Raw genomic sequence first — 144,179 nt, 5'->3', positions numbered from 1 at the left:
GTTGCTCAGACACACAGAAGTGTGTCTGATTACAAAACTGCTTACAATGTTAACGATAAAAACCCTTCCTGTTTGTCACAGCCACAAAACCACCCTGTTTTTGGAAAGGATAAGGTCCCTTATGATGTTGATAAAGCACTCCTCTTGGAGAAACATAGGGTACCATCAATCAACAGCAGTTGTCTTTGGCTTCTTTTGTTGACATCCCAATATTACAACAGCAAATCATAATCCCAGCAAAGTAAATAGGCTCTGGGGAGAAGCAGCTATAAATTGGGCCTGCCTGGATCAAATGAACTCTATCATGAAGGTCCGTTAAGCTGAGTGCTGTACTTTCTAGCAGAACATTCAAATTGAAAGGACATAGGTGAATTGAAAGGAAGAAGCAGAGTTAGGAACCAGGGAGCCAAAGTAATTTGGTTCTTCAGTTAATTAGTAGCAGATCACCCTGATAATCACTGTTGTGCCTTGTTTTTCTTTAGCAGTTATTGATTTCAGTTTACCTCAATATTTTTACATTTTTTCCTCTGTAATTTGGAAGATTTCCTTAAGTGCAAAATTCAGGCTTGATCTAAGCAGACATCACTCCGTTGTTTTAATGAGCACTAAGGGCCTGCCTACATGAGAAGCCTGTTATGTAAAATGATTGAACTACATCACTGAAAGTTGCAATACTTTTATTATGGTTTGAAGTGGGTTCATTCTGGTTTAACTCATTCATTTAGATGCATCAGTCTAAATGAAGCCAAAAGTTTCCCTGGCACTGGAAAAGGCAGGCAAATAGAATCTTCACCAAAATATGCAAGTTTAATGGGTGCAACTTAGTCATGCAGTTAAAATCAAGGTCTTTCACTGACCCTTCAGTGTATAACTACTAACCTACTTTTTTTCTTTTTGCTTAATAGTAAGCAAAACAACTCTAATTTCCATAAACAGATTAAATGGTGTTTTGTTATCATAAGAAATTATCATTACAATTATTCTCTTTCAGTCCCCCAAAGCATGCTGTGTTGTTCAGCGTCAAGGTTCAGTTTTGATCTGAGTTATACTAGTATCAGGCCACCAGAAGGAACAAGCTTGGGCACATTAATATTGAGCTGCTACTTCCCCTCCACCTAGGACAAGCGCACAAGAAATCTGTCAATACACGTAGGGCAGCAAGGCCTCCATCCAGGGAGGGAGCTCATCTCTGAGAAGGTTTTACTGAGGCTCACTGATGCCAAGGCTACCTAAGAGGTCCAGCTGAACCCCAGGACACAATCTGGACCTTGATTTTAGCTAAAATGCAGTGATAAAAAGGGGGCAACATAATTTAAAAAAAAAAAAAAGGAGCTAATGCTGCCACACTGACATGCTGCATAGATAATTTGATGGTGATGTGACATCTCTCTACAGTTCTGTACACAGTACAAAGTTCTGCTACGTGCACACTCCCACAGGTGCTTTTGTTTGACTTTCATATGCATTTCAGTATACACAGGCAGTGTGTTCAAAATCCAAGCTTCAAATACATTTTTATTATTATTAGTTATCGATTCCAAATGAAGTAAAAAATACTGCCGTGGACTGCCGAGATGTATTTTTGATACGGGGAATAGGATCTAAAGGCAGATAGCTTACTTTCTGACTCAAGTTTTCACACTATTTACAATAGCTTTCCCAACTGCACAGGTGTCAAAAATAAAGCAAACTGTATTGTGCAGAAAAAGTAACTTTGACAGGTCTAATTTACTGAGACTGATTCATGTGACAGCATAAACAAATCATTCTTGTCAAAGTCTGTATTGAAAATGGAGTAAATTGATCGTGGAGTCAAGTGCACCAGTAATTTCAGGGAGTATTGTGATTTCATTTGTAAAACTATTGCAAAGAGGGGAAAAACCTGTCTTTCAGAGCTGGCTTCAATTTTTGCACTAGTCAGAGTAGTAGAAGAATATGCTGTTCAAGCGCGTACTGTTACTACCAGCTCTTTTCCTGTGCAATCCTGTTACTGTGTATTCAGGGAAGTAACATGAGAAATCCCCTGGGATCTTTTGTACAAATATACAGTGGAGATCAACAAGAAATCCTCTGAGTGAACAAAACATTCTGTATGTGTTTTCTTACTGCTTCTGTGGGAGCAGAATGTTGTGACTGATTAAAACACCAGCATAACATTCAGTTTCTTACTGGAATTGGTTTTTGTGCTTAGGAGAAATTAGAGAAACAACATCGTGAGAATGGGGTATTTAGAGGTAGGTTCAAATGATATAATCTCTGAAGTTATTGTTTTCTTCCTCTGCGGGGGAGAGGGCGAGTTCCTGGGAGCATACTTTAAGTGACAGTGCCCGAGTTTCTTATCTAGGAATAAAAAACGGGGAGATGTAAACTTTGCGAAGATAAGCAATAGCAAAACTCATGTGTAATGTATCCAGTGAAGCTAATGATCCTCAGAGCAGAGAAAGTGAAGCCAATAAGTTATGCTAGACAGGCACTTACAGAGGTCTTCTGGGGTCATGTTTACTAATCTCTCTCTCGCTCTCTGTCAGAGTGTTATGAAGGAGCACAAAGCATGCAAACTACAAGGTAGATGAACAGTGAATTATTCAAAACAATACCTTCATACCTTCACACTTTATATAAAAATAACGAACGTTCACTCAAGAGTGTGTTTAACCAAAGGGTGAATTTTAATAACCCAAATCCTCAGTATGCCAGGACAACAACTGGGACGTGTCTTGCAAGAATGGTTTTGTCCATTTCACAACAAACAGATTTAATAACGTGCCACTCTTTTCTCCAATCCCTTGACTTGGTACAGCCCTTTGGCTTAAATTCCAGATGACACCCACCCCCCACCCCACCCCCCCTGAAGGTACAAAATCTTTTGTTCATGTTTCCAGGGGAAAACCAATCCTGTCTCAAGAATATTCACCTTTTGTGTTCATCTTTAAGCTTCATAAGGTCAACATAAAATAGGGAAACAGAGCATTAAATTTCTAAAAATCAATAGCATGTACATAAATTGACATTCATTACTTTACAGCAATTTCCAGTTTCTCCTTGATTGATTAAAGCTAAGGGTTGAAAATAAGTGCTTTTCCCCTGCCTGGAGAAATTCCCAATTGTCCATGCTGTGAACCTTCCATTATGAGACATGAGACAGCGGTAGCAGTACATGGTTCATTTCACACCGCCACAAAATAGACTTGTCATTCCACAATCGAAAGTAAGGAACCTGATGGAAGAGCAATGTGTCAAAAACTTGTCAAAAGAGGCCTGCGCTTAATGACAACCGAGAACAAGGAAACCAGATCTTGAGGTTTACACTGGCTAGCTTTCACATGCAGAGAGTAGAACATTAAAATTATCCTGTTAATTTGTTATATGTTTAAATGTGATATTGAATGGCAATTCATATTTTTCAACCTAATTAATTTTGATTCCACAATAATTTATGGAAGATAAATATTTCAATACAATTAAATTAGTTAATTTATAAAAGCAGAGGAGCAAAAACATTTGAATAAGAGCTGCCTAAATTAATGCTGAGAAAAAAAAGTATTTTCTCTGCACTAAAAATGCGGGAAAGCTAATGCCGCATAAAATGTCCTGTTATTAAGGGTGCTCTATACTAACATGATAAGTATAACAAATTGGTCTTTTGTATGAATTATGTTAGACCCTGAGAAATGATAATGTCAAATTCTGCGGCACAGTGGAGCTGAACCAATTAGATGAGTAGATAATTTGGCCCTTCACACTAGTAACACATCGTTAGTAGGAATATCTTCAAAGAAAAACATGTATTTGGGGAATACTTTGCAACTAGGTGATGCTTTTAAAATGTTTATACAATGGAGTTGGGGACCTAATTTCTTAAACCTCAAACACTAGGAAGGCAATTCCATAAGGTGTGGATTATAATTATATTGAGATGACAATATTGCTGCTTTTATTAATAGTTACAGAAGCACATGCACGTACATATGGTGCGTATGTCTGGAATATTTTTTCATGGATGGGCTGATTAATGATGGGCAAAGCCTCAAAGATTCACAAGCATTCATTAGGATTCATGAGGATTCATTAGGATTCAAAAGTTTAGCTGCTTATATCTGAAGCTCTTCAGCTAAAAAGTCAGGCTAGAAATACCACTAAAAAGGACTTAATGTTAGATTTACAGTACATCTTGGTCTAGCATAGACTGAAAGTTGTGGAAAGGCTTTCTTCTCTCACAGTGCATTTTTGCATTTATTCTGCTGTCTGAGCACGTGGAAAACTTTTCAAAAGTTTATCTTAGTCCCTCAGAAAGGCTTCAGTTCACTTCCTCAAAGCAATTTTAGACCAACCCGTACACATACCAAACCACTTGACCCCGTAGGAACCTGCACAGATAGCAAGCCAGGCTGCCTTGAGAGGTCACCAGTTTCACAATCGACAGAGCGGTTTCGTTTAGCTGTGACCCAGGGAGGTTCCTGCCTGTCTCCTATTTGGTCACAAACTTCTGAGTGTTCACAACTTTCCCTGAATTTGGCATGCTAGAAGAGCTGTAATACCTCCTAAGAGCAAACTCTTCTTGGTAACTCACATGCAATTTGTACAATTCCATTTTAATTTCTTGACCAACAAAGACTCAAAGGAAGACATTCACTGTGCCATATGACATTACACACAGTTCTAGAGCAGCCCACATCAGACACACAGAAGAAACCCACAGGGACAGGGGAGATCTCTCAGTACCATGAGGTTTATTTTGCCCATGTACTCCATTGCCAGAACACACTGTCCATCCTCATTTGGCTCCCACAGAGCACAAGTCATGGAGTCAGGTTTCCACTAGCCATTTGTGACCTGTGGACTTTGTGACACTTTTCTGGAGCTCAGAAAGTGAAGGGCAGAAATGAGTTTTATTCTTCGTGACCCAGTTTCTGGGGGGTGGGGGGGCAGTGTTCATGGAAACCTTCAGGAGAGTTTCCTGCATTCATGGGCAAGCAGAAAGTTCGTGTGGAAGGAACAGCTTGGGCAGGAAAGGGAGTACATCACCAATTCTGAAACTGGCCAGCTCTAAACTGTTCAAAAGTGGAAGGATGAATAAGGTTAGTATGTATACAACTGTTAGTTCACAACAGTACCTGAGAATAAATAAATAAGTAAATAAAATCAATGTTAAGGTAGCAAGTAACCTGAAATTGTTGTCTTAAATTAGTCTCTAAAGAATAATTATAATTTCAGGGTGACATGAATCCAAAACCGAAGGCCAAAAGAGGTCTCAGACTAAAAGAAGTAAGCACACCCTGCTTTCCTCCACTCTCTCCTACCTGTCTTTCTGGGAGAGATTTTACCACCTCCCATCCTTGTTAAGTTAGTATCAGCATTTAACATGCAGATCCACTGCAAATACACCATGAGATGGTTCCTGTTACTGAGCATCATGGGATTTGATAGGAAAACCCAAGCACACTGTTTAGCAAAGAAAAAAATAATTGGAAAACGTAGTATGGGGGAAATTAGGAAAGCAGCTGTTTAATTCTGGCACTTTTCTGCAAACAAATATTCACAGAAATAACAAGACTTAAAAGAAAACTTGAACTTGGAGGCAAGATTGTAATTTAATTTCAATAATACTAGCAAATACCTTGACTCAAAGGTGGAAGGCCATTCCATCCCCTATTCAATACTGAAGAAACTGCAGCTGCAGGGTGTTAAGCAAGCGTGCATGTGTGTGCGTGGCAGAGGGGGAGGCAGCAGTAATGCCCTCTCTCAGTCTCACCCTCCCCAGAGCCTTTACTCTGTCCCTGTTCTGAGAGCCATGTCTTTCTTTTTCCCTCCTCCTACAGAGACTAAACAGCATATTTGGCAAAAAAAAACCCAACCTTCCATATTTAAAGGAGAGTTTGCTAACTGAATAAACTGATTATTTTAAGGGCATTTACAAATCCATTCAAAAACCATTCACCCTATCATGAAAAAAAATTCCTATTGGTGTCGGGAGTTGTCCTTAGGGATATACCACTATAAGCCTCTCAGCACTGCGCTGCCAATGTCTTTGTTCTTGACCTGACCTAAAAAAGCGCTCTCTTTATGAGTCACAGAGGATTTATTTTCTGCCTTAGCTTAGCCCCAGCTTCTTTTAGGCAGAAAATGACAGTTTTGCTCAGTTGTGGCAAATGACCTGCACTTTTTATGATGTGGGTGATTGTCCACCAGGATCTATGCTGAAGCCACCAGCGTAATTGAATTTAGGAGCACAACTGCCTGGAAATATTTGCCACACACTGCGTGGGTGGCAGCAGGTTTTGGAGTTCCCTCCTAATTTCCTACAGATATTTAAGCCTAAAAATGCAATTTATCAGAATATTTTACAAGATACTCCTTTATTGTGCAATGAAGTATTTAAATTGTGAATCAGACCCCTAGCTTGCATAAGTCACAGAAGTTCCTAGGAAATGTACAGGTTTGTTAATTTACACCAACTGAGGGTTTGGTTGTTTGAAAATTCTCTCCTCTCCCCAGTTTTACATGTTAATTTGTCCCTTGAGTCAGCTCAGAACAAAACCTTACAGTCTATATACTTAGTTTTGTAACTTGGAAGAGATTTTTGTACATCTGCAGGGAAACATTTTATGATATGGTCACTAAAGCTTATCGCTATGTGCTTTATGGCTTATGGAAAACTGTGAAAATATGTTTCAGGTTAGTGTTTATTTGTATTTAAAAAAGCTTGTCCAGAGAGGAGGCATAAACACTATCTACTCTTACAAATCCAAATAAGTTACTTAAGAATTACCTCTCCTAGACCACCTAAGGGGACTTTTTCCTTAAAATGATTCCTCTTTGCAGCCTGAGTCCAGGTAATAGTCCTGTTTTAAGACATGGGACCTTGATCAGAGACAACTCTCAAAAGCTTTCAGCAGAACAGGGTATGTGTGATGCTGGAAGTCCACATCCATAGAGGGACTGAGCACATCAGCTGCAATGAGACCAGCATCACTTCATGTTTAATAGTTATTCTAGGTGTGTGCAGTGTGCTCAGGACATCCAAAATCTTTATGATGGTCCCCATAAGATACTATAATTTTCCTAGGACTCCTTCTGCAAAAGAGAAATACAGTTCAAATCTTTCAGTGGATTCAGGTTGGCTAATGAAAGCTTTGCTGGTCTATGGCAGTTTACATTAGCTGAGGAACTGGACCCATGTTTTTCAAGCTTTTTGAAGGTTGCATGTGGCCTTCCTTTGATTTACTCAGTACTTTGTTTCTAACGTCACTTCATTCTTGCCCTGAAAATTTTAATTTCCAGCTTTTTGTAATAAAACCAAAACTGCTTTATCTAAGTAGTATTGGTAACTCTCAAAAAATGTAATCCTAATCTCACGGTGTTATAGTAAATTATTTTAATCTTTTTTCCTCTAATAATCTGATCAGATTCAAGAGCTTCTAGTGACAAAGAAAAGTCTGAAAATGAGACAAAAACATCTTAATCAAAAGCTAGAAGAATAGAAAAATTTTAGATTTTAAATCCTCATGATTTTTAAGCCAACTTTCCATTTGAGGAGGCTGAACAACTGATTTTGTGGATATGGTTAATTATTTACCTTTTTTTCCATAACTAGCAGAGATTAGACTCCTACCAAGGTTTTACAGGGCTGTGTTCTGTACACTAAGAGAAAAACACAGTACCAACCTTTCTTCCCCCCCTTTCAACCTTCCCATTAGTTTTACATCCTGACATTTTAAAAAATGTAAATGTTAAATGTTACCTATTTATATACAGAGGCTATTTACTCTACCATTTTGGGTAAAAGCACACCATTACCATCCAAAATATTAAATTACTTTCCAATTCATACCACGTGGGAGTTAAGTTTTGTACATCAAATGGATTTGTTGCTGATTGCCAATGTTACTTTAAAAAAAAACTAAGTGTAATAAGTGAAGGACCAGACTCTGGAATCTGCAGTGTAGCGAGAGGCTTGGAGCTTCAGTCTTGCAGATGCACAGAGGCGTCATCTGCTGTATCTCCACTAAAAGGTGAAAAGACAGAGTTTCACATGATGGGACTTGTGGTGCGCACATTTTCCACCCACGTTGCTGGCTAATAGCTCAATTGTAGCCCATCTTCCGTCCTTTAGAATACGACAGCAGGAAGCACGCTGCTGGACAGGGCCGTAGGTAGCACACGTAGCCTCCGCTGTGTCCGGTCCATCCTGCCAGCACTAACGAGCCCTGTGCCCTGCTAGGGAGCTGAGCACGGTTGGGCTGTTGCCCTTGGGTGTGCTCTGGACCTTTGCCTAAATCCACACTTCAGCAGAGGCTTGTGCATAAACAACACTGGTGATGAACAAGCTGGGACTTGAGAATAGGCTCAGATCTACATTTAAGCAGTGCTGTAGGCTCCTGAATACTCAGCTCGAGAATTCAATTTAATCTTGTCTGGTAGCAAGGGCTGTGCACAGATGCACAAGGGACCTACTGGCTCAAGAGATACCGGAACCCATAGCCTCACTGAAGTCAACAGAAGCTTTGGATTTGAAGTTTTTTCTATTCTGTGACTACAGGAGGGTTTTTTCACATATGCAAAGCAGAGAAGCCCACAAACTTTCCATAAACAGGTATGAGAAAGTTATACTACTACTCTAACCATACCTTCTTAATTCTGTGTAGTCAGTATTACTGTGTCTGTAGGAGCAGGGAGTCCCGCTGGATGTTATTTATTTCTAAGGGTAGCTCCATAGGCTTCTCTGACTTAAGAGGCCTGTATGCCGAGGTGCAAAAGCAAACATTGCTCTTTGTGAGTAGCATTTGCTGAACTGGGCTCTAACGGCTGTCTGCCTCCATTTTTTGTTCTCATACACCCCTTACAAGTGCATGCAGTGTCAGACATCAACTATTCTTTGTACATTTTCACAGAAGCCACATAAAATCTTATTGTTTGTTCGATACCCGTACTTAATATGTCATATACCAAAGGCCTACAAATTCAGCTGTTTGATAGATTCATAGTCCCTTCAAAAAAAGTTCATGAATAGCATGAGATATTACCTTCTTGTGGATTTTTGCATTAGGAAACTAATGTCTGATAACTTAAGTGTAAAGTAAATCTTCCTTGATTAACAACATCAGAAACAATTTCCAACAAGAGCTTCTAGAAAATACCCAATTCACTGTGCAAGGATTCATTTTTATCTCTATATTATACCACTGACATGCCAAACAGGAGCAGAATTTTTTGCCTTGAACATGCTCTACCCTTCTCATGCTAGCCATTTGCTTTATTTTTCTTTCATGCTCCCTGGGCAGATAAAGGGCATGATATTAAACTATTCTGCCATCTTGTCATACTCTGTTGGTTACTATTTAAAATATAGCAGATGTAGTTTCAAAGTGATATGAGAATGCGGTCTAGTAACTAAGCACAATACACATACCTTACTGAAGGCTATTTATTTCAGAGAAAACATTTCACACATTTGTGTGTTATACAGAGGGTGCTTTAATTAGGTTATTGTATTTGCCTGTCATATGGCACTAGCTTTGTACTGGAAGTAGTCTTATTAAAGAGAAAGACTGTCTTTTCTATGACCAAAGTTTGTGATATTTAAAGAAAGATAAAACAAAAAGAACAAACTGCCTGAGCATTTCTTTGACATTCTGACACACTATTTCCTAAGCTGATGCTCTCGAGGTGAAAGCTAGAAAAAGCAGAGAATGAAATGCTTTGCCTTTTCTACTCCCTAGCCAGTAATAAGCCCTTTCATAATCAGTGATAGTCAAAGATATTCCACTCCATCAAAACCAAACACAAGTCATCCCCTGCGGAGCCAACAAGAATTTTCAATTTCCACCCTTTTAGTACAGGTGCTTTTTAAAAGTGACTTAGAAGACGACTACTCAGTGCTCAGCCATCTGGTCATACCCAACCCCCCAGATGCTCTGCCTCAAAGGCTATAAAATGAAGAGTTTTGAGGCAAATGAAAAAAAAATATGTTAGGTGCAGCATTCTTTATTGTGAACTGTACTGTGACATGCTGCTCTCTCACTAATTCAGGGACATCCCCTCCTGAATTCTAAAGTGAGTTTCATCCAAGTCCTTCATTTTCCAGGACGGTGGCCACTAAGGGATTGAAGCAGAAAAAACATGAAGATCTTCAAGGCACCATTAGCGGCTCCATTTTCTGTTCACACACATGCACATACCACCACAGGAAGAGACATTTTGACTAAGACAGACATTCTTCCTCATACACAAAATTAAGCTTCTTGCAAAAAGTGGTTGTAGTTGTTCCACCTTGGATTAATGTTCCATTTCCTCTGACATTTCTCTGCATTCACTGTTCTTATTTGTCCCCAGTTAATTCTATTTTCACAGTTTTCTCCTCATTTTCTCCTTTAGCATCTTTCTCATTTTTATATCTTTTACTATTGATTTTCAACCCTAATTACAACCACAACTGTGCATTTTATTTTCTCACACAGCAGGTGAAATTTCATCGCTGACTACAATGATCCTACGCTGATGACAAACACAATGGACTACAACTGACAGCAGATCATTTATCAGCTTCTACAATCAAACCATTTGAAATAAATATAAATGCATGAGAGTGAAACAAGCAAAAACTGCATATAACAGGTTGACAATAACTTCCACTCTGACTTTCACCAATCTTTCTGGTTTTTATTTTCTATTAGCCGAGAGAAAACACTACGGTATCTCTAACGCTTCTGACCAGTCATTCAGGATTTGAAAGCAGGCACCTGATGGCACCTGTCTCATGCTTATCCCTTTGCCATCTTTCAGTTCTGGAGTTGGGCTAACTTGTGCTTTGAGTTGACCTTTTTAATGAACTTTTCTTCCAAATTCTTAGTTTTATTTTTATAGTTTGTTTTGGGGTGGGTTTTTTTTTGGTTGTTTTTTTTTTTTTTTTTTTAAGTACAGGAAAGCTAGCAAGAATGGCAACAATGCTGCTTCAAGGTATAGAATAACCTTACATAGAGATAATCAGAATTTTTCAGGCTGTAAAAGTGATAACAATGAGTGGATAAGCTGGAGGACTATAAACCAGATAAACTGCCTATGCATAGTTTTTTGCCTCACTTTGCAATAATTTGATAGTGTACCCATTATGTAGGTAGGAAGCTTAAAACAAGAAACAGAGAAGTACTTTTTCACCCAGTACAAAATTAAATTGTGAAGATTCACTGTAATAGACTGTTGTAGAGGTAATGTGTAAATAAGGCCAAAGACAAAGCCACAGAGTAACTCCACTGGTTGCTCTGACCACGATGCTTCAAGTACTACCTCTACTCAAGAAAACTCCACACTAGTGTTTCCAGGACTGCCTCTGTCCTCATTCTCACCCTCTTTCCCTAAGTATCAGATACTAACTGCTATTGTAGGAAGAATATAAGATTAAATGGACCTTTAGTTTGACCCAGGTCTTTTCTTGTGTTAACAATAAAATTGCAATGTAAACCTTTTGATTTGACGTTGTTTACTGGGGAGCGGGGGGAGGATGTTTTCCCACATTCTCTATACATTCTGCACTGGCCTTACATGATCCACCCCCACTGCTGTACCTAGAGTCACTTGCACATGAATCTGCCTTGTGAATCATGCCTAAAAAGCATACACTATTTGTTATGCAGTGAAGCGTACAGACAGAGAGAAAATGTGTTTTGGGGTTGGGTTTTTTTGTCTTTTCTTTTTTCCTCTTTTCTCAAGTTTATGAGTGGATGCCTCAGTGGTTTGCAGAGATCAGGGCCATAGCAAAAGTGTTTTCTCTCTTAATGGTTTGATATCTCTACAATATAACTAAGTTTCTTTTTTTTTTTTTCTTACCCACTTAAATCTCAGCCATACTGCAGACATAGCAATGAAAATAAAGGACTTATTAAAAAGATTTTTTAAATTTAAAACCAACAGAAGTGTCATACAAATGTCTGATCCCAAAGTCAATAGCACAGACCCATTTGCCTTGGCTGGTGAAACCAAACTTCAGATAAGAAAAAAGCATTAATTCCCTTTCTTGAAAACATTTACAATGAGATCTCACATACACGGTGGTAATAAATCTAAGGTAATGACAAATTACACTAATGGCCACGTTACGCTAACCTACATATTGCACTGAATGTCTCTGCCAGGTACAGAGATATACCCGTTCTTGCCAGGACCATTCAGATTTTTCAAATTGTGACCAAGATCAGCTTCATCCCAGCAGCTTTTTCTAGAGAGGCCAGTGTATGAGCAAATTAAGTTTAATCATGCTTAAGATACAACACTTACTCTTTGAGATGTCTTGTTCTCATACAGAAGCAGCTTTAAGTCTGATATTGTTACTCTGGACTCACAATTTAAAAAGCACCAAAAAGTATGTGCTATCTTTCACCAACACAAGGGACATCCAGGAAAGGTTATGAAAAGCTGTAAAAGACTATGTGTTGTCTCAGACTGGCTTAGCAGAAATAAATCCTATTAGCTTAATATGTATACACGTATGCACAGAAAAGAGCAGCTTTTCTTCACAAAACATACCTACGTTTTCAGCTGCTGTGCAAGTGACTGCCTGTCTAATAACAAGATAGGTTATGCAGTACCCTTATTTTATGATCTCCATTTAACCTATGTTTTGCACTGCACACTTGTAGACACATGCTTCAATTAGTGTGAAACAAATGGCATAATTCCAGGTCCATTAAACCTCGGAGACCTATATTGTCATGCATACGCAAGATGCATTTACTACTACGTAGGAAGCTGTATCTCTTCACCTCATCCTCTTTTTTAAAAGAAGGCACTTCTGAATAAATGGGATAAATAACCCCCAGGCAGTGTTAGCACAGATACTTAGAAACCACAGCTAAAATAGACCCTCATTTATTTGTGGGCTATCTTAATGAGGCGAGCAGTTGTAAGTGCAGACAAAACTTGGTCTTACAAGCTGTGACCCAGCTGAACAGCGTGCAAAGCTGCCCACTGCTAGTGTTTGTTAGAAAGAGCTTCCCTCTTCCCACAGGTTTATGTGGCAAGGGAAAGACAGATTTTCCAGACTGATCAATACCAAGCAACACCTAAACCAATCACACACCACAGAAATGCTCTGAAGTTCCTCGGGAAGCTCTTCAGCAGCAGCAGCATAACCTGCACAGCCTCGTCCTGCCAGCCTTCACTCCAGCCTGGCTTTTTGTTGTTGTTTTTGTGTGGGTGGGTTCTTTTTTTTTTAAAAAAATATGCTTATTCCACTTCTAATCAGGACTGCAAAATCTCCCCAGAGTACAGTAGTCCTCTGCAGCACCCGAGTGCCTACAAACATGCTCATAATACATATAACACAGACCTCCACAGCAGGACACAGCCTCTTCTGTGCCTGGAAGGAGGCCAACTACCACGTCCTCATCAGGGCTGGGGGGGCAGTTCTGTACCATGCTCTGCTCTAAAAGAGTAATGAATCCACTTTACTAGTTAAAGGCATGCTAGAGACTTCCCCATACAAGCAGCAGCCCCATATGGTAACTATGCCCACAGAGCATTCTGTTCACTTTGTCCCAGAAAGAGAATAAAGACAGAGAGAAAATTTTCTCCAGTCATGGTGAAATCGCTTCTAGGCTGCAGTACATTTGAGAAGAGCAGTTGCAAGGAGCTTAATGGTTGATATTTCGGAGCTGTATCACCCTAACTGCAAGGAGCAAATGTGAGGTCCTCAGGAGCCTCAAGCCACACAAGACTGTACAGCAGAATCCATCTTTGTCCTACAGCTGGGGTCGGCTGGAGAACTCTGTCCTGAGGGAAGAGCTGGCTGCTGTCTGTGTTAGGGCTACTTTGCCTAAGCTGATCAGAGAATCCAGCCCTGTATAAAAGAAATGCTGAAGAAGTGTAAAGTTTTCAAACAACTTATTTAAAGTGCACTATGATGCTGACACTTGCCTCCTTAACAAAGTGGCATGTGTTTTAATATTAAAATTTGCTTGGTAAGATGGAGTAAGGAAAAAAAAAACCCAGGAATGCGAAATAAAGTGATATCTATGAGCTGAGCACTGAATTAACCCTGTCTGTTTTCAGTTAAGTGGTAGTTTTACAATTAAAGCCTTTGATTTTCATAAAGCTGTTGCAGCATTTCAGAAGAGCAGAGGAAGAAAAGGTCTGGGGGTGGAAAGTCACAGAAGGAAGCACGATACTTCCCCTTGCAGAAGTCTAACATTCATTTTAGAATTGATTCATTGAACAGAAGCATCTTGCCACAGCAGCCACCCACTTAATGATGACAAAGCATGGACACCTCAGTCATTATGGCACAGTACAGTCAGGCATGACATCTCAGATTAGGTATGGGTGGCTAACGTTACTACCCTGACACCTACACTCAGAGCTTTGCCCACCCTGTTACCATATGAAAACAAGTCACTCCAAACCTCAAGGCAAAGAGTATAATAAACTCGTATGTATTCAAACAGGAGATTTATGTTCCCTTATGGATTGTTAGGAAAATGCTTCCTGACACACTGTGAAGTGGCTTATGCAAAAAAAAAAAATAAATTGAAATTTCATATCAGATAAGTAAATCAGGACTTTATCATAAATATATAATTTCATTCTTTAAAAACATCCTAAAATTCAATACAATGACTAACATAATTCCAAGGAATTCAAGTAATCTTAAGGAAATTGTTCAGCTTTCCTGTCGCTTTTGAAGGATGCAAGAGGTTAGGTTTATTTAGGACAGAGATGGATGTGTTAAATCATGGCACAGGGTAATCTTAAGGGAGACATTAATGCATTAACTCTAACATGTTTTTATATTACTAAATCTCTCTCCCAAGCCCCCTCCCCCAAGTATGTAAATTGGCAGTAAATGACTGGCATTCACAAATGTGCCTCCAAGCAGGTTAGGGATAATTAGTAAAGCATGTAGACACCCTGTCCTAAGAGCCAATTCTGACAAACCCACAAAATAATGAATCTCTATTAATAGTTAATGACGTATGTCAAGAAGAGCCCAGTCTTTGGTCTCTTCCCCTTTAAGAGTACGTGTTACCCTCTTGTGTTTCAGCTGGTCAAGCTGAATGCCTTCCTCCCCTCGTGCTGGCCTGCTTTGAATCTCAGCCAAGATGAAGTAATTGAAAACTACCAGCCGGAATACTTCAGAAGTCTATCACGGAACAAGATTCAACAAGCCTCCTCTCAGTTTGTAAATATGCTGGAATACAAGTAGTAAAAAGGTTCCAATGTCAAACAAGTTTAAGCATTAGCCATGTTGTTTTACGAGTGCTACAGTGGTGCTTCATATTTTATATATTAAGCTCTATTAACACTGTAAAGTTACTTCATCTCTGTGTTCCTTGCACTGGTTTGCTCATAGATTTTTAAAGAACAAATTATATATATATTTTTTTTAACCATTCAAAGCATTCAGCTTCTGCAGTGGTGTGTAGATATATAGTGATAATTTTAAAGTCATATTTAGAGGTCTAGATTCACAAAACACTGTATTTCTAAAACCTACCTTCCTATTCTACACTACAAGTTGACCAAAAAAAAAAAAAAATCAAAGTAGCTTCAGAAAGAACTTGTGTTTCGTATATTTTGTTTCTAACACAGTAAATTACCTGTGTTTGGTATGTACATATTTATTAAGGATGACCCACTTTAGAGTTGTTGGAACATATCAAAATACCAAAGTAAAATGTAAACAAAACACCAACCTTCGCCATGTGGAGAGCGACCACGAGTAACAGTGAGAATTCAGATGACATTACATTTTAATGATGAATGTTCTTAAGTCCTCCTGGTTGTTTGCAACATACTGCCTTTTGATGTCCAAACGTTACTGACAGGCCATGTGCTGTTAATTTGACTGAAAAAATTAACCTGCTCCAAAATTCATCACTGTTAATAGCTTAGCCTCTTTATTGTCTACACAATTAATCTTCTTACTAGCAGAAAAGTTGAAACAGTTAACTCTACATACAGTGGGGTGCAATCAGTGGCGTCACCAACTTGAACCAAAACATCTTAACCCAAACTTCTGCGAGGTATTGATCCAGCTCAAAGAGCAGCAGCTTATGTCCCTCCCTAATTTTTTTGAAGCCCAGCCGGCAGAGGATTTGTAATACTTGATTCCTTGTAGCTTACACGGGAATCATGTTTTTTAATTTGATCTCATTGAAAAGGCATAGTTTTAAAAGAGAATTCGGATGATTTACTGTGGAAAAGCAGTGCAGGGGATGGTGATAAGGAAGAACTTTTAGATTTTAACATGACAGGGTCCCCCTTAGAAGCTTTCACACCCTCTGTTTAAAAAGAATAAGAAGCCTATAAAACCTAAGCAAACGTTTCTGAGTATGGCCCCTACCTTTGTCAGACAAGGTTAGTGAATCCCCATCCTTTATTTGCCTTTCTTTGTTGTCTCTTCAGAGACACATCACTGCAAGTCATCGAACCCTATGGAACCATCAGAGGTAAAGAGCAGCTGAGGGTTTGAAAAGTGCCAGAGCATTAATTAGCTCAGAATTCCTGAATCTCCAATGATCTAATGAAAGTTACTCAATCACAGGATGATGTGAAAAGCCTAATAGTGGCTTTATAGTTAAAGCACAGAAGTGGGAGGCAAGAAGTGCAGGTTCTATTCTTATTGTCAGCACCTGTGTGCAACCTTGAACAAACGATCAGTTTTCATTGCTCATTTTCTCTGTATGTAAAATGGAAATAATTGTGCTCATAGGACTATTCTTAAGCTAACTTCACCACCATCTGAGAAGCACTTTGGGATCTTCAGGTTAGAGAAACCACTGAACTGTAAAATATCATTTAAAATATGTATTTTACTGGATGTGCTTAAAATAAGTATTCCCTGTACCAGTGTAAAGTAGAATTTTGAGTGTGGGATACCAAGAGATAATTTCACCATTACCTTGAAATGTAAAAATATTGTTTGTAAATGATTTTTCAATTCAGCAGATGACTGTAAAGCAGCACTTCAAACAGCTTTGCCTAGAATATCTATTATTAGTAAACAACTACGCTTTACAGGATTATTTTGCAACATTTTGCATTAGGTATACTTGAAGTAGGCTTCTGAAAATAGAGCTTCGAACATGTTAAAAGATAGTGTGTGTGTGCATGTATATATATTTACATTTCATACAAACTTGCATTTCTGTTTTAACAGAAAAGTAATTTCAGCAATGACATTCAACATCTGACTCACTTTTATCCTCAGTAAAGGTGACACACTGCAGAAGAACAAAGCACGGAGACGGTCTGGCTTTGGCTATTTCCTGTTTAGGCAGAAAGAGCTGCTGGAGCTGTGTTTATCCCTAGCATCGCTTCAGCAAACATCAATCCTCTCTAAAGACATCTGTCCAGTTGGTTCTGGGTGTAAACTCTGAAAAGTTTTTGTTTCTGTGACTCCTATCAGTTTTAGAAAGCTTTATGTAAGAAAGAGTAGGTGAATATTTCTTGTATTAGGACTGTTAATACGACTGGGCGGCCGTCTTAAGATTTTTCCTTTCAACAGATGCACAGATTTGTCTACTAAAATCACTTTGCTTAGTCTTCATTCAGTATTGTGCACTACAACTTTTGTGCTCACCACAGTGGTTTTTTCTAGGGCCTTTCTTGCCCACACAAATGGCAAACATTTTGTAAATATTTGTTGAAGGCTTCAAATATAATCTACTTCTCATTACATTATAAAACTGAAATGCAGACTGTTAGCTAGAATAAAAAGGTGTAGTCTGTATGCAGTCATCCGTTCGACTCTGAGCAAACTGGGGCTGAAAGCAGGTCAAAGTCATAAATAAATTCATAGCCTCGGCCTAAGACCAAGCCCCAGTCATTAGCAAGAGCAGAATAACACTTTCTTTCAAACTTGAAAAAACAGAATTATTTGAGTTTAAATTGCTAAAATGAAAGTGTTGCCACAGGAACTCATCTGCACCAATGGGGAGAAAAAACCCACAACAATTGTCAACCACAACAGCATCCTCCTAATCTCACAACTTTTAATAGAGAGCTGTCTTGAAGTCTGTCCTCTATTGATCTGGTTTCCCCACTCAAAGGGAGACCGAATCGTGCCACAGAGTATCGCAGAAGATACGGCAGCCCCATCTTAATGAACTAAAAATACCAAAACCACTGCTCAACAGTTTAACTTCACTACTTTTTCAGGAACGTGATTGTCTGTTATTAGTGCTTGGCCGCAAAAGACTCATACTGCTATCAAAAGTGCTAGTAGTAGACAGAGAGCTAAATCAACATAAGCAAAAGTTAAATACAAAAGTAAGTAAAGGTCAATTTACGAAGTTAAAAGACAACATTTTTTTCCTCAGTGAAATCAGAGATATAGACAAGTTACATTTTTTCCAAAACTATGCTTTCCAAGTCCTATTACATGACTCTCACATGCACACTTCCACGCAAAATCAAGGAAGTTCAGTATGCTTTAGGATTTCCCTTGTTTCTTTTCTTTTCAAAGAAAGGGAGAGACAAATCACTGCACAGGGAAGACCTGCAGCACTGCATGCAGGGGCAATAGGTAGCCTATGGTGAACCTTTGTAAGGGTTTTCTCCATTTTTACAGTGGAAAAGCTCCAAAGACATTTCCCATGCCAGCAAAGATTGAAGAAAGCAGGTGAATTTTTGCCTTCGCAGATGAAGAATGACAAAGCTACCCAAAGATGGGGTAACATCAGGTTAGCATCAATAACAAGAATGCCTTTATCTTGCGCATCAGGAGCGGACAGCATCACACATAAGCCTATCATGCTGGGTGACAGCTACCAGCACTCTATTGTAAAAAAAACTCTAGAACAAGCTGTTATTTTCATTCCAAGAATAGGACACAACTGCCAACACCACCTATCTTCTGCAAGTTAGGCAGCAATACTCAGCTCTTTACAGCAACCCAGAAATCCCTGGCCATAGAGCCTTTCCATGCCTTCTCTTCTGCAAAAGCTCCCACTGCACAGTCCACTCACCTTTCTAGGCAGGAATCCTATTTAATCTGCCAGCTGGGACTAAGACCCTAGCTGATTCCCCACACCTGTGCCATTCTACAGCCCTGGCCAGCTGTTCTTCCAGGGCTTTAAAGATCAGAAAACTCTGCTATCCTGCTCATCATATAAAAAGAGGATATGCTTTCATCAAAGGAGAATTACCAGCTTTTGTTGTATTTGGTCAAGCAGTATGCTTAGAGAGTACACAACCTAAACCACTGATACGTCACGTACTTTATACCAAGGCAAGCTGAGAGGAGAGAAATGGAAACTGTCAGAAATTACCTGAATCAGGCATACAGTGTTATCTTTATGCAATGTGACTTTGTCTCAGACTGAAATAGGGCACAACTGAATTTGTAAATAGCCTAGTATTTACCCTTCTGTCCTTGTGTAAATTAAAACATGAACCTTTTGAACGACAATTCTGGTGTCATCTGCAGTCTTTTCTGGAGGCTCCATGTGGAGCCACCTTGGCAGGTGACAGATCTTACCAACTCCCTATTTCAGGTCAGTTTCTATCCTGTTATTTTACATCTTCCCTCCCCCTCTTAATTCCCTAGCAAAATGACACCTGCCTTTGGCCAGGTGGACAATAACAAACTGTCTATCCCAACCCACCAATAATACCATACATACTACACATCAGTTTAGGAATAGCTGAGTTCATCTTTAAAAGCTCGATATCATCATTGATACTAAGACACTACAATAATACAACAGATAAAATCTATAAGGTGAAGGAAAAGTCTAATTAAAAAAAGAATTAGAAGAGGGAATGCTTGGGAAGTATCGAAGTACGACAAGCCCACATGCTCATAAACTCTGCTAATCTGCACGCGTGATGCAAATCCACATGTAAACATGCCTCTACTAACAAGGTGACATTGCTGTTGTAAAAACATTCCATAGTCTGGTATTGGCATTTTTTTACACTTATTTGTTTTCCATGGATACATACCAAAAATATATTTTAAAATTGATGCTTAATTTAAATTGACACTTATTACTGAGGCATTCCAAAGTCAGGCATGGACAGGGCTGCTGAGGAGGAGCAGATAATACTCGATTTAACAGATTTTTGCTATGAAACATGTTGGAGATGAAGTAGCCAGTGATGAGATATGGTGACGTTGAAATAAGGCTGTATCTGCAGAAAAGATTTTCGTAGACACTTATATGAGGTTTCTGCAATACAAGTGAAAGATTTGGTGGTGATTTAAAAATCAAGCTAGATGGCAAATCTTTATATTCTTTGCTACTTTTTAGAAAGCTTTCCTTATAAGTGGAATGCTACATTACTCATTGTGGGTTCAACTGTGACAGAAACTAATCTGGGCATCTGCAGTGTTCACTATTAGCTGCTTTTATGATCTTGTGGATGTTTTTGAGCTGAGCATTAATTACAAAACATCGCAGCATAAATATGTATGTATTTCCTGGAAAACTGTTGCAGTCACGATTACTATTTGTGTTGCTGTCCATGTTCCAGCCATGTTCAAGGTCCCATTTGTACCTGCAGTGGAGAAGGTATGTGTCTCTAGCAGCTTCCCAAAATGTAGTCCAAGCTTCTCTGCTAAACTGTGTTTATTTTATTGTTTTTTGATTTTCCCATGCCACTCATGTCCTTGCTTTGCCACCTGCTGTATCTCATTCAGCATATAATTTATAAAACTCTGGACGAAGGATGAAGACAACCTTCTTGTTACTGTTCTGTACAACACAAAGACAAAGTGACCCTGAGTAGAGGTAGGAACAAAGCCATAGTATGGTATCAATTATTATATTCCTCATCCTAACTTCAAATTAGATCTAGAAAGAAATCTGACTAATTTGGTAACATTGAGATTCCTGGGTATTTTAAAATGTGCCCATTCGTATTTGCAGCGTAAATAGTCACTGCCAAGAACAAATGGTATCTTGTAGTTAGCAAAACAGGGGGGATCAGAAGGCTGCTGCTCCTATTTAAGTCATTTGGAATTTTGCCACTGCTACAACAGGGCTGAGATTTCATGCTGGGCTCTAAATGTGAATGACCCACTCTGTGCCAGAGGGGAAGTCATGCATCCTTTTTTGTCTTGGTGGGCTCAATTGCAAAAATAGGTAAACCCAAGACCATGCTGCAAAAGTCACACTGCCTCAGAGGTAAGATTTCCTGGAAAAAAATGGGTCTGACTCTCCATTTGCTACACAGCCACTTAACAGTGATGTGTTATGACTGATTTTGGTGCAGATGCAAAAGAGGGCAGAGCAATGGATCTAATGCATTTTTCAAAAAAAAAAGGACTTCTAAGCTTCCACCCAGATACTGCGAGATGCCATGTCTCTGCTGACCATGCTAAACAGACACGTTCTGTTTGCATTTGCCTGTGCCAAACCATGAACACTTTAAGCAATTCTAAACTATATCTTGATAGTTATTTTTCTTTTTCTCATTCATACTCTGACTTATGTATAATTTATAATATTTCTACTGGGAAAGCTTCATAGGCAAGTAAGCTTTCCCTTGTGAGGTTTTGTACATTACCATTTGGAGACATCTTTTTACTTTTACTATGGTAATATTTCCTACATCGATTTTCAACTTCATCATTACTGGAAATTGTCTAGGTAATAATTTTAAAGATGTTAAAGAGCTGCTGGTATTTCATGGAAAAGCCTGACAAACATTCCATTAAAAATTGTGCTGGTGATAATTCATCAAAAAGCACAGTTCTCTAATTCCTGTCCTTTATTACAGACTTTGCCACTTGAAGTTATGCACTTAATTTCTAAATATATGATTGGCTCCAGTTCTTCTTGTTTGTATTCTCTCCAGGAGAAGAAACCGAGTTGGACAGAGATAAAGAAAAAGAAACTTCTAACATAACTAGTCATTTATCGTGTTCAACCCAAGATAAAGAGGCCTGAGTTGCAACAATCTTTCAAGCTTTCTTTTTAGCAGGTTCCTGTAAAAAGCTCACATTGAGACTTCCCGCAAATGGAAAAGAAACAGCAGTTTTATTGGTACAAATGCAAGATCATCAGGCCCAGCTCATGTAATGCAATGAGGAAAAATGAGATAGCAAAAATTAGGAGCATAATTTCCACTTCATTGAATAACTTTTTTCAGACATTTTCCACTTGTAGTTACCCTTATTATTTGTTTTCAGTCACCATTCACGTACTAGGTATAAAGTATTCAAGTTTTTATCTCTCTATATTTTTTACCTAGCTATTACGTTCATAGGTACAACAAATTAGCTACACATTCATTCAGTTCTTTTCATTAGCACATGGAGTTTAAACAGAAAGTATTCAGATTACATGGATTAATTAGATGTTTTATTAAAAAAAAGCAGGAAAATGAGTTGCAGAGTATAATATAAAACACAGCAGGCTTTGACTTTCTGCCTGGAAGCTGTTTAAAAAAATAATAATAATTAAGAAGGAAATGAAGAATACACTGTATTCTATGCATAAATCAGAGATATTAAAGGCAAATATTTGCTTTTAGATTATGATGAACTCAGATTTATTAAAAAAAATGGACTTGAGATGTTAATTTAGCTAAATATGAGCTCTAATCAGTCATTCCTCCTGCATCATCTTCCATGGCTATGCATAATAATAGTAGAGGTGTTCATACTGTAACGCAACCTTTCACTGTAAGCTGGAGCCTGAGGATGTTTTCTCCCCTTATCCTTGAATCCCCTTTGCACAGCCCTAAGCCCCATCACACATTTAGAAGGAACAGTTCAAAAACTAGATGGAGTATAATAAATTAATCTGGACTTAGTGGGTGGATAAAAGGTCCAGCAGGGGTTTGTTACAGACCCTGGGGACAAGAAGAGAGAGGAAAATGGAATATTGCACAATGACATTAGTAAGGCAAACAGATAATACTCTGTGCGCACGCCTGTGTGCATGTGTCTGCGTGTGTCTGCAGAGGGGTGGGGGAAGGGTGGCATCAGTATTCTTAGCCTTGAATCATCCTAATGTAATAACGATTGAATACTGCTAGCCTACTTCCAGAGATCCGAGGAAGGAGCGTTTCTACATCTGTCCTAAAATTATCACTCGAAACCAAATCACAGACACAGGAACTCCTACAGCAAAAAGAAAACAGCATTAGCACGTCCCCACTCCGAACACCCTTAGGAATCTGAAAACATCTTTCTCTGACCAGACCACTCAGACAAGGAAGGTGTGCGCTGTCGGGATGAAGTTATGATGATACAACTTTTTAATAGGAAATGCAAGATTGACTTATTGGCCTATTGAAAAGCAGATAAACACGTGTTAAATACCAGAAACCAAGTTTGTTCTTAAATGTACTCTTAAATATACTACTAGTGCCATTTCAACGCTGAGAGCCAAAGTGGCAGCTGCACTCGGTTCAGCCAGTGTTATCTCTTTTCTGAGGCAAGATTAAATGACAGGCAATAAAAACGCTTGTGTCTTGCCCACAAGTGATACGGGTTCTCCCTTTCACACAGGCTTGGCCTTGAGACATGGTATGAACCACCTTCACACAGGACATCGAGGTAAAAGTGTATAATTTTATGAAGGATACATCGCAGAATGCAGAGAAGCATACAGCAAAATGGAGTACAAGGAAAAGAGCGAGAAGGTTTGAATGGATTGAGCATCGCATTGTCGAAGCCTACAGACTGACAGGTTTGGGAAAGTAAATTGTGATGATCCATTTGAAATTTGTACCTAAAATACAGAAGGTATGAATGAAATTTTCCTGTCTTGAATATATGTTCATCAAAACCTGACATGCACTATGCACTTTGAAATTGAAATGAAACAAAACTTTAATGTAACTTTAAATATGCCTAAATACCAGTTGCTCCTCATTCCCTTTTCCACACCTACTGTAAGCAAAAGCTTGCCATAGCTCATGCCGCAGAGTTGGGTCATCACACATTAGATCAAGGAATAGATGTCAGTGCTTCCCATTTTACTTTTTTTCAGCAGGATTCTGGATGACATCTTTAGGTGTACACAAGGAGAGGGAGATGCACATTGGGAGCTTCACCCTCTGCTGCACAGGGGCCTGAGAAAACATAAATTAAAATGCCCTCTGTGACTGCTTGCAATGGGCAGAACCATCCCTCTCTCAGCTCTCCTAGAGCTGTTGAGGAAAATGGGGACTTGAAGGAGAAATCCTGTCAACACAGCTGGAGCTCCTCTTGGACATCACTCATATTTTCCCCATGTCCATTCTCTTCTAGCACAACTCCACAACATAGCAGACTTCTGCTTTTTGAAGAGGAGTTTCCAACTATGAGCCTAGCTGTAGTTTGAAAACATCTTTTTTTACATATTCTCTCAAAAAGTACATCTGCAATGAAATCTTTGGCGTGCAAGAATTATGTGTGGTTACTGGCTTAAATTCTTGCTGGATTCCCAATGGTCTATTTTTATCTCATGATCTCAGAGCAATTTGGGACGTTGCACAACATCTAACAGTTCTGATGCAAAGAAATGGTAGCAATACAGTTTTTCAAGTTAAAAATCTAGATCTGATACTGGACTGGCAACATCTGACTGGCTGAAGATTTGTGAAAGAAACAGCTACAGACCAGTAAGGTATGTTACCCAGGAAGGTAAATTAGCAACAGAACAAAACTAACACTTGGATTTAGAAGAGAGCGCTAAAATTAAGGCCAATGTTATCAAGCCTTTAGCCAATATCCTAGATGTCATCCAAAATTTGAAGATATGTAATTAACTGGACAGTGAAGAACATTTCCAGGCCTTGCAAAGAGAGTTCATTTTGAAGTCATAGCATCTTCCCTCATCTGCTGGGGCTGCATCTGAAAATTGCCAGAATGTACTTGGTTCCGAATATCTCTATTCCTGCATAACTCTTATTCACAACACACAAAAAGAACACAAATACCATTTTCTTTTCATTTGTTTGTAAGTATGTTTTAGATAAAGCTATTCTGATAGGTTAAGACTGTCTGTTCAAATTGCACAAGCTATTCGGTGCCAGAGTTATTTAAATCCTGGGAAGAGGTATTACAATAGATAGAAATGATGTATGAATAGTACATAAATGATGACGATGGAAGGGCTGATTTAATAAATGGAAACTTTAAGCTGAAAGCATGAATGAGAGGGCACTGGAGCTACAGTCCCACTGATGCAGAACATGGGGTCATGAAGAACTGAGGAGAAATGCTGCGTGTTACCCTGCTGGGATTTATCCCTGCGCTCTGAAAACTGGACACACTGTTGGGTAAGCTACTAGAGCTGCCAACTTGCAGATGATACCTAAAGCTGACAAGCTAATCATCTGTGGCATTAAAAATCCTGTGGCACTCTTTGTAACAGACAAGGAATTAGCTACGGTGAACTGCCCTAATTTCAGTCCACATTATTACAATCTGCACACCTATGATTCCTTTCCAGTTTCTTCAGGGAAAAAAGAATGTATTTTCCCCCTGTTGTAAACCTTTTCCCTAGAAAATCTTAGATATAGCTGTAGTCATCTTGTGCTTGAGTCTGATATCAAACTGTTAAATTTGCAATGCACTCATTCATTCTAAAACATAAGATTATTACTGCAGCCATCTCAAAGGACTATATAATCCACCCTATATGTTCCAGTAACTAGGCACAAAAGAGTAAACTGGGAATTTGGTTTCTGATTCCTCCCCCTTCTTTTCCCTGCCCATTTCTATGCTTTTGAAACCAAAGTCGTAATGTTGTCGGAACATTTTTTTAGCGGTTTAACAAACATGACATGCTTGCACTTGTTTTGCATTTTAATAGCAATACAATGGCAATAAGACACCCACAAATACAATGCATGCAATTATATAGGTTTTTAAGTGCTAACTTTTTGTCAGGCATATATATACATATAAAAAAGCCCCTTTTGTTCAAAACCTAAATATTGTCTTTTGTTTTTCCCTCTTCTCCATTCTGGCCGTCTGACTGTTTGCTTTTCAGGTGGAGTTGACAAGCACACACCACTTTTTTGACTGGAGCCGTCAGGAGCTGTATCTCGGTGGCTGTATCACTGTAGCTTACTCCAGTGGAAACTGTTTAATGGCACCTGAGGAGTGCCTATGGAAGCAGTCACGTTGTTGATCTGACAGTTTTTAATTTTCCTTTTACTTTTTTAGAAACCGTTTCAATATGAGGGATCTGATCCCCAATTTGCATATATATACTACTTCAGAGACAGTTCTGCTTGCTGCATTTGTGTTTTTCCCTTTCTACCTTTTCTTAACTATTTCTGTGCTGTTTTACACTCCAGTACACACACAGAAATGTAACTTGACCATGTACAAGGTGTGTGAATCCACTGGAGTATGCTGTCTTTCCGTATGATGTATCTGGTGCTCACGACCAGCAGACGGGCGTGACAGAACACTGCATCACTCAGTAGTGACCGCTGATAGCATCACTTCTAAGAGCAAGACTGGCCAAGTGTTGCTAATGCATGAAGTTTGGTTCAGGATTTTGAAGTCCCAAAGTACTGCAGTGGTCTGTCTAGGGTTTTTGTTTGACCCATTTTAAATACCTTGTGTCTGTTACAGGAGTAGACCTTCATTAACCTGCCCTGAAGTTCTTAAAAATTAAATTAAATCTCACTAGAAAAGATTCAAGTAGTAAAGTGGTAGTTTTAGTTCTAAGGGATATAACTTGTACCATGTTAGTGCTTCTGATTTTGGCCCATCACCCCTCTCTCTCTCGCCAGGCTCAGGGTAATGTTTCATTCTTTTCATTCAGAGGTAAATTGCATGACGGGAACAAAATTAATTCCAGGGTCAGGCTCGAAGTGCATTATAATATACAATAGGGCTCATATTAACTTTAGTAGAGTACCTACAGTGTTTAGTGGAGTACTAAAGTTAATATAAGCCATAATATTCACATATGTTTTAAGGAAAAGCTTTAATATTGCATACCATACTGACAATATTGAAATGTTCTACGTTTATGCTAAATAGCATAACTTCCTTTTATGTTTCAGACGTTAATATTAATAACTTTACATCATAACATTGTATTTGGCTTCTGCATTAGGTTCAGCTCCACAGCTACCCTGACAAACATTATTAAAGATTTTTTAAAGAGACTATAACTGGAAGTTTTCTGCTACATATCTTCACTGGTGTAGGAAGTATAGGCTTGAGCAACTTACCTTGTATAAGAAACTGCCAAATGACATGAGGTAAAAGAGTAACTCCACAGAAGGATCTAATTCAGTGTACTTACTGTGTGCTAGTATTAGTCAGTTATGAGGTTATTAAATCCACTCTAATTATTATCTGAAGCTTTTCATAAACAGCTTTTTACAAAACGGATCTTATCTAAAAATTTAATTTAATGGATGTTTACAGGCTTAAAAAAAGTGATTTTATGATACAAAAGCAGAATCATTTCTTTTTAAAATAAACCCAGTTGGTGCTGTAATTGAGATGAGCATGCTATTTTTTTCACACAATAATCTGATATGGGACTTTCTTTTCTCAAGAGACTTGCTTGATCTGCTCTTTATAGACATTCAGCCTCTGTAAATATGCTTTTGGTTTCTTTATCAGTAATAGTATTAGACCTGAATGCTTTAGTATACAGTATAATGGGATATTAAAGGGCTTTCTGTGTATGTTTTAGACAAGCTAGTCTAATAGAAAGAAATGAACACACATTGAAGGATATTCTTTACAAGTAGACAGTACCATTTATAAGGATTTTCTTCTACCATTTAGTTCTTATATTCTTAGAGAAAATCACATTGTTTTCTTTGCCTTTTTTCCTCTCTGTCATTGTTTGCCTTTTCTTCCTGCTTGTACTTTGCTACCTAACCATCTGACTATCTGTGTTGCCATGGGAAGGACTGTAATGCCATAAATTCAGAGAAGAGAAGTTCCTGTATTCCTTTTTTTTCCATTTTATTCTTACACAATCATTAGCACGGATTAGCTCATTTCATAAGGGTGTGCTGGCAGTAGAGCAGGATTGTAAAATATTCTGTTTTGGAAAAGATACAGCAAAAACACTTTACATGTTCACAGAAAGGCACCAACCTACACAGGCCAAAAGCCGATACTTCCCAACCTGTAGATACCTGACTGTTCGAGAACTGAGCCAAATTATGGGCAGTTATCCATCTAGTCTTACAGTAGCTAATGTGAATTCTGGAAATGCTAAAAAATGGAGGAAAAAACCATGTTAAATCACAAAAAAACCTGCTGGATGCCTTAGGGGATTTGTAATACGATACAGAGATTTTAATTTTTAAACCACTGGTTAAATCCACCACAGGCTAGTAGTGAATGAAATTTGCTACCTTCTAAAATCTGTAAACTGTGGTCTATCTAAAAGGAGCCAGTGGTCTCAGCTCAGTTGCTAGTGCCAGCTCTTTCCGTTAGAAGAAAGAGAGCTTCCTTAATCGGTACTAGCATACAGACACTCGCTTAGTGGAAAGGCAATGGACAAAACAGCTGCCAGGACTACCTCCAAGTGCCACAGTGCAAATAACGGACCCGGGTTTGTTCTCTAGACAACTTTTTAAGCCATCAAATAAATGCCTCTGGAAAATGGCCTCCAAAAGTCCCATCCACCAAAGTAAAAAGGAATGTACCACTTGAGCATGGCAGAGGCAGAATTACACACTGTAATGTGATCAGACTTCCTCAAGAATACCTAGACAAGTGCCTTTACATATCAGAACAGGGTCCCCTACATGCTGTTAACTGCAAGTGCCAGCTGGCATCATCCCTCCATAAGCCCACATTACTGGCATCTACAATTCAGAATCAGGACTGGGGGCTCAGGCTTAGCTCCTCCGGACACAGTTCCAAAGCTCCAACAGAGGCAAAAATCAAGTCCCTAGCTGGTAATTTGCAATGAACATAATCTAGCCCTACTTCTGCAGTTGTATTAATCACCCAGCGTTGACATGGGTAAAAACTTATTTTGACCAGTAAACAACAGAAACGTGATTCAGAAGGTGCGGGGAGCAAAGCTTAGAAAGCCAAGTGTAAAGAGTCCCTGTCCTGACTGCAACCACATGTTAATCTCACATTTGGCTGATGGCTGTGTGCTGAGCTGCTCTGTTCAATATTTTGCATGTTGATTGGCTTGTTATTCACTTCTGCCTCTGTTGGAAGCCAGACTAACCTGTGGGGGAAGTGTTGGAAAACAATTACAGTATATTGAAATGGTCACACAAGTACAGCATACTGCAATACTTTACATAATTTATTAGGTGTTACTACATTCACTGGCACTCACATGACAAAGATTTTAACAAGACTGACAAACAGGACAACATCTGCATTCTTGTAAGAACATTTGAGATGAAATCTTACAATTAAACCAACAGCACACTTACTACAGTGCAAACACTGCAATCAAGTGGTCTGCCTTAACTCGCAATATATTATGTTAGCACAGCATGGTTGCCAGAGTAAAACAGAAATGTTTCTTACAGCAGCAATGAATTGCTTACTATTTTTGAAAATTAACATTTAATATACTTTTCCAAACTCTGAATTTTCACGCATCATTTCTTTATTTTTGTCACTGTTGTGCACACAAGGTCAATTAACTGGCAAATATAATTATTTCATAAACATAGCAAGCTGCAGCTATTATAAAGAACAACTTATTTGCATATTTCCTTGTTTCTGAAGAGAACAGCAACATCACGGGTCTGAAAAATTTTTGCAACTGTAATACAGTGAGATATTATTTTTAAGTAAATATTCTATTCAAGTATTTTAGTAAATATGCTATTTCTTAGATTAAAATCAGTAAGTAGAGCTGGGCTGCAGATTTCAGAACTTGCTTCATTTGCATCTTGAAAATGGAATGGAACTGAAAGCTTTCAAGCTTTATTGTTCAACTCCGCAATTCTGTTGCTCTTTGTAAATGAAACAGAAAAGAGATGCATGTGAATATATCACACATTGCAGCCTAAATGAGCTTTTCAAATTGTAAATGAATATCATTGTTTGTAGTCACCTTCACAGTATTCCTGAAGTGGAAGCTGTGAGCTGAATTCTGACAGAATTTTGTGTAGGATTTGGGAAAACATGACTCACAAGATTTTAGTACTGGCAGACAAAGACCCCTTTCTGATTCTATTTTTGATTCCCAGGGTCCCTTTAAATAAAGAAGATATTCAAGACTGAGCGACAACAGAGAACAGCTGTAAGGACGATTTCTTTTAAAAGGAGAAATCAAAGGGCAGCACTTCTCATGTGCACTATATATGGCAATCTCTTTGTCTGAATATTGAAGAACTGGTTGGTACTAGCATGCTGTGCTGAAACTGCGTGGCTATAGAGGTTTTCCTAGACATATTTCTTGATGACAACTGCATGCTGTTGGATTTGTTTCAGTGACTGTGAATCTGTGAGCCATGCATATTATGTTCCATTTGCCACTTCACAAGAAAAAATATTTAGTGAGTTTACGGCAAGCAGAACACCTCATTTATGCTGATTGTGGTATATGGGGTGATTTGTAGATTCACGCATGCTGAGCTTCAGGCACGCTGGCTTTCAGGCACTTTGAAAAAACTACACTGGGCGAATTTGAGATTTATCCCCCAGCCCTGGTACAATTCATGCGTTGGGGGGCTCCTACTGAGACCTACCAATGGGAGCTGACAGCTGCATACAGTGCACTGGAAACATTTTAAAGCTGGCTGTAAAGAAAATAGAGCAGTCTACGCCTAGCAGGGAGGAAAATCGATGACTCGGCACTTGGCAGTGGTGACCAGCAGGATGCTTCTCATGAATGCTGAGTCATTGATTTCCCTCCCTGATCAGCAGCAGCTGCTCCATTCACACTGCAGAAAGCCTTCTTGCCACGACCACATGTGTCAGCAGGCTTTACTGTCAGTAAAGCAAGAGGTATTAGCTGACAAGACATCCAATTTATGTATTTTTGGTTTTGATATCTCTACTTACAGTTTCAAAGTTGCTTCTCAGCTAGGGCACCTAAGGGGACATGCATATCAAGGCAGGAGATCCAATAGCACAAGCAGCTTCGCAGGTACCAACAACATTTGCGTGACGGATGGATGAATGTTGCCCAAGTCTTCAGTTTCTTTTCTCACCAGGATGCATATATTTCATGAACTCAGAGCACAGTCAAGCAAAGAGGTTAAGATACCTACTGGGGAGGTAGGCTTCCAGTCACCACAATGCTTATGGCAGGAAAGCTTACATGTTTAAAGTTAGACATATGTGTAAATATTCAGACAAAGTGGGCTCTTCTCATGTGCCATGCCTCAATGTATTTTGTGATGTAATATGGTATGGCTGAAGACCAAAGCATAATTGTAGTTTATCATTTTATGAAAATAAAAAGGCAACAGGTTAAACAGGTGAGACTACACTGAATGACTGCAATAAAAGTACAGTCGGAGCAGGTTATTACAAATCTCAGCATTTGATGAGTATGTATATATTTCTCAACATGTTCTATCATTTGTTACATTGTTTATATTACCATAATTATTATTTAATAAGTTAATATGTTTGTATATCTGTTTGAGCTGTTCTTTGAGGAAGCAGTTCACAGAAGGAGACAAAAGAAGAGAAGGGGCTGTCATGAGATAAAAGCTATTTCCCGGGATTAAAATTGACTGAAATTCACTATTTATAGTCAGGCACTTCACTGCTAGTAGCAGTGCTGAGCTTCTTCGTTTCAGGTTCCATTCATTGCAGAATATGCATGACTGCCTCTAAAACACAGAAAAAGTCATAGGTCAGGCTTCTGTGCTTGAACTGGTATTTCAGCAAAACCTCGCGTGGCCAGCCACAAAAACCATTTTCCCTCAACTCTGCGGGTGCTTGTCCTTCGAAAAAGAGCCTCTTCGCCACAGCAACCGGCCTGGATTCAGAAGAGCCCATAACTGGTGAACTGCATTTTCCTAGTGAATTCAGCTGCAGACTGGAAATTCTTCTTTTATAGTTGGTTCCCCTCTTTCAGCAGGCACAAGTCCACTTCAATTCATTTGCTTTTTTAAGTGACCTCATCTTCTGGCTTCAAGTGAGTCCTTGTTAGAGCTGCATCAAACTCACTGGTTTTGGTTTACATAAATTTGAAAAGTGTACATCAGCTACAGCATCCACTCAGCTTGTAGCATTTGTGAGTTTATGAACTCTGAAATTTAAGATCATTGCCAGCATCTTTCCTTTGCCTTATCTCCCTAAATTTCTAAAAGCCCTCCTCTGTTCTGCTATGACTAGGGGCAGCTGAGTGGGCTCCTCCTCATACTAGCAGTTGCATTAGCACAAAAGCTTTCAAGGATAACTGCTGCTCCTTGGGGAGCCCCAGGAATAGGAGCAGGCAAGAGTGCTCTCGTTCTTTTATTCCTTTGCACATCTGGAGTCTGAAGTATCTTAGGCTGTGCTAAAAATCTGCTAACTTAAGAAACAAGTCTTTGAAATCAGATTGTCAGCTATATTGCAGTTAATGAGCCATGTAACTTCTTAAATCATACACATATCACTTTCTTTAAAATTGTTGACCACGGGGATAAAGAATACAAAACAGAAATAGCAAATGAACTCAAAAGTATAACGTGATCCTGTCTCATGTCTGAGTTTCTTTGGTATGATCCACATGGACAGAAATGAATCTCATACATCAACAGTTGCAACTGGTGCAAGTAGCAGTGTTGAAATTCTCTATTTAATCTGCTGATGATTTTAGTAAAATACTAACTTTGCAAACTGCAGGCCAGATCCTGCTACTGACTGATGGCAAGGTGGCATGTAGTAGAATAGACAGCAAATGAAAAATAAAAGATATGACAGATCCTACATTATTTCATTACTGACTGAAAGCTAAGGAACACTGTACTCAGGATAGAATTCAGAGAGAATAGCATACTTAGTGTGTAAAATATTTTAAACTCCTATAAAATTGATCGGAGGGGGATGTGCTACTCATAAATAACGGATTTTCAATACAAGTAATGTACATTGGGACACACAGTCCAAGTTTTGGGTAACAAGAAGTTTCATTAAAGAGATGTTCCAATGAACAAGATCCTGCTGTGTTTAGATCATATCTACCTAATAAAATTAAAGATTTAGTCATAATTAATATAGATCCAGACATTTACCTAATTAAAATGAACTGGGTAGAAAGAATTGATTATACATTTCCTTATGAATGAAAATAAACATACAAATTAGTGTTCTTCAAAAGATAATGTATAACTCTAATGCTTTGATGATAGAAATCTCACATTATTTTTAATGTAAGATCGCTACTGATTAGAAAAAATGTATATGATTACAATTAGTAAGTCAGATTGTCTAAATCAGCACATGGGGTGATGGAGCTATGACAACTTACAATATCTGAGAATCTGCTCCTTATCTTCAACCAACGAGGAGCACAGAATCAGCATTTGTAAGGAGGAACGCTTCCTTAGAGCCACTATCAAACAAAATCTTTTTCAGATGGAAAATGAAAACAAGTGACAACACTGCAAAGACTGTCACCATAACCGATACTCAGTATATATAAAAGAAGAAAATTTATCTGAAAATAATAAATTTTAAAAAAAAAGCTTTCAATAATGATATGAAATTCTCAGAAGGGGTTTAAAACTTGTGAGCTTTGAAATCAGATAAAATCCTTGAAAACAGGCTTTATTTCAAGACTGTCAATATTTTTTAAGGCATCTTACACTAGGAATGTTACAAAGCTGTCTCTTTCTTGGTGTCCTGTGCGGTGAGGGAAAGCCTGGCTGTGATGTAACTTTTCCAGCACTCCGGCTTTAACAGACAAGATACTGAAGGATGCTGCGTATTTAGCAAAAGGACCTGAAGTATCATGGATATGGCTGTATGGTAAAAAAAGAAACAAAGCAGCAGTTCAGTGTTTTTCAAACCTTACTAAAGGCTTTTTTGAATCTGGGGGAGAAGACTGAGGTACTTCATTCCCAACAGTACGTGTGATAACTTTCCATCTGGCAATGGTCAATTTCCAAATTTAGAAAAGGACAAATTAGTTTACAAAATTTCTGTCCTCCCAATTGATCTGGAATGGCAAACATGAGAAAACTTGATGCACAAGATCTCTGAAAAGTAAATATTATGTTTATTGCTGTACCTTTGCTAAAGTACCTGTTTTGTAAGGAGAAGCAGCAGAACAGAGAATGGTAAAATACATACGTACATAGTGAGCATACCAGGCTGTCCCTAAACGGAATAACATTTAGAGTTGTCGTATTGTATTGTGTGTAACCTTTCTGTTGTACCCCTGAAAATAAAACCAGAGTGTTCAAGAACAGCACCATATAGGCTGCTTTTTGGACACAGAAGACATCCTTAAAATATATTCCACTAGCTCTCAAATGTTCAGAGAAACAGCTGTTCAATTTTATGTCATATCACTACACCATTCTTATTGCAAAAGATAGAGACCTTGCGTAATCAACATATTTTCCTAGCGTGTCCTCCTATTGGTCCCATTCTCACACTGCTAACGTAACTGCTATATTAGCAGCACTTCTGTTTTACCAAATATGCCAAAGATTATTTTCTAGAACAGACTTTCAGTCTTAGCTTTATGAAAACTGCTGGCCAGAGCTGTCAGGCTCCTCTTTACTGAAGACATGATTTTACTTTTAACTAAAGATATCTGGTCAATATTTATTAAAGCTTGTAGATTGGTTTGATGATATGGGGCCAGAAATTTAGCTGATGTAGAACTGCTATGGCTATAACATATTCAGCAGATATAAGCTGGATTAACATCAGTACAAAATCCGTCCCTAAAAACTACAACATAGCAAGACACTAAGTAGGTATGCATCTTTTTAAAACTGATTTGAACCTGAAATCTTCATTTGCCCTAGATGTAACCTGGGAATATTCTGGCCTTTAAGCAAGGGTATTTGAAGCTAATATCCTAGTGATGATAAGAACTGAATCCAGCTCAGTATGCATTCACTGGGTATGTTTCATCCTCTAGAAACACCTCTCCCCATCCAGCAAAACAACTATGTAGGACAGACAGTATTCAGTACTATTTCATTTTCTCTCACTTTTTAAAGCCTTCTTCTCAAGCATTTCTTTTCTCTATATGTATGTGCATGTTTCTACCCCTCCTCTCTCATTTATTTTCTCTGTAGGGCACCGAAAGTGCTTTTCAGGTGGGAGGGCAGCAGTGTAAAATTGACTACCATTCTAGTCAATTTGCTTCAGCAGCCATTCCATGTGTAAAGCACTTTATACAGAAGGAAGCTTTTTAGACCTTAAGACCAAAAAATCTATTCTTTTACAGCCATGAGGTCCCTGTAAAATCAGAGAGGTTTCAAGAACTCATGCGAGGATAGAATTTGGCATGGAACCCACTGAAAAAAAGCCTATTAAGATCTTGCAATCTGTTCCCCTTGTTTTTCTTATTAGCACGAGAGACTCTCTCAGGAGGAAAATAATTTGTTCTAGAGAAGAACACCTTTACCTAAGAACTTCAAAGAGGTTGTACACAGAAGCACTGGAGCACTTTTCACTGCCTCCTACTGTCTGAAACCAAGTTGTAGTGTTATTTTAAAATCAAAGACAGCCTAGGGAAATAAAATTATCTGGCTGCATCCAGCTAATGTGTCTCATGCTTGACAGGCTTGGTATACTGTCCAATAATAAGTAGCATCCCTTTCAGTCTTCCGGAGTTTACTGTTTTTCTCTGACCTTACTTAACTTACGTTTAACCCTTTATTTAACAGGTGCTGTACCTTTAAATCTTTAAGGATGTCTGAGAGCAGGAAGTAATTTTTTACTTAATTTGTTGAAGACTGGTGTTGAGGACAAACATACTCATTCTTGTTGCCGTTAATCTAGAATGAAGGTCATTCTCACTGAAAACATGTGGTTGCTGCTTGCACATGCAGCCAAGACAACATTAAACTGGTCGGATATTCAGTGTGATAAATAAGACTTTTTAAGACACACAATCTCACTGGATAGTTGCTCACAAAGGCTTCAAGGCCATCATTTAAAAGAAAAAAATTCAGGACAATGGAAGACTCAATTAATTTACAATTAATTTCTAATATCGTCAGAGAGGGTACCTGGCTTCCAGTTGCTACCCAAACTACGTTGCCTCCTGTTCATATACCAGTAAGAAATACTTCATAGAACCACAGAACGGCAGGGGCTGGAAGGGAGCTCTGGAGACCATCCTGTCCAACCCCCTGCCTGAGCAGGCACACCCAGAGCAGGGGGCACAGGACCGTGTCCAGGTGGGGTGTGAATGTCTCCAGGGAAGGGACCCCACAGCCTCTCTGGGCAGCCTGTGCCCCTGCTCTGGCACCCGCACAGGGAAGGAGTTTTTCCTTATATTCAGGTGGAACTTCCCGTGTTCCAACTTGTGCCCATTGACCCTTGGCCTGTCATTGGACACCACTGAAGAGCCTGGCCCCATTCCCTTGACACCCACCTTTTAGATATTTATAAGCATTGATAAGAACCCCCTCAGCCTTCTCTTCTCCAGGCTGAACAAACCAGGGTGTCTCAGCCTTTCCTTATAAGGGAGATGCTCCAGTCCCCTGAGCATACTTACAAATTTTCCATGTTGCCTTCAACAGTCCTTTTCATAAATTTGTTAGACTCTCATAACAGGTTTTAGACCTCACAAGCCCCTAGACTTGGAAGAGTTTTTTAGATAAGATTTTTTTTCATTAAGGATAAAAGACCCAACACACATGCTGAATTTGGACACCATAAAACCCACCCACACATACACAATTTTTTGTTTTGTTTTTATTGGAAGGAGGGAACTAAAAAGTCATTTTGGGATTACCCATCTCTTTGACTATGCAGCTTGTTAGGATCCCAGAAAATAGCTGTCTGGGATGCCCAGTGAGGCAACTAGTCAGGAAACCAAAATGCAGCCAATTGCTAAGTCAATCACATAATCACTAAGTAACGCTTAAAGGAGGTGAGCTGTAGAGCTGTGTAGTATGTCATTCAAGTGGGAAGTCACCCTGCGCCTAGATAACCCAGAAAGTCGGCCAAATAAAGAGTAGGCCATCCTACTCAGGAATACGGATCAGGCTTTAGGAGGCTATGAGAGTGTGACTGAAAGCTACCAGCCAGGGCCAGCCCAGGGATGAGAAGAGAAATGAGTGTACTGGAGAGATTCCTAAAGCCTCTAGTAACAGATCAGAAAATATCACAAAACAGGAAGGAAGGAACTTCAAGAAGAAATCTTATGCCTACCCCAAGTTGTTCTGAACTATACCCTTCTCATTCCGGACAGGCCTTTTTTCCAACCTCAGCTGAACAAAAAAAGGTAAAGGTTCTACAGTAATTTGTGTTTAACTATATTGTCATAAAAAGCTTTTGCCTAATGCCTAGACAAACTTTTTGTGTTGCACTTAAATCACTTACTCTCTGTCCTGTCCACAATGTTATTCCCTTTGGCTTTGCATCAGCTTTTTACATATTTGAAGACTGCTATCATGTTTCTTCTCAGTCTTTTTTTTCTCTAGTCTAAACAGCCCCTAACCTTGTAATCTTTTCTCATAGGTTGCTATATTGCCCTGTTCTGGCCCACATGAGACTTAAACCTGAACTTAGCTTAGACCTTTCCATGACTGTAAAAGAGAAGAAATACTTTATGCATTTTTGCAGACTATGCTCCTGTTTGTACAACAAAAAATTACTTTTCCCTGCCTTTTCTTTTACACTAGTATGGCATTGCCCATTCACGTTCAAGCTGCAGTCAGCTACATTTAGCTCCTTTCCTGCAAGACTGTAAATTAGTCAGCTGTTTCTCACATAGTTGATTCTGTAAATGGTTCTTCTAGTCCAAGAACAGAAACTGGACTTGTCTTTAATTGCATCCTGGTTTTTTTCATACCATCTTTCTAATTTGTCAAGATCCCTTGGAATTCTAATTATGTTCTCTTCCATATCTGGAGCCTTCAAAGCTTTGGCATCTGCAAGTTCTTTATCCTATCACTGAAGTCACTAACGAAAATATTTCACACTGTCTGTCTCAGGAGAGATCCCTGTGGAACCACATTTGATATATGCTTCCCTATTTTCAGTAAACCGTTGATAACTATTCTTTGACTTTGGTTTTCCAGCTCATTTTGCTAACATGCCATAGTAGATCTGCTTCTAGATCCTGTTTTTTCCAGCTTGTTTAAGACAATGTTACATGAAACAAGAATGTTTTAAAGCATTTCTAAAGGTAAGATCTATAGCTTCAAGAGATATGGAATAGAAACACTGTTTCTAGACTTCTAGTACCTTCATGCCTTCAAAGAGCATCTTGGGTGTCATCCCTTCACCTGCCCTGACTTTCTCCCAGGGTAAAGAAAGCACATCCAAGGAAAAAACCACTGAGCTGATACTGAAATTCATGGAGTTTGGAGTGGTATGAAGTATGGAGATCAACAAGTTATAGATCTATGCTGTCTCTTGAGTTTATTCCTTCACACCCTGGAAAAAAACTCCCTTTAACTAAAGATTGCTGTTCCCACCTTATAATTGTGGAGGGATTCTGCAAGTATGTGCAACAAGAATTATTACCTCCCAACCAGTTCATCCAATCTAGCCAGTTCCATCAGTTTTAACTCCTTCACCTCCACCAGTGTTTCAGAAAGGGAGTATCCAGACCCATACCTTGTGTACTAGCTTGGCCCAGTCTGGTGATCAAAGGGAGGAATGTTGGCCTGAATTTCCCCAGTTATATGCATTACATTAGGCCCTTATCATTACTTTGATGTCAGTTTTTGTGGTTTAATTATATACTAAGAAGTATTCTTAGGAAAGCCAGGAAGATCTGTCCTTATGACTCAACCATCCACTTTTTGGCCAGCTGACTGTACATTTAATTAACATCCTAGGCATCAGTTCTGCAGTCCTACCCCAGGCAAATCTCCCATCAAAGTGAATGGGAGTTACCATCTGTGCAGGGCTGAACACAGAGTCAATAGTACAGCGCTACAAGTTTGGGCAAACAGTCAATCGTTATGAATTTTTTAGCAATGCTGTTAAAGTGTTCTTAGATTAAAATATTCCTTTTAAAGAGATCAGTTCTCTCCTTAACTACTGTATTTGAGTCATTTGTAAGCAGGCTATTGGTGAAAACATTAAGAGAGGTCATCTTCACTCTACCTTTTAATTTGTATTCCTTCCTCTCTGCGGGGAGATTTGAGCATGCTACAGCAATCTGATAGATGCAGTGTATATGTATCACATCAACTGCACAGACAAGGGGTACTCCTTTGACATAGATAATTGTGCGTTAAAAACTCCAGGTTGAAAGATACATTCTGGTCAATGCCTAGAGGCAGCAAATGTGAGGGTTTTTTTAATGTTTGGCAGCAGGCTAACATGTCACCCATTGAAATCAATGATAAGTCTGCCCGTAATTAAAAAAAAATTAGGCTATTCTCAATACTTTTGAAACACTGTCCTAAAGTTTCAAATTCTGCTACCAGATAACCTTACGCAGAAACAGGTACTATAAAATCAATGTAGTGATGGCTCACAACCATTTGGAACCTTTACAACACTGATTTTAAAAGAAAGTAGAGCAATACCAATAAATCCATGATACTATTAAAGATTCTGAAAAAGCTCAGTGGGATTTAAGGGAGCTGAATCCCACGCTAACCTCTGCCTTTCCTAAGTCAACCTGATTTTGCTGTTACCAAGGATGCAGCTTCCGCAACGGTGCTGGATCCCTTCTTAAATTCTCCTCACCTCAACACAACGTCATCCCACAAAGACTCGTAGCCTTCCCACACCAGCCACAGTCTGCTTCACTTCTGAGTTGTCTTGGAGACAAGGAGGTGCCTCGCTGGCTGAGAGGAACAGAGTAGCAGCATAGCTTGCTTCAAGTACCCAGTCACCCGATGGCTGGAGCAGAAAGGCTGCAACAGCAGGTAGCACTAATGGTACAGGGGAACATAAAGGGTTGAATACCAGAGAACAGGATACAAGACTACTATTGCAGCATCGGGGCAGCACGATAATGCTGTGTATTCAGCATGTCACCCATTACTAATGCATGCGTAGGTATAAGAATTGTTCGATGTGTTTAAGAAGCCAGTGAAATCAGACTGCATACCCTGCCCTACTCAGAAACGTAATTTGGATTGTCAGAATTTGTCATGCTTTGCCTAAGAAGGCAATAGCTTCCTTTAGTCCTGAACCACAGGGGCCACAAGAAGTAGCAGTAAACTGCTTCTCTGATTCAGGAGAGAATAAAAACTACAGAAAAGAAAAGCAGTGATGGACAAAAAAAAAACTTGCACTGGAAACATACAAAATTTGTATCTAGCATGCCTCGCAGAAAAACTGCTCTTAGGCAGAAATAAAAGACACTGGTTTATTTTCTGGAACAACAGACATAACAGATTTTTTCATACTGAAATGATCAAAGAATAAATGCAATTTTTAGTTTAAAGTTTTCTCTGTATTCTGTTTAATTGGGGGGGGAGGTGGGTGGTGGTGGGGGACAACTCAAGAATCTGGTTATCTTTAAAGAAGGTTTTCAACCTAATACTTTCAGCAGTGAACTGTGCTGGGTAGAAATCTATCTTGTACTTGTCACATCTATATTAAATTATCTACTTTTTTCATTTTACAAGGGAAGACGTGAGCAGAACATTACTCAGCTGTCAGGATACAGGACTGTGCTGCTGAGCAGAGTACAAGTGAATATATTCTACAAAGCTGCAGATCTAGCACAAAGGTACCAGAGGAGGGATTTGTGTCACCAGTTTTACCTACTGTGGGTCCTGGAAGGTGGTTTTCAGTAGGCTTTGTTTTGACTGCTTTTTGCTGTGATGACACTTAAACCTGATCAATGGCCCTTTCTTCTGCAAAAATAGCATCTCCTGACTACAACATTACAGATAAGGACTGGAAAAATATTTTTAGCTTTCAACAAATACAAACTGACCCATGCAGGGACACTATGCTGACCTGTGCAGATGGTCCTTACCTTACTACCCAAAGGGTAGTAAAGAACAATCCTTTCAACTCAGTTTTTAGTACATTTTGCAGGTATTCTGGCTGCAAACCTTAACACATAGTAGGTTATAAAAGCATTAAGACACATCCTGAGAACATTATAGATACCATATTCATTCTTCCCTAGACTATAGGTGATAAAACAGAAAGAAGCCCTCAGAATTTCCTGATAGTTCTCCACTTCTATCTTGCAAGCTGACCTGTGAGTCTTAGACCTTCTTGTCATCAATTTTCCCACTTATAGGAGTAAAATGTAAAAGAAAATCTTACATTCCTTGTATGGATAATTTTAAACCTTAGAGTAGTATCAAACTTCCAGGGTTCAAAAAATGCCAGAAAGCTAGGCTTGAGTGACTGATCTGCAACCACAGTGGGTAGGCGGGGAGTATGCTTGGGGATGGCTAAAAGTTGGATTATAGAAAAACAAATGCCAAAAACCAAGATAGTTCCTGTGCCTACCACTTCCTTCCAAAATATTTGCATGTCAGCAGTGCTTCTTACTGCGTTTCCCTGACTGTCAGGGTAGTAACCTGTACCTCTATGTACAACAAGAAGTTGAATGAGGGCTTTTCTACATGAGAAAGTTATTGAACAATAAAAATAGGATGTCATATTACAGTGCATCAGCAACTTTGCAATGTGTGCATATACTCAGTATACTGGGAGATAACCTCCCCTTGTGTCCACTACTCACTGAGAATATCAGAATGGCGTGATAATACTATTCAGCTAGTGCTCTCTACATTTGTAGCCTAATATATCATACAGTTTGTCATACAGAAAAACCCCAGGACACAAACAGAAGAATAAAAGAAGCAAAAAAGTAAATTTATTCCACTAAATAAGCAAGCAATCACACAGGAAAAGTATAAAATATCAACCCTGAGAAAATTTACAGAAAAATACAGGCAACCCAACTCTTAAATATTCCTAACTTCCACCCTGGTGAGTCACTGTGCACAAAGAGCTGGACGTTAGTTGTTTGCCAAGAACATGTTTCATCTAGAATCTGCAGACTCTGTCACCAAAGGTGCAAGAATTGCACACAATGCACTTCCCCAGCTCATTTTCAACAGGGGAAAGCACCAAATCAGACGCCAAAATGAGCGCAATCCAGTGTCATCAGAAAGCACTGAACTTAGACTATGTCATTGTCTGCCTTGTCCGCTCAGTTTCGTTTCCCCTCTCACAGAATCCTTTCAGCAGTTGCACTTCATGTGGCATTCGGTTACATAGAAGCCTGCTCGGCTCTTGTTTGATCTTGTTGGTTTACCTTAGTCATGTTATACTCACTAAATCTATTTTCCAGCTATGGACAAGCGCTTCCATTAGTTTTTCTTTCCAGCACCCTAAGCATCTTACACGCTGGCCACAGAAATGCTGCTATTTTCTACTTTCCATTTTTTCATTTGACAGAAACATATACACAGGTTTATGAGTAATTTGAGTTTTAAAGTTCACCAAGCTTTTGCAATTCCTTACTGATACACTGAATACAGGGGCACATAACATTTTTTGCTTATTTGAATTACTTTTGAGGAGTGAAAAGACAAACTGACAATATGAACACAACTATGCAATTCATCTCTGCTAGAGGTAAGCTGCAGCAAAATACCTTGAGAAGGGAAAAACCTTGAGAAGGCTCTTCTTAGCCAGATGTTCTTGGGAGGAAAAAACAAAGGTTCATCTTAGCATCAAGTTAACTGCCAGTCAGAAGGGTCCATCCTGATACCCACTGCCTTGAGCCTGTTGGTCTGAGGATGCTGCCGAAACCCCCCGTGAATGTGATGACTTCTCCTCGTCTGGAATGACACTAACATTCTGTGAACACGTGCCCCTGGACACCTCCAGCTTTCACCTGTGACAGTGGCATATCTCATGGATGCCTGCCTTGCAACATTTCTCATTTAGCTGTATTCCAAAATGGAAGAGCAGTATTTCCCCTTAAAACAAAGACAGAGTGACTTACAAGAACTTACCAGAAGTCTGTTTGATAAAAAGCACATTCTTTTATACTGCTGAACATCCTGCACTACCAATAAATTCATAATGAGAATAAAAGGTGCTCAGCTCAGAAGAGAAAGGATAGGTCCTAGTACTTCTTATAAATATAGATGCATATTTCACAAAAATCATTTATAAGTTAGACCTAGTATCTCTTTGCACCTTCTGTAGTAGCATACTGGAAACAATGAATAGGATGTAATTGGTCCTTGTGCCATACTAGGGACCTCCATGACGAACAGCTACACTCACTGACTGTGTGACGGCTAAACTTCTAGTAATCAGTACTCCAACGACAGCCTCATCTTTACTTCAGAGTATATTTCCATACACTAGGGTATTTCAAAGTACCTTTGAGAGCCATGTAGCAAGATCTCACTCAGACACTGACTTTGACTTTTGTGGCAGCAGGAGCTGGACTCCAAGGCACTGCACAGCTTGCAGAAGCAGAGCACTTTTTTGACTTTTCTCTGAAACTTATGAATCCAGATCTTTCTAGTCCCTTACGTCACAGCTTGGCAGAGCCACTGGAAAGCAAGAATGCTATGGATCATCTTCATTATTAGCCTTTTGCTCAAGATGGTTTTCTTACTATTTGATTTTTTTTCTTCCCATGTTTTTCTTCAGCTTTAGCAGCTCCGTATCAGCCGCTAGAATATGGACTGCCAGAACCCGCTCCGGCTTCATGAAGCATTTCACTAAAGCTCTGTAGGCTCATGTGACACTAATCCCCCCATGCACATACAGTGCATGTATCTGTCTTGACATCCACCCTAAAATTTCCCAGAGCTTGCCTTCAAGACTTCAAGAGAGATTTCTTTACAGTTCATGTGCCTTTTCGCTATTATTTTCAAACAATGTGATACGTGAAAGAAAACGCCCTGCCCTCAGACAGGCAGAGACAAACAACAAAAAACAGGGCGCCATTTTATGAATTAAGAGAAAAATGGAAAAAAAAAATGGAGATAGCATTGTTAACCAGAGCATTTGACAAAACACAGTAATCTCCCTAGAAAACCCCAGACACTGATTCTTAAAAGTCACCTTTCAGTAAATACAACTCACACATGTAACTATTAAAATTAATAATAAAAATTAGATAACATGATACAGCTGAACTAAAAGTGACATGACTTACTCCTTCTATTCTGTCATACTGACATTTTTTGCTTGTGGTTTTATATCCCAGTGTTATTTTTTTAGGTCACTTAAGTTGTTTTGGAAAAGGACTGTATTTTCACTCATTTAAATGTCATACATGCCTACTTACTTACCCAACATATAATGGGAAGAGTTCTGATAATTCAGAAAATCCAGTAACATACTGTTTATGAACTCTACCTGAAGTTGAGGAGGGACCAAGAAAAACACTGAAAAGGACAAGTGTTGTATGAGAAGAAAAGAATTTTTTAATCTGTAAAACTCCTGACATTGAAAGATGCTGACTGAAAGGTCAGAGAGACATTCCATGTTTGAAGGAGAGGGCCTTAACTAAAGAGGTATTTGAAGAGAAGGAACTCACAAATCCTGGCAGGACACATACCCAGATCCTAAAGAACAACCGTAAGCACTGAGGAGAGGCACAGAAAATGTCAAGGGAGAGCTTACTGTTCTATCTGAATATGTCCATTTTTTGCACTAAAGCAGAGGGTTTGTGCTTAAAACCCCTCTGCAAAATGTGTTGTTTTCATTGTTTATGTTTGTGACTGTACAGCTGAAAGTAGTCCACCAGATGGAAGGTAGGAAAAAGAGATCATTAACCTTATTAAGTGCCCTGGCAGGCTAATACCAGTCCTGCAAATTAAGGGAAGGGGAGCTGAAAGACCCTTCTCTTAAGTAATGGTGTCAGAAAATCTGTGTCTGTCAGAAGTATGCCAAAGATAGCGTCTGCAGCCTGGCCCGTGACTTTGGAGAAGTTCAGAAGCATGCAGTCAGTGTGTCTGTAGATCCAGTTACAACCTAGTAAATGCTGAACTTCAGGAATATTACCAGAGCTGTGAAACAGTCCTCACCAGTAGTGTTGCTTGTGTACTTACACACAAAACTACTGCCTGGGTATGGAACAGCGCTTTGAAACAAGTGCTTGGAGTCTCCAAAAAGACCTGATTAACTTGAGCGGCTCCACTGTCCAGCAATAACAAATCATTCATGAAGTTCAAACCCCACAGAAAAGTATGGATCTGGGTGTTCACAAACACTTTGGATGTCTAGGAAGTTTAAACTGTAATCTAAATTAACTGAGTTCACACCACGAGTCACACAATTATTTCATAATATATAATCATCAGGCATCCATCCCACTTGCTTAACAAAATGGATAAATTTTCTAGTGCAGGAAGAAAACTGAGTAAAAATGTTAATGTTTGGACACTAGTGTAACACCAAGAAGCCATTGCACTTCTCCGTATTACTGCACAGCTCCTCTACCTGGACAGCACTGTTTGTATTTCTCTGGGCCAGCCTCCACATACGGAGCTCTTCGCCAAAAACACGGCTGTTCTGGATGCTCACTGTCATATCCTTCAGCTACAAACTCAGCCAAATTCAGCCCCAAAACTTCATAAACAGAGTTACATTATTAGGTAATGCTTGTGCACAGCACTGCTGGTATCGAGATGTTTGATATTGAAATCTCACATATGCCCTTCATTCTAAAATAATTAGCGATTGTAATTTTGTCCCAGGCTGTGCACTGTCTACTCAGACACCACACAGAACCCATGACTGTGCCATCTGCAAATACATTTGAACAAGGAATTTTTGAGCACCTGCCAGAAAGCTGAATATCAGCAGAAAAATATATTTACTCAAAGAGAATGAAAATTTGCATGGCAGCAAAAATAAACCCAACATCACCATCACCATTACACTAGTGAAGTGGTATTGTAAGTGTGCGTTGATTGTTTGCTAACTCTGACACTAAATAAGAAACCGGCTGCTTGTGTGTGAGCAGGATACAGTCTCCTGTATCTTTTAGAAGAAAAGGATCTTCTAAAATACCAAGTCAAACTGCTAGGAAATGCATCTGTCCATCTTTATTTTTCAGGTGAGAAAGATAAGTGTTTTTGATAATCTAAAACCAATGCCCAAACATTACCAGGCTTTTTCCTGGAAGTTCCTGAGAAAAAGCTATATTCCCCTTTGAGCTTCATTTATCACCATCTGTAATTGTTTCGCAGGTTTTAACCATTCATATGTATCTGCAACAGTACTGACTGGAGACTGTCTCCTATATAGGCTTTATTTATTTTTTCCAGAGGAGGGAGATGGAGGCCTGAAGCCATGATTTTGTCTTCATTCTGTGTGCAACATATCTCAAGGACAGAGCACTGGACTGTAAACAAAAGGGACAGCTGTAAGGTCATGAACATTCCTGGAAGCCTATTATACACAAATACAATGTGGAAAGAATATGGAAATCGGACAGAGCTTTAGCAATATTCATTTTATGCGGAGTTTTACATGTTCCTAAGAACCCAAGCTATTTCAGATTCTATTAGGTCTTTTGTGTTGTATCATTTAATGTATTACAAAGCAGCTTTAGCTAACAGGAAAGGTGGGAGAGAAGTACAAATCTCATGGCACTGCATAATACAACCTTCTTGAGTCAAAACGGTTTTGTCTTTATTAGGACAAAAAAATAACCCTGTATAAAAACAGGAGTTTCAGTGCTAAGTATAAAGCACCACACAGAGACAACCAAGGAGGTATGAATGGGAAAGTGAGAAGAAATGCTACCTATGTGTTTTGTAGGGTATTTTAGTCTACAATCTTCCATTCAGTTTCTAGGCTGATCCTTTTCTGCTCATTCTTTAAATAAAAAAATAAATACATAAATCAGTATGCATAACCCTGAATTAACAAAGTGTCATAACTCCAGGAAAGGACAGAAATCCTTTGCAGTATACTGGCTTTTTTTTTTGTTTTTCCCCACAGGATAATATTTACAAGACATTTTTTTCCCTGCATATTGTGCTTACACAGACTTTTTGGTGCTGCTCCAATAGAAAAATGTCTGCATGTGCAGTTCTAAAAAGCTTTTCAGCGATGTAAATGATTAAAGATGCAGGGACTCAAAACCATATAGATGCAGTGAAAAGCAAAATCCCTGCTGGCCGCTGTACATGACTGGGTTATGCATTGCTTTCTCCTTATCTTCATTAAAGTTTCCACAGGAAAATCATTATCTGTGGTCCCTCTTCTGTATCAAATGCTCAACCATAGCCTATGTCCACACCACTGCCTCCTCATGCAACAGGCTAGTATGGTGACTAACATAAAATTAAATGGATACTTCAAAATTCTTCAGCTTTTGGATTATCACATGTGGGTTTTGGCACTGCAATTGCATGAACAAAATACATAATCCTTACCCATTATTTTACTGGATACTATGTGCCAAGAATGACACAATGTCAAGTAAAAAAAAAAAAAAAAACCTCTCACCTGCTCCTAATAACTCCCCCCTCCCAGCTAATCCTTTTTTGCCTGAGAGAAGGGATAGGCCTCACAGCAAGCTCTGAAGGTCAACAATCTTGAATTCCACTGGAGCAGCAAGGGCAGCAAATTCCACAATTAAGAACTAATAAAGGAATTTCAGAGTCCCAAGTGATTTCAGTGGTTGTGTTGGAGGTTCAACTCAAAGCTGTCAGCCCTGCTCATTAAAAATCAACACCTCAAATTACCCCTACAAACAAACTGGAGACCAATGCTTCTTATAGACAGAGTATAATATCCCTGAAGATTGAGCTAATATTTCTTTGTTGCTGCAGCATCAAGTCTGTATGACAAGCATATGCCAAAGTGCCAAGAACCTCCAAAGAGAGCACCTCTTCTGTTCTGGTTCCTCTACAACTAACAACTGGCATAAGGAATACAATATTGTTTCTGTAAGAGCTGAACAGTGAGAAGTGACCCGAGGTAGCCTTCGACAGACGGAAAATCAAGAGCGGAAAATGCATTTCTCACTGAAGCACACCACTTTTTTCCTTTGATATCATTATAATAAAATCTTTTCTATTCTAAGGAGATCTCCTGAAGGAATCCAGACATCACAGGCAGAGGCTAAGTATTTTATTGCCACTTTCTGCTTTAGCATCTGCTCAATCCAATGAACCTATTCTACTCTACCTGCTCCGCATCATTCCCAATAAAATGCGATCAGTAGGCAAATGGGAGAGCAAAGGGACGAAGTAGTGTAGATGGTCTGAGTGCCAACAGCTATCACCCCTGCCAGGCAGGTTTGCATGCCATTAGGAGAAAGAAATACAAAGTGCTCTATTTATATGCTCTTGTTTGTATTAAAGTAAAAGCTCCAGGGAGTAACTTAAAATCAAAGTCTGACAGGGCACAGTGAATCTGGACAGTTATTAGCAGTTATAAGACTGCTGGGGAAGGAGAGGTGCAGAGCAAAAGGAGGAGAGGAAGGAGTAGAAGACACGGATCCAGAAATAAAGTTGAGCAGTGCAGTTTAAATCTACCTCATCCCTTCAGCTTGTTCCAGCAGATATTGGCAAACAGCTACGAAGAATACAGCTGACTTTGGCACCACCACAGGGGTAGCATTTTAGCCAAGTTTAGTTATTTTAGATTTTTTCTGAACTCTATTGAGATGCAAACATGCTTTAAGTCTGTCAGAGACATGCGGTTTATTTTTCCTTTTTTTTTTTTTTTTAATTGTGCAAACACGCTTAATAAAGCCAAGATAAATAAGCATTCTCCTCCATCCCTTTTGGAAGTCTCTGCTAATATACCAAAGTGCTGAGGCAATCTGAGTGGATCTACTTGCAGAAAGGTTCCTGTTTTATTTGCTGTCCATGTTAAGAGTCCAGTGCCACAGAGGACTTGGCAAGCCTAGAGTGTTCAGTATTTACCATGAGGAATTGGCTTTTTATTCCTTCCCAGGACACAATGTTGATGCAGAGCGTGAGCCCCTCTCCTCTCCGATTCAGTACTAAAACAATGCCTCAGGATGACATTAACAGGCACTGCTGTGGCATATGAGATCTTTCAATATTTATTCTGATCATATTCCTGGCAGTAACAATGTAGTTAATAAATTCACCTGAAGTCTCCACTAGAATTTTTCATTTCCCATTTTAAGCTGTTTCAAAGTGCTCCTGTGCACTTTGTAATAGTTGCTGTCTTTCGTCACAAATGCAATTTCATTTTAACAGTGGAAGAGTCTGGTCCCTGTAGATCCCAGAAATACTGTATGCTACATATTAATCAAAGTCTGAAAATCTACTCAAGATCATAAATGAAAGTAATTTAAAACTTTAAAATATAAATATATGCATATTTGTCTTTAAAAAGAGCTTGAACATGTTGGCAAGCAATTGATCTTAGAATTCACACTGTTTTCTTGTTGGGTCAATAGAAAAGGATTTTCTCTGCTGATATTTGAAACAGACTGCTGCTAAATCCTATGCAAAATCTGGAATGCATTATGCCTACATGTGCTTACATTTTTTTGTAACACAGTGATAGCTAATTACACAACACTGGTTATTTATTTATGACTGCATGACTTTGACGCTCCTGCTGCCTATGAGATTCCAAAATCAAGTTTGTTTTTTCTATACACAGAAGAGATTCAACATGAGCACCTGCTTGTTAATGTAGGCACCTGACAGCAGGGAACTGGACCACCTCAACTCATTTCATATAAGGAATATGGCAGGTCTTACTTCTTGTCATACTCCATGTTATTATAAAAGTTAAAAGCAGAGGCTAAAATCCTCTGGTGTTATAACTGTTGTACATCCACTTGCTTCAGTAGTGCAATGCTCATTTACACCAGCTGAAGAACTGGACACATTTTAAAATTTCTAATGAAAATTTACTTAAGTTTTCAGCATTGGGATCATTGAATGCCTCGTCATTGTGTGGGCTGTATGTGGAACAAAAGGGTTTTCTTTAAAATATGCTGAAAATGGAAACTATCATTAGTGACGATGTTCTGACTGCGAGGCATCTTCCAGTGACAACTTTTACAGAGAGAAGTGAAGAGATCTGGACTAATGTTGAACACAGGGCTTTTTTTAAGCACAGGTGCCATACAGAAATCCAATGACTGTTACTCAATGTTCTACTTGCACCTCAAAGAAACACATATCAAAGACAGATGCTCATCTGATGTTTTCTTATTGCAGTATTTATCCTCAAAAAGTGCTTAGGGACTTAAGCACAGGTATAGGTGGGTATATGTATTTGTATGACATTTACAGATATATGTATCCGGATCACTTCACCCAAGACTAAACTAAAACCATCCCTGAAACTGAACAAAACAAGTTAAACCTTTCAAAGTAAAATTTCACTGAGGTTTTAGTAACTGAGGAATACTACAGCTAATTTAAATTGCAGCTTGGCAAAAGGTAATTATCCTTGAGGAAACACTTCCTCTAAAAGCAGTCGCTTTCTTAAAAATAATTTTGTTCTGTAATATTCTCTAAAATACATGTACCTACAAATATAAAAAAGACTGTTTAGTAAGAACTTCATGTGCTCTGTTCTGATTCTTAATTTATATTGCAAATGGATAAAAGCTCAGAACAAAAATAATGTAAACATGAAAGGGTTACTGTCAATTTAAAGAACAGACTACCAAAAAACTTCTAGCAGTTCTTATTAATCTTATATTTTACCTACTTCTTCCATTTGTTTTATGTCTTTGTGAATTTGAGTACACTCAATATTCCATTTGTACAGGTCTTTCATGTCACCAAGCAAAAGACAAAATGTTATTAAAAATGGATTTAAAACCACAGAAAGATCAGTGGATTTAACAGCAGCTGCAAAACAACTTACTGTTAAACTCTTACTAGACTAAACTTCAAATAACTTAGGCCCCACTTAGGTAAGTGCAGATTTATTGGAAAGGTATGTAATAATGTGAAAATATTCAAAAAACCTATTCCACACACACGTCTCAAAAGAAGTTCTGTGGAAAAGACAACATTTGTCTGTTGTGGCAGTTTTTCTCTCTGTTCCTATTTAGACGTTTCTCACAGAGGTGCAGCAAAATGACACCTAATGAATAAGAATCCACATTATTTCCAGCAGTGCCCATGTGATCAGCCCTCCTATAGCTGAAATGGGGTGGTTTCCCAGCCAGGATTTGACTTTCACATAAAAATATCAACTCAGATATATTCTGGTCACATGCTGATCTGGGCCTGTCTATACCTTCTCTTTGTTAACCAGGTACACAAAGCTACTCTCTAACAAATATGATTTTTAACTACAGGCCATTGTACTGGTTACCTTTGAATCTAAATACAGGTTGCTTCAGCAAATCTTCTATATCTATCAGCAGGAATAAAATGCACGCATGCTTCACATGACTTTCCACTCACTTTCAATTTAATAAAAATAGAATCCCTAAGTGTTTGAATGTACAGTTCCCACTTTGTTTCTAAATTTGGGACATTACTTTAAATTATTGTTGGAAGCATCTCTCGCTAAAGGAGATTAGAAGGAAAAAGGACAATGTCTAACTGTAAAGTCGTGATTGTGGAGGAGTTTTCTTTTACTCGGTGTTCTGCAAAAAGCTGTTTTGTGTCACTGCAGAATGCCATGATTTGTTGCGTGTTACTGCAAGGTGAAAGAAAACCTCATCATCTGATCACCACTGTATCTTTACAAGCCCTGAAGATAAAGTATGGAAAATCTATAACTGCAATGTTATGTCTGTTGCTGCTGCACTCTTTATTAATCAATCAATGCCTCTCAACAAAGCTCTTTCAGCCTCCTCCTATAGCAGTTAGACCTATAATCAGCTCTACAAAAACAGTTCAGAGATGCATCCTTTGTGCTTCTATGGAATTTACATGTACTAAAAAAATCACTCAGCCTGCTATTCATAATGTCACGTAGCAGGGAATACACCGTATCAGTGTGCTATAATCGCAGGCATTATTTAAATAGGCTAAAATGTCTTTTTACATTCTAGAGTAAATTTTACTATTAAGACCAAATGGATTAGATCATTGTTTTCCTATTTGCCTCATAAGTAAAACCCAATTATTAAATAACTGGCTGACCTTCCTGTGCATGTATGGTAGGACGAGTGTTCTGTAACATACATGACTGTTCTAACAATTTGTAAACAGTTGTACCTGGTATACAGACGCCTTCTGGATGATTTTTAATAATGAAAGAGAACTTTCTGTATTTTCTGAAATTGAACAACAGTCATCAGTGGAGCAAAAAGCATTTCCTGCTGCATCAATACAAGCTTCAGCTGCTGCCATTATCATGCCATTTCAGACACTATGCTCTCTCATGACACATATTGATTTACTCGCCTTTCCTTTACCACAGTTCTCAAGGGGACTGTCTCACCTGCATTTAGCCCAGTCATTTTCACCCCCTACTCTTGTAATAAAATATTCAGATTTGGAAGAGTTAGCATTGTAGCTAGCGGCTGCACATAGGATTTTACTTCACTCTTTTGTAGGTGAATAGTCTAGAGGGCAAGGAGCCTTCATTTCACCAGCCTGACCACCTTTTGCATCTAATGCAGCACCTATATAGGAGGGTCAGCAGATCCGCGGTCATCAGAACTCTGGGTCAGCTGCACAAAGGCTCTCAAAGAAAGTCATCTGTTAAGTACTCAAGCGAAGATTTATTTAGAAGGCCTTCCATGGGAGGCCAGTGAGGTGGATACAAAGGATAAGAGCACTGGTGAGGAGGTCAAGTCTCAGGTGCTCTACTTGCTTTCAGGGCAGGAGCAAGGCTTACAGATAGCTGGGCTGCACAGCACTCTAGAAAAGACATAGGTTTCTACCTGGGTTGCAGATAAGTTGATTGACTCTTGCAGAAGTGTGGGGAACTTATGAAGTTTTACTGTTAGTTAATAACATATCTTACACTTTTATAAGCATTTCTGAAGATGTCAGCATGGTAAGAGAGATTATTTCTTTCCCATAAACAACTCAATCAAACTTGTGCCTGCTAGAGAAGATGACAGTACCTCAATTACTAAGAGATGTTAATGCATTACAAGAGATGTGTATTTTACACAAACCAAACTATAATACGGAAGTATGCTAGGGTCACAACATACATTATGATCTCTGCAGACAGCTGTTGGTTAGGCATTTTGATAACAAAAATAACACACAGAACTCGCCTAAACTGTAGATCCCTCTTTGCATAAATATCTGGTTCCCGCCAATTTCTACTTTCAACTCCTTAGAACAAACCTTGATGAAATAAAAAGCAAAAAAGTGATGGTAGTAGAGAGAGTTTTTCCCTCTGTATTTTCGTATCACACCTGTCATGACAGTATCTGAGAACATGAATTTGTCTGGTCAGGGGATGATACTCAGGGATTTACTTTCCCTTTGAGAAATTCATGGTGGAACATACTGTTATCCAGAATATGGATTCTTAGCAACCCTCATTGGCTACAAATGGAATTATACACTTTCATTTTGATTTTTGCATCATGACAGTAATGCCATTAACTAGCTTAGTTCAAATCCATGTATTCTATGAACTGATAGTAAAAGCATGAGTCACAAAGCTAGAATCTATTCCTCTAGACACTTCACTTTCTTGCATCACTTATTAGCAGATACAATGCCAACTAAAAATTTCACCCTCTTAATTCCAGCTTCCAAATGCCATCTATCATCATTTTGATCTTTAGTGATACAGCCTATTTGGAGGCATACCCCACAGGACATTCCACCTAAGGAGAATGGTCAGAAATTCAGAAAGTGGGCAAACAGGGACAACATTCTCTCTAAACCACTGCTGAACTTCCCTTTGTTTCTGTAAGGTCTTAATCTCAGTTCTGATCTGAACAGACCAGAATTTTGTGGAAGTCTGAATCTCTCTATTTCACAGTTCAGGTCCATATTTAGTGATACAAATACAATACCTGAGTTTGGATTCCATTTTATCTATATATCCATGTCATCTTCACAATACATATTGGGCTGTATAAAGGGAAGTGTGGCAACAAGACTCTCCCTGAGGGTGACCTATATTGGATGTAACATGCTCCTTATACTTGCGTTCAGCAGCATGGCATCAAACACACAGCTGTATTAGCAAACCTCATTGGACGAGTCTGGAAACCACAACAGATGCTGGCAATCACAGAGACAGTGTTGAAGTGCAGCCTCACATATTATCCTCACCCTCTGTACTGTTATGTTGAATTCTGATGTGACTGACCTTTAACAAGCTTCTTTGGATAGAAACAGTCAGATCTTTTCTGTTTGTCTGCTATGAAATAGATAGGTCTTGATGCTTGTACAGTATTTTAACAAAGATATCTTTAACTACATTGATCCAATTTTGTTGGGACCTTTGTTAATTTAGAGCTAATAAGTTGGTAGCAGCTTAAACTACTCACTTTTGGAAAAGGTAAGAAACTGTTCAGGTAAATAAAATACATCAATCCATTGAAATATGTCCATGGCCCTTCTGTCTCCTGCCAGGCACAAGCAGAACTTCCTCTGCCTAGGAGAAGGTTCTCAAACACCGGCAAGATCAGTTCTCTATATGTGCAAAACATCTCCCCGCAAAATAAGGTGGCAGAATTAAATGAAGATCAGCTCTCTCGGTAATGTGACTAACAAAACACACACAGCCTTTACTGCAGAAAATAAATAGAATGTGCTGCAGACCTCTGAAGTCTGTGTTGGATATGATCGCTCAGAAGTTAGCCAGGAATTTTAGATGAAAACTTTCTATAATCATCTTCTGCAAAGTAACAGAACATTTTGCACGTCGATACAGCAATCAGGCTGATTTGACAACACATCTGAATATGGCACCAGAAATGCGCCCCTTCACTGCTTTTATTTACTTAGTGATTTGAAACTGAGATACATTTCTGCAGGTATTTATATGACATCTACCGCTGCAGAGAGAGCTGACTGGCTTGTTAGTTTCTACTAACAGTTAACCAAACTGCTTAGCACTTTCTTTTTGACTTGATGTGTTTAAGAATGGCTAACATCCTTCCTTTCTTCTTTTTCCAGCCTCCTCTAACTCCCCATTTCTTCTTCACACCCTCCCCAACCCTCACCTTTTCTTTCTCTCAGGAGCAAACGCTAACAGAATTTATATTCAGCAGCTTGTCACATGACAGACATCTATTTTTCATTTGTCAGACTGGCCAAAATTGAAGTGAAAGTGTATTAGTATGGCAATCAACTAATGCAGATTCTCTGGTTCAGATCTTCATCAAAGATGGGTGCCATAAACATACTTGAAAGTTATTTAATTAGAAATAGCCAGGCTTAGATAACAGGGGACAAAATTTCTGCATGTCTGTTAAGGATATCTTTTAAAAAATTATAACAAGGCACAGGATGGGCACAACTACAAGCACATTGAAAAATCAATAGCCATATAACAATGCATCCCTTTTTGAACAAATCTATCTGTAAAAAGAAAACAGAAAGTGGCTAATCCTTTATCCCCCGATAAATAGCTAAAAATTTACACATGCTGCCAGTTCGAATAGGACCTACCATGTTTAATATATTCTGGGTAATATTTTTTCCTAGATAAATCAATGACAGGCAGCCATTCCCAAGGTGAAAATATACATTAAGAGGGAAATACTCCAGGCCAAACAACCTTTTACTTATTTAAGTAGTAGTAATAGTAGTAGTAGTAGTAGTAGTAGTGGCTTTCCCTTGCTTGCAATGAACGTAGGTGGATTGTATCTCTAATGAAACACCAGTATGCAATGTAATAGTGTTAAAGAAACCAAATTACACTCCTCCCTGTTTGATAACACAATACTTACTTTTCTGTTATTGATTCTTCCACATAAGTGGCTTGTATAGAGCATAACATGCTGTTTAGATTATGTTCCACAATGCTTGAGACAGAGCAAACCCGGTAAGCAGAAGGTTCCCAGCTGCATAAACAATCACACCCTGCTTACTGCCTGATATGATATAAGAATGAAACAGCTGTATTAGCCTTGGCAGAGAATTATTTCAGACACAACTGCACCTGATTTATACAAGGGTATCCGTGAACATAAAGCTAGACATGAATTTCTAGAAGCTGAGATGGTCAGACTCACTTTATCTACTGCTGCTGCTATGTGAAACCAAAGGAACGGATGGTAAACAGCAGCAGCCTGGGACTGGATGAATTTGCCCAGTATCATACAGTACAGGAACTTCATTTAAGAGAAGGTAGCTATTCTTCCCCTTCTACCAAAGTCAAGGAGTGCAGTAAAGCCTCTTCTCAGTGATGAAGAGTTCAGAAGGGATTTTCATATTTTAAGATACACAAAGCACAAACATAATGACTTCAGTTCTAGTTAGACTGAACCAGATTTGGGTGGACAAGTTCTGAGAACCTACAACCCTTTAAGGATCCTGCCCTCTCCATATTCTACTATACCAGTTCCTTGCAACTCCCCTCCAGCCTTTCCGTTTTCTGTCCCCTCAGCTGTACAATCATCTCTAAGTGACACAGCACTCTAATTTCAGAAACGGCCAACAAAACCATGAAGCCAAACTTTCTACCACATCTAGCCATCTCTTCAGATTTTATGAATGCTGGCTTTCAGAGCTGACGGTTCTCTTTGATATTACTAATATCTCCAGAAGCACAGGGAAACAAGTGATTAGATTCAGAAAACTTTCTCTACATAACAAGGCGTTTAAGAACACTCTTCTAAAGAAGACAAGTAGTGGTATTTACTCTTGTAAGACTATATACTAAAGCTCAAATGACATAAAGCAGTTTACAGGTTGTAATTTTTGTGACCTCTGTAAAGGCTGTAAAAGCAACAGAGTTAGGGATCTTTTAAAATTTTAAACAATCTATAAAGAGAAGTGTTTCAAAGCTTGAAGATTCTAGCAACACAAAGGGATTCCAATTCCACTGCATGCTGCCTGCATGCACAAAACATGTTCATATGTCTGAAAATAGAACAGTTAATATTGGAGGGGGGGGAGAGAAGAATTTTAAAAAGGGATTTTAATCCCTGTATTTGGAGGGCTAAGATAAATTTCACAAATGAATTAACATAAAAAATCACCATGGAGTGGGTGAAGCATTTGGAAGTATTAGCTGCTCCCAGAGAGAGTACACCAAACTCAGTGGATCAGTAAACCTGTCCCACAAGGCAACTTCTTTGTTCCCTTACACAAAGCACATTTAAGCGCATTTTTATGCAGGATTCGGTTCTGGTATTTTGAAAGTGGTAAACTGTGTGTAACATCTCAAATGCCATCCTGAGAGCAGGAGTCCTGTTCCCACACTGGGCTCCCAGTTGCCATGTGATCTTGGGCAGGTCACCCAATCCTGCAGTCACTCGGTTTACCAGCCTGCAATATGGGTATAATAATATTTGTCTTGAATCAGATATTTTAAGACTGAGCATTTGCAGCATGGTTTGAGAGTCTCATATTAAAAGTATTACATAAATCCAAAGGATTTAATGCTTAGGAAGATGAAACGTGAAGAATTCTCTTCAGTTATTTTACACTATTGACAAGAACAGCATTAAAAACCCATTTCGTCAAAGTTGAACATATATTTAGAAAAAAACAGCTTTTGAGGTAAAGTTTCTAATTCCTTGTTGATTATCTGTTTTTATCAAGTTTGATTAAGTTGCAAGAACAGGACAGCAATTGAAATGAAATTATAAACCAGAAGTCAGAGTATATTGTAGATGTGTACAAAACCCACCAGTTTACAAGCTGCAAAAGCTTCCATTCAAAAAGGAAGGCAACCTGCCACACACTGCAAAGGCAATCCATTTTTACAAAATGCATGCCTTTGTGAATCATAAGCAGACTTTCTACAAAACTGTCCTCTCTTTTCCTCCTGATTCCCTGCAGACGTGTGCAATTTTCGCTGCCTGTCAGTTTATCAAAAAGACCAGAGCATCAAATTTCAGCTCTGGATTGTCAGTCTGATCCCTATTTCCTTCCAAATTCCAAAATACTGACACATTGATTGGAGTTCATAGCGTCAGACAACAGCACTTAAGAGACATTTTTGCTAAAATATAGCTTCTGATCTATCTTTTATGTTTTCATTTTTTCCTTTTGCAGTCTCAAGAGTATTGATCTGGGACTCATTTATAGATGATTTTCACAAAGTAGAAGGCAATTCGCTCAAACAAAACAGTTCTTTTGTATAACCTTTTAAAAGGGGGCCCATCAAAGGGGATTGATCTAGCTTATTTAGTTTGCTGAGACATCCCCCTAGCACTTCCATGAATCGCCTGTATCCTTAAGTCCCCAAACGCTAGCAAGAAAGATCTAAAACAAGCGCTCATGGCTACACAGAGTGCTCAGTGTATTGCAAAGTTTTGGCATGTTAGCATCCTGTAAAAGTTGTGACTCCATAGCAACAAACATTTTTATATACACACACACTCTCTGATAATACTATTATCTGTAAAGCATCTTTAGTAAATACATTATCACAGCAGATATTCTCTATCAGCTATTTCCTGAGAATGTCATCAATACAGTGTTTTGATTCTGACATAGACTCCTCTCTAAATTATAAATCTCTGAGCTACCCAAACAGTCATCCTGTCTCCTCAACAATCGTCCTTTTTCACTGGAGACTGAGAGACTGTGTTGGAAACTGCAGACGCATGTATTTCAGAAGTAGTGGCAGCACTTGGGGTACTGCACGAGTTCCACTAATTGCATAACAATGGATTTTGAAGCACTTTAATTCATGTGTACATTGTAATTTAATGTAAATGGTTAATTTGATTCTCCCTCAAGTGTGGAAGTCAGAGAATGCCACAACGTTTCTCCAATTACACTCTAAATAAGCTCACTTCTATTCCAAAAGTGTAAGGTGGTGGGTTTTTTTACCTAACTCCCACCGCCTCCCCAGTATATTTAGCAATGAGTGTAGACTGTGTGTGTTTAGCTGTGATGCAGAGTGGAAGATTTGTTGCTACCTTGCCCTTCAGGGAACACACTTTTTAAAAAACCTTTCATATTTAAAGCAAGGACCCCTTAAGGGTAACTTTTCAATATATAAATATACACTTGAGTGTTTTTTAAAAATGTGTGTGTACATGTATATATGCACATACGCAAATGTTTTGATAGAATAATCACCTACTCTTGGATGGCCACTAAGGGAGCAGAAAATGAAATGTCTGTTCCACCGTACTCCCAACTAGGCTTCTTCCTTTCAGATACAAAATTCTCAAGGCTACTTTCAAACCATGATCACACATGGGCGATAGATGGACAGGGTAAACACTGCCTGTACTAACTGGATGAAACCTTCTGAAGTTTCTCAATAAAATTTGAAAGGACTGAGGAGTAAGAGTAAATGGGAAATCTAAGTTGTTTGAGTTGGGATCAGAGGTAATGAATAAGAAATTCTTAGAACTTCCAAAGAAATAATAGCTAAAATAATATCAAATAGATCAGCTAAATTCCTGATGTTAAAGCAAAAATTAATTTACCTAAACCTCTGTACAAGCTACCCACCCCTGTTCAAGAAAGCTGTATGAAAGCTACATGAGTTTGATCATGTTCACTCTTAAACATTCTCATATCTGAGCAGTGATATGACAAGCCTTTGTACTATCCTTACAGTTTATTCTCTATTTGTATTAACTTCAGAGACCTTCAGAACACGTATGTTACTTTTAAAAGGGTACTAGAAAGACATTCAGGGTGGGAGGGGGGCAGGGAGAAAACAACAATACGTCTGTTCTAACTGGTAAAACCCTATATTTCCAAAAGCAGAAATGCCTTCTTCAACCAATGAACTAAGAATGAAGAAAGATATTCTATATGCAACCCCAACACATCACACAGCTACGGGAGAAGATATACAATTAACTGAGGAGAAGCTTAAGAAGTTATTGTGCTGGCAACACCTAGAGTTTGCAGGACCCAGGACTGCGTGCATGGTGCACTGCAGCTAGAAGCACAAATTTCCTTCTGCAGGAATTGACCTGTATTTACAGAAGGAGTTGAAGCTCCCATTTGCCCATCTTACTGAAGGGGGTGTCTGGTTTTAGGCTTTCATATGACATGGGTTATATCCAGAACAGTCATGTACATAACAAGGAAACCATGAAAAGTTGATATCTAACTACAAGCATATATGAAACCTTTCTTTTTAATGCACTGTATTTGTATATTGTATATACTAGCTAAAATGAAAGAGCTGTTTTTCATTTTTAGGCATGAGGAAAGTTGTAAAAGCTATCATGGATGGAACAAGTCCCTTTTGCTTTTTGCTATGCTCTTTGTTTTAAAAGACCTAAAATATTTTGCTTCTATTTGAATATGGAATAGAAGGACAAACAAAAGCAACAATACAGAATGTGTTGTGATGTTGTCCCTTTGTTACAGAACCCTATTTTTATGCAAGTAAATCAGCACTTTCCCAAAAAGGTAAGAATATGTTTGGCTAAATGAAAGATTGGTTATGAAGTTTTCAACGTTATTACTTTTGATCCAATAGCACCTGAATCCCAAGCCAAGATCAGGGTAGAAGTCTGGTTTCTGAATTGTTTACGGTTTAGTTAATTAATACCAAAAGAAAACCAAGGCATAGAGAAGCTGAGTGACTTGCTAAGGGTCATAAAGTAGCTCAACAGCAGAGGCAATAAAAGAGCCCTGGTTGACTTTCAGCCCATTTCCCTTCCCACTGTGCTTTTTACACTGCAACACACAGGGCCAAATTTCCTTCACTCAGGTGAAAATACAAACTGGTAGAAACTACACTGAATCCTTTTTACTGGAATTAATTGGCCATAGTATTTCATTTGTGAGAGGATTCCATCATTTATCTTTCACAGAACAAACCAGAATTTGTAGCTACCCACACCACAAAAAAATCCAAAGAAAAAAAAAAGTCTCTGAAGATCTAAAACATTTCCAATGGCTTAAAAAAAACAAACCCAGGAGCAGAAGGCTACCCTTCACAGTTTCTTAATACTTGATGTCAGTTCTTCTAGAATCAGAACCTATTACTGCTAAGTTTTGAGACAGCAGGTATGTAGAAGCTATGAAAATTCTCAGACTATGAATACCCCAAAATGCAGAAGGATCTTCTGTCAGCGTGGATGCACAAACATGGGATGGGATGCGAGATCTTTATAAAGGCATAAACCAGCTGGGTTTGAGCTGGTCAAGAAGTCAGATACTTTTACTTTTGGGAGATGGATCAACACATCATTTAAATATTGTGCAGAAACAAAAAACATTAAGTAAAAGCATGTCCTGAACATCCCGGGAATCACCATGGTAAGACTGAGCTTCATCAGTTATCATGAATTTCTGTCTATGTCCAGGCCTTCTATGCTATCTATAAAGCACTTACACAGCAAAGTGTTGGACTTGGTATCAGCTGGCAGACCCTTTTTTTCTGTCTTTGCTCCAGTGCAGAGAAGATGCATTTCAGATCTGTTTCCAGTCAGGCATTGGTAAGGCTGCCACAGCTTCAATCAGATTACAATTTTGCCTATACAACTCTAAGTAGAGCAGGACCAAACACACCTGTAACACAAGTTTCTATACTATTAGAAAAGAGACTTGCTATCAGAGGAGCAGTCAGTAATGCTATGTCAGCTGTCCATCTAAACCAATCATCATTTGGCAGTAATGCCTTACTGAAAATGGCCAGTGAGCTGGGGAAGTGGGCACAATGCCATTCAAACAGATGGGCAGGGGTCTTAGGCAGCCAAGAGACCCAGTATGTGTGTCAAGTGAGGGCACTTAGGGCAGGATTCCCAGCTGGGAATATCCACATGGCTATCCAGTCTAAGCTTGCACTTTGACAAAGAAACGTGCCGTTCCTAATCCAGCTCAGGGTTGGATTAAGTGGGAAGGAAAAAGAACAGCTCCCATCACCACTTTGGGCTCAGGATGGCTGGGTGGCTGGAACAGAGGAAGGCCTGTTTCTGCATTTTCTTGTCTTTTGCTGCAATGCCCGCATGGAAAACTACGTTCTGACCAGGTACAATAGGAAATACAGGGGCCCATGTCTTCGACTGAGGAAGAGCTTTACTTATTCTTTTTAGTATACGGACACATAAGTAATATTACTCTTACCAACCCCCATACTTAACGAAGTAAACATCTGAAGTGTCAGTAACTGTCTCTCTTTTTCTGCCATAACTTTGGTTGTGCAATATTGGGAATAACTGCTATGCAAAATGTACTCCAGACATTCCACAGACAACATTAGGTTATCTGATCCCTGCATGGAATTCACATGAGATGCTGCAAGGGAGAGGTGTGGAACAAAATCTCCATTGATGTAAAAGCTTAAATTACATCAGAAGTGAACATTTTGGGTCCAATTCTACCTTGTTTTAAGCTTTAAGTAAATCATAATACAATCAATAGGACCACAGAGGGGTAAGCAAGGGCTGAATGTGTACCTTTAGTAACTGAAGTGGAGAAGTGATTAATTAGATTTAATTTGGTGTCAGCGCATGCATTAGCCCACTGAAAAGAATACCATAAACAACCAGATATTTATCATTTCACACACAATGCAAAATCCATAATCAGGACTAGTTACACTTAGATTATAATATTTAGTACTTCTAGGTCATTCAGGACCATGGATTTTAAATTATTTCTATTATACTTCTAAGAGGCAAGAAGTATTACCACCATGCTACATATAAAGAACCAACACCACAAGCAGCTTTAAGGACTTGCTTACTTTGGATTAAACAAGTGGCAATGGTTATGGAATTACAAGGAAGTTTCTGGTTCCTAATTTTGTGGCCAAACCACTAGACCTTAACTAAGCGTTTAGGGCCAGAAGAAATAATTTTATGATTTCTAGGATTGTAGCCAATGTCATTTATGCTATAAAGAAAAGGCAGTCATCATGGAAGTTTAAAAACTACAGGATTTGATTCACAATTGCATTTAGCACAAGGTTTAGAACAAGGGGGTCTGGGTAAGCGAGGTTGGATGCTGCAGAGAGGGGTAGGAAGCAGAACAGAAAAAGTGACGGTGCATCATCTGCAGACCTCTGCAGTCTTTTAGGTTCATGGAACACACAGCTTTGCAACTAAGGTCGTTGTGAAAAGATTTGAGCTTCAATGCAAGTATTTAAAATACCTTTAATATTTATTATATTCATGAGACATTGTTATATTTTGTGTTCTTCTATTCTATAAGGGGTTAGAAAAATATCCTAATCATGTTCTCACCAGTGTGTAAATAATCACATTTGTGTGGATTTCCCCAAGATTTCTCTCTTTAGTTGCATGCTCTTAAAAAAGCAGCATACATTTCAATAACAAATTATATTCCACTCTTAAATTACTAAAAACCATCCTAAATTTGACATGCTGACCTTTCACTTACATCTCCTTCAGACAGAAAAAATAGAAAGAAACTTGGTGTTACTTAATGAAAAAGTTGTGGTGTGGGAATCCTCAGACCTATTAGAAGGGAAACTCCACAATCAGGCTGTATTTTAGCTGCAATCTTTTTTGTGAACAAGACCGTTAGTCCAGTACAGCTAAAGCTAGACTTCTGTACCTTTGCTCTTGTATTTTGATAGCCTACACATTCACATCATGATGATTAGTTACCATTTTCAATGATATGCCAAAGGAATATTCTCTACTTTTAGCGTACCTGAACTTTTTCATCAGTGCCAGTCACTCTGCAGAACCAATCTTCAGACAAAATCTTATGCCAGGAGAAGTAACAGAACACCAGCATTTAACACAAGGACAGTCTCTTCCTCTTTAAACATGGATTGATGAGCTGGGAAATACAGAATGCTTTTGGATTTGCCTGTCTGTAAGTGGTTCTGCATAGAGAACATAACAATATAATCTTTGTGAAGCTCCCAAAAATGAGAAAAGCATGTTGTGCTGTATCTCATTTCTATGTAAAATTAATGAAAATAAAGCAACGCACTTCCCATGCATAATGAATAACCATGCCAAACTGTATCAACTTTTTCAGCCTTTTCCTCTAGAGGGCTTTTAAATGAGGTCAACAGCAAACATATCTTTACATTTGATCTGAGAGTGAGCAGCACAGAGTAACAGAGCTTGTCCATGCAAAGTGCAGTAACAAGCTCTTCTTGATTTTGATGATGAAAAACAGAATACTAAATACTATCCTTGTATTTGTACCAGATATGGATTTCACAGATTTGGTTACAGAGAGAAGACAGGGCTGTGAGTAGAGATACACAGTCCCCATTAACAATGCTGAAAAGATCAATGCTAGCGAAGCACAAGAATGACAACCCCATATGTCAGATTCAGTAGGACCAACAGCACGTGCCTCCTGAGGGAGAATATTATTCCATAGAGGGGTTTCAAAGAATCAGGTAAAATGCTCACATTCTACCTTAGAAGCTGATAATTAACATCCCATCTTAACAGAAAGCAGCACCAGCATGGCCACAATAAGAAAAAAGCAGCTAACATTTTAGGGCTCTATTAAGTGACACTACCATGTCAGCTCATGTTCTGCCTTCCTGGCTGGAAGCAGACCAGATCAGCACAGCTCAACTGAATATTGTGTGCTTTTTCCTGGTCCATGCAAAGACACTGTTTATTGGCTATGACAGACCACACTCTGGAGGTACAATAATATACAGCAAATGCATTGCATAACTCAGAGCTTGTTCTTCCTGTGCTTAAAACAAATTAATTACTGTTTTTGTTACTTTTATAAATGTGCCTTTATTATAGAACAGAAACAAACTCCATTAAAGAAATTATTGGTAGCATTCTGGAGATCTCTGTTAGCCCTGGCATCTCCTGCTTGACTTCTCACTGACTCTGCTAATTCCTCTTTATGCCCAGCCGCCTTACATTGGTATGTCCCAGGGAAGTAATACACAGAGGACTATCAGCGGCTCTTTCCAGACAGTCCTGCAATCTGTTTTCCCTGTATTGCCTTGCACTCGTAACTGACAGACTGGCCTGGCTGTTTCATAACCTCCATTTAAGACATACTGCAGGATCTTTTCTACAAAGAGGCTGCAATGTAGTGGACGTACACCTAGTCCACTAGCTGCAGGTTTGCTCTGCGTGGGTAAGTTTAGAACAGGTTGCAATTCACATCCACGAAGCAAGATAAAGTGGGAGCAGACAAGCCTTGAGTCACTAGGCTTATCAGCCTCCTCTCCTGGAAGGATACTCTCTTTGGTCACGAAGTATGATCTTGCACTGCCACTTGGGAGAGGGCAATTTTTGTCTTGGGAGTCTTATATAAGATTTTGTTGTAGATGTTTTATTAACAGAACTAACCTAATTAAGAATCAGTCTTCTATACCAGTGAGGCTAGAATTAAAAGATAACATCCTTACTTACAATTTTCCTGATTATAGGTCTATTTTTTATTTGTTTTAATATTCTACGAATTGTAGCACTACAATTTAAATTATCCTGAAATAAATTTTCAGCAAAACTTACAATATCCAATTTCAATGGAAATCATACTGTGCTGAGCACTGTAAAACATATTCTAAGTCCTTTGTCCTGGAGATCTTGCATCTATATAGATTTCGTTTTTTAAGTAAAACATAGGGCATAATGACTGACAGAGTGGTCTTATAGTCAGTCTCATAGAAAATGTCAAGAATCAAATCCACATCTCCAAAGTGTTACTCTAATATTTTAAAAACAAGGTAATTACTTTTACAAATATATTTAAACTTCTTTTTTTTAATTTAAAATGCTTCCCTTTTCAAAACTTCTCTGCTTCTAGAACTTTCTAACTCTGTAGTTGGGATGATTTTACATTTAACTGGCAATTAACCATGACTTTTCATCACTACATTTATAAAGTTGAAAGTAAAAATTCTACACTTATTCTCAAATAAGTTCATTGAGTTTTTTTGACTTCTAAGAAGAGACATTGTTGGAGTGTTTCTCCGCAGAACGCTCTTCCATGACCCATAGGACAAATCAAACTAGGAATCAGGATTATAGAGCTGGGCCACCAAAACTTTGAAGATATCTTGATTACAAACAAAGATATTGCTGTTTGCCCCTTAACAAGTACTTATAAATCATAAATCACTTCACAGTAATGTCTTACCAAAGATTAATCTCCACTTAAAGTGGTAATAAAAAGAAAGAGCCACCATTCTTCCCCTGTAATGCTGAATCCTGGAATGGGAACCTCATAGACCTTGTCAAACTTCTTTTTTTTTGCATTTGCTCGCATAATTTAAGACTTGCTGGGGAAAAAGTGTTTGCTGTGTTTGAAACTCAGGCACTTATTAAAATTATGAGCAAAACCTAATAAATACAAACATAAAAGAAAGCTTCTTTCTTAATCCCAGCTCTTCTCACACTGCGTCTATTCAGCCAGACTATCCACAGCCACAACAATGGGAACACAAAATTTTTATGTTGCTATTCAGGGTGAACATTCAAAATGGGTGTTTCTACTTCCACTTTATCATTGAATTGAGAAATTGGAATGTATTTAAGTTGTTGGTTGATACATAACTTGTTAAATACATTTATTTGTATAGCAAATTTTAATGTATTGAGGCCTGTCATTAAAAGCAAACCAAATCAACAGAACAATTACTGTTTAGGAATGTGAACTCCAATGCCATACCCGCCCCAGTCCTGATATCCTTCTCATCTGTATGTCAGCATTTCTCCCCATAATCAGTTCATATAGTTGATTTTGTCATTTTCTTTATACATGTTGTTTAAGACAAAAGTTAGTAAGTAGTGATACTTCAGCGATCCATCTGCACAAATAGTTGCACTAAACAGGCAGAAAGGGATCTGGAAGGAAAATGACATCCTAAAATTCCTGGAGAAGAAGCTGCAACTATGCAAATTGTTCACAATCTCAGCAGTCTGGGTGGAATATAGGGAATTTGGGTTAAGCCCCCAAAGTGAGCAGGACCTACTGGGAAGGTGGAATGGCTAGGCTAAGTGATCACTAATTCGGGCTCTCTAAGGTAATGTACATTATAGTAATTAAAGTTTAGATTCCCTTGCTGTTCTATTTACGAACTCTATTAACCTATGACCTTTCTCTGAAGTTTACACCCATTTTCAGGGTTTTTTTCCTAAGCAAAAAAGAAAGCAGTTCCTGTGCAAGTTATTTCTCATAATAATTAATTGTATTTAGAGCCTGAGAGGTACATACATACCTCAAGACAAACTGGCTGTAGTGCTGTGCTATGTAATTATACTAGAGATCTGTCTTTGTGATCCTTCAGCTGAGCCACTGCTAATATCCTTGGTTTTGTTTGTATTGATTTTGCTTTAAGTGCAGCCTGCCATATGTTTTCCATTTAGTTGAATATAAAATGATGGGTAAAATTCTGCTACCAATTATACTGATGCAAACAAAGAACATGCTTTGGCCCTACCTTCATATATGGCTTTTATTAACTCAATTTTAATAAGCAAGTGCAATAACTTTTATACTGTTCATAGGCACATTATAAAGGCAAGCAGAAAAAAAATGTCTGGAGCTCTCTGTTGTAGCTGATACAATGTGATATCTGTTTGTCTGAACATATATTAACACATATCCTTACGTACCCTAGTCAGTGAGTCACAAACAAGAAGTTCATTCTGACCCACAGCTGAATGACTCTGGAATAAACGTCATTGTCTCTTACTGTGTCTCAATATTTGTATCGCACGCTGTATAGCATGTTATGATTCAGAGAGTGCTGCTTTTGGAGGACAGATCTTTAAAGCTGAGAGCAATCATTCATATCCAGGATGCTCATCATGTGTAATACAATGGCTTAAGAACATAAAGTAGCATAAGTAGCACACTGAGTAGTGCGGGGAAAAAAATATTCCCAAAGAAAGAGAAGTGAGTTAATCTGAGAGCTTTCTGCTTTGGAGAGCTGAAAATGGGCAAGACGGATGCTAATTTCTGGAGAAAGGGGCAGGTGCTAGGCTACAGAAAGAGCACACTCCTTTTCACAACAGGGGGAAACATTGCATGGAGAGAATTAATGAGTATGTTGGGCACCAGGGAATAAAACAGCATCATAAACTTCAGTAAACAACAAAGCTCCAGAGTTGGTCTTAATTTGTAATAGACCAGGCCTCAGGAGTCTATTGCTCTTCTGTGGGACTAGCCCTTGAGAGACAGCTGCTTTGCATCAGGCATTGATACAGCTGCATCTAGAGATTAATACCTTTATACATATAATTGACATGAAGAGCAGAGAGATATGTGCACATCCACGGAGACACTGCCCTTCTGCTGTGAGAGGTATGACAGAATACCTTATACTTGGCTCCAGAATTATATTAATGAGCTTATCTCATGGATTTTATTCAGAAATAACTTATTACAAGATCTTTCTATAAATTAAAGATTTAAGATAAATGCTAACTATCCTTCAAGTTAATATTTCCCTGAGAACCTGGAGATGCTTTTTTGAATTTGCATCGCTAAAAATAAACAGCATGTTAATTTGTATCATTGATACAAAGACATGACCATCTGCCATCCTCAAGACACCTACATGAGATTGGTGCTTTTCTAACTAAGCTTGGATATGATATATTCATATCACTTTTAATGTCACATGGAAAAGACATCAGCAGCTGAGCCACCAGAATTTGAGACAAAAGTAGCATGCACCTATTCCTTTAATAAATTAGAAATGTTCTCGTCTAAATTGCAAGTAAATTCAGAGTTAGTGCATTAGCTATGTTAACCAGATTGATAATTTGTTGTGCTGTTAGTCCCATCCTACCAACAATATTTTAAAGGATGTAACATAAATCATAAGCAGAGATATATTTTCAAAAAAAAACCTGAGTTATTTGAATTCCACCAAAATTACTGCCCTTAGTCAATCTGAATCCAGTTTCTGATCCACAATTGCTCACCAATATATAAATAAATGTAATGATGGCTGAGAACATCTTATTTAAATGCTGATTAAATAGTAACCACTCCCAATATTTTCCCAGGATGTAGATGCCATTGCTTGGGATCAAGATTATTATCTTGATATGACCAAGATAACAGAGATCTATAAATCATGATCTCTAGACCTACAGATCATGATTTAAGATTATGATCAGTGAAAGAGCAAAAGTTTGTTTAATTAAAGTTATTTCAGATTATGATTAAAGCACTTCTGTTTTCACTAATGTGGATACATCATATGCCATAATATATGTGGTCATCTATCTGCTGTTCTATTCTGTTAAAGGGTTTGTTTTCACAGAGGACAAATTTCTTAGGAGCGAGTGATGCTCTGGAAAGACAGAGATAAGATGCACATCCTGAGGTAAGAAGTCGAAGTGATCTTATGTGAAATCCGAAGCAGCAGCCTCTATGAAGAGGAACACTTACACTGTGTGTTCACAGGTAGGGGGGAGAAAATGTGTTCCTGATAAACTCAGCAACAAGCAGTATCCTAGGCTAACCCTGCCTCTTGACTAAAGCACAAGGCATTGCTGTTAACCAAATAAAAAACATCTCCAAATATGATTTGAAACAACACAGAACTTCCAGTTTTCAAATAACTCTTGCTATTTTTCTCTCACAAAGTCATGACAAAATTCATTGGACTAAGAAAACCACTCCTGCATAAGTTTTAAACTTGCATCTTAGTCTTAGGTACATTCCAGCAAAACCTAGAATGATACAAAACATGATTTCTAGTTTTTCAGGGTTTTGTTTAAACAAACAAACTGATTTCATATTTTGCTGAAGTTTATAAAAAATATGCTAATATTCTCCATATTTCATATGGAGAAACAATTCTGACTTGCAAGAAATTACATTTTATAATGTTGGGTAAGCATTTGACTTTTGATTAGAAAACAGAAGTTTGCAAAACCATTAGGTAAAAACCCTAACCTTTAAATTATGCAAATAGCTTAGTTAACCTGTTTGCCAAACAACTACATTGGTAATAATTTTGACATTTCACCTAAGAAAAAAAGAAAACTAGATTTGTTTTTCTTCTCTGACCAAAGACATAGTCCACAGAAGAATTTCCTTTCCCGGCCCAGGAGACGTTAACATGCTACTAGTCTCCAGCAGTGACAAATCTCAGTGGCAGCACCTATGTACAGTGATGGCAGAGCTACGTCTCTACCTATTGCCTCTCCTTTTTTTCTCACCTAGGAGCCGTAACTCATATAATACCTATGTATATATAGTATGTATATATTGTATAAGTGTATAGCATATAGTATGCATGCATTGTCAAGAAATAAAATAGCTAAACTGCCAAAGCTTTTCCTAAAAGCATTTCTGTTAAAGTGTCTCCCCTTCTCAGGCTGTTATGTCTTTTTTTTTTTTTATTAATACCATGAAAATCCTCCAACACTTGGGGCTGTAGTTTACAAGTAGCCATACTTTCAGCGAGAGCAGCATAAGCCATGTCCCAATGACAGTACTGATTGAGGCTATGGAAACATTTACTCCATAGATTCTGCTGTATTCTAAAATGATTCCAGCATTTGAATCCATTCTTAAAGATGTTTCAGAAATGTGTATAAATCATATCAGTCCCCTTGGGCAGCAGGAAACCTATCTTTTTTCTCTGCTTGATTTCAGACTGTGCATACTGTGTAGTATCATTATTAGATATCAAGAACAAGTGTGATTTTCTTCCTTGGTGTGAAAAGAACATACAATCACTTAGTCTCCAAACCTGTAATAGAGGCTAGTGCAGGAACCTTTCTGTTAGGGTAGCTTAAAATCTATAATTTTCATTCATTCCCTGCTGGTGTTGTTATTTCTTATCTCCTCTCTGCTCCCCCAGTAACATATGAGAGGGTATTAAGGAAAATAAATAAATAAGTCAATGGATGGATGAATGGAGCATTCCTCACTTTAAAAACATATTAACTAAAACCCAGAACTAAACCTCCTAGCCCCCAGTACTCCAGGGACCACTTGCTAACATCCAGCACAACATGATTTTTCAGCATACTCGAAATGAGAAGTATTTACAGTAACTATACTGTACCTCTGACCAATGTTTTACAGATGACCATTCTGTCATAAAGACTACAAACAGCATAGCAAATTCACCGTGTCCTCTGTTTCTTCATTTGTAGTCTTGTTACATACAAGAAAAATAATTTTATAAAATGCCAGCTTAAATTCATTTTGATGTTTAGCACCACTTTTTTAGCAGAGCTACAGCTCAATTTGGAACACTTTAAGGAAAAATCTTGCCTTGAATACCATGTATGAAAACTTTTCCTCCCCGTTTACCTGCTCTCCTGAGAGAACAGTTCAGGTGGTTTTATGTTCAAAAATAAAACTTTTAGCTGTGTGAACAGAAGTGTTTGTTGATATCAAAACAGTTAATGAACCAGTGAGCAGTTACCAATAACATGCCCATTAAAATCTGAACTACTACCCGAATCTGAGGACATTATTAACCGCATTGGTTCTAGGATGTTTCCCAACTGACCAAACCCACATGTGCAGTTTTCACCCAGATCTGCAGAGTACTGTGTGTGGCATCTGACCCTATCCACTTCAGAGTGATCTAGACAGTGAAGGATAATCACACAACATAACTATAAAATGTTTCATTTTGCATTCAAATGAAAGCCTGAGAGATGTGCCAGGACAATCTTTTTCTATAATTTTACTTACCGGTCTGCCCTTGAAAGTGTCTCAAAATCACTTAGTGCAGTAAGATCTTGAAATCTGAAGACAAGTGCCCCATTTCTCTATAGCTAATTAGTCCACACGTCCTGCAATGCAAAAATAGAATTGACTCTGTGTGTAAAACTATCTGGGGGGAGCCAGTGCATTTGCATGCTAATACAAGGAACTGTTTGTAAAGATAGACCCCTCTGTTATAAATGGGATATCAAAAAGGTGCCAATTATGAAGAAGGGGTGCACTGCATTACAGACCAACTGCCTTGTGCAACTAATTGCTCTACACGCTGTACAATCCAAAAATATAATTGACCCTGTCTGTAAAGCTATTTTTGGGAACAAGAAATCATTAGCATGCCAAAACCAAGTGCCAGTTACAAAGCGGGGAGTATGACCACTGTGACCATCTGCCTCCTAGATGAGTGATACACACTTTCGGGGTGGGGGGAGAAAAAACCAACCCAAACCCCCCCAGATCCCCTCTTTCTTACTGCTGTCCAAGATAAAAATAGGGCTCATGGGTTTTTATGTATAGGGCATTTGCAGTACTCAGTAGAAGAGGAATATCTTTCAAAGGAGTCTTCTGTTCAGATTGAAATCCTGTGTCAAGGATCACTGTCAATTGGAGTACTGTGTCTTTGTATACTGTTTGGGTTTATATACTGGTCTGGGTTTCTCTTCCAGGGGTGGTTCCTTATTTCCACCTGGGGAATGGGTTCCACACAAACACATGCAGAAAGTCCTTTAGTCAGGCAAAATGCTAACTTTTTCCATTGCTAAGCAATAAACATTAGTGAATTAAAGCCGTAGGGTAACGGCTGGCTGTGTGTACTCAAGAAAACCAACAATGGGACAGATGCCACAGCTTATATGTCCCCAGCCCACCGTGAATAATCAGCTGTACCACAGAAATACCCAAGATTTTTTAATTATGTTTGTGTCTTCAGCATGCGTTTTATAAAGTGGTTCAAAACCACCTGCATTTTTCCTGTGTATAGCACCTAGGATATTTCCATAATAGAGAAATATTGATGTTTACACTAATTGTCTTCGTCCAAATTTCTTCTGCATTGAGACATTACTGAGAAAAAGCTCATTCTTCACAACTTTATTACCCTTGGAGAAAACTGCAGAGAAGTTTCCATTAGGTTGTACCATTTTAAGCAGCCCCTGCTTAAAAGCAGCAACAAATGCTTCTGCTTACTTTCCCAGTACTGTATATTCTGGTGGTAAAATAATCCAAACGTGTTTTTATAAATGAGCACTGTCAATAGCCACTAAAAGACAACTGAATTATAAATGGAAATTAATTGGATCATGCACTCTTTCAAAGATTCAGATAAGGCCTGGTAAGAACATGACTCTTCTCCTGTATATCTTGTAATAGAGCAGGTAAGTGGAAGAAAGTTTATGAAGTGTGCACCATTTCTTCTCTGGCTTCAGGGATTTCCCAACACTCATTGCTCATGTGAAATAAATTCTACAGTCTGCATTAGGGAATTGTGACTCTTGGGCTTTGATTCACAGGCTTCAATCTGTGTTGGGTGCATGCCAGTAAGATCTTTGGTGAAAAGCAACTGAATAAACTTATTGTAAAAGGGTTTACACGTGTATACGGAGGTAAGTTCCTATCTGTAAATATTATTTCACTAAACCCAAACATCTGTCCGACTGTGGAGTATAAGTAATTTTGTTCCATCACATTCTGCCTGGTCATATTTATTTTCTCTTTGTAACAAATTTTTTACATACATGCACTCCACTGTTAATACAGTTTAACTATCTTCTTCTAGAATGTCTATAACAGCACAATTTACTCATTCTTTAGTAAGTCTACACTTTAAATATACAATGGATTAATTTAATTTCATAGTATTTCAGAAGGGGTATGTATCTCCGTGCTGTTCTTGGAATGTTTCCTTGAATTTCTTGCCTAGCTAAACGGAAGCTGATGGACTGAGTCAGCAGGAAAAAGAAAAAAAAAAAAGAAAAAGAAAACAAAATGCAGTCAGCAAAGATTTTCTTCAAAGAATGTTTACAACCTAAAAAAAATAAAATTAATGATTAACAAACAAAGGGTCAGAGAAGATACCTTCTGGCTACCAATCTGGACAGCGGAGCTTTCTTTTCTGTCACTATCTCCACTCTCTCCAACATCCATATATATACTTCCTTGATTCCTCATATCAGGAGAAACAGCAGATGAAGCTGAAGTTTGCCCTTAAATTATATTACAATAATTAATTATATTGCAATAATCAAATAATCATCCTTATTTACCAGGATAATTGTCTAGACACCCCACCATTAATAAAATAAAGCAGGATTTTAGAAATTACAAAAATGTGACTGCCGTCAGAACTTCATGGTAACTTTTTTTTTTTTTTTCGGAAATTCACTTTCCTTCCAAGTCTGTTGGGAAGCACTGGAATATAACACTCGCCTAAATGCTTTTCTGCCTTGTATATTTTTTTTTTACAGCCGATAAAAGTAAGTGCAACTCCCAGTCATTTCTGTTCATAACTTTATCATGTAAGTACACAACTGCAGCAGTAAAGATAACTTTGTTTGCACTACCACACCTGACACAGAAGCTGTAAGCACTGAGAACAACGAATACGATCTTTTCAACCTGAAGACTAAATGGATGTAGTGACGTAATGCAACACTATCTATCTCTTGTGGTTGTTAAGACATGCTGCTTTTATTTCTTTCTTTTCTGGTAATAGTAGAAACATCTTGACAAAATATCTGGGAAAATCCAGCATCTGAAGTAGCCGAATAAATGTGAGGTTCCTGATAATGTAAGCATTATTCATCTGAAAACCAGGCGGATTCCTCGTTAGCAGTTACTACTTTCAGTTTGAGAGATCACTGAAAAGAGGAAGTGGCTGGAGTGGAATATAAAGAACTTTGCTGCTTTTACTTCAATAACGTATTTTTGTGTTTCCTCTAATTGCAACAGTATCTGTATCTGATACATCTCCACAGTCAGTATTTGCTGTTGTCATCAAGTTTCAGCTTCAAGAGTTCATAAATATTATCAGAGTTCACATCTCATGAAGACATCACATTCACGAAAATGATTTGCTCTGATACAAAACTCACCTTAAAATTCAGTCACCTTCCTAACAAGCATTCTAGCCAGTTTTAAAATTTTGGTTACTGGGTTCTGAAACACAACTACTATTTTATAGTCCCAGTTAAAAAAAAAATCTGCAGGAACTGTAACATTTTTAATAAAGTTTCAAATTCAAAAAAGTAAATGTTTATACTAAGCAATTCTACTTCAGACTGAAAAGCTGATGTGCTCACACTGGTCATAACAATCTATCAACATTGAAGTGCATTCTCAAATCACCTTAAACAATGCCAAACAAACTAGCATAGATTGCAATATGTAAAACATTTGAGCAATTTAAGATATAATAATAGAAGAATAATAACTGACAAAAAAAAAAATCCTTTTTTTCTTGCCTTTAACTCACTGCCCCACTAAGATGCCCCATTATTTGACTTTAACATGCAATTAAGACTGTTAAAATTCTCTTCAGTGTTTCTGCAGCATCTACTTCACTGACTGGTGTCAGCTGAGGTAAAATTTTAGTCTTTATTTTGTAGGATTTTGCAGTGACTAGCAGATGCTTAGCTATTGTCTCAAGCAAGCTGAGTCTAAGCAGTGAAGACAACCATATCACAAACAAATGTTTGTTAGAATAATCATGTAATATGAGTATTCGATGCACCTCCTCATTCTGCATTTCTAAGATCTTGCAGGCTAAAAGGAGGACAAGAACTTTGTGATATAATCCTCCTCTTTTGCTTTTACATGGGGAATCATAGAATGATTTGGGTCGGAAGGGACCTTAAAGACCATCTACTTGCAACCCCCCTGTCACAGGCAGGGACACATTCCACTAGACCAGGTTGCTCAAAGCCCCAACCAACCTGGCCTTGAACACTTCCAGGGCATCCACAACTTCTCTGGGCAACCCATTCCAGTGCTCACCACCCTCACGGTGAAGATTTTAATCCTTATAGCTCATCTAAATCTACTCTCTTTCAGTTTAAAGCCATTACATCTTGTCCCATCACCACATGCCCTTGTAAAAAGTCCCTCTCCAGCTTTCTTTTAGACTCCCTTTAAGTACTGAAAGGCTGCAATAAAGTGTCCCCGCAGCCTTCTCTTCTCCAGGCTGAACCACCCCAACTCTCTCAGCCTTTCTTCATAGGAGAGGTGATCCAGACCTCAGATCATCTTTGTGGGCCTCCTCTGAACTCGCTCCAACAGGTCCATGTCCTTCTGTTGGGGGGCCCAGAGCTGAAGGCAGTGCCCCAGGTGGGGTCTCACCTGAGCGGAGTAGAGGGGGAGAATCACTTCCCTCAACCTTCTGGTCACGGTTCTTTTGATGTGGCCCAGGATAGGGTTGGCCTTCTGGGCTGCAAGTGCACATTGCCAGATCATGTTGAGCTTTTGATGCAGTTGCATCAAAAGGGCATCACCGGCAGAGATAAAGAAGTCATTATCCCACTCTATTCAGTGCTTGTGAGGACAAGAGAAGGGCCACCAAGATGATCAGAGGACTGGGAAGCTGCCATACGAGGATAGGCTGGGAGAACCGGGTTTGTTCAGCCTTGAGAAAAGGAGGCTCAGAGGGGATCTCATCACCAGGTACCAGTACTTAAGGGCAGCTACAAAGAAGACGGAGACTCCCTGTTTACAAGGAGTCCCATGGAGATGACAAGGGGGAATGGACACAAGTTGCTCTTAGGGAGATTCCGACTGGACACAAGAGGGAAATTTTTCACAGTGAGGACAGTCACCATTGGAATAATCTCCCCAAGGCAGGGGTTGACTCCGCCACGTTGGACACTTTTAAGAGTCGTCTGGACAGGGTGCAGGGCCATCTTGTCTAGACTGTGCTCTTCCTAGAGAGGTTGGACTAGATGATCCCTGAGGTCTCTTCCAACCTGTGATTCTGTGATTCTGTGATTCTGTGTGATTCTGTGATTCTCATCCACCAACACCCCCAAGTCCTTCTCCTGAGCACTGCTCTCAATACATTCTCTGCCCAGCCTGTATTTGTGCTTGGGATTGCCCCAACCCATGTGCAGGCCCTTGCACTTGGCCTTGTTGAACTTCACAATGTTCACACAGCCCCACCTCTCAAGCCTGTCAAGGTCCCTCTGGATGGCATCCCTTCCCTCCAGCATGTTGACCACACCACACACCTTGGTGTTGTCAGCAAACTTGCTGAGGGTTCACTCAATCCCAGTGTCCATGTCGCCAACAAAGATGTTAAAGAGCGCCGGCCCCAATACCAACCCCTGAGGAACCCCAGTCATCACCAGTCATCACTTGGACATCGAGCCACTGACTGCAACTCTTTGAGTGTGACCATCCAGCCAACTCCTTACTCACTGAGTGATCCATCCATCAAATCCATGTCTCTCCAATTTAGAGACAAAGATGTCGTGCAGGACAGTGTCTAATGCTTTGCACAAGTCCAGGTATGTAATTTGTTACAGCTGTAGAGGGATAAAATCAGGATCCACTGTAATAATTAAATGCAATTAGACCACTTGAACTGGCCTATGGAAACAGGCCCCTCAAATTCATAAAGTCTTCTATTTAAACAAGTATCTTAAGTTTCAAAGGCTAAAAGAACAAATATTTAAGTAGATGATCAAGCATTATGCACCCTAACAATTCACTGTCTATAACACAGGCTGCCTAGCCATAAAGTGAAGTCAAAGTGTGAATTGTGCTGTTAGAAAGTCTTTTTGTTAGTGCGATTCAGTTTGTCACCAGTATTTTGTGGTTACATAACATAATAAAAGTCAAAATTTTGAAAAAGGCTGTCACAACTCTCAGCAGTTTCCGGCAGCTTTGGCTGAGACAAAGAAATAGCCCAACCTGCCAACCTCAGAGAGGCATCCAGAACCCAGTGAAAACTCCCCCCTGGAGTTCTGCTGACGCAGCTTAGTCCTGACCTCCAGTATCCCCACTGTTCAGCTACTGAACCTCTCCTGAGCAGAACCTGTCAGTTATGGAAAACTGGGCCAGACTCTGGCTTGGTTTTGTAATTTGGACAAATGTCTTCTTGGAATCAAATTGAGTGGACCAGGCTCATTTCACCTGTCCTAATCTGTTTCTGAAGCAAGGTCTCCAGAGGTGGAAGATTATTAATTAATATACTAATTCCAAAACTTGACCTATTCCTTCCTTCCTTTTTCTTTTGCTTCGCTCTTTTTAAGATCTATTTCTGCTCATTTATCTGAGGAATTTTGTTTTTTAAAACATTTGGTAGCCAAACAGGAAAAAAATAATTGAGATTGGTCTAACAAAGTCTCTATTATCTTAGATTTTTAAAGGAAATAAAGCCTAACAATGGTACCTTGAATTTATTCTCTGCATCACTGGATATGAAATATCAAGACAGGAAAGATAGCGGCAACTGTCTCTCATACAGTCTCAATGCAGGTCTAAAGAAGATGCAAACAAAACTCAAAGAAATAAGTTTATGATAGCTAATTAAAAAACCTGTGATATGTAGGTTACCTTTTTGTTAGAGGAAGCACTAATACCTGTATTCTGGATTAACCTGAAAGCCCATGAAACCTTTCCCTAGCTCCTTTGCATTACTCAGCAGTGTTACTATTCAAGGCTTCTTAGCAGGAGCTCCTGCTGAACGGTGTGGTGACAGGGTTTGCTTTCATAATCAATTATGAATTCCACTGAAAAAGGCAATCCAATTATTCCCCAGCTCCCAACTCTGCCAAACACAAGCACTTATGAGGCCACACATTCAGCCAGGTAAGGAAACTGATCCAGCTTAACACTGACCTAGCAAAGAAAATACTTAGTCCTCATTTGGGTGACCACATGGCCACATGCCAATGGAAATAGCAGGGAAGAATCTTCCTTCAAGAACAAGGACTTACATTGTCTTAACATCATCACTAAAATTCACCTATGGCTTATTTTCAATTTTCACTTCTCAGAATACAGCCCCCATTTTTATATAGATTGCATTGCTTGTTCCTAACTGTCCAGATTTATAACTCTGCATTTGTCTGTACTAACTAAAATGAATAGGTAGATCTGTTTGCATGGGCTGAGGTCACATTGGCTGAGTAACCCAAACTCCTCTTCAAGGGTGCCCTGACCAGGTCACGACCTGCCGCCCTGACAATTTTTATGTCACCCTTAGATACTAGCAATGATTTTATATCTACCATTCACATGTGAAAATGCAGGGAGTCAGGCCTCCTACCATTCCCACAGGAACATGGTAAAAACACTCCCATTTAAATGATGATGCCCCATTAACAACTACTTTTTGATATCTTTCAGTTAACTAGCATTTAATCCTTTTAAGATGGGCTTTGCTGATACCGTAGAGTGTTAGTTTTTTATCAGAATGTCACACAGTAGTAAGTCAAATGCCATACAAAAGCTTAAGTATATTACATCTACATACACAATAAAGCCCAATTTTTTATCACCAGTTTTACAGCCTGAGCTTCCAAAGCTGCTAAATTCTTTTCTATTTTTTAACATGCCATGTCTAAGTTTTCAACCTTGAACAGTAACTGAAAAAAATGGAAATTAAATAATTTACCAGTTTCAGATTCTAACCAGTAAATTGCTGTGAATTTGTAACTGCACTATCATTTTCATTGTACTACATTGGCCATTTAGGTGAATGATAACCCAGGAGACAGCACCATGCAGGGCTAGCAAACAAGTAAATCATTTAGATTGCACACTGCTTTCAACTGAAAAAGGGGCAGTAAATCTGTCCTGCCATTGCCTTCTCTTTTGTTGAATTTTCAGGATGGTGCAGTCTTTTCATTGAAACAAATAAAAAAATTCTACAGATTTAATTTATTGTCTGGGTTTTGCGCATAATGACTAAGGCTGACCAATACAAGTCAATGCGCTAGAAGAATAGGTTTAGTCATTTAAGATCGTGCCAGATATAACATACAGCTAGTTTTAAGCATATGAAGAGAATATTCCAGTTACAGCATGGCACCATCTAATGGATTTGGCTTTAACTGCAAGAATTCTAAATGTACGGCTCTAAGTGGTGGCAGTACAAGCTGTCCTTATATAATTATTTTGCTCACCTGCCTCACTATGCATCAGAGAAAAAAAAATAGAGGAAATCATGTAAGTTCAAAATATAAATCTAGACTGGCAGCTTACACAGGAGTAGCAACTACAACCTATTTTCAAACCATGGCTGAATATTTTAGTTCCAATGTAAGCACTTTAATACAAACAAAATTTGGGTATACAAGCAGTGCAGTGTTGTCTACACACAAAAGTAACAGAATGCTGTATTTTCAGAGCTTATAACTTACTTTTGGCTTATTTTTGCCAGGAAAAAGTATGCCTTTATTTCCCTTTATTTTGCGCAGTGTAACTTTACAATTTTTTGAAACGTACGTTCAGAAAGACAGAACTTTGTACAATTCACTGGCAACTTCTTTTTTGATTTTGTTTGTCAGCAAGTTAGAGGTAGATAATAGATAATCAAGACTCTTGGTTTTCATTCCCATCTGCTGGTGACTTACTGTATCATGTTAAGCAGATCACTAGTTTGCGTGCATGAAAATTGTTTTCATTGCAAGTATGGAAATGCTAATATTAACATTCCTTGTAAGGATGCCAAAGATTTATTAAACTTTCAAGTATATTAAGAACTAAACCCATGCATTTTTGTAAGAAAAATTATTGTTAAAGAAATTTCCCAGTAAGAGATGCACTGGCCAGCATTAATGCACAGAATAGCCACAACATAGGCAGAAATCTTCATTTGAATATTAAGTGTAGTTTAAGAACACATGATTGTCATTTAGATGTTAACAAAATCCAAGCTGTATGTAAGAGGCTTAAAAGTGAAAGGCTCCATAACTTTACCATTCCATCAATTCCAGTCAACACAGTTAAAACATAGTTTAAACCTAAGAAAAGTGTGATTGAACACAGGAACAGGTTGCCCAGAGAGGCTGTGTAGTCTCCACTCTTGGAGGTATTCAAAACCCCACTAGACACAGCCCTGGGCATCCTGCTGTAGCTGCCCTTGCGCTGAGCAGGGTTGGACTGGCTGTTCTCCAGAGATGCCTGCCCACCTCAGCCACCCTGTGGTTCTGTGATTTCCTCAGATGTTCATTGTTGCCGTTGAAACAAAACCCAAAACCTCAACACAGAATTACATTGTGTTCATCTCCAAATCTTGTGCTTATCTTCTAAATCTCCTAAGATTTAGAAAAGTTCCCTCTCTTGTAAATATTTAGCATAATATCTGAGGCTAGCCAGGGAGAGAACTACTGGAAAGACTTAATATCAAATCTAGAACTAGCCCAATGGCTCCAGAGACAAACTAAACATAATGAAAGTGTGTCAAATGACTACAGTGGAATTTGGTCACAGCTGGAATAATCCATATTACACAGATTCTTTTCATCTATGAAAATAACCCCATGAAAAAAACAGCAAAAATTTAAAGGCAGACCTATAAAGTAATTCAACTGTTCTCATAATCTGAAAATACATTTTTACAGAAGTTCTAAGAAATGAGAGAACAATTTTTGAAAAGAGTGAATAAAAGTACAAAATCATGTGATAGAGAAATAGACCTGACTCATACACACACCCCAGACCACCTCTTTTTTATCCTTTAGGGAGATACATTTTTCCTCCATACGGTCTTTCCCATCTTCCACTCATACAAATAATCAGTTATTCTTATGATTACTGCTGGCTTGGAGGCTATCCAGATCACTAATGCAAAAGCATCTGCTGACTCAGCTATAATTTGGTTGTCCCCTTTTATGATTACAGTGTGAATCTCTGGAAGTGCAGCTGGTTCTGAATCGTGTTTAAGAAGCAGGGTGCGTATGAATACATATGCTTTGGCAAAGCCTAAAGCACCATGATAACGCACTTCTATTAGATCCCTCTTGTAAAACTGGATCCCGAATACAGTTCTGAGGCCTGTGCTTCAGGGGTGCAATAACACATTTGTCCAACTCACAGAAAACTGAGACATGAACAGGGAGCCGCTGCTGCTCCTGTCCAACACTTCGAACAGTTACGATCACAGCCGCTTGGACAGTAGTGTAGTGAATACCACAACCTGCACAGAAAAGAAGCCCCAAACCTAACAAAGGAAATAGCCTGAAATATACTGTTATTAATTCTAACAGTAGATACATTATTCAAACATAAAACATTTTTTAAAAACAAAAATAAAAACTCATTTAGTATACTAGAAGTACCTGTCTGTGGAAAAAACAAACATAAAATAATTAAATAATCACAGAATCATATATTATAACTTTGCATTTATATAATATATTTAGAGGTCTGTTCCAACTACAGGTTCTTCAATTGGAATACAAAAGCCCCCTAGCAAAATTTAAATCTAAATGTAGACATAGTTCTTGTTTACAAGGATAGCTGTAAAAGCAAGAAACAGAAACAACAGCCTGAGGCATTGACAAGTTCTTTCCAGCTGGAAACCCCATGCACATAAAGTAAGCTACTTTACAAGGTAAGCAGAGTGATATATTTACCATCGGTTGTACAAACATGCAACCAAGGACTACTATAGGATATATATTTGGGAAATAAGTGAAAAGACAGTTGAAAAAACATAAATTGACAGTTCAGGCTGAAGAACATCACAAAGAATAAAGAGGTCAAACAAAGGAATACAAGACAAAGACTAGGCCGCAGTAAGATATTTGGAGAAACAAATAATGCTATTTAACTGTGTGAAGAAGCATAGTCTAGTTAAAGCATGGAAGAAACCACAAAGCCTACTGAGAGAAGTTGCCTTTCAGTAGTTTTTATGCTTACAGTTTAATACAGCCCCAAAAATTTATCTTGCCATATATTTTAAAATATTCCCATCAATTTTTCCCATCATTGCCTTTGATAATTTAATTTATGTTCCTATCCTTTCTGTAAAAAATAAACAAATATAGGTAAAATAGCAAAGAATTACGTATTTTTCAAGCTGTGATCATGCAGAGATTCCGCTGTGTCTGACAACTGTTCAAAAACCTCAGAGCTTCTATACAGTTAATATAGTATCAGTCCTACATAAGCAGAGATGGAGCACAAGAAAGTGCTGCCTTTCTGGGTTTTAACTTCACTCCCCCATGCCCTATGGCTTTGTTCAATAGAGGTAAATCATTGTGAGAAACTTAATTGTTCCTTTTTAAACTAACCTCCCACAGCTCAGAATATCTTTTTTTTCCTCTGTGAAAACAGCTGGATCACGGCCACTTACTGTACCCTGCTTTTTAACCTTCTGTCTCCAAAGAACATCACGGTGCTGCAAGTCATGCACAGCTTCCTGGTGGAGTACCACGGGTGGTTCACCACTTCAGACTTGCTACAGGCCACAGCTTAGGCACACCAAGAGTGCGTAAAAAAGCATATTGTGCTTGTGATTGAGATGCTGCCTTTTACTCCTTCTGAGATTACGAACATTAATATCCACAAGAAAAAGATCTACTGTTGGAGGTTTATCTCCCTTTTTAGCTGTCTCTCCACAAAATGTTAAGTACATGTTCCTCGGTTCTTTCCAAGTCTGCAGGAGAAAAACCGACTCAACTTCCTCTCTACCCATCTACCTGATATCAGTACGCTTAGCCTTTACATACCTTTCCTTCCTGATACACAGATATGTAACGTGATAAAAAATGGTGCTATTTAACAAGTCGATAGGTGGCTGTTAGAGAAAAGGAAACTAAGGTGTTATTACTACACAGTTGCATTATAGGGATATCCTGAAGCTACAAAAAGGTGTTATGGTAGAAATATGGACTAAAACCTGTGAGACTAGCAACACCCTCTGTTTGTGTTTCTCCAGATCTGAATTTCATTCTCTGTACTACATAATCCCCAAATAGTCTATAATTGCCAGCTTTTATTTCTGTGATCCTGTATGGCGGAGAAAGAGGGGGATGGAATGCAGATTGCAAAAATAGGGCACAACGGAGGAACAGCATAAAAACAGTAGTGGGAGAAAGGAAGCAGTCGCAAAAGAATTTCAGCTCTCTTTGCTCATCTTAGAGAATCACAGAATCACAGAATCACAGGTTGGAAGGGACCTCAGGGATCAACCTCTCTAGGCAAAGCACAGTCTAGACAAGATGGCCCAGCACCCTGTCCAGACGACTCTTAAAAGTGTCCAACGTGGCGGAGTCAACCCCTGCCCTGGGGAGATTATTCCAATGGTGACTGTCCTCACTGTGAAAAATTTCCCTCTCGTGTCCAGTTGGAATCTCCCTAAGAGCAACTTGTGTCCATTCCCCCTTGTCGTCTCCATGGGACTCCTTGTAAACAGGGAGTCTCCGTCTTCTTTGTAGCTGCCCTTAAGTACTGGTACCTGGTGATGAGATCCCCTCTGAGCCTCCTTTTCTCAAGGCTGAACAAAACCAGTTCTCCCTGCCTAAAAAAGGATGATGGTAAATGACCTCCCAGTCCCTAACAAAAATGCTTGAATAGTAATTCTTTGCATTAGAAGGAAGGACACAATTCTACTGAAGTCATGCAAGAAAAACAAGGCTGATAATAAACTTGTTTTCAGAATGCTTAGGATTAGTGTACACGTAATGAGAGTAAGTGCATAAATAGGTAAGTTTATTTTTTGTATGAGAGGAAGTAATAGTGTTTGGCAATGGACATCTGGCTAGAATTAAAATAAAGGGAAAAGATTCACCATCTCTGTCCACATAAGAGAAAACAGAATTCAGATTCAGACCCAGTGGCATTATAGATTGCCTCCTGTTCGCTGGAAATATTTGTAGAGATGTATCCCTTATGCTGACTTTGAAATGTGCCTTTAATGAAATTCTTCCTTTTCCTTTAATCCATCCATCAAGCTTGACAGCAAAGAACAGACCTTTCAACAAATAGCACACTTTCCTTTCTGCATAAATTAGGCTCATCTGACTGGACGATCTTCATCCAGGGGTTGAATAACCTGGTTTTGTAAATATTATCCACTCCACTCTTTCAATTATAATCTCTGCTCTTCCCAGTTCTTTTAAAACATGTCACATCCTATTGAAGTGTTAAGTATAGAGACAGAAAAATGCAAATTGCTGTTCACATTGAAAGGAAATCACAGTTTAGAGGGGTATTAGGAGTACACAATTTTGAGTACCTATTTGCTGGTCCCTCCTGACCTGCTAACTGGCTTTATAATAACTGATTCAGTTTGTTCTGTGTCCCAGGTCACCAGTCATGAAAATGACCAAAACAGTATGTTCTTCACAAGCGTAGCGATACCTACGCAAATGAAGAAAGTCCTTGTTTCAACGAGCTTATTCTGAGACTTAATGTGTGGAAAACATTTTTATTGCTTAGTTCAGTAGCTAAGTGAAAAGCTATTTTGTTTTATTTAACAACAACAATAATCTCTGTGGGCAGATACATAAGCAGAAAAATTGTTTCTCTCACGATCTAACTTTGGTAGTGTGAGAAAAACATCATGCCTTTTAATCAAGCCTGGTTAGCACTCCTTGGTCAGGAAAACAATCAGTGATCAAATTTTTTCATGGAGCTCCTTGGAACTATAGAGTTTTCCAGACTTAGTCTCCCCTGGTGCCACCAAGCCATGCTCTGGAATAAGGCAGAGATGTGAAAACACTTTGTTCTTGCTCTTGTCACAGCTTTAAGCCAGTTGTTCTGGCAAGTCAGACAAGGCCAATTCTCTGTGTGTCACTGAAGTGCTTCAATACTTATCTAATCAATCAATACCATGGCATCCTCCTGAGGTTCCAGGAGCAATGAGGACTGCACATATCTGTACAGACAGAGACCGGTCTCATTCAAAGGACACAGGTTTGCTACTACCCAGCACCCTTGCTTCCAACACACTTAACCCTCCTAAATTCATATAATCCTAGCTCGACAGCTTACCCTGAAACCAGTATATCTCCTCGAGATCCATACAGCCTCCTGGATTCATCAGATGCCCATAAGCATGGAAGAGCCAGGAGAGGGGTCCACAGCTAGGCATTAGAAAACAGTGACAAGCTGAGATAAGAAAAAACAGCCTACTGCAGGCAGTTCCTGCTTGACCATACTGTCCTCAAGAGTAATGACAGGAGCAGTAGCAGCAACACTTCTGACTAAGCTCTGCAAAACTCTTTTTGTATAGCATATTACTTCAAAGATCCTGGTGTGCTGTTAGCAGTTTGTGCAGCACAATTCAGAAACTCAACACTATTTTACTGCTTGCACGTATATCCTCTGCTACTGACTGTCCCAAGTAACTGCAGTGACACACAACCATTCTCAGAAAAAACATCAGTCATAATTTGTTACTTGACTGGTTTTTTTTTCTCAGCAGAGTACTTCCACAGATTTCCTCCTAACAAGATCCTCTAATAAAGAGTCTCTCTCCCTTTTAATTTTTGGCCTTTAGTATTTTATACATACAAATACTACATTATATTCTGTGGCTTTAAAATTAATCATTTGACCACTTAAACGAGGAAAAATACTTTTTTCCCATTCATATATAAAGATGTCATTCTAATGAATGTCTGTGCAGATCTGATAATCCTCCTAGAACAGAAAACACATCATATCTACACAGTGAGAACAAAAACAGTTTCTCATCAGCCGTTATCTGGTGTTTTCCCTCTTGCTATATTTTGCATTACAGTAACCCCACTACTGATACTGTATGCTTTCTCTAGAGTACTGTTGGTGTTACCTTGACTGACTTGTCTTTTTTTCTATATGCTCTCTCCCCACAATGCTCTCCAGATCCCCTCCTTCTTCCTGGTCTCATGATAATGATGTTGTATAAGTAATTCTGTCCCTCTGCATTCAATATATTCTCCAGCTTACATTTGGCTGTGCTGTTTATCTCTCTATCGTATAGACTGAATATCTTACATTATAAAAGGTAACTCAGTCTAAGTACTTTAGATATGATTCTCTGCATTTTTGCACTGATGATTTACCCCGAGACTGCTAGACTAAAGATCAGTTCAGCCTATGCACGCACTAACAACTGAAAATCTTTTCTCTGAATTTTCTTTCTAGGAATCAAAGGATCAGAACAACATTAAGGTTCTGACACTGATCTTCAACAAACGTGACTGTATCCGTTAGCATCAAATGTAGATCAATGGTTTGAAATCAATGCTGAACTGGAAGTATATATTATATACCAGCTTTAAGTTCTATGAACCAGTCAAGCATTTTCAGTTATTAGTCTCTTTACAGCAGAACTGACTTGTAGTTCAACTGCTTTGGATAGTTAGAGGCGCATACACATGCCAATCTCCTAGCTTTTTATTCCAGATGTGTGGCCTTGCAGGGGAGTAAGCAGATATTGTCAGATGCCAGCACAGCCAGGCTTTACAGTAAGTGTTCACAGCTCAAGCACTATTTCTTCAGTCTATCTGTTTGACTTAGACTAGGCTAATTTAAGTGGATTCAACATGATTTATAACTACAATGAATACAACACAGCTGAAATACTTGCAGAAACTATCAAAGCTCAGCTGCCTATGAACAAAAAACAAAATAAGGCACTAAGTGTATGCACTGCTTATCAACTTCAAGTTCTTAAGACTCATTTCTAGTGTCTATTTTTCAGACAGTTGATATAATTTTCAAGGAAGAGATTAGACGGAATGAAATAGTTTTAGAGTAGTTTTACATTGCATATCTAGGAAGAGTGTACAAAGTTTGGTCTTAAAGTCTCATTAATGAAACAAAAGTCAGGGGAGAAGGGCTGATGTAAATACTTGTAACAAATCCCCTGTGACTATTAGCTGAAATAAAGCATTTTATAAGAGGGAAAAAAAATAGAGTACAAATGCTGGGAAGATCATACTGCTAGACCTTTTTTCAGTAGTGTCCCACGGCATGCTAGACACTCTTAACAAAACAGAGTTACTGTATTTTAGTTTAATTTCTACAGTGCCTAGCAGAATTCTGAAGACAGTGTAATAATCAGCACATGGGATGGTAATCCATTTTTGCTGAGCAGCCCAGAGCGCCCCTGAACAGGCAGCTCCTTCACCCTGCATTTTAATTACTCAGGAATGTACGAAGAAGGGGTAATCCTCTATGTAATACATATATATATATGTAATTTGTATACATTACAATGGTGTCCACTTAAGATGATTCTGCACTTCTTCACCTCTAAATTTCCCACTGACTCTTCTCTGGCATTATCAGCAAAGCTGAAGGGGCAGATAAAGCAGGGAGAGGAGCATAAAGAAGGCCCTACCATTAACTCAGATATAAGAAAAAGTCACTTATGGCACTTTAAACAGTTCTAAAAATTCATGAAAACTCTGCGAATGCGAAGTTTCACTCCTACACAGTCTTCTCTGAATTACATTTCAGTGGGATTTCTTCCGTGATCAGCAGCCCTAACAACCAGGCACTACAAAAAGGTTCTTCTCTACTTGTGCTGGGGTGATTATGTAGATGCCTGACAGACTGTGTATGGATGGCTGTATGGATGTAATACTGGAAAGGGGCAGGAGATTATTAATCTATTTTCCATAACCTTTTTGTCCTTTTGCTCGCAATGGGACGATTTTGCAGTGGCATAATGCAGGGTTTGTACACCCCGTTATGAGTCTGGAAGGAGATAATGGGCTGTTGGGTGCCTAATCAGCCTCGCCCAGAGGCGAAAAACAGACTTCAAAGGAGGAACAAAAGAGGAAGAGCCCTGATTAATTAGCGCTTAGCTAAACGAGGAGCAGAGTTGGGGAAAGACACAAGGATAACTGCTCCCTGACAGAGTCCCTCGGTAGAGAGGTAGGCCTGGCAAAAGATGTTCACTTCTTTGGCTGCCAATGTCCAGCTTAAACTTGCCTGAGTCATGGCAGCATGGACATTTTGCATGTATTAGTCATTCACAGAAAAGCACAAAGAATCTGCTGTCAGTGCAACCCAGAAGCAAAACAAAAATGCAACTGTTCTGTATGTTTAGGTCTAACTTCACATACACCAAAAAAAAATAGGGGTTGCACATACCTTAAGCAGAGAGTTACATCCTTTCACTCTCAGGTGTCTGAGGGCTGGGTGGAGCAGTGGAATGACCAGGAGGGAAAGGAGGCAGAGGTGCAGGTTGCTGTGCGCTGGGGGAAGCTACTGAGGGCATAGTCCCAGGTATGGTCACTGCCTGGCAAGCTTTAGAGAACAGTGACAATTCAGGAGGCATTTATATAAATTAACTGTAAGTTGCAAAGGGCTTTTAAACATTAACTTTCTACACCTTTTGTGCTTTTTATTATAAAAGGCATGAAAACATCTGGTTTTGTCATGATAGGTGTTTTTAGGTTTTTTCCTTTCTTACTGTTTACCTAAGAAATACCAGAAACTAAATCTGGTTTTCAGTGACTTGCTGGTGAGAGCTGGACAGTTATGGAGAAGAGGACGATGTTCTAAGACAAATATGTGTTCATAATAAGCTCATAAATAAATACTTAATAAAAGACAGACAAACAAAACCTGAATTTCTCCTACAGAATTCACACTTCTCAGAATTATGAACCACACAAATATCTCATCTGACTCTTCACAGGTTATCATCGTATTATTCAAAACAATAAACTTAGGAAAAAAATATGAGTAATTAAAAAGATAACCAAGATAAGTTTTAATGGATATAGAGAAATATACCCACATCTTAACTGTCTTCAGCAGAAAGAGATTATGAGAAAATATTGTTCCAGAAGAAACTTGTAATAAACAATTTTGCTATCAAAACAGCTAGGTATTTTCTGCTTAAATGTTTTATGTGTATATGTGTATAAATGCATATATTTAAATAAAAATATTTTGTCCTCTTTTTGTTACAGCCAATTCTAATTGTTCTTTCTCAATTTAATTTTTCTCTCTCCAACTGCATCTCCAATCAAGACTGGGATAACTAGGTGTGCTGATATTAACAGAATACACCATTTGGGTATAGAGACCTCCAGCACGAATATTTTCTCCTAGAAACCTTTTAATTTCTTGTTTGCATCTTGCTGTGCTGGAAACAGAGTAGATTGATTTCTCATAATACCCAGGAGAATACAAGGCATTGACAGCTGAGGAAAGGGACACAGAAGCTTTGGAGACATTAAAATAACAGAAACAAGAGCTTAAGAACAGCATCTATACAGACTGCTTCACATCCTGTATTACGAAATCTACTCACGTCTAGAGGATACCACTTTGTTTTCAAAGACCAAATGAAGTGCACAGTCAGATTTATTATATGCTTCAAAAAAAGAGAGATATGGCTTCTGAATAAGGAATCCATGCTCAAATGCACAGCAAAACAAATGTACAATTCTCCTATTTCACATTCTTCATACTGAGTATCGTAGACTGCACAAGCCTTTGTATGCAGGTTAATTCACAGATGGGAAAATAAAACTTAGGTTAATAACAGAAATCTATAAAGCTCAAGTCCTTAGAACAGAGGCTGTAAAAGCAAGCAGAATTAAGAGTGGCTGTTCACCACAGGGTAACTGAGGAAAAAAATGCTAAGGATGGATAAACTGTGGTGACAGTGTCAGTTCTTTATATTAAGCCTAACCAAGTAGTGCATGAGCAAAATATTATAAAGAAACGAAGAAAGTGGTAGACAAATAAGTGTATAAAATGGAAGCATTAACTGCTGTCTCTCCTAATATTTACTATAAGCTTTCGACAATCAAGGACCTTCTGTAGAAATACTCAGCTCTTGGGTTTTAAACCACAATGAATTAAATCTAATTTAGAAACATCTGGTCTTTGTGTTAGAAAACCCAGAAAGTAAGTAGAAAAGCATCATGATCTAAAGTTCATCATGCAGACTGCCATTAAAACATAGCCTAAAAGTGGAAAAGGCAACCTATTATTCTATATTAGCTTCAGCTGTTTCAAAACGATGGGTTATCTTTATGTTAAAATATTAACCAGTATTAACTTTTCACTTTATTCATTGCTTATATTAAATATGTTGCAAAGCAAAAATAGTGACAGTACAAAAAATAAAGGTGTCCATTTAACTTCTGAAAGTCTTGCTAATGTTTTACTTTTCAATGTTTGAGCTTTACATGCAATGTAATGTAAAGCTAAAATCTCTGAATTTAAGAACATCTTTGTTTTGCCACTTAAATGAAATGAATACAACATCCATAAGGTTATTACACGTGGTTTCACTAAAAACTAGTACTTTGCTCTCCTAGCTATGTATTAAGAGGAAATCTACTTTCTTTCACATATATTATCACTCCTCCACAACTTGATATAGGGCTAATAAACTAAGGACCTATACTTTATTGAAAAAAAATCATTCAGGATCCCTTAAAAGTTCTGTAAAACTAGGAATATTAAATGAAGTACCCAGCACAGTTGGCAACTATGGTCATAATAATTCACGTATCTAAAATCTCAACACACTTTCAATTTGATAAAGCACCGGTTCCCAAAATTCTGTTCCAACGAACCACTGTCAGCACAGAAGATTTAGTGAAGGCCACTTTGCACACTACATACTGTCGTTTTAATTGGAAGCAGATCATCTTCAGGCTGCTCCTCATCACCAGAAGCGCAGGCCTATGTGCATCCCAATTCCTGTTCTGCAGTATTTCTACCACTGACATCAGAAAACCTTAAACAATTTGGAAATTTAGCTTTTTTTATTCAACTGGAATTATCATTATTTAGCTTTTTTTATTCAACTGGAATTATCATTAACAGTGAAAATTTTGGTTGCTGTCCTGGAGAAGTCCTGCTTGCATTTGTGTTCCTTGAAATGAACATCCACACACATACACAAAGTTGATAAATATATAGACAGAAAGAAAAGCAAAAATACACACAAAACACCAGTACTGCCAAACCCCATTAAGAAGATATACAACTCCCATCTGGTTAAAAAATTCAGATCAATGTGAAATTTCTTTTACCAACTTTTTAGATGCGTGTTACTTCAGACTACAAATACTATACCATATATATACACATATATTGTATAAACGGTACATAGTATAACATGTACACTGTGTTCAGTATACATTATAAGACTGTTGGAAAATTGCCTTTTGTTACAAATATATTTAAGTGTATTTAGAACATCTATTCAAATACTAGACATGCTAGATCCATAGTCTGCCTAACCATCATGAATAACTATTAAAATGCAACAAGAAATAAAACTCCTTATTGGAAAGGATCCTTATCATGCAGTTCATTTGATGCTGTGGCCCACTGATAAATAACAAAAAGTACAGTAACTCTAATAGAACCCACCAGAAAATCTGCTATTTCACAGCTTCCAAGCCCAGATCCTGCCTTTGAAAATCTGTGATAACAATCATTGCAATGTGCCCTTAAAAAGTAAAAATCCAGTCTCCAGTTCAGAGCTAGGGAATCTTCAGCCATATCACAGCTCAAGTGTCCCCTCTCTCATACATATGACTGCTGCCTAGGGAAACAAAATCTTTCCGGTATCAAGTTCAAAATACTCAGAAGATTTAGTCTGATAGCTCACCAAGTTACATTTCACTAGAAGTTAGAGAGAACAAAAGGAACAAAAGGCATCACTGGCCCCCTTTGCTGTATGAGTATAATCTTACATTACTAAATGCAACTGAGTAACAAATTGGCAGCCCCACAACTTTTTTCAGAGGAAATTATTATTCAGCTATTTCTTTTGGTTGCTTTCTCCACACAATGAGTAATTCTTTAGGCTTCTCTGGGTTGAAGTTCAGTCAATTAGCTCTCCTCCAAATCTCGTTATAATTCAGAGAACTGTTAATCTGTTAGTCAGGTTGCCTAATGTGAAGACATAGATGTGAACAACAGTTTACTGGGGATGTTGTAACACCTAACCCTTGATTTCTCTTGTTACTAACCTATGCATACAGAAAGGGAGGTGTGGTAAAGGTTGTTTTATGTTACCCATACTGCAACTTCTGAGAACAGGGAAGTAACTGTTCAGTAGAACTCCGTATGATTTCTCAGAAAAAAAGAAGACAGCCGCTCCAAAACGATTTTCCCTGCAGTTTCGAAGGAACAGCAGTGCTACAGGCAGGTGACAGCACTAAGGCAGTGAAAGGGGAATAGCACATGCTCAGTCTACAGGAATTGACTACTGTGATCTGGTTAGTGCAGTGTCTACATCACCTACAAACTGACTGGGATGAAAGAAATATGAAGACTCCAGGTATTGGCGTCTACTCACAAAATCATAACATTACTCCCATGTGTGCCACTTCCCGGAGACAATAATCACATAAATCCTCCTTTACCAACCAGCAGAGGAAACCCTACGGGATTCTACGGTCACCCATGCAAAGCAGCTCATGCAGGTGTCTGTCACAGCTTCCCTCCACTGATGATCACATATTTCATTTTCGCTTTTACTCCATAGCAAATCTTCATGCAGTATCTTCAACATAGTCCTCAGACTCTAGCAACCACGCTCCACCTGCTTTACAAACTTCAATAGCCTTTTGTGACCTTACCTCCCTATTACCCTATGCTTACCAGAAAGTCAAGGAAATTAATTGAAATACAACTTTCCAAGTGACAAAAATGAGGAAGGCAATTAATTCTTTGTCACTGTAATTACTGCTGGATCTGGGGTGAACACAAATAAAATGAAAACGGGCTGTTGAGGGACGTCATACATAATATAATGACTTCAATAGTTGTCCAAAGTGCAAAAGATGACAACAGTTTACTACTGTAAGAAAGTACGTGGTCTGAAGGCATGCACATTAGCTCTACCGCTTGGGCAAAAAGATTTGTGTGTGCGTGTGTCAGTCTCTCAACTTCTACTGCTGCAAAACTAACGGCACTTGTAAGTTTATTTCACAGAGGTTCCTGAGGATTTAGTGGTAAGTGATATTATTAGACAACACTAGTACAGACACTAGATGCATCATTGTATGAAAGTTAATATTTACTTAAGAAGCACTGTGTGGTACACACAGATCATTAAGCAAAGATGTGAAATATTGCTATAATACTTCCTCATTATATGCCAGAAGCTATCTCCTCTTTAAAGTAATCCATATTTCCCAAGCATAACTGTAATTCTTAATTATTAAATGACTTAGCACACCTGCCCTTTAAGCATAAAATACCTTCTTTACAAAGCATGTGCCTCTTTTGTGATTTCAAAGAAACCATAAATGTGGAAGAGTGTGAAGTTCAACAGTCAGCAAACAGTCAAAAAGTTTTCTGATGATGAATAACCACCTTTGAAGTGGTCTACCTCAATACTGTTATTTCTGGAATCTCAAGGATGAACTCTGCAAGCAGCCAGACTACATACACATTTCTATTCAGTGGCAATAGAAGTCAGCTAATTTCGTACCAAGTACGACAGGATATTATTGTTTATGTACAGTCTTTATCTCATAGTCAAGGGAAAAACCACCAAATTCCGCAAGTTATTTCCTTATTATATGGAATTTTAGAAATAGAGGGAGGCACGGTGTTAGTGTGCAGGTCTCTAATTTTTTTCCATTGAAATAAAAATGTCATTCTTGGAAAATACACTTTACTACTGAATGTATTAATGAGCCTTTGCATTTGGTCTTAATTTGATGACAAAGGCATTAAATGGATGTCACATTATAGTGAATGCAGTTTTGACAATTGGTTCATTCATACGTTGTAGTAAGAAAAAGTCCTTGTATTAAAATGACTTAAAATTTTCAAAGAATCACCTCAAAAGGTGATTAATTTACATGTTAGCATAAAAAAAAATCCTGTCACATTAATTTTAAGGTTTTTTTCCTTTAAAAGTAACCAAAATACATTTGCACATTGCAACACTTTTGGGTGCCCCCTGCAAAATCACAGTGCATAAATTACAAAGCAAGCTTTTTCACAGTAAACACACAGCTCTGCTCAAATTATAATGATATCCTCTTAATTCCTAAGGCAGAGCAGAGCTGAATGCATCTTTAAAACGTTCAAGGGCTTTTGCTTTTTTTTCTTTTAAACCATACTGCAGCACTATGAGCTTAAATTTCTATCCTTGCATTGCTCCAGGCAGTGGATGTCTGAACATACATGCTTTTACCCTGTGAATATAGGCAAGAGGATTTTTCCTGCCCACCCCCACATAAACCAAGACCTGTTTTCCAGTCTTCAAAATAATGGCATTTGTAGTTTTGTTCTAACTGTAGTTACACAAGAACCTGTGAGATATCAAACAGGCTAACGAAACCTGACTGCTCTAAGAGGGACCTGCTGAGAGCTCAGCATTCATTTGCTAAATAAACATTTGAAGTTGTTATCTACTGCAAATGCTTTCACTTGGGTTCCCATAGTAGCTTTCTTGTTATAACACTAATATTTCAAGTAATACCATAATGCATTGTGTGTTAACTGAGTCATAGTATTTGACTGCCACAGCTATATTAATCATAGAATCATAGAATGTCCTGAGTTGGAAGGGACCCGTAAGGATCATCGAGTCCAACTCCTGTCCCTGCACAGGACAACCCCAAACAACCTCAGACAACCATGTGTCTGAGGGCGATGTCCAAGTGCTTCCTGAATATCGCCAGGCTTGGTGCGGTGATGCCTCCCTGGGGAGCCCATTCCACTGCTCCACCGCCCTCGGGGTGAGGAACCTTTTCCTAATACCCAACCTGAACCTCCCCTGGCACGTCTTCCTGCCATTCCCAGCTCTCCAGATCTCTCTGCAGGGCCTCTCTGCCCTTGAGAGTGTCAACAGCTCCTCCCAATCTTGTTAATTAATACTAATTGCTGAAAGTTATAGGCATGGCATATATAAGCCTTTATAGATCTGATAGAAAAATATAGGAAGAATTCAATACCTGAATAAAATTTCCTAATAGTTGTTTTAATTTCCTACCATACAGTCTAACTAGAAACTGATGATTATCAGTAAGAAATATCTTTCAACCCTTGTTACAGTATATAACTACCTTTCTCTGAAAATTGAGGTGGATTATAAAATAGTAACATAAATTTATATGAGAAAAATACACATTAAAAATAAAGTGATCTGGAAAAAAAAAGGTGTTGATTATACCCACATCCATTGTTTTTTAAATTAATCAGTCCTGTTACAAGTGTCTGAAGGGTAATGCCATAGAGCAGTAGGCACCAAATTAGTTCTTCTTTCAAATGCTTTGAGCTGGAGTTACGTTTTTGCAGCCTATGGTCATCAAAACGGCTTTGATTATTAAGCTTGATTTGAGTGAAATGATCTGTCATTGCTTTTCAAATCAATGTATTAATAATTTGTGATATTTATAATACATATATTCCTGTATTACTTCTGGAACAGATTCTTAGAAATGCCCACTTGCTTAATAGTATTTAAACTGGCATACAGCACTCCTTTCCTATCCTGTAGCCACCCCATGATACAGCATGCATGCAAATTCAAAATGCTTTTAGTTATTGTTATTTATGTCTTTATTTTGTATTTTTAATTTTGCCAGGCAAGACACCTTTTCTCCAACATATGAAGTTGTTTGATCATGAAGACTAAAGAGCAAAATATGACCTAGGAATAAATACCCTAATACGATAAGTAATGTATCACAGGTCTGCCTCACCCTTCATTAAAGAAAAATAGAAACCTATGTAACGAGGAGGTATTATTATTGTGTTCATAACTTGCAATTACAGCCCCTGAAGTAAGGTAAGATTGGATTTTTGCATTTGAGCCAAAGCACAATTCAAAGGTAAGACTGTCCTGCATCTGTAAGATCTATGGCTCACCTCTATCAGAAAACATTAACATTCCTCATACCTGCTCTACGTGCTGTATTTATATGGCAGTCAGCTCCCAAATAGATGGCACCATTAAGATTAAAATAGTTGCTCGTAACAGTATGCAAAGAAAAGGGAATTTTCCTATCTACACATACAACTTTGAGGCCATGCTATGAGAGGTATCTCTCAATTAAATAACACTATTTCCACAACCCCACCCCCCAAAAAAAACCCCAAAAGGTTGCAAACCTTGTATGTGATTTTTATTATGCTTAGGGGAATGGATGAAAAATTACAAACACTGCCAAACGCGTAACTAGAAAAACCACCTTGAAGTGGGTGGGGGAGTTTAGATCTTGGCAGCTGCTGTGTAATCAAAAGCTTTTACAAAAGCTAAAGTAAATTAAGTCTTGTTCCAGAGGCTTGCTGATTCTGGGAGTTATTTCCCTGCCGACGTTATAAGGTGTTCAGCTTTTCAGACAGCATTCACTGGGGTAGTTGTCCAGAACAAGTGCACTGTATGTCCCCTGAACAGGAATAATTCACAACAGCACAAGTTTTTGAAACAATGCAGAATCCATGCTTTTGAAAGCATGAAATGTAGCTAAGAACTGAAACTCTGGCTATCTGTGGATTCTGTTTGATAATTTCTTTAAACTTAAGACCTGTTAACCAAAGAAATCAGTAGGGTCTAGAAAGCTGACTTCCACAGCTGGCATGTATATTCAGTGCATCTTCACTGGTATTTGAAACAGCAAGCCACAGGCATTGAACTGAATCTTAATATAATTTTACATTAAATTAATTTTGTCAACTGCATTTTGATTAAGATATTGTTGATGTCTAAGGAAAAAAATAAGGTTAAAAACTTGCTAGAAAGAAAACCAAGATTAAATTATGTCTTGTGAGGCATGGTTCAGAACACGTGATCGAAGACGTACCAAGTGGCGACTGTAAGGCTCTACATACCATTATTGGTTTCTTTCATGTCAATAAGGAGCAAAAGTTGAACTTTCATTTAAACTTCTGTCTCTCAAATATCATTCCTCGGTTTTGAGAAACTACAGCTCCAAGATGGTGTCCTCACTCTCAGGCAATATAATAATGAGGAGCTACTTCTTTAGACATACCGGCACCTGACTGGACTGGAAAAAGCCCCTGACACTCCTAATAGCTTTAGCACATGCTTATGGCAAGAGTAAGGTTTCATGGTAGAACGGGATTTTGAAGTCTTCTGTTTTCAACCCATAGTTGAATAGAACTACAGAATCTGCAAGTCACCTGCACCAGGGCAATGGGACAGAACTTGGACAGAACACCTGGATGCACCAGCCTGTGAAGAATTGCTAAGCATCATGCAGTTTCAAGCTTCTTGTTTCTGCTTTGAGATTATAGCCAGACAGTACAAACAAATAATTTGAGCACAATCAAGAGCAAGTGCTTTTTAAAAAACAGAGAATGAATCCTTTCCTGAATAATGGATTATAATTTTGTATTTATAAATCCTATGTTTAATTTTCAGGTGAGGTTCATATTCAGTCACATACCAACATGCCTTCGAACCAAGTTTAAAAAAATCTTATTTTTAAATACGATATGAAATGCATAACAACTCCCAAGGAGAATTTCACAATATAAGTGGAACACCCACATAACTTCTTTCTTTCCATGTAAACAGAGACCTATGATTAAAGTCTGAGCTCCCATGGTTTTGATGCACACAAGTATGCATTACACACACTGTCTCAGCAGGCACTCATTATGCAGTCACAGCAAAGAAAAAGTAAATGCCTCACTGAACAAGGAGGAAGGAGGAGATTTTTCACTAGTTCTGTTGAAAGGCAACAACAACTTAGAGAAAAGAGGAATTATTGCACACTGCTTTTGTTATCTGTGATTTGGGATAAAATTATTTACTGATAATAAATAGCTAAAACAGTACTTCAGCTAAAAATTGTTTCTGGAAGCTATAAGCCTCAAGAATTCCTTACCATTCAAAGAGTAACTACACAAGTATATAAGATTAACTAGGTAATGTAAAACCTGAGTAAATTATTAATTCAAGTTAAGCAAGAAATAACAACCTACGCTTTAATATTTTGGGAGTAAATGATATATGTTCAATTACTCCAGACACACAGTCGCTGAAAGCTAGAATTAATCCAGGAGACATGGTCTAGTTCTTTATAGTATTTTTGTTCTACGGAGGATGTAAATTAACCCATTGGTTTCAGATACCATGAACAGTACAGATTATGTCAACATGCACACTTAGAAGGTTCCTTTTACATTATGCCCTCCATTTTTTCTCCAAAGCTCACTGCATACATTATCTTTAAGACACTGCCCCAGTCATGTAGAATAATACAGGCTATATGCATCATGTATACTGCTGCATTCAACCTCAAAGTAACTGTGTTTGCCTCATTCACCTTATTATAGGAGACGTGGAAAACTCTACTCAGTATGCCAACAGCTATCAAGATACCCAAGCTAAACACAGCTCTTGTGCGGTCATGGGTATCCCAAAAGCTTCTGCTTGCATTATCCCATTATCTGAACACCAGTTTGGGAAAGACAGAAATAAATGTGGCTGGATTCCACTACAACTTAATTCATTTGATTCTCCAAACTATAAAATTCTGAACATCAGATATTCCATTGTCTACAGTGTAGTGAGCCCAATCTGAATGAGAAACAGTTGTTTCCATCTCAGGACAATCAAGATTTCATTTACTTTCCCACTTTAATAATTTCCACCCTCCCTCCAAAAGCACAGATTAAGCTAACCTCCTTGTAGAATACCTAACAGTACATTAGATAGATTAGCAATAGATTAGGACATTTGCCCTACGTAAGAAAAAAATTCAAGCCCCTAATTCAAATACTGTATCAATCACTTATAAACCAAACATAATAAACCAAACATATAAACCAAACCAAACACTGCTGGAAGCAGTGCAAATTTGGAAATTTGCTGCCAGAGCAGACAAAGAGGAGACAGCCACAGCACCCACTTAGGTCACATCACAGGAATGAACCCGGAGTTTCTGCACTACTCCTATGCAACTAACTCTTCTTGGGCACGTTCTCCAGTCCTGTAAATAAACAAATATTGACTAGTTTCTGCTGAAGGTTTTCAGAAAACATTACTCCCTTTTATAATGCCATTCCATCCAGCACTTCAACTTAGTGGATTTCCTACTCCAAATATATTTTGAAGATGCATGTTCAAAGAGTTGTACCTCTCCGAAAGGTATAACCACAAGTCTCATTCTTGACAAAAATACCTCTAACCAGCCTACAAGGAGTTCTGGCTTCAAGAAATCTGGCCAGTAAAATAATTCCTGATCAACACAACTAGACTTATTTAGCAGTTTGGGGGCTTGCATCATTTGAAAGCAGGACAATTAGTAAGACTATAAAAAAGGACTTATTATTTTGCAAAGAATTGAGATAAAAAGAAAACCAATATTTGATATCTTCAGGGAAGTATTTTTAAAAAGACATTTTAGTGACTTACTATGGTAAGGACTGTACATCCCACTTTGGTATCTACATGTGGTCCCTATTGATATAAATGAATGTTGTTTATCTATACCTGAGGGAAGAATTTATTTTTAAGAATGCAAATACAGATTACATATTTAAATTAATGAGCATGTAAAGTATGTCAAGGACAAATTCTACAGAATTTTTTTTACTAATTTTAATGCTATCTGTAGCTATTTTCATGCATTTTTAAATTAGTCTGTAAGGCATTTTGAAGGTTAAAGAACAATGAACTTTGAGAACATGACCATGAAGTTCAATGTGAAGAACAACATAAATCATATGCTGGAAGGCTGGCATTTCAGTTTTGCCAGAGGCAAGGCAAAAAGCATAAAAACAACTGTGTTAAAAGGAAACCTGTTACGTTAAAAGTAAAGGTAAGAAAGAAATAGTATGACTAAAGCTGAGACTGAAAATTACACATTTATCGTGGTTGTTTTCTGCAATGTCTCTCCTATTCAAGCTTTAAGGAGTCAAAGACAAAGGGTGCGGTGACTATGTAAATTAAAGAAGCATTTACCAATAAGGCAAACAACTGTAAACTTTGGAGGGGTGTTCTGAAAGTATGTATCTGGAAGAGCAATTGCTGCCCAGCACACCAGGAATGTCCTCTACACTTATTATTATACACTGATTATTCCATAAATTCTTCCACTTCCATCTTAACACTACTAGAGCCTCATGAGTGGGACTAAGACAAGGATTTCCCCAGAAAAACAGCAGCTGGAATTGTACTACTGGGTCATTGAGCCAGATTCTGTTATGAAACTCCAACTATTACGTTTTAGACTAGAATATGGCCAGGCTTCAGCCCATCCATGTGAAAGAGGCCCTATATTCAGCGTCCAGCCAGTCTGATACCATAGGTGCCAAAACTTACGCAAAGTGTGTACTCTAAACATGGGCAGTGAGTCAAGCATTTAAATAACTTCACTATCAGTTTTAGGATAACATTTTTAATAGATGCAGCTAGTTAGAAAACATCTAGCATCTCTCTTTCCTCTCTAGCCTCTTCTTCCTTGTGGTGGTTGAAATTTTACCACTTTGTCGCTAACAGTATTTGCATAGCCACTGTCGAACATAAGGTCTAAGGCAAAAAATAAAAAACCCCACCCATCAGAACTATAGGCATTTTGCTGACTGTGTTGATGGCTTTAGTTTTCTGTTGAATAGCAAACCCAAGTCTTCCTCTTATTAACAAGATACTCGCAGAATTATTTCCAGCTACCACGGATCCCTCTTGCTAAATGCACTCCTTTCCTCACCTTTACCTTTTCTAGTGCAGTAGTAATTGTGCTACAATTGGGTAACACCTTGAGTTGGAAAGAACCTTTGGAGGCCATTTAATCTGAACACCCTGCTCCAAATGGGGCTACGCTGGGCTGCTCAGGGCCTGTCCAGGCAAGCTTTGAATAACTCAAAGAGCAGAGAATCCACAATCTCTCTGGACAACACGTTCCAGTGCTGGAGTTCCCTGTTGTGAAGTTTTGGGTTCTTTCCATCAAGTTGAATAAGAACCTTCCTTGTTGCAACTTGTGATGTTTAGTTCTTTTCTGTTCTCATCGTTAACAACCAGAACTATTTTTCACCTTCTTTGATTCTTCCATGTGTTAAAGGTCAATGAAGAGTTCATGATTTACAGCCCCTAGTGGATAAAACTCCATCCACCCTCCTGGAAACATACTTGAGCAGCTGTATCTAGTGCAAGAATACTGTTATAAAACACAGATGAAAAGTACATATGCTTAAATTAGATAAAAACATCAGATCAACTGTTGAAATGTACTGCATGTTAAAACTGTAGTGTGCTTCATCACGTGCTTGCAGGAAGTTTTGCCACAACTTAGCAAACTACAACATGCACATAGTCTTAAGCACTTGAGTAGTTCCACTGATCTTCAAAGGGATTATTCACATACTTAAGTTAAGCACTTCATTAAATGTTTTGATGGATCACAGTCACAGTCTAGGTCACAGTTTCAGTATAAACTTGGGCCACATCTGTTTAACAGCATAACGTCAGAAGATATTTTTTCAGGCTGCACAGCAACTACAATTGTGTACATGTATAAAAACAAGGAATATTCTTCAAAACAGGGATTTGCTCTACTAGTTCTTTGGCATTATGGACATGTAACATATATGTATTTTTAATCACATTGTAACTGTAGTAATTTGATTTTGATATGTATATAGATATACAAAAGAAATTTAGCTAGCACTGGACTAAATACTGTAGAGCTTTCTCATTTAGACTATTTGCAAGAATAAATCAAGGAAGACTTGGCTTATTGTTTGCAAACATATTCAGTACCTACTGTAGACAGACACCACAAATACTGAATATTCTAAAGCAAATCTATCCTAGCCCTGTAATGAAATTTTAAATTTCTAAGCAGCTAAAGACCGTCAAATTGAAAGAACATAATAAAATTATTAGTTTGTTGCAAGGTGATTAAATTTACATAAAGATGGTGGCTTTGATTAAATGTTATAGGAGAGGGAAGAATCCTGTAAAATACAGAATCCCCTAAGTCTCACATCTGACTTTGTCAGTTTTATACTTCATGCTTACAGATTCAGCTATAGTAGTAGTAAAACCTGGGTTTTTTAATCACTGAAAATATGGAATAGCTGTGAATCAAATATATTCGGCTTCTGAGTGTGTACCTCAAGTTTAATTTTGAAAATTAAATTTAGGAAAAAAATGTAAGTAAAACCAGTAGCTTTAGAAGTGCATTTTTTATCTATTTTGTATGTGGCTTGCTCAGATAACATCATCAACATCAAAACTATCAACAGACAGAATTCCTAGAACAGATTTCTTCCATGGTCTACATATTCTTCATTAAAATGGTGTAGGCTTTCTCATGAAACATGTTTCTCAAAGAATTTCAGCTTAGAAATTGCAGAAGAACTTGGAAGTCCTGAATTTAAGTGAGTAAAAAGAAGGGAGTGGAACACAATATAAGAAACATACACCAATAATCTGTGGGTTATATAATACTATGAAATCAAGGCAATAGCAGTTTCTATCTCACAGTACTAAACATATTTTTGTTCAAGCAAGTATGCAGTTTACCTGCAATAAACTTGTCCTATTTCATGAAACAGTTTGCAAGTACTCACCTTGGAAATATGAGACAATGCAGTTTCAAATATGCACAGTTATTTTTAAACATCACAAATTAAATCATTATTAAAATAAGGAATCTGAAAATCTTGTTTTGATTAAAAATAGCAAAAACTTCTGTATTATTTCACTCAAGTAGGAGAAAAACACTTAAAAGAATTTAAGTGCCTTAAAAAGTACTACTAAAACCCATTCTTACCACTTTGAAGTGAAACTGGAAGAGAAGGGAATGCAGCATCAGCATTTTATCAGCTGAGTCCAGGTTGCTTTATTCACTGTGAAAGTACTAATTTCACTGCCATATTTGAAGAAGAGCGCTTTACTATATGTATTTTTACAAATATGTAGCCTAAGTACGATCAAGTGCCTTGCATAGATTCCCACCAAACTAAGAGCCCTGATAATGCTCTGCAGGTTTTGCAGAGTAACATCAGATCCATTCATCTGCCCTAAGACATCCTACTGGTCAGCTTCCGACAGTCAAAATTTACAGCTAGTCATTTACAGAGATCAAAGGTAGCTGCATCATGCCAAAAGCGCTGCATTTTCACAATAAGGAAAACCTCTTACCAGAAGTTGTGTCTGGTATATAAATGATCTACTAAAAGTGCCTTATTAGTCAGTTATAAGCACTTGCCTACTTGTAATTCAGTAGCTACTTCAGGTAATTTATTAAGACAATACCTAATAGGTTCAGTTTCTCTTTTCACTGAAACATCTATACTTAAAATTTTGAATTGAAATGCTAAGACTTACCAACTCGCAATCTGCACATCAAAATGAAAGAGGTGGTTTGAAATTATTTTATTAAAACACATTTTACAAGATAGCCTGTTTTGACTTGTGAGATAGCTAACCTAAAAAGGGGGGTTTGTGTTTCCAAAGGATGTAAACCAAAATCTTTTTCATTCTTTGATGCCGTCACAAACCATGAGCGTAAAGAAAATGCCAGCAAAATACTATAATTAAACAAACATGAGCAAGTAAATCTCAACAGTGACTTGTAGAAAACCAACAGTATTTCCTTGTTGCTGCAGTTAGAGCTTCTGGCAAGGCCACAATTCATCAGCTGAAGGCCCCTCCACAGAAGTCTCAGCCAACAAATCTATTAAAACACTGTACCTTGTTTTCATACACTCGGAGGAGAATGAGAGCAGTACCAGTCACTTTTTCCTTTTTTCCCTTACAGACACCAACCGCGTTGGAAGCACCAGTCAGGGTTAGACCACATGTCGGTTCCACAACTGCCACCAATAAATACTTGCTTCTAAATCCCCTGATATTAACTTGCTGGTATGAGCAGCTCCACATCTTCAACTGGGGGCCATATGTGCAGGATGTGTTAATACTAAAAAAAAACCCTAGTCTGTTGAACCAGCAAGTTTTGATTACTATTACAGCTGGATTTTTATGTGCTAATTAGTTTCACAAATTCAACATTTGCACATTTCAACAGATTCCTACATAGAGCAAACAACAAAAGTCACAGACAGAACAATCACTTTCGGTTTTCTTGGCTTCTTACTGCTGGACTCCTCACAATCTCTTTTTCTTGTTTTCAGATCAGTCTATTGCCTTTGAACAGATTGTTTTTAATAATTTGGTAAATAATTTTAACAATTTGATAAACTTTAGAAAGCATTTGCTACACACAATTATATTGGTAGATGCCTACACACATCTCTGCTTAATGAGTTGCATATACTCCAGGCCAAACCCTTGATGGCATCTGAAGGGTGTGCCACTTGAGGCAGCCAGCTCAGACAGACCCACTGTGCCTGACTAGGAGGCAGCTCTCTCCTAGGTATGTTACTCTCACATCTCAGTTTCAAAGGTGGGACTTTTTAAGCGGGCTAGACACAAGGCAGGAGCACAGAACCCTATAGCTTTGCTTGCTCGGAAACACACCTAACTAGCAAATCCCGCTGAAAGAAAAAAAAAACACAAACCTTATGTGACTAAGGCCCTGCACTAGGAATAAGGACCATAAGACCTATTTTCCAAAGTCCCATGCATTCATACCTCCTTTGAGATAAAAGGCAGGTACAGGTCATCATCATTTCTGGGATAAAGCCACTTGCCTTCTAGTGCCCTCTCCCCCCCACCCCATCTGTATATTAGGATAGGACATCTCAAACAAATAGGAGTATTGAAAATATGTTCATTACTGCTTATACAAGAGTTTCATAATTAGGTGTTGGAGGATATTTAGGGACTGTGAAGACATCATTATAATTTTTTAGTTAGATCTAATTTCTATTATCTTCTTGTGGTTAGCCACCAGGTTCTAGCCCCAACACTGTTCTGCTGAGCACTGCTATCTACTATTTTGCTCTGTGTTTTAAATTAATCCACTTCAGCTCAGGTCTAGACTGCCACCATCAGCATTGCTACATATCCCATTAGGCAGCTACAGCAATGATTTATTATTTAATGACAGCAACATGGCAGAAGTGCTGGCGTTATGTTTCTTAATATCTATTAAGAGTTCAATAAAACAATCTGCTGAAGGTCTTTTTGTTTCTCTGATGTACAAAGATATTTTCTACAGATAATACAGCAGATCACACAGTAGTAAGTATGAATCTCAGTAGGAAACTTGTACGCTTTATTTCAAATCTGTCAACATTTTTTATGTATCTCCAAAGAAACTATTCATTGCACTTCCCTCCCCACAAACCCTCCAAATTAAATATGCTTAATACAGAAAATACATTCTAAAAGACTTAGAATGGAAAAAAATGCAAGTGTTAATAAAGTCAGAAAAACGTGAAGATTTTCATACATCTCACTACATCTTCTGTCACTGTGCATAAAATAGTGCACTAAGCTTAAGGACGTATTTCCAGTGAAGGTACATAAATATTTGCATATCCGTTTGCATTCTGTATGCAGCTCATATACCTGTAAACGGGCCTGGGATGCCTCTACACTCAGTACATAGATTCATAGTTTGCAGCAGCATAAAACATATTATTCAGGTACTACAGACATCATACTCCAATCTAGAAACCACAGAACTAGCCATGAGGAAACACATTTATATCATCCAGGCAGTAACCATAGAAGATGAAATTATCATTCAGCAGTAGGGAAATTCGTGATCACAGAACTTAGGACTTCACAGGAGTAAGACCTACGCTCTTGAACTCATTGCCAGATGGATTAAAGCTGACTGTCAGCTTTACTAGTTCCAGAACAAAATGCAAGAAAAACAAGAAAGCCAGTTAAAATAAAAAACTTAAGCTCCAAATTCTACCCTTTTTAGGTCCAGCTATAATTTTCATGCATCCCAGTCAGCCATATGAAAAGAACCCACAACAATCCCAGGAATGAGACTTTTTGTTTGAATATTCATCAGATGTTTGTTATCATAGCGTCTGTGCTTTCTCTTTAAAGGAACATCTTTTTATTTACAGACACATCTTCAAAACGAAGGGAAATTTCCAGGTACAAGTGACTTGCAGTATAGTGCTGCTACTGTGTTTTGTGACTTGCAGAGTTGCTAGTTTTGTGTACCTCAATTTTCCCATCTGTAAAATGAAACCAATAAAAGATATTCTGCGCAGATAGCAGAAGTGTTATTTTGTGAACAACCTGTAATTTAGAATCCTCAAATTCAGAATTCTAAACACAGCTTGAGCTCTTGGACAAGGCCTGCAATCTAAATAAAAGAGTGCTAGAATATTCTTATTTTTAGCAATGACCAGTGAATCCACAAATATGACAGTTACCATGCAAGTTTTGTTTAGAAAATAAGAGCAAAGATTCCCCTTCAGGTATGGGAGCTTCATTAAAGGCTACCAGCAGTTTGTTGGGGAATCATGCTCAACACAAACACAGTTATATCAACTGTTTTAATTTACTAAACAAATCCTCAAGATTTGTAGTGAATTAACCATTATATTTCTTTCTTCTTTGGCTATTCTAAGAATTCTTAAAGCATAGTAGTAATGTGTTTCTCATTGATTATCTATTCTGACTTCCCTATGCATTAGCTCATGTATCTTTCAAGAAGGGTATATTTTACAAATTAAAGTGTACTGTGACAGCTGAAACTTGTTGGAAACTGGGAGATTCTCCCTCTCATACAGGCAAGATGCTGTTGACCCCCAGAATCTTGCTTATGTGCAAGGCAGGAGCTTCCAGCTCTGACTGAGATCAGCTCCTCAGTGGGAGCTGGTAGCAACTGCTTTGCACAGATGCCTCTTCTCAAGATGCCACAGCTCCTGGTTCTAAACTCTTGGCCCTCTGCCAGCTCCACTCCATGCCACTCACAAGGCACCTGCTTACACATCATCTTTCATACCTGTGCAGTAGGTTGTTAATCCCTGCTTTAGTGCTTCACAGTGTAAATTGTATTTTAAATTTAATTTCCTTGTGACAAAGCAAATATGATTGAATCTAAAGCCTAAATCTCTGGTGCACTTGCTCTTTTACTCTAGGATTTAGCCACCCAGATTGATCAGACCATCACAGCTCCCTCTCCTGCAACCTTCTCTTCTTTTTCAATATAATACCTTTAATTTAGTGAAGAACCATCCAGAAGAAAACACTTCTTTCACTTCTTTCTCTTCCTATTCCTAATGTGTCCCAGTAACCACAATGAATTTTTGTAATTTTTTTTCCCTTGAGGTACCTACAGCTCTATCGGCAGCACACAAATGATTTCTGGAACTCTGACAACCAGGAATTTTCAGGTAAGAGATCATGGATAAAGCACAAGGTGCCAACAGCTAAGCCAATTTTCTTTACTTGATCATCACTTTTAGCAGTAACATCCAATTTGTCACTAAACAAATAAACTACCCATGCATTGAGTTCTACAGTGACTGAAGTGATGGCCCTAATCCAGAAACAGGGGGGCCCTTGAACTGCAGTATTTTTTCCAGTTGAAAACCTTATTTACATACTTTTTTTAATTATTGCTTTGCACTTTGCTTGACTTCAATCCCATAAGGAATAGCTCAGTGTAGTAGCTGGTCCATGAGTTGTTTAGCTTAATACACTGATTTGGGGTATTTCTATCTCTTTCAAATATATACATATAATAAACGAGAAGACTTGAGAATGATGATTGGGTGGGACAAAAATATTTGAAATGTGCTCAGTCTTTCTTTTTTTGCCTTAATTTGCACTTACTTTCAGAGAGAGCATAGTATATCAGGTTCTTTAAAAAAAGCATCCATCATTGTTGTACAGTATAGTGGATTCATGATGTAAAATGCAACTGAACAGTTCACACTAAAGCTGACTCAGATGGCTTAGACATACTGAGCATAGTATTTTACAAACAGTTTTACAGACTGTGAAACAAACACATGTAGATATACATGAGATGTGCTTTTAAAACCTTCTGTTGGCAGCTTTCTTCTAATGGCCATCAGGCTTCTCACTCTTTCCATTTTCAGTAACAACCCTTTAATTATCCAAGGTCAGTTATGTTGTGCCAAACAGTTATCCAGATGAGTATGAAAGCAAAATGACAACTTTGCACGGAGAATATAACATGGAAGTTGCAAACACAAGGAATAATAAGTATTCAAATTGCTGAAAATTATAGCTTCTAACTTAGATTTGTTAAGACAGTCAGTCACAAAATATATAGGCAATCTTAAGATTTCTTAAGGTTTTTTTTTAATTTCTTTAGAAATGGGTCAAAATATTTCAAGATTTCTTCAGAGCTGTCATAGACAGAAAGATAAACAGCACGCAGACTGATCACTAGATAGAACCTTCCATCTTTGGCTTACAGAACAAGTTCAATTCAGGTTGCTAAAATCACATCCTTGACTGAAATAAAATTTGCAAAATGCATTTAAGAAAACCCAAACTTTACATACACTGTATTTTTCATGCTTGATCTATTTCATGTTGGTAAATATATATAAAGATAAGGTAAAGGCCCTTGATAGGAATGGAAAAGCTGGGATTTCCTAGAAGAGAAGATATTTATCAAGATGGATGTCTCTGTGACAAAAATTTTAAAAGAGCACCTCAACAAGGTTTCTTCACCAAGCTGAAGATCAAATCTTATTCTGAAGTCACGTTGACATCATTGACTCATAGTATAGTGCAGAGTAAGTACAGCCTAAAGCCAAATATGCCAATGGCATTAAAAAGGTGAAGAAATGGTGCATGTCAAAGGCAACAAGCAAAATTAAGATATAAAGAAATTGTGTTTAGAAGTGTTGTATTGGGAGCTCAAAACAGAAAAAATGATGACTTAAAAAATTCAATAGTTTCCTTTTAAGAAGTACCAAGTCTTGTGGTAAAGTTAGATGGTTCTTGGAATGCAATCCATAATTTTCACTAACAGCCTGCTGCAAAGAATCACAATAAACCTTTGTTGAACTCTTCTAAGATACGTTTGTAAAATGTACATCAACTCTGAATTTGTCTAGATCATAATTCATTGTACTGACTCGATTTCTAAATATACTATCAAAGTATATTGTCTAAAAAGGTACAGAATTCTTATCTTTACAATATGTCTTGACTGTAGCAGTCTAGTCTCTTAGGAGAGTATCTTTGAAAAAAAAGGCAAAGGACATTACAGTTCCCACATTAAAACAACATAAACATCAACATTTTCATAGAAGCAGCAGTAGGTAATTGTTAGATGTACCGTAATGTTGTTTGAAGAGGATCTTTCAGAGGCCCACTTTGCTCACTTATCTGGTTGTATAAGGCATTATCCACTCCTTGAAAGCAAGTTAGCTATATAAATGAGAGAATCAAGCTCTGTAACCCTACTATTTTTTTTTTCTTAATTTATAACCATACAAAGAATTCTACATAAGTCGTGGTTTTTATTCTGAATGTTCTGAAAAACTATTACAATTTCTGGCTAGGATTAATGGATAGAAACTCTTAAAACAAATTGTGACATTCTGACAGCAAATCAGAAGCTCAGGCAATGCTTTATAGTGCACTAATAACTATCTCACAATAGAAAATAGAGATCAGATCAAACCGTTGTAATAATTGCCTTTCAACAATGTCAAAAAGACAGCTATGAAAAATGAACATTTGCACCCAAAAAGAATGAATGTAAGGTTAAAAAACTGAACCAGAACTCAGTATCTCTAGACCTATTTAATACTTTTGAATAGATTTCCTGTGTGACCTTGGTTAGATGATTTTATCTGTTGCTGTTTCATTTCTCTATGTCAGTTTTGGGCAGAAACTGTTGTCTTGGTGTGTGTCTGAAATTTTAAAAACTGATTAGAAACTTTAAGTCACACATTCAGTTGAAATTAATAGGAGTTTTCTGAGGAAAAAAATAAATCAGCTTGGAATATGCTTAGAAAAACAAAAATACACAAGCCCAAGATTTTCTGCATTATATCAGACAACTGGATAACTGCATTAGCACAGCATGGTGTCCAATCTAGTGTGGCTACTTGGCTTGCATCCAGCCAATTCAGAGAGCAGACCAAGGAGCCTAGGTGTAGTATTGCCAGCCACTCACATAGTTCCGAAAATCTCTGTATGCACTGCTATTACAAAGGGCATCTGCTGAAATTTTAGATTCCTAGGCACCTCTAACAAAAATTACTGACACATACAAATATAAGTAAATAGCTGTTATTTGCTCTATCTTGGCTACATAACATAGTTTTGCAAATATTTTCCAAAGTTATGGGTTTTAATTATTAAATTCTTCCTCACTGAAACCAGGGTCTGTGCACTGTTATGAATCTATATCAGATCAAGTCATCTTGATGGATCACATGCCGTACTCTGACTCTTAAGTGCAAGAACAGAAGTAACACAGAAAGTCTGGGAAGATAACAGTAGGGTTAACAGTAGGTACAATAGAAGTTATTTATTGAATAAGTAAACTTGTTCCTTTTTCATCTAAGCTTTTTTCTTGACGTTTACTTGTCAAATGCCAGCCTTTGGAACACCACACAGGAATGACAGAATGACTTGGAATTTTTTTATAAATCATGGATGGTCCATTCCCACAGCTACTATCACCGACACAAGTTTATGAAACCTGCAATGATTTGATCTTGCAATCATTGCATCCTTAATAGTTATCACTAGCTTTCTTGGCCACTTGACAATTCGATGTGTGCAAAAGCACGCATGTGGCATTGTGTGTGTTTGTGTGTGTGTGTGCATGTGCGCACACACCTTCTGAGTAGAGTATCACCACTGAAATGGCTACTTCCGATCCTGTACTTAAACACACTCCAAATATTTCTGACTCGCTATTCCTGAGGAAGGCCTACAGAATTCCTGAAAGATGAGATGCAGTGAAACTATCAGTCTCTACCCTGATCTTCCCTTGGGCAGATGGAGTCTTAAGGTAAAAAAAAAACAAACAGGTTCTCAGAGATCTTGTGGTTAGGAGACACTGAGGACAAAGCTTCAAATGTAAAAGTAATGGCAAAATTTAAAGATGAAACAAAGAAAATCTATATAAAGTAGCTGCTATCAGTTAAAATGGGAAGGCAATACTCTCCAACTATCCCAATATACAGTAATAGAAAAAGAAAACAGGAAGTAGAATAAAAGAAATATTTTTTAATACTCACATGAGCTTAAATATATCATTACTTCTCTTCTTATATAAGAACCATCTTTGCTGAGCCTGCTGTGGAAGCTATTCCCAAAAAATGGATAACCAGAGCAAGAAAGCCAATAAGGAGCAGTATATGTCACATGCTATAGAAGGAGACTGTAATGATGCTTCAATTATTAATAATTTAGTTTAGCATTCAGTTTTTAACATTTCATGAGGATTCATTGTCACATCATCCAACAAGGATGGAAGATGCAAAGCAAGAAGATTAAATGCAAATCTAAATAGAAGGAGGAGAGAAACAGAAAACAACGATTTTTTTAATTGTTCCAGGCTTATTTAGTCGCTACACTCAATGCATTTTAGTTTCACTCTTTATGGATCACTTAGCTGAACTTGTAACTATAAGAGAGAGCACTTTAAGACGACAGTCCCAGGACATATTTGGAAATCGCTTTTTGAGTTATACAGATTGTGGATTATACAAACCACTACATTTTCATATGTGCAGACACTTTTTAATGAAAGATACCTTTCCAGCTTACATCTGTTTTTATGTGTGTACATATATAAATAGATAAACACACAAGGGGCACATACATCTTTTGTTAAAGGCAACAGGCCATACACATATACATTCTGTGCCAAAGTACAACCCTGAATGTTTTGTTCTGTTGACTGAAAGTGGACTCATTGCATGTACTAACACACACCACCAAGTACAGCAGAGTATCACATGGAAGTTAATGATCCCTTGCCTGCATAAGATCAATTATTTCTTACATTTCTGCAGGAAATTTCCTTACGCACAGCCTGTTCTTTTAGGAGTGTATGAGAACTTGAGTAGGGACACTTTTGATACTGCAGAGTAGAGTGGTAACTAAAATTCATTAAGCGAGTCTGCACAGCTTGTGAAGGCGAAACACAGTACCCCATTTTACCTCATTTACTGTGACGTAGAAGAGCTAAACAGTATCGACTAGATCAAAATTCATACAAACTAGACTCTCTGCCTGCCAAATAAACATCAATCTGTTTATAAGTAATATATCACTTAGTTTTAACACCACTTTGTGTAATTAAGTCTAGACAAAGTCTAGTCCTAGTGAATATAAAGCTATATTTCAGTGGTTCCTCTATGTAGATAATTTTGAAAATGCTAATATATAAAATTGTTTTGTAACGCTAGCTCTCTAGATGCTGCATATTTACCAAGAAGATCATCTTTTGATCTTGAGCTTTGGGTTCTTTTGACATGATGCACCAACAGAAATAAGTGGAACCACTTATTTATGTGAATAAACTACACAGTAGCCAGCCATTAGCTTTCATAACTCTAGGTATCATTTTCAGACAAACACAACCATGATAGAGAAGACATATTTTAATAAAGATGTTAAGACTCAGTCAGATGAAGAACTGAAGAATCAGTCTAGCCTAGAGAAAAAGAAATGTGTATTATCCTACAGCAGTGAGGTAAAAAAAAAAATTCCCAATGATTTAGAAAAAAAAGCAAAAGTAAGGGCTTATTATTTAACAAGCTGAAGATTATTTATTGATAATTTTCCTGGCATACAATAATGTTTTTAAACATATAGCTACATTCATAAGCGGTACAGTTAAAAAGTATAATAATGAATCAATGGTTTGTTGTTGTTATAGATCAGCTAAACATTGTGGTGCTGCAGAATTACAGTTTGGAGTGAGGAAGTATCCACTGTGAAAACACACCAGTACTCAGCAGCTATTTGTTTATTCTCTTGTTCCTGAAGCTGCATAGGAAATTACTACCTGTCTGTGGTAACTGGCAATTACAAGCAAAATAAAATTAACTAAAGTAAATGTTACCTTACTAAAATGGAAGTAGACATTTAACAAAACAAATAGAACACGACTACAGCATGCAAGTTCCTAAGAATGTTCAGTTTTCTTAAGCAGAACATGTAGTACAGGTGGCAATTTTTCTGGAAGCTGTGATGTCTGGTACAATCCTTATAAACAGCAATAGAATATGTAATAGATAAAATACAAGTAAATACTGTAGTGGCTTCACAGCCTTGCTCTTTCACATCAACATGATTCCATAGCTCCTGATGTTAAAAACTCTTGTGGCTTTAGCTTTTAAGTACTGGGCATAGAAATAATTTACATGTGGGAATTTAAAGCTGCAAAACATTGTTACACTGCACTTGCCCTGTGCCATTTTCACAGGCTCTAACAACACTGTCTTCAATGCTGCTAAAATTGATATATCAGACTTCAAGTAGGTTTAAATGTTTATATCTATAACTCCTGTTTTCAGGCCCTGCACAGATTTAACGGCATTTAGTTTTAACTTTCATAATTTCTGTGCACACTTTAAACTCAAGTATGCCAGATGTTTAAATGCCGCAAAGGACTGTTATTACTTATTTAGTTATATAGATCCATTCCTTGTGTATGCAGATGCCTAACAAGCAAGTAGAAAAAAGACACCATCCAGACAGGGTAAAACCTCCTCCTGATGAGACTCGTAGTGAAAGACTTGCCGATTCTGAGTTCTAGATATGACCGACTGACTCATTTCTCAAACTTCTGTCTGCATTCTCAGCAGTGAACTTATAAATTTAAAATGTTCAGATTTTCACTGGCTAAACTTATGTAACCATGTTTTAAAATGTTGGCTTTCCTTCTAACTGTTTGCAAAAGGAATCAAAATATTTAAGGGAACTATACTGTAAAATGTTGGTTGTTATATAAAGGTAAAAACACACAACTATTTGCAAAACCCACCAAACAAAGTGATAAAAGAAGAAAATTCTAGCAAAACCTACAATTCATACAGCATTGAAAAGGGAGCATGCACAGATTAACCACAAAGTTTAAATTTAAGTATAAACATAAACTTACTCCTATAAAATATCAAACTGAATAAACTTAGGTTGAAAAAAACCACAACCCTAACACTCATAAGAAACACCAACTTTGAGAAATGACATGATAATGTAACAAAATGAAAACAATAAGAAATTAAAAAAAGGAAGCAGAGATACTGAACTTTACTACTACTGCAGCACCTCAGTTTACACTATATAGAAACCCTATTGGACTAACATCACAGGGCACTACAGGCGCTGGGGTTCTGGACACCCTCAAGTTACTACCAAAGCTTGAAATCTCTACTAGAAAAAAACCACCTTGACCAGCCTGTTCCAGATGTATAATTTCTGCCACACAGCCATGACTTCCTCTTTCTTTACAAATAAATGTACTCCTAATCTTGCATACTGTTACTTCTGTCATTAATATCTGACCAGCAACTAGACAAAAAAGTTGGCAGTCCATGGGAATGACACTATACAAGCATATATTAAACATAGAACATTTGTACCAGACCAGTCAATCTAAAAGATTATCTTCTGCTTTTAGGACTTTCTTCAAATCCACGAACTGGAACCACAATAAGTATTTGGAAAGAAATGATGTCTCATAGTAATGCATTTCTGATCAACAGAATACTGATCCATAGCACCAAGTGACACAATTTTGCTCCAGAAGAATACTGTCCTTCCAGATACGAATTTCAACTCACAAGATCAATGCTGTATTAAAATAGAAGAAAGTAACTTGGTAAGACTTTGTTTTGCTAAGCAATCATATAAATCAGATATGTTTGAGAAAGCCTCTTAGATGAACAGTAAAGCAATATGCTCTTTGAAACAGAACTAGAATTTGCTACTAAACAAGCATTTTCTCTCCTCTTGACAGCATTCTCTCTCTGTCTTTTGACAAAAGGAGCCTGGGTACAACAAAGAGCCAACACTATTTCACTGCTATAAAGTTGGACTGTTACTTTTTCAAACATGTAACTCGACAATGAGGACCTATTAAAAATGCCAAAAGTCTGCACACACGTGTGTGTAAATAGACCTTAAACTACACATTGCTTACGGGACATCATCAGTTTGGTACTCTCAGATACAGGCTGCATTTGTATTGGTGTTTCAGTTCAGATCAGGGACTTCTGAAGCAAATGATTGTAAGATGTGAAACAGGCCCCAGGGATCAGATCAGAGCTAGTCTGATTCACTGAAATACAAATCCTGAGAATACTAGGTTCTCAGCACCAGCTCTGCACCCTGGCAAATTCTAATGCAGACACAAAAAATCAGTCTAACAAACTAAGAAAACCAGGAAGAAAATATGTGGAAAACCAGTGTTCTGGAGTTTTGCTTATAGCACTTCAAATCTTCAGCTGATAGCAGACAGATACTGGGCAGATACTGCAATCAAGAACATTCATTTCACCAACAATGACAGACCTAGGAGCAGTACAATTCATAATTATTTCATTATTTGCTGCTTACTGTAAGTTCTAAGTCATATTTTTATATGGCAAAAATAATCTGCCTACATGATGTTCTCTATGTTCAGTTAGGCTGTAATAAGTCTCCAAGACAAGTGTTCTAGGACACAGTTCTGATCTCACTACGATAACTGCATTAACTCCAACAAAAACTGGGTTTATTTATTCTAAAAAGCATTAAAAAACAGAATCATGCTACAAATAGAGGACTGCAAAACTTCTCATAAACCAACTTTTCATTAGACACCATCATACACAGAAACAATAATCCCATCACCCTTTTTATTATGTGAAAATTCTTAAATAAACTGTAGGACTGGGCAGCAGATATCATGTTGCTTTTCAGTTTAAGCTCTGCTGTCAATAAAACACTAACTGCAAAAGATTCACAACTCCTCTTTATCTAAAGCATCTGCTCATAGTTTGCTGTCAGATTATTTCAGAAGACATTAGGCTTCTTCCACCTGTAACAAAACTATGGGCTAGTACCAGCTTTTCTCTTTTATCCTCATCATCGAATCTCTGTTGCTCTCTATTCCAAGGAAGAACTGGTATGCTTTCTGTCGCTGAGTAGGAAGACAAAACACGTATCCAATGACCATACAGTGTAGTCCTCCCACAAAAGTTAATTGTGTGGCTTTTCAGACCATTAGATTAAATTCTTTTTGCTTAATCTTAGCATGCTTGAGAAGCTGGACTTTCATTTACCCACACGTATTTGTACTTAGGGGCAAAACAAATAATGCATGAGGCACAGCAGAATTGGTAATACAGGCAGTAAAGCAGGACAAGGATTGGAGCTGGGACTAGGAAACAGATCTAAATGAAGCATGTAGTAACATGAAGCTCTATACAGACAGCAGTAGTTCTTTGTCATCCAAAAAAGCACAAGTGTGCCACAGTCCATTGCACTGCACAAAAGTGTCAGTGTCCTCCCTCCCTTTAATGCAAAGGTATTCAATTATCTACATGAGATACCTCCAAGTTGATTTTTCAAGTAAATAGTAGTTCATCCTACTAAAATAATTTATTGTCCATGTTCTAATCATTACTATTTCTAACCCAGTATGGAAACAACGTTGTCTCTGAGAAACAGCACAAGTAGTTAAAAGAAGGACGACCAAGAAGTGTTTGAAAACGTGTCTGCATCACTCAGCACACACGTCTGTAGTCGTTACTTGCTCTGAAGCCTACAGGAGCTGTTCTGTAGGTCATGGTGCCACCTAGGGGAAAGCTGGAAAAGACTAAGAAACATAGGTACTGAGAAGACAGCAACATGAAATAAGAAAAAGTCTTAAAATTTGATCCAGCTCACCTAACTATAAGAAATTAAGTATGCATATTCTCTTATTTAGGAGCTCATCTGTATGTTGAGCTCTGTTTTTGTGATAGGATATAAGGTATTTTATAGAGTTTATTTACAATGAAGGCAATAAGCACCTTCGAATCAAAACTACTTTGATAATTAAGATATGTTCAGATTTTGGACAAAATTAGCCTATATTTTATTTTAATTTCTGCTTGCTGTTGGATTAGAAATTAGGTTCATTTGACATCTTCCTTAATGATTAAAACAAAATATGAAGTACTGCAGTGTACATTTAGATTAACACTGTAGAAATTTACAGTATACTTCTTTATCTTTGAAAGTATGCCTAAGAAAAGGTAACACTTCATGTAAGTAGACGTGCATGGTGAAAATAGACTGTATTTGTAAATGGGGACAACAGGGAAGTAGAAATCAAGGCACCTGACAATTGAGTGAGCATTTAACTCCAACATATATGAAAAATTCCTGAAAACAAAAGAAAATGCAGACAAAGTATAAGATGGTGTACTTTAAAATATGACCTAAAAATTCAGTACATACATATAAGAAAAAAACATATAAAAACAACAACCGCAAACAGACAAAATGGTTATTACTGCAGTGAAACCCACAAAACTCACTAAATAGACACACATGTGCTTATTAGAAAGAGCAAGTCAGAAGTTAACTATCTATTTTAAAATCTCATGTAGAATGCTAAAAACAGTTTAAACCATCGCCCAGCAAACCAATCAGTTCTAGATTTGACTTTTATACGTTTTTCTAATCTTCATGATCATAAACATGTACATCAAGTCCATATGCGCATCTACACGCACATCTGTTTTATAAGTTTCCATTTTATCACAAATATTTTTACACAGTAAGAACAGAAAAACAACCTGTATCAGCTAGAAGCAACATCTTTCCTAAATTCTTGGTAATCCGAAGTATAGTACTACCTACGTAGTATCTTAGAGTAAGTAATACTTATTAATACAGTAGTATAGTACTACCACCTAATCCTAAATTAAGAACATCCTTCCCAGTAATATAACAACACATTTATTGGTGTCTTCTCTAACACAGCCTATACTGACACCAATATTCCAAAACAAAACCAAACAAACAAAACCCACCCAAACAAAAGAAAACAAACCCTCCCACCAAAAAACCCCAACCAAAAAAGCCAAGAAGAAACAGCACTGGATTGACCCCTGAGATGCAGAGGCACTTCTCTCGGGGAAGACAGTGTTTGCTAGTTTGAATTCAGAGAGGAAAACTGCATTTTCCATTTTCATTAGTGCTTATCAATAGCCAAAAAGTAATGTTTTAGTTACAAAAGAACATACAGGGTCAGTTTGAAAATGCATTTGTTCTGCAAGTGAATTCTTTTTCTTTTGAGATTAATTCGAAATGGTGAGGCAATTCATTTTCTCCTCTTTCTTTAAGTGTCTCCTGATGAGACAGAATCAAAAGATATTTAAAAGAACTCATTAAAGAATTCCTAACCATTGTAAGTGTCATATAAGGTAGATGTTACTAAGGGAACAAAGGATGTCATTCAGATTTTAGCTGCCGCGGGTAGTGCAAACTTTCCATCTATTAGAAATAGCTCTAAATGATCTTGCAAAACTTAGAGTACCAGCCTGCACCTGAAAACAGATTAAAAACTGAAATAATTATAAAGCTGGATGGACCGCATCAATCAGATGAAGTAAGGATCCCTATCCCCTTTATAGCAGAGTGCAGATTCTTTAAATAAAAAAATAAATCAGCATTTTAGAGGGCATGAACCCTGGTCATGGACCCATGGCCGCACAAAGGTGTTCATCAGTCTTACCTTTAAAAATGTTTTATGCAGCCACATACTGCATTCAGAGTTGCCTGTGGATTGGACATAATAATCAGCAGGGAAGGAGAGCTCATTACTACAAGCTCTCCTTCCCCTGCAGATTACCTCAGCATGAAGCCGCATATCTCAACCAAAAAAGATTGCTATGGAGAGCTACACAAGATGTTTCTAAATCAGCTAGCTTCGTGTTCAGCCTTTAGTTACAACCTTCTTTTAACCTTCAGAAAAGCAGGAGGACCAGGATGGTCTCTGAATATTAGCAACCTTAAAGTTTAGAAATAAATCACTAAGCAGATAAAACTCACCAGCAGACCTGGCCTGTCTCATACTCACACAACCGATGCCCAGTTCAACTACACGGAAGATTCAGCAGCAAGGCCTGATGTAAAAGGGACAAGGCAAGACATTGCATATGCTGTGGGGGAGTGGGAGGTTTAGGGGTGTCTAGCACATTGTATAGTACTGATAAGAACCTTTTTTGCAAGGAAAAAAAAACATGCACAGAGTGGTACCTTACCCTCATATTTGGCTGCTTTAAATAACGCAGAAAAATAAGCATATCTGCCGGAAGCAAAGACATTTGTCTGTCAGAAATCTTTGGACCCCACTTACATAAGAACTCCAAAGCATGCCATCAGTGTCTGGAAAACTTTTTAATCAGAATGTAATATTCTGGAGAGAAACAATGTTTGCATCCCTGTCCCAGACAAGTAAGAAACTCAGGCAGCTGTGGCAACTTTTGCAGACTAAGGGTACCATGAAGTCATAGACTGGAATGCAACACAAGTATCGCCGAAATAACATCGCAAGTACACAGAGCCTCATCTAGGTATAACGTATGTCCCATTTTTTTTCAGAGATAAATTGTCATCCAGTCAAAAAGCCAAGTAATTTGCAATGAAATGGCTGAAAAGACTCATCTGCAACAGACGCCTAGGAGTTCAACACCCATGTTAATAAGATCCCTGTTGTTACTTTGCATCACATCTAGTCTGTCTGTCTCAGTATGTGTGAACTGCTAGCTCTTTCTCCCGCTGCATCCCCTGCAAAGCTATATAAGCAACGTGCACAGCTTCCAGTGCACCCTCAGTAGGAATGTGACTGAGCACGTGTTGGTATGTATATACTCCAAAGTTAATGTCTCCAGTAGCCAGAGGAAGATATGAAAAGAGTTTTTGAAGTTTCCACTTAGGCTGCAACTATGTGACTAGAAGCTGTTTTAAATGTTAATTTGTCTGACCCCAGAAATGGATGCTGCTTAAATCTCCCTCTCACAATTCATCTTTGTTCCCATATCACCCAAAGCATTTTCTAAAAAGATGTGCATGCAGGTATTTTCTGAAGCCACTTATTCTGTCTGTATTCAAGTGTTTGAAGTTAGAAGACGCTCAACTGTATTTGTTCTGTACAAAAGAAATGATGCTTTTTAATTTGAGTTATGGAGCTAATTCTAAATCAAGGCTTTCCTACATCACAGCAAAACACTTGACACTACCTCCATTAATATTGATAAACAAAGGGCAACGTTTTCCGTTAATTTTTTTCCTGTACAGAAACTATGCTATGGACAAGAAGTTACATTAATTAGATCAGAAAAACTTCCAGTATATTAGCTACTGCATACCACTATACAGTTACTACAACATACCGTTACAAAAGGCAGTAGGTGTGACTGCAGATACTACAGGCTAATGGTCACACTCTACCTTATGCTTTCGTGTTGGGTATTTAAAAAGAACAGTGCATATGATCTGTCATATACACACTGAAACCTGCATAAGAGAAAATTTAGCATATATGCATTTCATTCTTGAATTGCACTCTGAAATACAACCGCATTTTTACCACCAAGGTATCCACACTGAGAAAACTCATTAAACTCTCCTATAAGTAACCAACAAACTACGACTACCAATTATTTATAATGCCAAAACTATTGACAAGGATAGGAATGTCAGTGATATGTTACAAACCAGAAATGTACTCTACTCATGGCTGGGGGGCTGGGGGTGTGGTGTGTGAGGTGTGTGTACAAGAAGAAGAAGGAACCATAGATTCACATTTTCAGAGAATTGTTTAGAAGACACAGTGTTGCAACAAATCCAGAAATAAGAGAATCTAAAGACACTGGAGATATGCTTACTAAAACACTTAAGACAGGCATCAGTTCTCACAATATAAACAAAGAAATATAGAACACATGGTAAAATATAAGTATTTTAGTTCATCCAAAAATTAGAATTTTTTTATTTGGGTATAAGAATAATACAAAGCTGGTTTTTCAGCACGTACTGAGGCTTCATAAACTACAATATTAGAATGAGAGACAGAGTAAAATTAAGGAAAAGGGGGCAAAATGTAGAAGATTGGTTTTTAAGATGGAATTGCTGCCGAAATAATACCGAGTCACATCCTCACACTTCACACTGTTTGATGTTCTAAAATGCAGGAAAATGCAATGGATATTCATATGTCAACATATCCCAGCTCCTTGTGAATGTTGATTATCAAATTGTGACCACTCGATACAAACAGTTGTATTGTATTGTACTGTATTGTATTTCACTGGTTATTAACAGCTGAAATTTCAGTTTTGACCTCCGATATCCTGGAACATACTGCACCGTATCTTTACCCACTTCTGAAATGAACTGTATCTGATCAAGTACCTTGACCCGATTTTGACCCAAGATATCCCAGCACCTATTGCTGTGTACTGAATCATGTAAAATCAGCTACTAAGCAAAATTGATAAGAAACACAACAATGCTTGCCTATCTAGATGAGATCAGACTGAGTCCTTATAAATTATGTACTATGCATTGTTTTAGCTCCATAGAAAGCAGTTACATATTCTGTAATTGGAATCATGCACTCTTTATTTGATCAAAATTAAAATTAGGGACAGCATAAGGAAAGCTAATTTAGAGACACTGAAATGAAGTATACTTTACAGAAATATAGACCAAACTTGTAGAATTTCCTGTTGTTGAGATTATCATCATGTGAGGCACTGTGCCAAGATTAGATAATTTGGGATTGGTGTTAGCATGTGAAAGCCACAGTGCCCAAAAAACAATTATGTGCATCTATGATGTCAAGCATAAACTGATCATCTGCTAAGATCGGAATGAATGTTATTTTTCATACTCACTGTTGTAAACTTCAAAACATTATCTTGTATCCTGAGGAAACCTACTGAAGTCAGTTTACCACTCATCACACAAAAGGCTGAACACACACACAAAATTTGATAATTTCAGGCCCTTATTTATAACAGTGCTGCTATAAATTGTTTTTAAGTCTTCCAGTGAACGTCACAATATATCAGAAAAGGTTTCTACAAACCAAGTAAGCTAGTTTTCTGACAGGAGATTTTCAATATAATATTTATTCACCTTTGGTAGTAGCACACAAGTCTTGTGCTATTTATATTTTATTTAGAACTGTTAGACTTACAATTTTAAGTACCTTGGAGATTTTTCCTTAAATCAAGAAAAAAATTGTATTTCATGTGATGAAACACAATACAAATCCTGCTATAAGTTATATGAGTGTAAAACACAGCTAACACTTACTTACACAATACGAAAAAATTTTGGCCTATATTTTCCCCAAAATAAGTAACCCTCACATAAACTGTAATCGTGCAGTAGAAAAATACCAGAAGCAAATACCAAAAACACATGAAAGCTCATTACATACTTGCAACTCTAAACAGATTCAACAGGTTCTTCAACTAACTGTGCACATCTAGTAAGATGGAAATAACTTAAAGCCAAAGAACATTTAAAATAATAACCCTGTAAAAGCTACCTTAGATTCATCTCATCTATTAATTTATCTTGTTATTATGACATTCCATAAAGGACTGGAATCACTCTGGAACATTTTGAACAAGATATTGGAAATATCCAGGGGAAAAAAGGGTAATGAGAACAGTAAGAATTTCAGAAAATGGTAATAAGAAAAAATGGTTCTCAACAGTTAAAGTCTATGAGCTATGAAATACTTTACACAACATTCACTGAAGGCGTATTTGACATGTACACCAAAACCAGCTATCATAACAGCTATCTGAAGCGCTTATCATCAGAAAAGGATCATCCAACCACACTGCCCAGTGCAGTTACAGAACACTAAGGTTACAGGCAAAGTTTTACCAATAAACACCTGTTATTCACAAAGTCATAGACCTGGACACAAAAAATCTCTTTAATCTTACCTTTTGCTGTATGAAGTTCCTCTGCCTTTCTTAAGCAAAGGAAGAGCCCATCTCTCTTTCAGTGGAATTCTGCAGATCACTTTTCTCTTTCCACCTCTGAGTTTCTGTAATTGTTAAAATAATTTTGAGAATTCTCATAGTTTAATATAAGGCGGTTCAATATAGCATAGGAGAAATTCCAAGTCACTGAAAACAGTATTCAAAATCAGGATTTGATGTTGGTGATCGCCCTCTTTTCCCTTTGTAAATATTAATTTTTTCTTTCCTATCTCTCACTGTTTTCTTGTTCTCTTGCATCTCCCTCCTTATTTCTACTGCAAACTCATTCCTTTTTGCGAATGTTCTCTCCTCCCTATTTTCTTTCTCTATGATGCTGCACACATGGAAAAACTCCCCAAATACTTCTCATATTTATAACCCTCAACTGATAGATGTGGCTGTACAGGAAAGATGACTCTCCTGTGTATTTGGATACAGATGCAGCTACCTTTTTTATCTTCTCTACCTGCAGAAATTCAGGCAGGATCTCAACTGTTCAACTTGCTGCATCAATGGCCATTTTCCACAGCCTCCCACTATTCAGCATGAGTGTCTGCCTTAATAAGGTCACTTTATTTGTCTATGTTGGAAATAAACTCTGTTAAAACACATGCGTGCACCGACATAAAGTAGATATTGGTTAACCCACTAAAATTGAACAAAACCAGTGGGACCATACATCTATCTCAGCCGTCTTCTTTTCCAAATTAGTCCTCACTGAGAGGTCCCTGATTTTTATTGCGTTCACTAGGCCTTCAGGAGCTGCTCCCGGTTGGCAGCGATGCCGGCCAAGGCACCACAGGAGACTAGCACAGATAAAGCCTGCTGTCAAACAGTAACCGTGCTGTTCAAAGCGTCCGCATTAGAAAGGCAAGACGTACATTTCAAATGGCAACAGTATACAAATGAGATTCTCCTCAGGGAGTAGGGTTGACTGGAAACACTTCAGGAAATTCTGTCCGAAACGAGCCGCTGGCCAAAGCAGGCAGGCAGGTGAGACGCCACCGAGTTTTCATGTGCCAAATGGCTTTTAGTCACTTCAGAGGCGCGAGGCCCTCGGCACAGCCCCCAGCCGCGGGCACAAGCGGGGAAGGACGTTCCCGAGCGCTTCTGCTGCCACTTTGCTCCCGGGGCCCTTCGGCGGTGAGCGCCGGCGGAAAGCTCCTCGCCAGAGCCCAGGAGCCAGGCGTTCCCTCGGCAGGCGCTCCTGCGGCGCAGCCAGGGGACGCCCCGGCTCCCTTCTCCCCTCAGCAACCACCAAAACACGCTCCAGGCTCCTCGGGTAAGCCTTCGCCAGGCTTTAACCGCCACCCTCACTTCCCCGAGGGAAGCTGCGGGTCAGAGAACCGCACTTTCGGCGGGAACGCGTCCCGCCGCCCGGCGCACGCGACACCGCCCACAAGCAACCAAGCAAGGCCTCCGCCACCGCCCCTTCCTTTTCTGCCTCCCCTTCCTCCGCCTTCTCCTCCCCGCCGCCAGCCCACCGCCCCGCCCCGCCGCTCCCCGCCACCCACCTTCCCCCCGCGGCCCCGAGCGGGGCGGCGGCGCGGCCCGCGGTCCCGGCGAGCGGCGGGCAGGGCGCGGAGCCGGCGGCGCCAGGTAGGAGGCGGCCGCGGAGGATCGCGTCCCTCGGAGCCGGCCCCGCGCTACGCGCTGAGGAGCGGGCTCTTCAGCCCCGTGCGGCCCGGGAGCGCGGCCGGGGCGGGCGGCGCCGCGGCGGCGCCCCGTTACCTCCCGCCCGCGGCGGCAGTGCCTCCGGCCGCGGGGTGCCGGCCCGCCGGGGCAGCGGCCCCCGGAGCCCGGGGTGGCCGCTGGCGGCGCTGAGGCGGCTGCTCCGAGCGGCCGCTGCCCGCGGCGCGGCGGGCGCAGACCGGGCCTCGCGGGGCGCAGCCTCCGCGCCCCGGGGGGGGCAGGGCGCGCTGGCCTCGGCGCGGCCTCCGCGGCTGCGGGGCAGCTGCGCCGGCGGCGCCGCCAGGCTGTCACGGTCACAGCCACGCTGTAACGGCTAACCTCGGGGTGTCTGTTTGCTCCTAGGAAATAAACGGGTTCTGATGCAAGGAAAACGATGAAATTCGCTTGCCTTTCCTTCCGACAGCCCTACGCGGGATTAGTTTTAAACAAAGTCAAAACGGTAGAGACTCGCTGGCGTCCTTTCCTAGCAGGCTACAAGAACTGCACCATTGCTATTCATATAGCTGTTAAGGACTGGCAAGATGAAACGTGGAGAGCAATTCTTTTGGATAGGTTTGGTATGACACCAGAACAAGTGCAAGATTTGTTGGATAAAGGGGAGAAATTTGGCAGAGGAGTTATTGCAGGTAAGCAACCTTGGATTATATTTTCCAAGCAAGCTTTCAATCTGTTAACTTGCTTCAGCCCACTATGCACACTTACGCTCCGCATAGTGTTGTGCTAACACTTACTTTGAAGGAGTGGTGCCCAAGTTGTGACTGGTGGGCTATTTTGATGCCTTATCACTGTAAGCTGAGGGAAGCTGTAAATAAAATCCATTCTTTTTCATTGTGTTAGAAATGTGACATACCTTTTACCTTTAGGATAAAGAATTTTAGTCAGGCCTCAGTTTTTAAAATACACTCACTCCACTAAAAGCCTTAGGCTACAACTTTAAAGTCTTTTCAAGAGATAACATTGATTTGTGCTGACTTGTCATGCAGTAAGATAGCATAACATGGGTTACATGTGTTGTTGCATGATAACGCATGTCAGTTCCATGCTTTTAGCAAGAGTTCCTAAGCTTAAAATGCAGAAACCATTTTTACAGTAACTGTAGTCAATCAAGTCATGACATTGCAGTGCTTTGCATGTCATGTTAGAGTATTACATAAATAAATCCTACTTCCATTCTACAAATGCTCCGTTGCTGTCATTATTTGGGCAGGGAAGTTTGTTTCTGTAACACAAAATTAAGATGGAGCGGTGTTAAGATGGTGTGCTGAAATACAGTGTATGTTGCTGCACTGTATACTTCGAGTTTTAACCAGCACTCGTTTTGCACTGTTTTCTTGGAGGTATCTTTTGTTACACCATCTATCTTGCATTCTCATTTGAATACTTTTAGCTCTTCCTGCACAAGAAATTACTTTTATCACATAGAGCAAAAAATTGTTCTGGTCTACAGTGCTGAAAATTGTTAGGTACTGTCCAATACATAGGTTTGTAACCCTGACATAAATTGCACACTAAATTGTGGAGTAGGTATCAAAGCTTCTTTGATGTTTAACATTTTTAATCACTATGCACTAAGAAATTCCCTTTTGTGATATTAAAAGGGTTCCAGGGACCAGGAATTTCCATACAGTTCAATGATTTTAAAGCGTTAATAAAATATTGTCCTGATAGGAGCAGAGGGAGTTTTATTCACAATGAAGATGTTTCAAAGCCAAATGCAGTGCTGGAGTTCTGGTAGCAGCTGTATCTCCCTAGATGCAGGCTTCTTTTAACAGAATTCTCTATCACTGAGTTGCGAATGTTAGAACTGCATGCTTCCCCTGTTCTTCACCAGCCTAAGTTCAGTCACACAGGCCATCTTCTGCAGCAATCGACAGTGGTCTGAGGTGTGCGTGCTTCATACTGTGTCTTCTGGTAATAAATGAGCTGGTTTGTATCTCCTCTGGGCGGTTTAATTATGGAAACCATTTCTCTAGGAGATTAAGCAGACAACTAATTTCATATTTTAATTTTATAATACAGGCTTAATTGACATTGGAGAGACATCACTCTATCCAGAAAACTTGCCTCCTGAAAACACGCTGGAGCTGGAAAACAAAGCTGTCCTCAGTAATCTAGAACAGAAATATTTGACTGTTGTTTCAAATCCAAGATGGCTCCTGGAACCGATCCCTGCCAGAGGGAGACAAGGTGTGTGGCAGGTGGACATCCCTGAGGAACTGATCCCTTCAGAAGCATAGGTGTTGGCCCTCGCTATTATGCAAACATAGAATTCGCAAGTCAGCATCTTGAATACCAGTGAGCTGTTTAAGATTCCCTTCCAGAACTAATTGTTTGAAACAGCAACTACATTTGAAGTACTCCTTTGAGGCAAAATAAACAAGATGTAATTTTTATCACCATCACTGGAAATTATAAACAGTTTCCTAGATTTTTTCCTACATAAATGACTTTGGTTTTTTTGAGGTATTATGTGCCAATTTAAAACATGAGCAAATACAACCATAGAGCACAATGCATGCACTTACATGAGGAAGAGTTTGTAGGCCCCTTCAGAAAAATAGCTCTTGAAAGCAGGCTGCTGACATCGGTAATACAGTATCTGTCTCCCAGCCCACCCCTGACCTTGCATGTGTGGGGTCATTGAGAAAGAAATCATCTGAGGTAAGGCCAGTGCTAGGGGCTTCTCAAATGGAGGCAGAGGTTTGCTGGGTGAGGTTTCTGCGCACGGTGCCTGTTACGTGCTGTAACCATAAAACTTGCAGCAAGGATCAGCTTTTCCTCATTCACAGACCAGGTACATTGGATGTGCATGTGACAGGAGCAGTCTGCAGCCTACAGCTCTGTGACCTGACAGCCTCTGGAGAAAGGCCTTTATTGCCCAGAACGTGCTTGTACAAAACAAAGTAGAGCAAGTACTATACTATTTCTTTCTCTGATTTAAGATTAAAAAATACTAGTAAGCTTTGAAAATCTACTGTTGAATTTAAGAGAAGTGTGGAGAGTAACAAATAGAAGTCACTAGTTATGGCACTTGTCAAAATTCACACCCTGCATTACAAAGAAAATGCTTTTGGCTTCCTGGAGCAAGGCCCAAGGCTAAGCACAGGCATGGCTATAAAAACAGGACAGGACAACTGGGAGAGGCTTTGTATTCAGGTAGTTTATTGGAACCCTTAAGAGACCCTATTGCCTTGGACTACACAACCTGTAGAAGGTACCTAGCATGCCCTGGGTTGGGGTCCAAGGCCATTGCCTGCAGCTCTGCCGCTGGGCCCACGCGTGCCAGTCGTGTGGCAGAGCTTGGCCCTGAGGTGGCCTTGGCAGATGGAGCAGCAGCTGGTGCCAGCGCAGCCAGAGAGGTGCGGGGTGGCAGCCCTGGTGGAAAGGGGTTGCTGGGCACGGCCAGCGTGGTGCAACCTGGTGAAGGGGCAGCAGAAGCGGCACTGAGGCCGCCAGCCGCGCCGGGGCTGCTGTGCTGCGGCCGAAGGGAGGGGGCCAGAGGACGCGGCTGCTCCCTGCCTCCCGCTGAATTGGTCAGAGCAGCGGTGCGTGCAGGCGCAGAGGCACGTCTGGCTCGGGTAGCTGCCCTGGCACGTCGCTTGGCAGGTGCGGTCCTCCGGCGTGCAGAGGTGTGCGTGTTCCCCTTTGCACCTGCTGAGCGCGGACCGTTCTCCCCCTCAGAAGTGGTTTCCCACGCAGGCTCAACCGCTGGTTTTCTACTCCGGCAGCGCACGTGCAAGCGTGTGCCTGGTGAAAGTCCTGCTGGTGTTTGATGTTTTGGACCACAGCTTTGCTCATACTTCATTAGCAGATGTGGAAAACGTCTTCTAAAATTTGGGTTGGAGTAGAAATGAAACTAAAAAATGCAAAGGAAGAGAGTTAGTTGCCACCACCTTTGATACAAGAACTCAGAATTTTAATTGCCAAAGAGAAAAAGGGGTGTTAAAAAGGACTATCGGGGGGTGTCCTAAACCTGATGTTTAGGCTGAATAAAATGGTGCGATACGGTCCTGTTAAGTAGGAACCAGCCTTGTGCTTTTGCCACTTGGTAGCGGAGAAGCATGGGGTTTTCAAAGCATACAAACTGATTCAGAAACCCAAATGCCATTACTTTTCAGCAACTTTAGCATGGAAGGAACAGGTAGGTAACTATAGGATGCTGACACGTACCTCCTCAGCCTTCAGCAAATGCCACATGGGAACTGCACATCTGGTACAGCAAGACACATACTGAATAAAAAGAAATCCTGATACCGTATCTTTTCACTTAGTGTTCAAAGTAATTGGAAATAACGAATATATATCTGAAAAACTCCTGAACATGAGCCGAGAAACAAATGGCAACCAGAACATTTACTGCCATCCTCGTCTCCTGTGCAGTAAAGGCTTATGTCACTGGAACAGAAAGCTGTCCCACTAGAACATTCTGAGGGTTAGTTTGCACGCAGAGGATCCAGCACACCTCCCTAGCTGTTTCTTCCATTAGCAGGTCATAGCACGAGCCCAGTTTTGGAAAATCCCACAGCTTTCTGGTGAATCCGTGCAGCTGGAGGCAATGAGTGAAGCTTTCCATGCTCTTGCTTTCAAAAATTCTCCAACATCCTCTCCTTGCTAGTACTTCCTTTTCAAACAATTCTTCACGAATCGCTACACACTCTCCGTTGTCCCCCCACCAAATGGACTCAAAGTGGCCGCTTTCAACAACGTGCCAGAGCTTCTTCAGAAAGTGGAAGCTTGTAGAGGCATCGCCTTTGCCAGAGCTCTCCTCAGATGAATTCAGACACTCTCTTTTGACCGGGGTTGCTTGGTCAAAGCTTGTAAAGACCTTTCTTGTACTGGACATCCAAAGGCAGCATCACTAGTTGCGCTTTTGTCACACAGTGGACAGCGAGAAGTCGAGTCTGACGAATCAACTCCCTCGTCCAGGTCAGAACCACATGAAGCTTCTGATGAGGAAGGCTCCATTTCAAATTATTTTTTCTCAGTTTGAGTAAGTTTTTCAGTCGAAGCCATCTACCTCAGCAGCTAGACTGACCTGCCAGCCAGCCAGCCGAAAGGAAGTGACCAACTGACAATGCCAAGGGAAAACATTCCCAAACATCGCTATGACGCCCCTGCTGCGCTGCCGTGACACCACAGAGCAACACAAAGCAGCAGCAGCAAGTGCTAAATAGCACTTGTTGCTTTTAATTGAGTTTTTTAAAAATTTGTTTTGTTTTTGGACTCGAGCCAGAAAGTACATAAAACCGCAATGAAATGTTAAGTGCAGAGATAGGAGTGTGCTGTGTTGGGTTCCAGCCAGTAGCTGGTCCACAGGGAGGAAGAGGGAGGTCTTCAGTGTTAGGAATGAAAGCGCCACATCTCTGAAGTTTTTCAGGAGCGTACCTTTCACACATGCAGAACTGTCCATACACTCTTCACTCTCATTGCCACGCTAACGCTAAGGAAACACGATCCATGGCGTGTAACCTACCTGAACTGTAGGTTCACCTAAACACAAAGAGCACCTGCAAGAACGGGGGGAGCGTCTGACATCCGTTGTTACAAGCTACTGGAGTATAGGATTCAAAAACTAAATTCCTTCTAAAGCACCTGGAAGTCCAAAGCAGTCTGTCAAAGGAGGTCTCTCTTCAAACAAGAAAATGCTATACCAACACCAGTGAGTTCCTAACTTGAGAAGTTTAATCATTTACACCAACACAAAGTTGGTAAGGAGGACCAAGCTATGGTATTTACAGCAGCTAACTGACAGCTGTAAAACCCACGAGCGCTGTTTCTGGCATAGACTGCACGCACTACATGAGAGGGACCAGCTTATTAAACAGCTGGTCTAACAGGAGAACGGTATACATGCTGCTCAAGAAGAATTAAAACATGAAACTGGAAAAGCAACAGAAGCAGCACTTAACTCCCCAGCCAGTGCAAAAGTTGAAACGTTTACATGCAAATTTACATAGCTAACTCTAAAACATCATGTAAATTGCTATACATTCTTTTCCGCTCCCCCCAAAAAGGCTTCCCAGTCTTGTCTGAGACCTGCAACACCCCTGTGCCTCTGTGATTAAGACAATGATTGTGGCTGACCAGAAACAGAAATAGAGAGGTACATCCCCAAAGCATTTAAAACAGACAGCGAAGCAAAGTGTATATTTAGGACCTCAAAGACCCCTGGAATAGCATAGCCGTTTCATACAGGGTTTTTAAAAAAATACTTTCAGATAATCCTCGTACTGTACACAAGACTTTTAAACAATATATTACACTGCTAAAATGTTCATATAAATACTATACAGGCAAGCATGCAACCAGCCTGTTGGAAAGGTTCACAAATTAGACCACCATGTATCTCTGGCAAAGCTCTCCGATTATCTTGAACGTCTCCGGTTTGTGTAATCAAAGCCACTGATTCAGCAATAGCTATTTTAAAGTAATTGGGACAAGGCGTGAGATGAAATACATTTGTCTGTGAATTCCCAGTGCATGTTTAATATGCTACTGTCATCTTAATCTGGCATATCAATGTTTAATTTGGGAGGTGGAATCACGTATTTTCCAGGACTCTGTGTAATGACCACGCCAGCCTTTTTTCGAAACATTGGTGCAATTTTTGGTGGTTCGGGCAGCGGTGTTTCTTCTGTTTCCTCATTATCCTCATGGTGAAGATCATAAGAAATATTTCCGTATTCTCGTAAGAATGGGAAAATTTCAAGCAGGAACTGGCAAAAGTCTTTGCGAATTCCAAACCACCCTAAAAAAAAAAATAATAATTTCACATGACTGCAGGACAGAATGGAAATTTAATTAAGTAAGCAAACTATGCAATCTCATTTAAGTTCTCTTGATTGTTTGCATAGGAACAATATAAAATTTGTTCGTGCTGCTTCTCAATGTTACTTACACCTATCATACAACAACATTACAGTTCAGATTATGTACACACAGACACACACAGAGGATATATACATGCATTTGCATGCCTCCGTGTACATGTCTGTGTGCATCTATCCATGTCTGTAAGTTACAGCTATACTACCATCGCAAGAGTCCACTTCACATGTTAGACAGTGTCAGGTCTCATCAGAACACAGAGAAAGAACACAAAAGACTTTGCATCTCAACCAACGCAATCAGTGCCGCATGGGAAGACGTTCATGCCAACATTTGTTTGATACATATAGGTTACAATACCAGACGGAATGTGATGGCATAGGCAGACACAGGTTAGTAAGTGCATATATTCAGTATTCTCCAGACACTTTTGTTGTTAGCCAAGTATGATGTGATGCCAGGGGTATCTCATCTTGGTATTACCCACGCTAGATTAGAAAGCGGTACACATTCTGTGTTTGTCCTGCGTTTTGTTATATGCAAAGACTTGGAACAAGAGCATTTAAGTAAGCAGCACGTGTAGTTCAGCAGATGGCACTCCTCTATTAACCGATACCAAAGGTTGGTGTTTAAAGAACAGCCTGCCCGAGTCAAATCTCTCGGACAGAATGGAAGCAAGGTAATAAGTGTTTGCCAGGGAAGATCCCACACAACCCATCTTTTGGCAGAGGTTTGGCCAAAGAAGAAAGAGAATGCTAGCTCAGGCTACTAGGACAAATGACAAAAAAAGGTAGGAGCTACGCTTTTTCCAGAACCCAGAGTTGAAAGATCCAGTCACGTTCTGTGAGAATGAAAGCCGTGGAAATAAGGAGGGATAAAAGGCTAAGTCACAATTAAAATCCCATTGGGATTTCACGTTGAGTCCAAGCAGAGGTCATGCTCTTATAGGCATAAGAAAAAAAAAAAACAAACAAGAGACTATGAACAGTAAAAACTGACTGAAAATCACCTGAAAACGACACATCTGCATTCATGACAGAGTATATACCAAAAAGCCCTTTTTGAAAATACAAATCTTAATGAAGCACATTGAAGCCTTGAGTTTCAACCTGCTTCTGTGATTTTTAAATACTTACAGTGATTTCCTCCTTTTTGTCCAAATGTTGTTGCCATCAAAGTTATCAGTGAAAGCCAGAGAGGAACAAATATGGGTATAAAAGAGAAAGAATTGTGCCCATCCAGTCTGTGTACTAGTAAGATCTAAATGGCAAAATAATGACAGTGTCAGTTGAATTGCAATACCCACTTTCAGGCTTCTAAAAACATACAATGATCTCAGATCTTTAGCTTCACACATTGGTGAAGGAAACTGGCCTCCACAGAACATAAAATCATAGAATCATTAAGGTTGGAAGAGACCCTTAAGATCATCGAGTCCAACCGCTAACCTATCCCTGCCAAGTCCACCACTAAGTCATATCTTCAAGCACCACATCTGCCCTTCTTTTAAATACCTCCAGGGATGGGGACTCAACCACCTCCCTGGGGAGCCTGTTCCAATGCCTGACAACCCTTTCTGTGAAGAAGATTTTTCTAATGTCCAACCTAAACTTCCTCTGGTGCAGCTTGAGGCCGTTTCCTCTCGTCCTATTGCTTGTTACTAGGGAGAAGAGACTGACCCCCGCCTCGCTACAACCTCCTTTCAGGTAGCTGTAAAAAGTGATAAGGTCTCCCCTCAGCCTCCTCTTCTCCAGAATAAACAACCCCACCTCCCTCAGCTGCTCCTCATAAGACTTGTTCTCCAAACCTTTCACCAGCTTCATTGCCCTTCTCTGGACACGCTCCAGCACCTCAATGTCCTTCTTGTCCTGAGGGGCCCAAAACTGAACACAGGATTCGAGGTGGGGCCTCACCAGGGCCGAGCACAGGGGCACCATCCCTGCCCTGCTCCTGCTGGCCACACCATTGCTGACACAAGCCAGGATGCTGTTGGCCTCCTTGGCCACCTGGACACACTGCTGGCTCATGCTCAGCCGGCTGTCAGCCAACACCCCCAGGTCCTTCTCCTCCAGGCAGCTTTCCAGCCACTCTTCCCAAGCCTGTAGCATTGCCTGGGGTTGTTGTGACCCAAGTGCAGGACCTGGCACTTGGCCTTGTTAAACTTCACACAATTGGCCTTGGCCCATCGATCCAGCCTGTCCAGGTCCCTCTGCAGAGCCTTCCTCCCCTCATGGAGACCAACACTCCCACCACCCATCTTGGTGTCATCTGCAAACTGAGAGTGCGCTCAATCCCCTCATCCAGATCATCAACAAAGATACTGAACAGGACCAGCCCACAGTTCCAGTGTAGTGTGTATTTTACTCAAAAAACTTTAAAGAAACATAAAATTCTTGGGTTTTTTTCATACCTGCTGTTCATATTTTCTCCCAAGACAAAAAGCAGTATTCTCATTTGAGTAAGTCCAAAAAGAGACACAGCAACATTCGTCACTCAGAAAAAAAAAAAAAGAACAAGGTACATAGAACTCATTATGCTTTTTCCTACCTCAAATGTGAGCAGTGGAACGACAATTGTCATCCAGCTGACAGCCATGGTTATGTGTGTCCGCCTCTGCTCAGCAATCACATCCATAGAGCGCAAGAAGAGAACAGACCATACGATGTAATAGAGCACTACTAGACACAGAAAGGACATCAAGATCCACAGTGGAACACAAACAACCTGAAAGAAAAAGAAAATTACTGCTTTCACTCCCCTGACAAGGATACATTTTACCAGTTCCCTTTGTTACAGGTGTGGGGTGTTTTTTAACTAAAGCAAGTCTACATATTAAATCTCTTTTTCTTGATTAGACTTAAGTCTGATGCTCTTTGACTAATATAATCTCGAACAGAAAAGCTTCACAAATTGCATGTGCTGTTATGAGCCATCTCAGCTCTTCAGGTTCCTCAATTAGCTTTGTAAACGCTACCAAGCTGAAACAATTTCAAATTAAGTCAATGTAGTTCAGCTTTAATAAGACTTCTGTGATTTTTACGTGGGCGCAACCAGTACCTGATTTTAGCAAGGATTTTCTACACTGGACACCTCCCCTGAAACAGTTTCTAAATTAGATCCTTTTCCTAGTTTTCTGGAAAATCAAAAGGACAGTCATAATTACGCCAGTTTCAGTTTTACGGCAGCTTACAAAAACCCAGACACAGAAACAGCGCTTTTGCATTCTAAAGGCACTTAGGACAGGAGATCGCCACAGTTCTGACAGTGACCACTTGCACAAGAACTGGATTTGCATGCATGGTAACACAGCAAATACAACTAGTTACTTACTACACACCACATTTACCCACACGTTCCCTAACTCACCCATCATTTTCATGGCTAGTTTAGGGCTCCCACTGGAAACTCTTGGTTAGGGTTTCTCTTTCCAACAACTAATCAGAGATTAATTGCAGTTGTCGGCATGTCCCCCTCCCCCAAAGGATGAAATGCCCAAAGAACAGGCTGTTTCCCATGACCACCAAATGAAATGCCAGACCTTCAGCAAAGGATCCTTAGACGAGCAAAAATGTGATCATGGACTCCGATCATACATTAACTGCTCCCTATAGCAAACACCTTTAGGAAATTCTACATTTACATGAGGATAGGAAGAAAACACTTGTTACATACAAGCCACGGCCATCTGATGATCTCGTCCAGTCTGAGTGCAATAAATATGAACTGTAGGATATTGACTGAACACAAGATTTCCAGCTAGAAAAGAAAATACATTCATTAACTCTTAGCATGATAAAGCTGTTTCCAAGATAACCACAGAATCTGTCAAAGGGCTTTTCTGACTCTCTACTTATCACTGCGCTATGGAACATCATTTGCATTTACATTAGATATTACCAAGCATCCCTAAATCTGGGAGGCTATGATCCTAGAAGAGTACCTGTGGAGACAGCTGTCTCGTGAGGAAAGACGTTCCTGGTATTTAAAAAGAATAAAAGCACTACCAGCCCCACTCAGAGTGATTAGAGAAATAAGGAAAGCCAAACTGAAAAAGGTAAACCATTGCAAAACAACTTCAACTGTTTTCTTCAGATAAGAAATAGGGCTAGAATCAAGATAACAAACCGTAAAAAAGTCCTGCAATTTAAAATGAGCAAAATCTATCTTTACAGATATCATTTAGTACTTGCAGTAAAGACGAAAGTTACATGGGTTTAACTACCAAGAGTCCAGTCTAAAAGTCCGAGCTCTATCTGGGGGTGAAAATACATAGAATAGTGTAGGATGACATCCAAATTCAATAATTTACTGTATAACAGAGATATTTTAAATGCCACTACAGACACTTGGGTTTTGAGGCGATACAGAAAAGCATTAAAAATATTAGTGAAAGCTTTTCATGTGTCTCGCTTGCCACTATGAGAAATAACCCTAAATAATACTGCAAAAATATTAAGTTTGTGTCTAACCTGAATGAAGTGAAACAATGAACTGCCAGACTTGGCAAGGCTGTGATTCTGAAGTATATGGGCAACCCTACACAGGTAGGGATTTCAAAAAAATGGAACAGAATTATTAGCTGAAAAGACTAACTGAAGCTCTTGAGTATAAGTTAGAAACATCTTCCACTTTTAAAAAACATGTAGGGATTTAAGGCATGTTTGAAATGCAGTATTTCTCAGATTGTGAAATGTAGCATGTTATGTCTGCTAACACATGATTGCGTACTATGATCTCTTGCATAAATGCCTTTGAAATTCACAGTACAGGCAGCCAAAAATCCAACAGGCAGCAGGCACTTGCCTACTTCAGAGGCTGCGCTGAAGTCTTCACTGTTGAAATAAAGGTTACTTTAAAAAGACTGGAAAAAGTAGATTTAAAATAATTTTGTACCACTTGCTTTGTCAAATGAAGAAAGCACCAAAACACTCCACAGTCAAGCATAAGACCAGGCAACCTGGAAACTCCAAGAGCAATAAGAGAAGTGAAAAAAACCAAACCAGAGGATCTATGGCTAGAAGTCATTTTTAGAATCACGTTAACATTTTAGCTATACATGGCAAGTACATTTGGAGTGGCTAGACTCAAAATGTAATGAATTAAATATGCTTTAAATAAATGGTGCTTTATTGAGTGTAAAAATAGTGTGACACAAAAGAAAGCTTTTTCTGAGCCCACCATGATCTGTAGACAAAAACCCACTAAGTACTTACTGATCACCTGATCAGTTTCAGGATAGAAACAAGCAGACAATATATTTTCTGATTAAATAATAGTGAAAATAATAATAGATTAAGCACTACTTTGATTACTCATGCCACAAATTAATATCCTGGATTAAAGACAGGCTTCTCTTATGCTTCTAGCTAATGAAAAAGAAATAATGAAATCTACCCAGAGTAAAAAGAAAGATCACAAAATAGTAAAAGAGTTGACAGTTCAACTGCATAAGTAATTTTCTTTGAGACAGCTGTTGCCTTTTAGGGGTGAGTGGATTCCATTTTGTTCTGCCAGTACTTAGCAGCTGTGCAATAATCTGTAAATCAAGGGGTAATCAAGCATCAGCCAGTAGAAGGCAAGCACTTCTACACAAATTTTACTTTTAGGAATGATTAACTGTGAATAGAACTCTGCAAAATGAAATTCTATTTGTAATATTTTTGAATCAATAGTTTAAGGTATCAGCCATCTTAACAATAACTTACCAAAACTGTTTCTCTCTAGAGAGACACGCTGGGCTTACGTTAATGTTAGAGAAATAGTCCCTTGAAATTCAAAACTCTGAAAAAGCTGAACCTCATCTAAAAAACTGTTTTGCAATTTTTCTGGGGTAGTTTGAGGACATAGCAGAAAAAACCCAAACCCCTTAAAATAGTATCAATTCAACAGGAATTTTAAATTTATTGAAAAATGTCAGAAGCGTGGGAAGATCTTCAGAATCCTTGTGAAGGTCTTCCAAAACCAAAAGAAGCAAGTCAGAGAGGAAAGAAGATAGAAGCAGAAAATAAAAACCTACTGGTTTATGCCTGCCATCTGCATTCCCAAATTAAAGGTTAAGCAGGCAGACTGGGACAGTAAGAAATTTTCAACCCATATTATCTAGCACCCATTCTGCCTAGGGAGAGTGCTGTCAGTGGAATTTACTTCACTAATTTCTGTTTAAGCCAATAGTATTAGTCCATATTGCAGAGTTTGTGGGGAGTTCTTTTGCCAAACAATAATAAAAAGTAAATAAAAGTAAATAAAAAAAAAAATAATAAAAAATGCTGCTATTTGGTACTTGAAAAAAAAACCCTAGGAAAACTGAGGAGCTTATTCCCAGTAACTCCCAGTTCTGGTATTTCACTCCAGCAGTTCAGTGCAAACAATTAAACTGATGCAGTCGTGCATGTTGCGCTTCCCTGAGAGACAAACTGGAACCAAACTGATGAAGAGTCCTGCACTGCCACAAGCTGCACACACAGCAAATGAAGCGTTACCTCCAGAGACCTGTCATGTCGGAAACCCCACACACAAGCTGCAACTGACACTGGAGATACAAAGAACAACGGCATGAAGACCAGAAGCCAGAAGTGGGTTCCTCTTTCGATCCTGTCACACACCAGCACTTCAAACATCAGCAGCAGCAGGTGGATGCCCACTGCAATTAGCATGGCTTTGAATTCCACACAGGTCTCTCCTTCTGCTCTAAAGAGAGGATAAGGAAGCATTCAGTTCACTTTTCAGCAAGAAAGCACACTATCCTGCAAACATCCCAAGACACTTTGTTTACAATTGTTAAGTTTCAGATATTAACAAGTTTCTAACAAACATGCACCTAATGATGACACAACAGGATGGCTTGCCCATAAAGCTGCACATTTTAAGTATTTTACTCAAAATGGGCAGTGGGATTTTTACAACATGGAAATTTCCTAAGGATTCCATAGCTGTGCAGAAAAAACAGGATTTCTTTGCTACTACGTAAACACTCAGGTATCATGCAGGCTGTTGGAGATAAGCTAAGTCTAAAAACTACCTGTTTGGTTCCTGCATCAGCTTTCATTGGATCAACATCTTCCCCCAGATCTTCTTTATTCACCAAAATCAGTGTATTGCAGCAGAATATAATCTATTACTAAAAAGTTAACTACCCATAAAATCACAGCATACACCAAGAAACCACACTTTCTCCTACATGAGTAAAGCCCTTACTAGAAGGGGCAAACAGACTATATTGTGTCATTCAGGTCTTATCAGAATGAGACTTGTGCACAGAAGTTTTAATATTCACCATAGATAGAAAATAGGATTGAATTTATTGCACTTCATTTAAGGTAGCTTTTCTTTTCCCGTAGTATGTTCAGGTTCACATCACACTACTCAGATTACCAAAACAGTAAAAGCTGATGTATTCAAAGGTCTGAAAGTTATTTTACCCTACGCTGACAATTAAAATACCAACGTTAAACAACTTTGACAAAAATGAAACGGCATTTACAGGATTTGTTCCCACAAACATCTTACTTTGCAAAAGTTACACATCTGCTCAAATTAGTGTATTAAACTACTTGAATATTTCTTACAAAACTGCAACTACAGTCTGAAAAAAATTCCTTATGTTCACTGCATATTAAAAAATTACTGAATATTGATCCATATGTTCACTGAGGTTATATGCACACCAAGGCGGGGGCAGGGAAAAATCAACATTCTTCAGGCTGATCTGTACATTTCAGCAAACTGATTTAGAAAATAATCCAACTAAATATCACATATTCCTAGTACATATGAAGATAGATATTTCTACATGGCTTATACTAAAGCAAAGAATTCTCAATGTTCTAACAGAAAAGCACAAAATGTAACTCCATGAGAAGTTTTTGCTTCCCAAAGACAGTATTGTTGAAGCTTGTGACAAACTGTTGCAACCAGGATTAACACCTCCATAGCTGCATAGAGCTGTTTGTGTACACTACAGGTTACGATAATTATTTTAAATATGTTAAAAAACAAACCTTCTGGATACTATATCTTATGTTGTTAAAAAACCTACTTATGAATTTGATTCAGTATAGAAAACACATTATGTTCCCTCTGTTTTGCAAAAGAAAGATCCTCAACTTACCGATACTGTGGGTTTCGGGCCCATACTCCTGTTCCCACTGAGGCACCAACAATCACCATTAACTTCCACAGCCATATGGGAGCAAATACAGCCCAGTAACTCCATTGAATTTTGTCATCCAGACGTAGAGAGAGCAACACAGAAAAAAGGAGCAGGCAGGCATAAATAAGAAATTTGCTGTTAAACAAAAACAAACCCACAAAGTCAGAAATGAAGGCACGCAACTTAACATGAACTTTATAGAGAACAAGAAAATCAGTCATAGCTTAGCTTTCATCAGGATACTTCCTAACAGAAAATGCGCGTCCAGGTTCTTTGCCAAGAATCAGATCTGTTCTGAAGAGTCAAATATTTCATCATAAATATAGCATACGTCATCTTTCACTTCTAAAACCATTGCTTCAAGGGAACACATCAAAAGCATTCTTGCATGACAAACTTAATGAATGGACACCTATAAATAGTTCCCTCCCACACAGATCCAGACAAGAGCTGCACTATTGGAGGCTCGGAAATACACCAGCTGTACATGTTTTTAGAAAATGTGTTCTTTCATACAAACCAAATGAGATAGTTCTTTGACATTCAAAATTAAGTTACATAATTTATGTAATTTTATCCACACTATTTTTAACTAAAGACTAAAATCCACCACATATTGTAAAAAGGCAGACTCCAGGGGATTTTTTTTTTTTAATTTTTGGACTCAGCTGAAAAAAAGCAACATTGGGGGGGGTGGGGAAACAGGTTAAACTTTTAACAAAATTACTGATTACAGGGTAAAGCTCCTAACTGGAATCCTGAGGATGATACTTACAATAATAAGTTTATAAAATATATATGAACGTAACTATTTTAAACTAGTCAACTTAAGAATGAATAAACCTGTCAGGAATACTTGAGAGCAGTGGCACAGCAATTGCTTGTACCACAAAAAACCAGACAAACTAATTACACAGTATATGATTTCCTCACACTACAGGAAGGGAAAAAGTCACCCACCCATTCACCAGGGGATCAGAGACTGCTTTACAGAACACGTAATTAGGCTTCAACACCACTTCAGTGAAGTAATTATATGTATTTTGAAACATGGATGACTTCAGGAACAGAGTAAATACTTGCTACAGAGTAAAGCAGCATCACTCGGGAATACTACCACCCTTACTCCAACAGCACAATTCAAACCACCCACTTTCACTCGCATCAAATAATAAAATGTTCGTTAGATCAGCACCGCCTCATTTAGATTCTTTGTCTCTATTCTGAACAAGGATCTTAGCTGCCCCTTAGTAAGAAAAAGCTGTTTTCCTGTGTCAGCACCTCCTCATGTGCTTGATATAACTGCCTCAGGGTAGGATGATATAAAACAAGTCACTCTTCACAGCAGTGAAGAGAACCCTCAGTTTCTAGGCTCTTCATACTTCTCCCACGTTCAATATTTGTATAATTTATACTTTCCCTGGCTCCTCAATAAATTCAGAAGTAAAATGCCATGTGGTAGAACACCAGTGCTCCCTGAGTATTCCAGAAAACATCAGAACAGTCAAGATTAAGCTATATGCACAAGTGTAACGTTCAGCTTGCTCGTTCATCATCAAGACAACATCCAAGTAAGCTGCAAGCATTGCTTCGCAATAACTTTATAAGCTTCTGGAACTTCTCTTCCTACTTCTCCATTGCTTCCAACCACACATATTTACATTGTTTATTTCAACCTCTCCGCAACAATGCGTTTCCCGAAGCATTGGTTGGTTCCCCTTCTGTTTGTCTCAATGACCGACTGCAGCTTTTTCTTATCGCAGTCAGGTAAGGCCTCTTTCACAAGCAAGATTCTTCCAGGAGCCTCAGTGTTTCACACCACCCCGCACAGTTACTTGCGGGCCTTTATCCCGTGGTACTAAAATACCAGGTAACAGCAAATCCAGTAAAATTCAACTCATTCTCTCAGCTGCTTTAAAGGTTACGTGTAGCTGTACTTGCTTGGCAAGACCGCAGAAGCCCAAGTTGTAGCGACTATCATCTTGGTGACTGGAAGAGAACCACCACCAGCAGTTCTCTCCATCTAGACCGGGATTGTTATGCGCGGTGCCTTCCTGCCTGCAAAAAATGAGCCTTTACCACAGACCAAACGCCCGCCGTGGTCCGCCGCGTGGCTTTCCAGGGTGCAGCCTTACACCCCGAACCATCAGCTTGAAAAATTCAAACAGCAGAATGAGATTCGGAGTAATCTGAGAAAGCTGCATACTAAAAAAAAAAGATGACTGGAACGGGGCCTGCGAACCCGATGCCGGCGCTCGCCGACACCCCGAGGGCCGACCAGCCGCGGGGAGCGCGCCCCGGGACCCCCGGGCGCTGGGGCGGCCACCCCTCGGGGACCCCGCCCCGAGCCGGGGAAGAGCCCCCCGGGAGGTGAGCTCGGCCGAAGAGCTCCCGGGCCAGCGCCGCTCCCCGCGATAACGCCGCCGCACCGGGACCCCCGCTCGGGGCGGAGGGCGGGCAGCGGGGCCGGGCCCGGCGGCGGGGGTGGGGGCACGGGGAGATGCGCCGCCGGCCCCGCCTCGCCCCGCCGCTTCCGGACGCGTCCCGCTACCGGCGCGGGGGAGCAGAGCCTCCCCGCCCGGCAGCAGCGCCACGCCGGGACCGGGAGCCGCCGGGACCGGGAGCCGCCGGGACCGGGAGCCGCCGGGACGAGGCGGGTGCCGCTCCCCCACCGAGCGGACCGGAGGCAGCCCGCCGAATAGGCCCTGGCACGGCGGCGCGGCCCGAGGCCGCCCGTTAGGCGCCAGGCCGCCCTCACCTGGGGTTGAAATCCTGGAACAAGCCGCGCAGGTTCATCGCGGCTCAACCCTCCGCCCGCGCCGCGCTCTACCAGGCACACATGGCGCGGCCGCCACCGGAGCCGGCCCTGGCCTCGCCTCGCCGCTCCGCCCCCCCCAGCCCGGAACCGGGCAGCCCCGCGCATGCGCGCCAGGCTCCGACGGCGGCGGGCCTCTGCAGGGCTTCACAGGCGAGCACTGCACATGCACCTTCCACTGGCTCGCGGCTCTGCCAGCAGATGGGCCGGGCCTTGCCCCAGGCGGGGGGCGGTACCAGGATCTCGCCCCGCCCCTCGCCCCGCCCCGCCGGGCTCGGGAGTCCTTAGGGCACGGCGTTACCCTGTAGCACACCTAACCCTGCCCAAATGGGTATTTAGGGAACGGCTCTACTAAAAGTTGCTAAAATCGAGTGTTGACCGAGAAACGTTTCAAATACATATTAAAAAAAAATCCCAGTTAACTTTGTTTTGAGGAACCAGCATGGCCTTTTTCGGCTTATGTTACAAAGGGTTTTGAGGGACTGGCACAATTCTGCAGCCTTGACTGGAAAAAAAAACCCAACATACATTACGTCAAACTGCGCGTTTCCATCCAGCTCCTTTGTAGACTTAAACCTGTGTTTACTCTGTGCTTCAGAAAGCCTGGGTGGCCGGCTGGCTGCTCACATCCAGGCTCCGGCAAGAGGCTTTGCTGCGGAGAGACGTGAAGGAACGGCCTCTCCTTGGAACCCCGGGGCCACGTCAGCAATGTTTATCTCGGGTTGTGTTATTTCCTTTTAAATTTGGGACTGTGTTTCAGAAGTTAAGCACTGTGCCTGGTTCCTTTAAAAATATGGGCTTAGATAATCTGTTCTGAATCCGTTCACAATGTCATATTTGTTACCTGTTTGTTTGTGTTTTACTTCACGCTTGAGTAAGCTTACACTGTCTTGTATGTGTTACTAGAAATCCTCCTCAGACATCCTTCAAACTAGTACTGAAGCCAAGGCCAGAGGGTCTGGAGGCAGATTTTGTTTGTGACTCTGCTACTTAGTTTCTGCTGCAATTTGTGACACGGCAGTTGACATATTATTTTTATAGCATGAAATCACACGTCATTTGGACACATCGTGAGTGTCTTCTTGTCTTCAGGGACCTTCCCATTAACTGATAGTGATATCTGGCCATCAACGGATTGAACAGGCTATTCTTACATCAAAACAAAATAGTAACAAATGCTGCTGGAAGGGAAGATACCACGGAAAGTGAGAATTAAGGAGACAGAAGAAGTGGTTTTGGACTTAGGTATGCTACCCACTGTGGGCTTCACTCTTTCTAGGTGGTAGAAGCACAGGTAGCAATACAAGTCTTGGAGAAATTTTCTTCTTTGCTTTGGAATAACGCCTAGGGATGTGCCCCTCTGAAACCACCCTTTATATGGCT

General features: G+C 39.0%; 3 protein-coding genes and 1 long non-coding RNA gene across 5 annotated transcripts; 1 reads left to right on the top strand and 3 right to left on the bottom strand.

The window, feature by feature from the left end:
- Positions 1–71,547: 71,547 nt before the first annotated feature.
- On the bottom strand, positions 71,548–124,654 carry LOC135315367 (uncharacterized). Its single transcript, XR_010374819.1, has 3 exons — positions 124,194–124,654; positions 123,274–123,377; positions 71,548–71,642 (listed from the first exon to the last, which is right to left on the bottom strand). It is a non-coding gene; the product is annotated as an uncharacterized LOC135315367 (long non-coding RNA).
- A 124-nt stretch (positions 124,655–124,778) lies between these two features.
- LOC104051523 (protein EOLA1) lies at positions 124,779–127,403 on the top strand. The gene is made up of 3 exons (XM_064463186.1): positions 124,779–124,911; positions 125,347–125,630; positions 127,024–127,403. Exons 2-3 carry the CDS (start codon positions 125,378–125,380, stop codon positions 127,239–127,241), a joined length of 471 nt encoding a protein of 156 aa, XP_064319256.1. The 5' UTR covers positions 124,779–124,911; positions 125,347–125,377; the 3' UTR covers positions 127,242–127,403.
- A 741-nt stretch (positions 127,404–128,144) lies between these two features.
- On the bottom strand, positions 128,145–130,529 carry LOC135315366 (heat shock transcription factor, X-linked-like). Of its 2 annotated transcripts, none has more exons than XM_064463184.1 (2): positions 129,467–130,529; positions 128,145–128,860 (listed from the first exon to the last, which is right to left on the bottom strand). In XM_064463184.1, exons 1-2 carry the CDS (start codon positions 129,845–129,847, stop codon positions 128,201–128,203), a joined length of 1,041 nt encoding a protein of 346 aa, XP_064319254.1. In that variant the 5' UTR covers positions 129,848–130,529; the 3' UTR covers positions 128,145–128,200. The 2 variants fall into 2 exon arrangements, with proteins under 2 accessions (XP_064319254.1, XP_064319255.1); XM_064463185.1 differs by lacking the exon at positions 129,467–130,529 and adding an exon at positions 129,175–129,392.
- A 135-nt stretch (positions 130,530–130,664) lies between these two features.
- TMEM185A (transmembrane protein 185A) lies at positions 130,665–142,895 on the bottom strand. The gene is made up of 7 exons (XM_064463183.1): positions 142,740–142,895; positions 139,940–140,116; positions 138,312–138,519; positions 135,505–135,588; positions 134,380–134,556; positions 132,969–133,092; positions 130,665–131,752 (listed from the first exon to the last, which is right to left on the bottom strand). The coding sequence occupies exons 1-7, from the start codon at positions 142,775–142,777 to the stop codon at positions 131,508–131,510; spliced, it is 1,053 nt and encodes a 350-aa protein (XP_064319253.1). The 5' UTR covers positions 142,778–142,895; the 3' UTR covers positions 130,665–131,507.
- Between the last annotated feature and the right edge of the window lie 1,284 nt (positions 142,896–144,179).

Source organism: Phalacrocorax carbo, chromosome 11 (genome assembly GCF_963921805.1).
Source record: "Phalacrocorax carbo chromosome 11, bPhaCar2.1, whole genome shotgun sequence".
NCBI classification, from domain to species: Eukaryota; Metazoa; Chordata; class Aves; order Suliformes; family Phalacrocoracidae; genus Phalacrocorax; species Phalacrocorax carbo.
Note: the sequence above shows the minus strand (reverse complement) of the source record. Positions and strands in the feature narration are given on the sequence as shown.

Excerpts from the sequence above, each read along its gene's own strand:
- LOC104051523 (XM_064463186.1), top strand. The coding sequence starts at position 125,378 with ATGAAATTCGCTTGCCTTTCCTTCCGACAGCCCTACGCGGGATTAGTT. Across the intron at positions 125,631-127,023 it reads TGGCAGAGGAGTTATTGCAG|GCTTAATTGACATTGGAGAG; the intron begins GTAAGCAACCTT and ends TTTATAATACAG.
- LOC135315366 (XM_064463184.1), bottom strand. The coding sequence starts at position 129,847 with ATGTCCAGTACAAGAAAGGTCTTTACAAGCTTTGACCAAGCAACCCCG. Across the intron at positions 128,861-129,466 it reads TGGAAGAAACAGCTAGGGAG|TTTCATTTCTACTCCAACCC; the intron begins GTGTGCTGGATC and ends TGCATTTTTTAG.
- TMEM185A (XM_064463183.1), bottom strand. The coding sequence starts at position 142,777 with ATGAACCTGCGCGGCTTGTTCCAGGATTTCAACCCCAG. Across the intron at positions 133,093-134,379 it reads TTCCACTGCTCACATTTGAG|ATCTTACTAGTACACAGACT; the intron begins GTAGGAAAAAGC and ends TTTGCCATTTAG. Across the intron at positions 131,753-132,968 it reads ACAAAAAGGAGGAAATCACT|GGTGGTTTGGAATTCGCAAA; the intron begins GTAAGTATTTAA and ends TTTTTTTTTTAG.